This window comes from Anarhichas minor, unplaced genomic scaffold, assembly GCF_050575085.1.
Source record: "Anarhichas minor isolate MPS153535 unplaced genomic scaffold, ASM5057508v1 ptg000026l, whole genome shotgun sequence".
Classification (NCBI taxonomy): Eukaryota; Metazoa; Chordata; class Actinopteri; order Perciformes; family Anarhichadidae; genus Anarhichas; species Anarhichas minor.
The window spans coordinates 16873038-17004656 of record NW_027466472.1 but is presented as its reverse complement, the minus strand read 5'-3'; the positions used below and the strand labels follow the sequence as shown (position 1 = coordinate 17004656).

The window sequence follows — 131619 nt, the reverse complement described above, 5'->3', positions numbered from 1 at the left end:
AGTGGAGTAGGAGAAGATGGGGGAGGGAGATGATCAATAAGTGGCCAATTATTTGCTCTGTAACTTAGCTCAGGGAAAATAACTAGATGGAGGCATTTCAACTCATACATACTCTTCATGGAAAAGCATTTCTTCTAGATAGCTCTGACTGAAACAATGATGTCCAAACTGCCCATTATAACTCAATGTATATACAATAAAGCACTTTAAATCTTGTTATGTTGATGCAAAAGAACATTGGTCTATTTGTCAATCAGTCTCACACGCATATTAAGCCTTCTAAAACATCTTCAGCATATGTTGTCACTGTTTGTGGACATCTTAACATCCAGGACAGAGCATGTACCGTATGCTATATTTCATGGTGGGAAGATCTGAATCTAGCCTCAGCCACCACAACAATATCTTGGCCAATATCGCAAAAATAGACAGGAACTTAGAGGTGAACAAAAACTTAAACTTGGCTATCAATTTCACCTGTAGTTTGCACCTGTAAATTATTGCCATTTTGTCATAATTTGTGATTGTAAATCAAACAATAAAAAAAAAACTTCTTTAGATATATCTCAGATGCACATATTTCAGAGTCTTCCAGCAGTCAGACCTTAGTCGGTGTACTCTGCCCGAGAGACAATCACTCTCACTAAAAGCCCAGCTGGGCCCAGGCAGGCAGCTCTAATCTCATTTATCATCTCCCACTGTACAGCAGAACCCGTGGGTGGGGCTGGGAAATGGATGAATTGCAAGCAGAGGACCCGGAAAGGGAAAAGAAACAAAGCGCTTAATACAGGTTTGAGAAGCACAACACGCTCAGTCACAGTGTGCAAGCAGACTGGCTGTACCTTCAGAAGCTGTGTGATGGCCATTCTGACACTGTTGGCAGTGATTATCTTACACAACAGGAGAATATTAATGAGACGCATCAACCGAGCTATTTGAAATAAATACCAAATGCGTTTAGATCCCATTGAGTCAATCATCCAGCAGCTGTACGACAGACCCAACATGACGTACAACACAGTTTTTTATACACTTCACAAATCAATTCCTGTTGTTTAAACTACTGGAAAACCCATTGGAAATCTTCAGTATTTCCCCAAACTTCATCACAACTTTTACTGACAAATCCTATTGCTCCAGAGTTACATATTCAAAAAGCCACAACAATCACAATCGAAAGCTTTGTGAACAAAGCAATGCTGACAACAAACGCCAGATGCTGCATGTGTCATTTGTGCTCGTGAGAAGACTTCACACTTTGTAGTTCCATTCTGAAGCTCGCAAGGGCTTTTCCTTTGTAGATGTTTAACAGCAGGCCTGTGTGTATTAGCCTGGAACAAGGCTGAAAAATGCATTGATCACAAGATGAGCCATGATGCAAGCTTTTTATTTAGGTAAAATATGCAATATCCATTACAGTATTTTGTTTGCATGACATCTACAAATATTCAAACATACTGCAGGTTTTGCATGCGTTTGCCTATTACTTAAAAGTATTTAAAAAAAACATTGATAAAATATTATAGAAAACACTTTGCAAACCTTTTTTCATAAGCATTCTAGCTTTTATATTTATTTCCCAACTTTAGTGAAACACTCTTCCCGTTAACTTCCTTGTGGCATGAAAACCAACGTGCAGAGATTTGAGAGATTTCTTGCTTGAGATGGGTCATCCATCCTTCACAATGAATGTCAAATTCACTTCATCGAGTTATGCTATTGTTACACAATAACGCAGCTGCAAGCAAAGGGCTGTTTTCATCCCTGCTGAACATCCAACTTTTGAATGTAATAAAAGATTTTAAAAAATGCATGACATTCATAAGCTAATTGATCAGATATTACAGCCATTGCAAACTCCTGGGATTAATTTCTGATAACATTACCGTGTGAATGCAATGCTCACAAATCGTGGATGTCAGAGGTTCCTTAAACAGACCTTTAAATGAATGGGGATGTGACACCTGCTGCAGCCCTGTCTCACAGTCTAATTTGGGCTTTAAAACCTTTTATGGGGCTCTTATAGAGGAGGCAAAACTGTCAACCGTGCTGAGGTCCCGGCACTCCGCTGTAGCTTACCTTTTGACAGAAGTGCTGGGTAGTGATGCTGAAAACGTCCAGGCACAGGGAGGCCTTCTTTAACTGGGCCTGAAGGCTCTGCAACTGCAGGTCCTGCTGCTCACAGCGTTCCCGCAGCTGCTGGATCAGAACCCGGTCCACATCCTGGGCCCTCTCAGTCTGAACAGCTCTGTCAGCTGCTGCTGTCCGCCCACGAACTATAGCAACAGAGAGCAGAATGATGAACAAACTAAACTGAAATATTTTCACTCATAGACTTAGAACAGGCATGTCCAAAGTCCGGCCCGCGGGCCAATCACGGCCCGAGGTCAGATTTTATATGGCCCGCACCTTCTGTCTTAAAATGCGTTATTTATGGCCCGCCAGCACAGTCAAAACGGAATGAATAAATCATACAAATTCAACATGCAATTCCTCTTTTTACCTCATGGTGGCAGCACCACTCTGTAACTGTCTGGCTGTTTGAAATTGGCTCTGACCTTTGAACTGTCATGTTACGGCAAGTAAAAAAAGGAAAGTCGATAATGAGGGCCGCCGCTTCCAGGAGAGGTGGAGATCGCAATATTTTTTTCACCGAAAACCGAAACAACTGTGTCTACCTAATTACTCATGAGACAGTTGCCTTGTTTAAGGAATATAATGTAAAGAGACACTACGAGACCAAACATGCTAATGCTACAACAAGCTATCAGAGCGACCGAGCTAGAAAAGTGAAGCAACTCCAAGATAACTTGGCCTCACAGCAGCGGTCCTTTTCACATGAAAACATCATCAAAGTAAGCTACCAAGTGGCCATGGTAATTGCTAAACATGACAAAGTTTATCAAAGACTGTGTTGTGAAAATAGCAGAAAACATAATTGCCCCGAGAAGAAGACCGAGTTTGCTAATGTTTGCCTGGCTCGTAACACCGAAGAGCTATCATCAGATACTAAGAGACGACTTGATTTGTTTCGTTAGCCTGTTTCATGTGTGTTGAACTTAAATGTGAGACAACTTTTCATTACCCTCACTAAGTCATATTTAAGATTGTCTTGAGGTGAGAACATTGATCGGTTTCTATGTAATTAGCTTTTAGATGGCTTGTTCTTTGTGTTATCTGACTTTCAAGATGTGAAAGAAAGGCAGAATAGTTGTTGAGATTTGTTCACACATGAATGCTTACATTTGGTTACATTGCTATTTGCTGTCAGTGAAAATAAAATGATTAAATAACAACGTATGTATAGGCTACTTGTATTGTTTAAAATAATGTCAGCAGGGAGTGTTGACCCTTGGGCATTTTCACATTATCAAATCTGGCCCTCTTTGAAAGAAGTTTGGACACCCCTGTGGTAAAGTAACAATGTCAGGAAGTAAAGTGACATTTTTTTATCAACCTGACAAAATTACATTCTTGTGGGAAGAAAAGAAAAGAAAAGGCAACAATGTAACTTCTTTACATTCTAATAGAATGTAAAGAAGTTACATTGTATCAGAATGTAACTTATTTACATTCTAATAGAATGTAAAGAAGTTACATTGTATCAGAATGATTCTATTGAAGTTATTCCTTTTTTAAATGTTTTAGACGAGTCACTAATCACTTTAAAATAGTGATTATAGCTGATTTAACTTACAGACATGAGATTGATCTTCTCATGTCACTCTCTTTATACAATGATATAAATTCATCCCCGTTTTATCTACAAGGCTACTTGTATTGTTTAAAATAATGTCAGCAGGGACTGTTGGCCCTTGGGCATTTTCACATTATCAAATCTGGCCCTCTTTGAAAAAAGTTTGGACACCCCTGGCTTAGACAGCGCAGATAATATGAGCAGTTAGTTTACTCTCTGAGCTCACATTAAAATGAATGGCTGATTGGTTGGAGCCACAGTGGTTTACATCGTCCAACATGGACAAATGGTCTCTGTTACTCACTGCTCCGACCAATCAGCTGCAGTTTCCTCTCTCACCTCTAGACACTCGTAGTGGGGAAATATATTGGCGCATCATGTCTGCAGTGTCGGACCTTTGATCACCTGTACTGGAACTCTTCCCTGCTGATGTTATGTCTGTCTGCTGTCTGAGAAAAGGACAAAATGCTGACTTGCTGTGGTAATCTGACCCCGCAGGACGGCTACTGAAGGAGCCGTCCTAGCATTACAGCTCCTGCTGCTTGTTGCTATGACAACAGCAGGCTGCCATGGGTCTTGTAATAAAGTGTGGAGAGAGGGAGAGAGAGAGAGCGAGCGAGAGAGAGAGAGAGAGAGCATTTTAAAGATACAGTAGAAGCTGATGGCACCATTGACTTCTCCCTTTGTGCAATTTCGGAACAAACAAACCAAACATACCATATCCTATATATACTGTATGTGCATTTACACCCCCCCCACCACCACACACACACACATACACACACACACACACACATATATGTAACACTCACCGGGGGACTGTGGCTTGGGCGAAACCACTGCAAATCGTTTAGGTGAGGACATTGGTTGCACCGCAGCCTCTATGTCCTTCTGTATCTCTCTCCTAGAGGCTGTAAAGTAAAGAGACATGTTTGTATGTTTAATAATGCATACATTTGAAACACAAGAAATACACGTTTAGTTTTCTCCAATCAATAATCATGGTTTAATAGTGGTGTAGAGTTACATTTGCTGCCCTTATACCTCACTTTACTATTTATATTGTGTACTACTTTTTACTTCTAAAGCACTGCACTGCCTTTTCACAGGACAACATTATTATTTTTTACTCTTTCCCCTTAAATTTAAATGACAGTTAAGGTAACAAGTTACTTTGCTTACACAACATATGAGTTTAAAAATGATGAAAATAAATATGTAAAGACCAAATGAGGTTCACCATGACCTGCTACAGCATTACAATGCTGCTTCAACATTAATGCACCAGTTATATCAATCAATTTTACATTGAAAGTGCAGCATCACTGTGCAGCATGGTCGCAATACACTTTGCAATTAGAACAAAGCACACACCAAGCACAAAAAATATATAAACAATGAAAGGTAAAACAACTAAAGGGATGTTAAAAGGGCAACAGACTCGACAGGGTCAGTTCAGGCTAGGCTGTAATAAATACAGAGGGACAAAACAAGCAAAATAAATAATACACCAGATAAAAATAACTACATTAAAACCATCAATGTTAGACCCGACTAAGTACTAGGCTAGGCTGTACAGAAGTAAATGTAGAAGGTAATGGTTTCTAGAGATAAGGGGCACGGAGGGCAAAGGCTCTGAAGCCAACTGATTTGTTTTTAATGAAGGGATGACCAGGAGACCAGCATAGAGAGAGAAGACAGCTTGCCAGTGTGTATGGTGTCATTAGCTCAGATAGTTATAGCGCTGCAAGACCACGCAAGGCAGAAGAACCCTAACATCAGCTCTAGCTTGCTCTGGTAACCAGGGCAGATTGGATGTTATATCTTTAAAATTGCTAGGTTTTTTCTTTTAGGTTTTTGATCTTTTAGCTGCAGCATTCTGAACAAGATGAAGACGTCTAGTATCACAACTAGGAAAACCAAAGAAAAGGACATTACAATAATTAAGTCTGGAGGATAGTAATGCATGGATTACAGTTTCAGCATCACACAGTGATGGAAATGCTGTCTTGGTAATTATCTTGGTAGAAACCGTGGCATTGTAATTTTAACTAGGTAACAGATCTGAATACTTTCACCAGAGTCCCTAATTTACACACAGGAGTACTTTTAGGTCATAATGTACTGCTGTAAACTGTAAACGTTTGTCTGTGTGTATTGTGTAAAGCACATGCACCCTGTTGTGAGATGATTACTGGGATATAAAGAGAGGAAAAAAACTTAATTATTACAACACTATATTACTTTTATTTTCAGACTTTTTTCTAATATTTGATTTTTACTTGAGAAACCTTCTTGAAAATGTATTCTGGCTTCTCATGAAAGAATCTGAGAGGGGAAAATCAAACTTTGAAATATACGTTAAATAAAAAAAAAGTGAGGACACATTGAAGTGACAGTGTGGTACAGCCAGTGGCCGCTAGCTGGAGTTGCTGCTCCACTTGCTTACACGTGTTCTGTTGCAGGAAGCTGAGGCTGCTTCTGGCTCACACAGAAGTACACTCTGTGACCGCTGGATGGTGGTGATACTTCACATTCAACAGGAGCCACAAGACGCACCGACTAACAACAAAGACGCCTACATCAGCAGAGAGGGAGTACATTTATGGCACTGTATCACTGCTCTGATGCAATGCTAAGCAACAGTTAAGAAACATTACAGCAGGACTCAGATTTTAGGTTAATTTATTTTCATTCTGTATTCAATTCCCACTGAGTGTAACAATGATAACATCATTTTGCATCTCAGACACAAACAAAAAAAAGGGAAAATGCCCTGACAAATAACTTGTTGAAATGTTGGAACCTGAGTAATATTTTTTAATGGGACACAATCTTGTATTTAGATTGAATTGCATACAGATAAGTGAGGTGAGACGTCAACCAAGCCATTAAAACATACAGGAAATGTACACAAACCTTAACGTCTCATATGTTGATGAATTGCCGTTGATGCAGGTAAGGCACTACACACCAGAAATTCCACTATTTCCGCCTGGCCAACAGTGTCAAGGTCAGTCTAATTTTGAACCGAGTACAATGATATTTTTAGAAAGCCTAATACAGAACGCAAGTCCAGTTACACACAGTACACCAGCATGTATAAACTACCTTGCATAGCTAAATGTCTTCCTGTCTCCCTTATGCAACTCAGTTTAACAGAGAAAAATGACGCATAGAAAACAGTGATTTCTGAAGGTGAAGCAGTGTTTTCATTACAGTGCTGGGAGTTCCCACTGACTCTTACTGAGGAATGAATACAACATTGGAATGAGACTACATTCCAATGCTAAGCTGCCACCTCCCTCTACCCCTCCTTCTAAAACACTCGCTCACGTATCCAATCCCAAGGGTCATGTGATCACAGGATCCAGTGACCTTGATCTGGGGGGTTGTGGAAACAGCAGCACAATGATGTTGTCTCTGGAGATAGCTCCAACACCAAGTACACATAAAAAAAAAGGGGGTAGTGGATGCTTGTTTCCACGGGCTACCTACCAAGCGGGGAGCAGCGCTGCGGCGGCAGACTGCGGCGCTGGAGGCTGGGGGCATTGGGAGGCGGAGGCCGGCTCTGAGCATGGGAGGCTTCACTGGGGGGCGCTGTGGCGTTGTGGAGAGGTGTGTCATCGCTGCCATTGCCGGGATCTGCAGGGCAGGGAAGGATGTCAGAGAAGAGAAATGTAGTCCGTGAATGTGTCCAGATTTTGAAAGGTTGTAATTTACAGGGATCTATGAACCCTGTGACGCTGAACAGGAATGAGTAGGGTTGGATAAATGGATACAGCACTGGCATCCACTTTCAGTGCCTCCATGTTTGCACTTCTTGTTTTGTTTGTTGTGTGAGAATAAAATGGTTGAAATGTTGTACATCTCAGTGCATTACTGTGAATCAAGACGTATTTATCAATACCGGGCTGCACAAACCCCAAAGATATTTGATCCTTCTGAACTGTTCCTGACAATATGCTACAAAAATAAGTATGCAACTTGGCTTAATATGGTATGGTCTCTTGATATTGAATTTTCACATCGAGTCTTGTTTCTTATGAACAAAGCTCTAATTTAGTTTAGTCAAAGTGTGAAAAAAATAAACCCTGTGGGATGGGAGCTTTGTAGCTGTAATTAGTCAATGCATTACCGTTTTTCATAATTTGTACATACACAGAATAGTGCCAGTGCATAAATGTACTGCTGTAAATAAAAGCATATATTTTGTCCCGATTAGTAACAATGCTGTCAATCATCTCTCATACAGTACTTACCATGTATCATTGCTTTTGTATCTATTGCATCAAGTATCAGCAGACCACTATCTTTCCTTGGAGAGTAGTTTTTTTTTCTAAACTGCAGAAATTTACTAAGACTAGTGGAAAAGCAGAATGCTGCAAACATCTTAATTATTCATAACAGCAGTTATTACGACTCTAGCTTTCTGCGGATATGAAAGGCTTTGATTCATAGACAAACTGAGGCTGTAGCAAGGAGTAGTCCAACAGAGAAACATCACCAGGAACAAACATCCCCACCATACGAACAGGGAGATCCTCACGGTTGTTACACGTTGTCAGACATTGTTGTTTTCTTTCATAAAATGTCATCAGGAGCTCTGGATTCCAGCACCGCAGACAATTCAGCATGTACGTTTACTTCGTCGGTGCAAGTGAAACCAGGTAGCTCCAATTACTTATCATGAAATATTCAGCTCCTCAATCAATAACTCTGCTGAGCATATGCGGCACCTAAAGGTGCATCAGCACTCTCAGAGAGGAAAGGAGGACACATGTGTGCCCTTGAAGTAAAATATCATTATTCTGATCTGAGAAAGAATGAAGCAGAAGATGGTTCAAGGAGCCTGAAATCACAGATGAAACAACAAGCTGTTGCAGTAAAATATAATTGAATACAAAATAAATTAACTTCACTTTTGATGTCAAAATGCCCGGGGCCTGTATGCAACCTCCAGTGGGATCACAGCAGCTCTCCTCACTGCAACGGATTCACCTGGGAGAGTCAGCAGATGCTTTTCTTTCCAACGGCGACTTACTGAAAGTCTGAGCCAAGAAGCAGATCGGTTGAAGCAGTCGGTTGGAGGCTGACTCACACTGCTGTATGCTTGTTTCTAACCTGCACGTACAGTACAAATCCATCCCCTGCTGTAAGCGTCCACTGATCAGTGTTACACCAGCAAGAAGGACTCTGCTGGTGACTAATTCATGTGACAACAGATAGGTTAAGAAAAAAAACAAGCAATTTCGCATTGTATTTGCAATAACGCTCATCTTTATCGTGTCTACTGAATGAGCAATTGTCATATATTTTCTAAGATAGTTAAGATGTCTTGCTTCTGTGATGCAAAAATTGGAAATACACAAATTCAGACAGATATAGGAAAATGAAAAGTCATTTTTCTTTTCTTTTTATTTGGTCGGAGTAGTTTGACACAATTCTTTTATCATATCCAATCAAAAGTAACATTAACCAGATCTCCTCTTGAGAAGATGGAACCGAAAAATGCCGTCTGACTTGAAGAAAATTGTGTCTGGTGGTCTTTTTTTCCTGCAGGACATGACAGGGTTGAGGGACTAATCCACAAGAAAAGAGGCTTATTATTCATAACATGCCACAGAGATTTGTGCTGCTTCAACTGCTTTGAAGTCTCACTTGGAACTGGTACGCTAAGTACAAAGTTGGATTATAAAGTATAGTCACAAGTAGCAATACCAAGTCTACAAAATGTCCAAATCTCCAATATGTACATATTAAATGTAAAGCTATTTGTTCAAGCACCAGAACACACCTATGGTCAGATTGTGAAAGGTGAAAGTTTACATACATAATCAACTATAACTGACCACTCGATCAAATGTTAGACGGCCTTTAAACGGCGTTCACTGTGTTCACCTTCATTAAATCCCTTGAAAACACCATGCTGGTGCAGTATAACCATACAGAACTCTCCAGTCATAGACAATCTCAATAATTAGCTATTTTATGGAGGCTACCAGGGCTCACATTACTCTTATCCAACTTTCTTTTTAGCACAAATAACATCTCATGTGGAAGCCTTGAAACCCATTGCACTGCAAACGTTGTTGTGTAACTTTTACTAAACAATACGGTTTCCCAAAAATCAACTAACTGATTAACTGATGGAAAATAATACCCCATCTGTCTTACCCCAAAACAATGTTCCATCAACATTCTGGCCCTGGCCCGCATACTCAGTTATTTTTGCTGTCTTGTGTGAAACCAAGTAAACTACGAAGATGTTGCGATCATCAGGTTCACATTCGCTTCACATCTACTACTGTGAGTGCAACTGGCAACCATGCTGTAACTCCAAACACACTTAATAACAGACACATGAGCATACCGTGTGCTCATAACAGACTCCCGCAGAGCTAACTGGACAGATGTATTCAACACATCACCAGCATCCTGATGTTCATCATTGAAAGATTTACTTACTCCCTGAAGTGCATGCTCAGTGAACGTGGCTGCATGATGCATACGGTGGCATGCTAATAGAGCGGCGCTGTCAGAGCCAACAGCCTGAAGGGAAACACTGCAATGCAAGCTGCCAGTCATGTCTATGCTGTCTGAGCTACTCTCAAGCATTTTACTATTTGGTACACACCCATCTATATTCATTAAGGCAGCTGAAAGGAACACAGCTAATTTAAAGAAAGACCATTATCTGACTTGACTGTGGTGAAAGTTTGAGGAGGAGATTCACAGGCAAGAAAGAGGTTGGTTGGAGGTGTCGATGTAAACACAGCATCACAGATTATCTTGTCATACCACACCCTGACTCTCTCCTTTTCGACACACAGCGCAGCCCGGCACCACTTTTTTCATCTCAAAGATCATTAATAGGGAAGAAGAGATTTAGTTTGAATGATTTGAATGCATTTAATTTAATTTAATTTAGTTAAATCTGTATTTAAAACTACCAAAAGTAAAGATTCTGAACAGCTGCTTGAGGTGTCATTTTGTGACTCAGTCAAACAGGATCATAGGATGAATGTAAAGACGCAGGAGGATACACACAAAAAAGAACACATTCTTACATCTCTGTTACACTCACATAATCAGCTTGTCAAGTGAATTATACCAGCATTGATTTCTCTACATGAAGACTGCAGCACCAGGATCCGATCCAGATTAAATGCTGCAGTATGCAGGCTGACGTGGAAACCTCTGCGGTGCAGTAGCTTTCAGCGCCTACTCGTGATAAATATATGAAAAATGAAAGGAAGGGAGTGGCTGTTACTATAGTAACTGAGCATAGCAAGGGCAGCCAGGACTACCGGTGAACTAACATGGAGATGTGAATGCAATAAAACGTAAAAGTGGAATATAAGGCAGACAAATTCAACAGAGCACTGTCTGTCTGATGTCTGAAATATTTGTGTCTGAGTCTCTCACATTTTAAGATAAAGTAGTAAAAACTATCACCCAATGTAAAGGAAATGTATGCAGAGAGCGTGACTCACGCTGAGAGGGTCGGCAGGGATCGCTGTGACAGCTTTCGCTAGACTGGTTGCTGGACACAGAGGAGACGCTGGAGGTCCGGGCGAAGCCGAAGGTGGCCATACGGGCAGCTGGCAGGCCGGAGAAGCCTGGAGGACGGAGACCAGACTGGCCTGATTTATGCAGGACACTCTTGGGGCCGGTTTCTGGACCTCTCTCTCCTGACCTCTTTTGCTCTCCTGGAGGTAGATGGGAAAATATGCAATAAGACAGCACCAGTGTGTGAATCTAAAACTAAAATGAAGATTTATTGGGAGGGAATATTAAGGAAATACACCACCAATTTCAACACTAATACACAAGTCACGAGAGTAAAAAACCGATTATGCCAGCAACTAAGCGTCTCACCTGCAGGGTCCGGGTAGCCATGGGTGGACGCTCCGACTGCCTGAGCAGACTGGCCTGGGACTGGGGCTGACCTTTGACCTGTCTGCTGAACTCTTGTCTTGGCTGCAGGTTGCCTGGTGACTGCCCCCAACCCCAGCTGAGGCCTCAGAGCTCTGGGTGAGCGGTAGACACTGCCTCCTTCTTGGGAAACATGCTGGGGATGAACATTAAAAAACAGTCAATCATTGTCTTCAAATATTTCACGACTGGCAATACGATGATATATATATATATTTATGGCATGCAATGACAAACTAGATGATATTAATTCAAAAGACCATTGTTCACCTCTTGGAGATATTTCTCAGACATTTCCTCATGGAAACTGCCCGACTTCCCACTCAGCCTTTGAGGGATGGTGCTGCTTGGAGGTTTCACCCCAGTCGCAGCCATGCCCGGAGGATAGTACCCCACCTTCTGCATCTCCTGTCGATATTTGTCAAACAGCAGGTTGGAGGAACATAGCACCGGTGTGGATTTAGGTTGAGGACCAACCTGTGGATCTTTTTGAGCCGGTTGGCTGGAGTAAGAAGATAGTCTCAGTGGGAGTGCAGAGGCTTCGAGTGGGGCATCTGTCCCTTGTGGTTTTGCTTGAGGATTCTTACGAACATAGGTGATGATTTTTGGTCGGACATTTTTAGGCTTCTGGGGAGGAGAAGTCCTCCTGGGTTCAGGTTCTTTCTGCTGAGACGTGACAGGTTTGGGGATGAAACTGTTCAAACTTGTCTTACTTGGTGGTCTGACTGTTTGGCTTAAACCTCTCTGAGGGGAGTCACTGCGCTCCAAGCTCAGTGCCCTGATGCTCTGGACCTTGGCTGGAGAACCAGGTGGTCGTCTCTTGGGGGAACAGGAGGTTGTTTTAGGGGAAGTAGGAGTGGCTGTTCGACTGGGACTTCCCCATGGCTTCCTCCTCTCCAGACTTGAAGTGCTGGAGGTGACGGTTTTCTCAAAGGAGCCCTGCTTTTTTAAGGTGTTATCAAAGGAAAGCTGCTTCTTTAAAGTATTATCAAACGATGGCTGCTTTTTGAAACTCTTGTCGAAGGAGTTTTGTATTTTCAACGAGTTATCAAATGATCCTTGATTCTTTGTGGCTTTGGATTCAATTGATGATTGAGTCCCTTTAGTACCCATTTTTGGCGGGCTGTAGTTCACAACAGGGGCCTCATCAGCTTGTGTGCTTTTATCATTTTTAGGGCTTTCTTCATGAGATGTTTTAGCAGCGTGTGAACCTTTGTGCTCTGTACTTCTCCATCGATAACATTCTCCCTCTGAAATGGTATTCCCTGCTTTATTTCTCTGGTTTTTGTTCGTCCTGTGCTCATCAATGACACCCTCACACAGATCAACTCCATTGCCCACTTGTGCCTGTAATACCACATCCTCTGAGTGAACTGTTGAATTCAAATTCATGTCCACATCGTTCCTGTGTATTGTGCTTTTTCCAGAGGAGAGGGAAGGATGATCAGCTTTTTGAGAGGCCTTGCCGCTCTCAGTGATGGTGTTGCCATTCAGGGAGACCAGAGTCAAGTCTTCTGAGATGGTTGAGTAAGGTCCAGAGGCCATGTTCCAGGAGTCTGTAGTCTGCGTCCTGCCAGCAGTGTCCATAGCAGTGTCCATGCTTGAAATGGTGGACAGACAGGTTACAAAAACATCAGTTTCTGAGCTTAACTCAGTCCTGGACGCCTCTCTGCTCTCAGAGACATGAGAGGCACTGGATTCCTGCTCACTGGCGCCATGCTGAACAGACTTTCTCTCTTCCCTGCTCTTAATATCCGTTACTTGTTCTACTGTAGCTTTGCTGCATGAAGACCGCTGTTTACGGTCTACAAGCCCCACAATGTCCTCTCCATCCTCAACCAGGTACGCCTCCAGCTCCCGACACTCCAGCATCTCAAACTCAGCCAGATCGGGGTCGTCACACTGGGAGTCTGTACCCCAGATGATGACTTTGTCCTGCTGTGCCGTTTCAGTCATCAGTCCAGACAGAGTGCCAGTATCGCCCGCCATCCCGCCATCCTCTGTCTGGATTTCATTGGCGTTGGCATCACCGTCAGCCAGCACGCCACCCTGCTGGTTGTTATTCCTTACTTCCCCGTCACCAAAAGTCTCTCCTCGCTCGCTCATTTTGGAAATAGCTCTGAGTTTACAGCTCCCCCAAGAGCACTTTCAAAATCAATCATCCATGACATCAATTACAAAAAAGTCTGTCTATTCATCAAAGACTCTTAATGGCACAGCAGGAGCCTAGAATTGATTTTCACATTTCTTTCCGGCATGCCAGTTATCATAATGTCTAATATCATGTCTAATTTGGAGGATGAATCTTCTTGAAACCTGGGGTCCTTATCCTGTATTGAAAAAAAGATGACAAATCAGAATATCAACTAATGAGAGATCACGTAGAAATAAATCTCCCAGAAACTAGTCAGAGAGCTAGATTTGGCAAAGTGTTCCAAACATTTGACTTTAGAGTGATAAGTCTGTGAAGAAAAGAAAAAATCAAAACTAAAATGTGCATTTGGATTTAACCTTCCCACACACATGCAGTGAAGTTTACAAATGATAAGCAGTTTGCAAATGCAGGTTCAACGGTTTGTATAACAACATCTAAATATGTTTTTGATGAAAATTGCAAATACTTTTAATGACATATATTTGTGGACTTCTAATATATTTATTTAACAACAGGATGTATTTGTGTGCATCAGACATCTGCAAACCTTATTATTTTATATTGTCTGTGGAATTGTTTTTAAATTTATATACAACAATAACTATTTTTATGTGCTTTGAAAATATTTTCATGGAGATGGTCATTTCATTATATATATGAATCCTTCTGTGTGCATTCATTTATATTGAGACTGATCTGACTCCACAGCGAACAAACACGTGTTCTCAGATCATCCGGTTCCAGGATCCATCCGTCCATTAATGCTTGATTGCAAAAGCTAAAACTAGGACATATTTCACTCGTGGTTTATTTGCCAAAATGATTTTCTCCACTGACCGAAAGCTGATCGATCACAACTGGAGAATACCATAAAGGTTGGCAACTTCTCAACAAGAACAACATCATTTATTAAAAGGGCCAGAGAGAAGACAAGACTTCCAACATGAGCCCGTTGACCTCTCAGGTAAAAAAGAAATTCCACTTACATTATGACATTCCCATTATAACTACTGCATTAATTCTAACTGGAAGTTACTAAGCTAATTATATTTGACTAATTATCTTTGCAGCAACACTGAATTGCATTGAACAGCTTCTATAGGGGAAATATTGAATGATCTGTCTTTTAAAAGTCCTTGTTTTATAGCCAACAAAATAAATGTTGCTCTTGCTAGTGAATACACGTGGATGATATTATCATTTCTATGTGGACACTACTGTCTGTCCCTACCTGTGTCTGTGACTAACAGACATGACGTTTCATGCTTCTGCTCAACAGTCAGCCTTTCAGTGTAGTTTCTAAGATTGCCTCCTTCAAACTGTGAACAGTCTCAAGCAACTTTGTTAAGATAATTTACATTGTGCGGCAACTGTTATTTTCTACAATCCCCAAAGCATTTTCGTTCCGCATCAGTCATTGCTTACTTTTCCCTTTTCTTCTTAAAAACTCCTGTAAACACATACAATGTTACCAAACCCAGAACATTTGGTTAACAGCCAACAACAACAACAACACGTCACTGTCACTGGCATGACGAGAAGCATCTTATTTGTTATTCTTGCAGAGGAGCTGTGTGGTTGCGGCATAATGACAGCATGCTGCTTTGTGGGGCGAACAGGTGGCGGTTAAGTCTGTTTGCTCTCACATTAGCTATGAATGGGTACACAATTACAGTGTTTACATGGAAGAATATATGTGACAGGTCATGTCTGAACTGGTGCGACTGGTGCTTATCGGAGTTCTCCATTTGTTCATGAGGAACTTGTCACACACAAAATGATGCCGATGTGGAACTCTTAGTGCGGAGAAGATACGTCTTGTAGTACCACATGGTACCACAACACTACTGTGTTCACAGTCACTACTGATCATAAGGGCTGTATTTAATAATTGCTATAACAACCCAATGATTATTAGCAGCAAGAAGGTGAGTTCACTATAGTTCTGATGTTTAGAGTCTCTGATTTGGATTATACTATAAATTGGAAAAGCCCAGTGGTGATCCATTCCTGCCGTTTCATGTCTTCATCCAAAGGCACATAATAAAGTGTGTCTGAGATTGACCTACTTCCTGAGTGGCTTCTTGTACAGTACGGAGAGCTTTAGCAGACCCTCAGAAGCACTTGCACATTAAGTTCCCGCACCGCCACTTATTTGCCATTATTTATCTCCGTTTGTCAAGTACAGCTAGGTACAATCACTTCATTTGTTTTAATAAAACATTTTATTATCATGTCTTTCCATTATGTAGTCATACCTGGTTCAAAGGGCCTTGATAGTTTTTGTGTTTTCCTACTCAAGTCACAAACAGAATAAAAGATATTTTGTCTCTAAAAGGGATGTCATGACTGAAAATGGAAGCGCAAAACAGATACCTGTATAAAACAACTTGGGGCTAAAGTAGAGCTAAACTGAGTTCTCCGTTTGTCCCCGTCAAACTCATCAGCTGATTAGCATGAAACCTGACTGACCACTGCTCCACCTCATCTCTTTGTTCCCTGTATGTCCAAACAAATTCACTTACACAGCAGGAAATAGCATCTCATTTCCCTTCTTATGAAAACAAAACGGTTGTGTTATAATAGACTTTGCTGCATGTTTCGAACAAGGAGTGGGATACTAATGGTAACAAAACATGTATGTTGTTGTTTTTAAAACTTAAAAAAAGGGCCCAAAGACAGCAGTGTGTGGTTTGAAGTACAGGCTATAACACACTACACTAAATGCTGTCTCAGCACCTGCAATGCAGGACAGAAATCGATGAATCAGATTCCCTTGTACCTGCCTCTCCCCTCGCCTCCCTATCAGGTCTGTACTACACGCTTACTTTACTGCTGTTCAACCACATGAAGCCACAAACTCCCTCTGTTTCTGCTGCAGACAGTTTTCTTTAATTGATTTCCAACTATAATTCAATGCAGTGCAGATGCAACAGTACTGTACATTATATCATCTGAACAGGGGTGGCATGATGGATATAGTTCACTAGCTTGGTACTGTATATACAGTATATATATACATATATATATATATATATATATATATATATATATATATATATATATATATATATATTTCTATTTTTTTATTTGGCAAATGAAAAACATTAATGGGAATGACTAATGCAAACATGTAACATTAAGATCTCTCAGAACCCCAAAAGGCACTCCTGCTCACTTTCAGGAATCTTTTTTTTTTGTTTTTGTACCTTGCCTGCCATACTGTTACCTGCGAGTTACATTAACATTTTTCATACTGTCGATTTCATAATGTTCTGCTTCACGGTCTCCTGTGCTGGTTGAAATGAAAGCATTACAGAGATAATTAAACATTTTAATTCATTTCAACCTCTTTCCCTTCAAAGAATCCTCTGGGGAGCTGAGCGTTACAGAAAGCGTGCCATGCTGCTAGTCTTACTGACTGAATTGATATTCTCCATATCTTTTTTCCTCACACAGCTGCAACGGTGACAGCGATTGAGGAAATTCATGCTCGTACCAACAACATGCTTCCCTGAGAATGTTTCCCCATCCCCCAATTGTTCAGCAACTCACCCCGCCGCCACCTTCCTCCTGATATGCAGCATGATGGCGAGACCTTCACCGGGGGGCCTCTTATGAAATCAGTGCATCCTTGCGAGTGTGCACTCAAACCACTTGATCTTCCCAGTAACACAGGTGCTCCTTCAGCTGCAGCACTGATATATCTGAAGCAGGGCACAGATCAAGGCCTGCATTTGTCCACCAAGCTGCACTTGATGTTTAAACTGGAATCCTCATGAAATATTGACACCAGTCCCCCTCCCATTTTAACGCTTCAGTGGCCCTGACTTCTTTGTGTCACCAACTAAAGCTCAAAGAAGATCTTCTGTTGCTGTGACTTATAAGCACATTGACACAGTATACAAAGTGTGTGTGCACACTGGGTGCAGAGGAAAAGCATTAATGTGACATGCAAATGAATGTAAGTTCTTTCTGAATAAATGGACAGATATGTACAGTAACATCAACACCGTTCATGTGAAACATAATCACCAATAGAGCTAGTTGAGGCCTCGGTGGTCCTCAGTGCTTCACCGTCACATCTTACATAATGAAACCAAAATCAGGCCTTTTGAATAACTGTGGTCACTCAAACCACACCAGCAGACATCTGTCCCTTCACTGATTCCATGACTGATGTTTATTTATTCAGCTCATGCGGCCTTCTTCCTCATTTCTCAGCTTCTAAATATAAATTCTACACACATGATCCGCAAACAGGAAGGCGAGAGGAGGATGTGTTGCTTTTAGGACAGACACAAAACAAACATGAGATAGAGGTGAAAGAATAATGCATGCGGCTCTGACCCCACTACACAAACACACTGAGGTGAGCCCACCTATAGCGAGGTTACCTTTTTTTTTTTTTTTTTTGCTTGAATGTATAACAGCTATTAGAATTTGCGCTCCTGGGAACAATTGGAAAAAGGCTTGAAAATAACAACGCTCCTACAAACATCAGCACCAACGGGATCATCCGCAGTCTCTCCGGCAGATGCAGCAGTGTCAATAAATCCAATTATCACAGCCGTTGATCTGAGATTGAGAGGGAGATAAACACAAACCGCCCGCCGCCCCCGGTGTGAAACGATAAGAATTACCGTTCAGATTCAGGTGATCCGCTGAGCTCGTCAGTGAAGACACGAAGAAGCAGCAGCAGGAGGGACACGTCCAGGTTTAGGCACGATGAGGAGGATACAGTCTGCACCATCGCTGGAAAACAGGGACGAGAGGAGACAGGAGAGGAGAGAGGAGACCCAACGCCCATGTCAACACGGGCTCACGTCGCCCCCTTCAGGTGAGATCATCCATTTATTCTCCCTTTGTCAAATTCTTTTTTTAAAAGCTGCATACTTCCAAAAGTCTCAGTCCGTGTGTGCAAGAAAGAGACAACACAAAATAGAAAAACATGAGCAAAGTAAAGGCAAGTTGTATTCCTTGATAAGAGCTTTCTCAGCATTAGTACAAAGTGGATTGTTTTTGATGCAAGTGCAAAACTTAACATAACAAAATCCATAATAATAATAATAATAAATATTACTTATACATCGGCTGCTAAATGATCTTACATTTTTAGTCAATCCAAACTAAATAGATTGTCATTTATACAAAATTCTGACCGCATACTAAAAGAGTGGAAAGTAACAGAAATAAATACCCTGAACACAATTAGCTAAAGAAAAATAAAGACAAAGTCTGTGTTTACCTTTCAGCAAAATTTATTTACAGCAGTAACTATAAAAACCGCAACCAATATCAAGATAACACATGCTGAACAGCTGACCTTCACCACTCTGATACACTGTAAACACCTGTATAACTTAGCAGTACTATAAAATCTAAATCTCTTTTTCAAGCTCCATAAAGTTTTGAAATAGTGCAGCATGCAAATGTTTAAAAACAGTGTCAAGGACAATAAAATGCACTGTTTGTGATTTCTTTAAATGAAGCCTCACGTGAAACATCAAACTCAAAAGGGAGATGAGCCTCACCTAGTGAACGGTTCCTGACGACGTCGTGCTTTCAAACAAATATATTCCATCCATTTACTGTGAACAGCCACAATTATTTACTTTACATAATGCTTGCAACAAAAGACTGAATAGATTAAAGCTGAGGGGTGATATGACCGACGGATAAGGGAAACTTGTGATATGGGCAGTAAGTCAAAGCAAAACCCAAACCGTATTTACAAAAACAGACATTAAATGTTAAAATGTATACGAGATAATGTCCCACCGATTCAAACATTTAGACAACAGTTTAGATAAAGGCTAGTAGCGGACAGAAAACGGTAACTTGCTACAGCACAATCTTGTTTGACAATGCTGCTTTATAATCTCAAAATGCAGCAAAGCTACATACACTGTGTTTATATATACAAAGCTATGTAGTATTTTAAACTTGCACGCTAATTCATTGACATCATTAAGGAATCGAAAGCAACTCTGTCAATGAATTGCAACATTGTTTTTGACGCATTATCTAAATAAATCTAACAGAGTTCGGCTTCTGGCAACATCAATAGTTTCTCTCAATGGAACATAAATAGCTAAAAAAAGAAAAAAAATCATCACAGTGTTCATTTAAAAGGCTCGGCTAAGAGATTCATCACTTTGTTGCATTTCCAGTCTTTAGTGAACACACAAAAATGTTGCGTTTAGGTTTTAGCTGCCCTGGGAATCTGCACACTCTCACAATCAGCTTTCATTTCCTTAATCATTAAATAGCATCTGAATAACAAAGGCACTCTCAGATATATTCCTGCTTGAGGTAAACATAACTCTTGGTGTAGTTTGTTCCTGAATATACAGTACGACTATCTCTGACCAAACGGTGTTCAATATCACCAACTGATTATATTTCGGCCCGTTCAGATGTATGTGAACTAAAAATACGCTTTTCACACTCCAAAGTGTACGTTATATACAGACTATATATATATTTCACAATTGTTGATAGAGCAATATCAGACCTCTCAAAGGTGTAACATTCACTTGGGAAATAGGCACTTAAAATACATCCTCTGTCGTGTTAAATAAATCATTCCACATTAGCAGCTTTCCTTTCCTTTGGCTAGTTTAAAAAAAACACTATATGTATTTGATCTTAATGTGTACCTTGAGGAAAACATTATAGAACTGTAGAAGACAAACACTGTCACACTGAGATGTACTGATTATTCAGAGCACCATGATGAATTATTATGATAATTATGAGTTATACAGTTTATATAAAACACAGGTAGGTCTACAGAGTTGTGCTTTCTGTACAGCACAGTTTCTCTAGAGTCAAAATGCCAACGTACAAGTTTTACCATTGAGGTAAACTTACAAGAAAAAAAGGAACTCAAGATACAGTGAAGTGAATTATTTGCTTATTCTCAATTTAAGTTCCTACAAGGAACTTTCATTTTGTGTTGATTTTGGCGGCCCCTGTGGGCGAAAGTGGTAGTGTTTCTGAGCGCCAGATTTCTGGTGAATCTGGATGACTTCATCTGATAAAGGGATGTAGATTTAAAAAATAACCTCCCATAGGATTTTGACACAGTAGCCGGCACTGTGCTTCCTAATGCACCATGACGAGTAACACATATTTACCAGGAAAGCCGCCAAATGCAAATGTTTAAAAAAAAGAAGAAAAAAAAACGCTTTTGTAATTCAGAATTTCTTTTCTGTAAACAGCCACCACATGAAAATGTTGAGCGATTTCAAGCTAGAGGAGCAGTAACAAATGCTGAACTTTCAAAAAGTCAAGTTCAAATGTGTTATTACAGAAAAATAAAAAGAATGGGGCTCATCATTCTAATATAGCCTACTGTGGATTAAAGAACCAAAATAAAGTTTTGATGTGTTTTGATATACGTTGATATATGTGTAATGATATACGTGATGTCTCAAAAAACTATGTTAAAACAACTTGTTATTTGTCTTTGGTTGATTTGGTTCCACATAATTAGTTGTGTTCACAAAATAAACCCTATCGAAGTGCAAAAACGTACAAAAAACACTTTTCAGCTAAAAAAATATATATTGGTTTTCAGATGTTTTATGTAATTCACCTTTTCACTTTCATCAAAATGTTTGGCTGGAATAAGAAATAAGTCAACGCTCAGATTGGAAGGACCCATGAAAGTCTCCATATTTCTCTCCTGGATTTGCGGCTATTTAACAGAACAGAAATAAAGTGGATTAGTGAACCTCCCGTTTCCTTAGGAATCTTGATAGTAGTCTCCTGTGGCGGTTTGTGTGTTGTGTAGAAAGGCTTCCTTCTCTGTGGCCATGGGCTCTCCCATTATTGTGCAGGCTGGCGTGTTGGTGTTGGACCTGGTCAACGCTGCCTCTGCACTGTTGCGAATACCATAGCCGAAGTAGATAAAGAAACCTACAAATGGTGTGGAAACATTGCGGCAAAGACGTGAATTCATTTTCAAAACACAAGTACACAGCAACAGATCATATTTGGCATTGTAGGGTCAAAATTCCAAAATACCTAACACCATCCAGATGGCAAAGCGCATCCAGGTTCCTTTGTCGAGCTGCATCATCAGATAGACATTGATGAACATACTGATGACAGGGACAAAGGGCAGCAGGGGAACCTGTGAGAAGAAAGTGTGTGCATTTAACATTACAACCTTAAATATTGTTAAGAACACGCTGTTTGCATTTGTTTGGCTTAAAGATGTGTAGTCCTTTAGCAGGTTGAGGGCAACTGTAAAGTCTGAAGAGCAAATCCTCTCCTCTTCCTTTCCATGTTTGTTTGAAAAAGTTGACAGTTGACCAAAGTGCTGAACAACCATAAAGCAAACAACAACAGCAGTATACTTTACACAACCTACAATGTCACTTTTTTTTTACATGCAACAATGAAATGGTGTGAGAAAACTCTTTGGTGAAAGAACAAAGTCTACCTTGAAGGCAAGCTTGACCTTGCTTTGCGGCTGTCTCCACACAATGAAGATGACAATCAAACAGGCCACCATGAGAATAGCGAGGACAGACACTGACCAGACTGCAAGACGTCCTTGGACAGCTACGACACTGAAGACACACACCAAGACACCTGGAGGGGAGAATAACACCGGAAGATGATGTGCTGTATCAGTAACCAGATGGATTATTCCGCCACTATCTTCTGATAGTCCCTGGGCTTTGTGTGTCTCACCGAGTATGCTGGTGCAAATGTTGACGGCAAACCCGGACAGAGGGGACGGCTCTGTGTTTGAAGGGAAAAGTAAATTCTTAACGGTGAAGCGATCGTCTGGTTGTGGTAGTATGTCGATGTTCCCCTCGTTATCAGCCATTTCAGGTTCATCCTGAGTGTTGGCCATCTCATAGGCCACACTGGGCTGTTCAGGCTGGTACCTTCAGATGGCAAAAACAGACAGTCAAAACCACGCTTAGAAAAACTGCGGGATTCCCAAAACTGCTGTTCACTAAGGCTGAGGACATTTTAGAAAATCCTAACGAAATTGAATAACATATAGCACCACCTTCATTATAAGGGGTTAAGCAGATATTTCTCTCTAGTGAATATGCTACAAAGGATTATTCATGACTGTAATCCAATATGCGTTAAATACATGAAATGCATAAAATACAGTACAGCTGGAGGTCAGTAGGTTGAGCAATGTAGGCAAATGCAAATTATAAGCTTTGCAATCATTACAATTTTTATTTGAAGACACCATGTTTTACATCATGAGGCAGCTGAGGACAGTCATCTAGTATCAAATGGTAACTGAAGCTGTGAGCATCTTTAAGGTGCATTATACGGGATTCAGAGCATTCATGTGCCATCAAACCGCTATTTGTCATGTAAATATAAAGTAGCCTAATGAATGAATACCTAAGCAGAGAATAAAGTCCCTCTCCCTTCTGTGTGTGATGTTATCCAAGCTTCCCCTTGCTTTGTTGACATAGCCTGCCGGCTGTGCGTGCATGCTTTTAGTGTATGTTAGGGCATGTGAGTGTGCCTCAATGGCTAGCTCACGGCCGCCGCTCTGCACTGCGTTCATACGGCGGTTAAACCCCCCAGTTAAACACCGTCAGCTCCGTCAGCACTGTTGCCATAGTTTGCACTGTTAGCACCGTTAGCTGCCAGCCACCAGCTCAGCCGTCGCCATGTTGATAGCATTTTAGAGGCAATAGAAATGCTCCCAATCTCGTATCTTGCACCTTTAAACACTTCTACACCCATCTGGCCTGACCAAGCCTCTGACTGGGGACTCCTTTACTAGTGAGAGGACGTACAAATATGAAGTGATTCAGCCTGGTAATCCTCTAGCGTCCTGACAAGCCTAAACTGGATACATCAACTGAGAGATGAGGTGTACCTGAGGACCAGCACACAGGCAGCCACCAAAGTATAGGCCAGCAAAGTGCCAATGGACATGAGGTCAACCAGGTCCTTCAAGTCAAACAGGAAAGCCATCACAGCTGCAGGACACACAAGAGAAAAACACAAGTCAAAATGATAGATTTCGTCAAACTAATCCTAAAAGTAAAAAAAATGCACATTGACCACAGTATAATGCAGATATAGTATTTTTTACATAATTCATACACATTTTCAAACTACTACTGTCGAGCTCCATTTAATTACAACCTAATGTGTTAAGGGCCAACATCCTCCTTCCCCTAGAGGGCACTGTTGCCTTGGGCCTCATGCCAGCTACCTACCAGATATAAGCCCTGCCACCAAGGTGGAGTTGTTGGGCGTCTTCCTCTCGCTGACACGCGCCAAAAATGAGAAGAGCAGACCATCGCGAGCCATAGCAAAGATAATGCGTGGGAGTGGAAACATGGAGCCGAGGAGACTAAGCCATGGATGAAGGAAGAAGGAGGAGGAGGCAGACATTTTCTTTTATATAAAGTATACGTTTGGGAAGTCTGGTTTCACACAGGGCCTCAACCTCAACCATTCTCAGCCAGACATCCTGATAAACAGCACGGGATGCTGTACTGAACATGCTCCTGTGCCTGTGTTGCGCATGGCAATAATTGAAACATTACATTTGAATGACATTTGTGCTGTATCGTCATCTTGGTTTTTGGCCGAGTGCTTGTGTTGAGGCCTTGTGTGCCAAGCGCATCTTGTAGGGTTATAGGGTGATAGGAACCCCAACTAGTTAGTAGGTTTAGGTCATGAGCTCACCTGCCACAACACCTGATGTTATTGTAGCTGTTAGAGGGGTTTTGGTTCGCGGGCTGATTTTGGCCAAACATTTGAAGAGCAGCCCATCTTCTGCCATGGCCCAGATCACTCTGGGCATTGGGAACATGGAGCCTAGTAAACTAGCACGGGAGAGAGAATGCCGTGCAAGTGAATGCACGCGGTTAGAAAATATAACATTGGACTGTTGCCACAAGGTTTGAAGGATCCCAGCCTCTAAAATGTTGTTCGCTGTAGCATTAAGATTTCTCATAACTGGAACTAAGGATCCCAAACCATGAAAACAACCCCAGATCCATCAAGGACGAGCAAACCAATGTCCGTTAAAGAAATAATCACAAAATTCACTCAATGGTTTAGCTCCAAATATATAAAACAATACTACAACTAATTCCCCTCACGTACTGAATTGAAGAATATAGAATATATTCAATTCTATATTCATGGTACTGGACATTAATTATGAAAATAAAAATAAAAAAGCATGTAAACAATTACAAGTCCTCTACAACTTATCATGCAGAGAGGCAGGAGGAAAGCCTCTTACCTGGTTGACAAGGCACATAAAGATCCAATGGCCACTGCATAAGTGGCTTCCTCCCAGCCCACATACGTGAAGGCTACTGGCAGAGGGCTGTTCTTATCCAGCAAGTAGTACGGCATCATCAAAGTGAGGGCCCCGGACACACCAAAGTACGCCAAAAAACAAATAAGGAGCGAGGCCACAATCCCGATGGGAATGGCCCTCTGAGGATTCTTCACTTCTTCTCCTGGGAAAGGGAACACAACTGGAGATGTGAGAGGATATGGGTCCCGAGTGTCGCTTATCAATGTAATGTATTCCCTCTCACCTGTAGTGGCAATGCAGTCAAAGCCTATAAATGCATAAAAACAGGTGGCGGCGCCAGAGAGGACTCCATTTATGCCAAAAGGCATGAAGCCGCCTGCACCAAGACTTTCTGCTGATGGTAAGGAATCAGACGCACTGGAAGTAAAACAAAAAAGGCATTTGCTTATTTCAAACACAACACAGAGGTATATTATTAGGCACATAACATTTTAGAAAATGAAGCTCTTCATGTCACCCACTTGAGGCTAGAGTTGCTGGTGGCATTGAGGATTTCCTCAGGCTTCAAGTTCCAGTTTTTTAGGTTTCCTTTGACCAAGCCAGAGATAATCATGAACAGCAGCACCAGCACGTTGACGCAGGTGAACACTTTAGTCACCAAGGCCGACTCCTTCACTCCGAATATAAGCAGTCCTGCAAGCAGTTTAAAAAAAAAAGACAATGTGAACGACGAAAGACTATGATGTCAGAAGGAAAAATGAGATAAAACATTTTTCACATAGAGATACTGTATATCCGAGCTGCTCCTCACCTGTCAGAGCGATTATTATGAAGACGGCAAATATGTCCGGATACTCTGCCAGGATGCCCGGGGCATTCATGGTCATGTAACGTCTGCAGAATTGCTCAATGTGCCCTCCGATCAGCTCATCGAAGGTGGCGCTCCATGCTCTGGCCACACTTGAAGTTCCTGCGTGGAGGAAAGTGTTCACGTAAACTGAACAATATCTCGTGTAGCAGCCAACTCCTTTCCTTCCTCATTCAAATTGTCTCACCAATGACATAAGAGAGGATGAGGTTCCAGCCTGTGATAAAGGCCCACAGTTCTCCAACCGTCACATAGCTGTAGAGGTAAGCCGAGCCAGTTTTGGGGACGCGGGCTCCGAACTCGGCGTAGCACAGACCGGCCAGGACCGAGGCGAAGGCGGCTATGAGGAAGGAGAGGACGATGGCAGGTCCAGCGCTGTCCCGGGCTACGGCGCCAGCGAGGATGTAGACTCCGGCACCCAGCGTACTGCCAACGCCCAAAGCCACCAGGTCAAACGTGTTGAGGCATCGAGACAAGCGGGAGTCCTCTGTGTTACAGTCGACAACCTTCACCCGCAGGAGCTGCTTCCCAATGCCCTTTAATGTTGCCAGAATCATCCTGGCTGGCACCAAAAGCTCTACAGGAGATAATTTAGCTGTCGACAAAACAAGACAGGACTGACTTGAGTACTGAGATACATTTAATCAGACAAAGGAAAAAGAAAATATGTGCTGTTCCAGCCCCAGATCAACTTCTCCTTGTGATTCTAACTTGTGATGTTTGAAGAAATAATAGCATAGTTGATTAAACTAATGTTTACAAAGTGCTGACGTATAAATCGGAAATTTTGTTGTGTTTTTTGAGAACAAAACCTCCAGTGATGGAGGATATATGCAGTAAGGATTTGAAAGGAGTCACAAAATAAAGAGAGCATTACTATTGGTTTACATTATTTTGCATCGTGATGGGCATTAACCCAATGTAATAAACAAGCTTGCAGTCAGCGTTGCAAAAATGTGACTTCATGCACTTCATTCATGTCAACATGAGTCACAGATTACACAGCAAGCCGTTTGAAAAACCTGCATGAGGGTAAAATGAACTTGACGTTCAATGAATACAACACATTCACCTGTCAATCCTAATAACACGATGCACAAACAGGGTGAAATATGTTTCATGTTAACATAGTAAAGTGCTTGGATGAGTTAGTACAGTACATACTAAAAGCTTGTACTGAGCATACTATTAAAGTACTACAAGCTGTACATTTCCACAACGTTTGAGTTAAATAAACTGTCAAACTACTAAAAACATACTAAGGTCCCAAGTGCTGCTCACTCTTATTTTGTTGTTCTTCACATTGCTTCAAAAATGACTCAAGTGAAGAATGAATTGGCATACTAACATTGGTCTAATTTTAATAGTCTAACATAGCTTCTGATTGGACACACCCTAGAATGTATTATATTCTGCATTCTAGATGAAAAATAGATCCATCAAGAAGATATTCTTTTCTCCTTTTTTCCCTCCTTCTTTCTCAATTACAGTTATCTGTTATCAACACATTGTTCCAGGTTAGAGTGTAGGCAGCAGTAACACTTCATCTCAGCCGATTCCCACTGTGGATGAACCTATGTAGAGAAATAACACGGTTGCCAACTTCTTTTTGTTATCAAATATAACAATATGCCAAATTGAGGCACATCAACAATATGTTTTTCAGTTACAATAAAATAATGCAATATCAATGTTACAAAGTCAGCAGTTTATTATATGATAAAACAGAATAAGGTTACCTCAAACAAGATGTTGCCAGACGTTTCATATCAACATTATCTGCCGAACAATTACATCGTGATATTTTGTAAATATTCTGCCGGGCATAATCCTGACAATCTGGGATCCAATTTCAAAGCCTCTTCTAAAACAGCACATCAGAGACAGATATAGATCTGACTAACAATGCACACAGGCACTCACCTTCACAACGCAACACAAAACAAGATCCCCTGTCTTCACTGCTATACACCGTTTTTTCTGCTGTCAGCTTATAAATCCACTCAGCCACGTACCCCAGTAAGAATGGCTGTAGACTTCACTTCCAGTCAGCTGAGGCTGAATAGAGCTTTGAGAGACGTTTACAAGAGCTGCTTTGACACGTGACACAGACGCCTCTTAGTGTACAAACCATTCAGGTTTCCAGCTCACAAATAGAACAGGGACCCCTCACATGGCCCCTGAGCTAAAGACACAGACCAGCTGTGATGCCGATGCCCTTTAGTGTTGTTTGACTACGATGACCTGAACAGTTTGAGCCAGACATTCCATTGGGCTAACAGTGGAGGCCAACACAACCCTGGTGAATGTACATGAAGCTGAAGCTAGAAAGGAAACCCAAAGAAAAAAAGGTGCATCTGTAAACTGTGTACTTCTCAGGTCAATGTGTAGGACAAGAACGAATATGTCCTGGTATGCTGTGCAAGCCAGAACATGCGTTCCATCGCCCCGCGGACAAAAGGAGGCGGGAACAGCCAGTGGTTCAGAACTCACCGCAGAGGCGTACTGTAGCATTCCCAAGATGTGACATGCAGTGGCTGGGCTAAAAAAAAAAAAAGGAGGGTGGGCAGGGCAGAACCCTGCCCTCTTCTCAGCCAATCGTCGAGCTCAACACCGGCTCCTGACGTAGTGGGTGAATTTGAAATGGCAGGCAGTCACATGCTGGTCACTATTTGGTATGAAGCTAAATACTTTGGCTCCTTCAAATGTCTTTTATGTTAGCTGTGACTTTGTTTATACGCACAGAGTTGAACCGCAATGACACATTGAATTAAACTAATTTAATATATATATGAAGTCAAACCAAATTTGAAATTGATAAAAATCACAAATCCAAGCAAATTGACTCAGATAGACATACATCTAGTATTGGTATTTCAGAAATACAGTATTATAAAAATTCCATTGATTTATTGCATGTGATTGAATGTTTTAGATGACATTACATCCTTAGAATATAGTTGATTTTGCTTTCAAAATGTGCTTTCTAAATACTGGACCTGTGTATTGTACCCTGTGAGACATACACCTGCAGAACCAAATGCATCTGACAAATACACCATATCTAAGGATTTGCGTCTGAAACCTGACATTTTTCCTAACATCAATTTGAGAAAAGCTGCCGAGTGTCTTTAATTACAATTTTTCCCTGCATGAATTTAAAAGACGGCAGCAGCACAGAGCCATTTCAGGGACCACTGATGTCCCACTTGGCACGTGAAGTGTATTTAGCAACACTACAAAAAGCCCACCTGCCCTTGTGGTGCAACTGGGGATGGAGCAAACAAAGTGCCATGTGAGAGCGATCATAAAACAGACCGCCTTCACAAGCCAAACAAACGTTCCTTTCCAGGGAATTAGGCCTTAGTGACATTTCTAGGGCCACATTGACCTTGTACCATTAAAGCTACAAAGAACAGAATGTTACAAGAGCCAGGCATTAGGAGAACAGGAACAGCCTTTACTACTTTCTGAGTTTTGCTGATATGTTAATACCTTCTCAGACAGAAGTCCCAAAGTGGGTCTTGAGCGCACACGTGATGTTTATTCTTGCCCTTGTGGAAGAAAACAGAAGAAAATAAATAAATGAATGCCCCCCCCCCCCAAAAAAAAAGAACAGACTTAAAACTAATACAGCAGATACATAATCACTGAGGCCAGAAGATCTTAATTTCTTACCGGAGTAATGCCTGAATGTAAACCACACATACACATTACAGCCAATAATAGGATCATCCGTGATGTAGATTGAGAGATGTTGAAGCCGGGTGCAGCCCCCCCCCCCCGTTAGAGCTCAGCGGACGTGACCTTGCAGGCTTCTCACTGATTCAGTATTTATTATACTATGTTTCTGCCCTCCTCATTGTTTGTGACTTTATGCAGAAATGTCACAGTGACACCAAATACAGAATCTACGCAAGAACATATGTACATAACCAAAACATGTGTGACTTGTATTTTACATATATATTTCAGTTAATAGTTAAGGTGTCCTTGATTTATAGGAACAGTCCTCAGTCTTGGATACTTCTGACCACTAGCTGGCACTGTGCCCCTAATAATTACAAAAAACTGATGAATTCACATTTGTTTGGCAGGACAGCACAGGACACTAAACAGCCTCATTTAAACTAAACTCTAATCTTTGACAGATATAAAATAGTGGGCCTGAATGAAAATGTAATCAAAAAGATATTTAAAGCATTTAACCATTAAATGTAGGTGAATAAAACACTCACCGCTTCAAATAGTAACAAAAAGCATTTTTCAAACATATGTTTGATCAAAGCCTTCATTATCTACCCACATTATTGGTCAGAATTGTTATTTAGGTCACGGATTATTTGACAACACGGATGGAAAATGGACAGTAATTCCCATTTATTTACAGTGCGGGTTCATACGAGTTCACCCTCACTGCTGGTGGAAGTGGCACTCGCTATAAAAGGCAATGTTCCTCCTCACGGCCACCGATGCATTCTTTCAAACTGCAAACCTCCACACAGAACTACTTAACTTCTATACACTACGTATCACTAGTGGAGGTCTTTGCGCCGCACCCGGCTACTTTACATTCCGCTTGTACAGTATGAAGAGAGAAGCACAGAAGCTGCTCCCAGCTGCACTCAGTTTATATTGCATCAGCCGCGATGGTTTACTCCTCTTCCTCAGACCATATCCACTGCTTCCGTATGGAGTGCTGCAGGATACGCATGGCTGAGAAGTAACCACGTTGTTGCTGTTTTTTTTTTTTTTCTTACAAACAACTGTAGCCGAATAAATGGGACAATTGTTCAGAAAAGAACAACTTGTACTTAAAAGTAATAGTCCGAATATTTAACTTAAAACCTCTTACCTTATTTGAGAAGATGCCAAAACAGCTTCTGCCTTCAGTTTGCGCGACTCAACTCCGGACAGTAGTGGCGTGAAACGCTCATCAGTCTGCTGGTTTGTTGGTAAGGACTCACACGCATGTGTGTGTGTGTGTGTGTATGTGTACGGAGGCCTCACACACCAACTGTGGGTGGTTCGCCGAGCTGACCGTGGCTCCACCCGATTATCAGACGAATATCAGATGCCAATTATTCCCCTTTGCAAGTACCACGAGTATCCACCAGATAGTGCTCTTCACAAGCGGATGCCCCAGGCATCCTGGATGGTGATGACAAACGGTTTAGGCGTGTCTTCATTTTAAATTTCGCCCTATATCAGTATGCATATGTTGGCATCTTTCCCTGCTGGTCCTCCTTCCTTTTTCATGTTTGCATACAAACAGTGGCATCAACACAGGACGATTATGGATATTGCTTGTGAAGTTGCAAAAAAAAAGTCTCAGTGGGGGAAACAGAGCGGATCCGCGCCACTCTCTGAGCTTCCTGCTGTGGCTGTGGAGCGGGTACCATGTCGTGATCCTCTTATTCCAACCCCACTCTCGATATATAGCCCCAAAATCTACACCAGGATTTGGGATTATCAAAGCAAGGGGATCCTTTCCGACTGCAAAAAAGGAGGCCACACCAGTCATGACTAAGCTCCATCCATCCTGGGGTGGAGAGATTCCTCCCAACCACACCAGTAAGTTTTAGGCCCCTACTGCAAGTAGCTGCAGAGGTTGTTGAGATCAGTTGGATATTGGCGGCTTCATGATTCCCTTCTTTTTGTTTTGCCGATAACTACTACATGCATCAAAGCTTACTAAGACGTAATTGGTGGGAGAAGTGCTGTAGACGCTCCCTTATCTGACATTTCTAGATTTACGGTTGACTGGCGCTCACCCAGTGGACCAATTGTTGGATCGCTTTGATAAACGGGAGTCCGTGCTCTAAGATGATTCTGAGGTAATGCAGTTCCTATGGGACTCAGAGAAGGAAGTACTTCATGAGAAACACTTGCACGCTCCCCCTCACCAGATATCGCTGCATTTTGCTCCTTTCAGATACAGTTTCTGTACATTTCTGGTGAATCCTTTTCCATCCCATAAACTTATTTCAGGGTTCGGTATTAATGCAGTTTCTGCTTGTGTTTCTCAGCTCTGGTTCTCAGGAGCTCGAGTACTGATGGTTTTCATTCAAGTTGTTTAATGAGGACTGAATAGACACGAGATACCAGGAGAATGCATTTAATTACCTTGCACAATAGAAAACAAATAACACTTTGGGTCTCAAAGATCTCCATTGAAATCAGTCGCTGCCAGTGTCGCATAAAGATGAAAAACTAACTGCAACGACAAAAAAATCAGCACACTCTTCTTTCTGCAGAGACCCAACTCCTCTCCTTGATGCCAGAGTGCTCCAGTAAGGCACCAGTGACCTTTACAATCATTTCTTTGCAATAAAAGCTAAGAATTGAATCAGCTTGACTCAGGAGGAACAAGGATTTCTCCCTCTAAAGTGTTTGATACTAATACTCCAATGAAATGAGGGATTTAATCTTGATGATTTCAATAAAGAGATGTTTTGGTCACACATTTAGCTTTGCTTATCGCACATTGGAAGCATCTGTCAAACTAGTCCCAGTTTGTGGTTCTGATGCAGGCTATAACGTTTACATTCGAGTCACATAAGCTTCCTTTTTCCAGAAAAAATGATTAATAAATCCTCAATAACTCTTCTTATCATCTTGATGGAAAACAACCCAGTCGCCAGACAAAATTTTGGCATTGTAGGTTTCTTTACCCTGGGATAGACTGAATTTCAACTTTTCTAAATTAAAAAAACATGTTTTATAAATTCGTTTCATGTCTTCCTTGTATTAATGTTGTGAATCGATTTTTCTTGTGTCGTATAAAATGAGCAAGGAGACATGTACTTTCTGGATACCTGGATAGGAAATTCAGTCAAAACTTGGGAACATTTTTAATTCCACATATTTTTTAAATTTAATCTGGATGTTAGAAGGGTCTTTGAGGATTATGTGAATACCTTCAGATTGGTAGTAAGTGCTGAATGACCTGCTTTCATTTTTCTTTGAAAAAAAGAATGCTTAGCTCTCTGAATCCATTGTAATGGTAAATCATGAGAGGCACAAAATGTGTCTACTCAAAACTTCCAAATCTTATTTATATCTTGTGTCCTCTGGGATGTGATGTATGTTTTGAAAAATGTAGCATAAACCCGTTTGTTACACCCGTTTCATGTTCCTATGGTACTAAAACTACCGCGTTCTGATTCTCAAGGCTCCTGATTTGTCCCATCTAAATCTCATGAACCAACCGAAGAAAGGAAGCCTTTGATTATACATGAGGCTAAAGTTATGGAGGATAGTGTTTTACCATCCTAGAAAAATACAACAAGCTTTTCAAAAAAGCATAAGCTATACCATACTGTGTGCCCCAGGCATTCAGACCTGCAGGGGGTGATTGTTCCTGAAAACCACAGGCTACCTCTCTTCATACAGAACGATGGAGAGGTTCTTTTCTTGACTGTTCCACATATTCACGAGAGAAAAGAACAAGCTCTCTTATGTTTAATCTAAGCTTTAGGAAGACCGGGGACGGTTCTCCAAATTCCTATTTATTAAACTTACATATAATGATAATACCATATGACATCTTTCACAATATGAATTTGAATGAAAGAAGTCAGATGTTGAATGTTGCAACACAATCAATGGTTGCAACATGTTAGAAATATGTTTCACCAATTAACTTTTGCTTTTTTCTCATATTGTGAAAGATATGTTGTTTGACAATGATATTGTCTTTTTTATTTATACATTATTATAGTATTATTTATTTAGTTGTATTTGTTTATCTCTGTCTTCTTGATGGGGGGAGGGTCGAACTGAGCATGTGCAGTACGAGTGTCATCACTCTAGCATGTTTCTGATTGAGAGATAAGCCTGTAACCCCTTGTTACAGCCTTCTCCAGTCTCCCACAGTAGCCTTAAATGTGCTAAAAATGAATGAGGAAAAACGTACCTCTCTAATAGCTCTCAACATTAATAATGTATTATTGAATAGAGACAGCAAGGGTTGAAGTAACTTTAACTCTTTTAACATTTATGCTCAAACCCAACTTGCCTTGCAGAAATTCTCTTGAGGTACGTGCTGTTGAAAAGGTTTTTAAGGAACTGGTTTGAGCACTCTAATATCATGCTGAAAGAACGGGAAAACATCAGACACCATACGCAGTGTAGAGCCTTTTTCATCATGGCATTTAATGACATTTTCCATTTGAATCCTATTGCTTTACACTCGACTTTGAACTACAATACTAAACTTGGTCATATGCGTGTGTTCCCCGAAATTATTTATTGCTTGTTTTCCTATTGTACCAACAGATAACCTGCTAGATGACCTAACAAACAGTTCACTTATTCATGTTATTAAAGGTGCTAAATTGGAAATTCAGAACTTACCTCGTGCCTCCCCACCACTCTTAAAAAATGGCGACCATTACGCTGGCGGTGCAAACAATGGCAACAGTGCTGACAGAGTTAACAGTGTTTACCTGAGGGGGAACTGTGGGGTGGGTGCTATGCATCCGTGATTACGCCGTTGGTTGGGATGGTGATATCAGCTGTAACCGCCGTATGAGAGCAGTGCAGAGCCAGTGGGGCACGCTCACATGCACATACACTTAAGGCACACGCGGCCTGCCTGGCTATGTAATCATAGCAGAGAAGCTCGGATATTACTCCACTATATCTTTGCATAGCAAATAGTTGCTTGCTGCTATATTAACGCTCTGAATGTCGCATAGAGAACTTTACATTTCTAATTCCTTTAGTCTTTGTCTAGACCTAAGCCAGCTTTTACCTGGAAAGCTCTAGCGACGGAATATAATATAATCACAGGCATTTTGTATTAAAGCTGCAGCAGCCTGCATTGTGAAATCCCGACCTGACTTTTGCAGTCACCTGGGTCGAACTCTGAAAACATCTTCTTTGTGCATGTCAGAGCCCCAATTCTGACTTTGACAATATCGCATTCTGCAGGATCTTCCCCCCCCAGGCATCTGTATGCTTGTGAGCCCATAAGAAATACAGACAACCTGTTACAACACAGAATACGCTCTGTGCATTCAGGGTTACTTATAAAATATTTTCAGGTATACGCTGCCGTACATCTGACATGTCCTGGATATCTCAGGGCAGTCGTCTACAGGGGTTCTAAGACTGTGAAGCTTTCAGTTTGGTTAGCTGCAACCGTTTCAGAAAGGTGTTGATTTAACCAAGGGAAGTTGAGGACACATTTTGTGGATGTGTTGCGAAATACCAGGGTGTTTCTGTTATTTTGTCTATTGTGAACAAATTTACATGGTAATTGGATTGAACTGCATTATATTGTACAAACCATCCCCCGTGGTAGCACATGAATACTCGTAAAGTTACCGAGAGCCATTTTTGGAAAAGGCCAGAGGGCTTTCTTGAAGGTTGGAGATTTATGTATCTTAGGCATTCGCCTTTATTAGATACTTGACAGTGAAGAGACTGAGAAGTGGCATGAGACATGTCATGCAGCTTCAAAACATGTACCTAAACCAAGTGAGTCGCCCAGGAACTAGTAAACATGTGTGTCGACACAAAAATCAAACTACTACAAAAAAATACAGCCTCAAAAATGACCACAGCATTCTTCCCAAACTGCTTTTCATGGTGCAGCTGCTAATAAAAAGCAGCTTTTTATGGATGCCAGTGAACAGAGTGAGGATGCCTAGGAAATGTAAATGTAAGTATTACGGTCTGATGAGTCGTCTTTCATCCCCCTTACATCAGGTTGTGGGAACCGCTGAGGCGGTTGCTCTGTATAGTCCCGTAACAACATTTCACAGCTTCCCTGGCCACCAAATGGAAACTGAAACTTTGTGTTCTGGAGTGCAGAGTGCAAACACTTCAGGGCTTCCCTTATTTTAAAGTCTGGTCCAGTACTCTCCTAACATAAGCACAGAAGTGTGTGATGGGACAGAATCAGTAGTCAGATTGCACATCTAGTTCATCCACATTTTTCCTGTGGCCGGACAGGCACTGATTTATTATCATTCGTAATAATGAAAGAAATATGCAGCAATAGTTACTGTGGATCAGACATCAATTTTACTTTTGAGAACAAATACAGATAATTCATGTTGGCGGTGGTAAAACGACAATGACATTGGGTCAGACGAGGGATGATTAAACACTCCACATCAATCGCAACCGCGTTGCTTGAAATTTATGCAGTGATCCTCTCCGTGCTTTTCGAAGGGTGGGGGAAAAAAGGCATTTTTGAGTGCAACACAAAAAGAAATGACATGTTCATGATACTTTTGGCTGAACACAGAAGGATGGTCTCGAATATGAATTTGTTTTCTTCCGCTGCAGGGGAGGCAGATCAAAACCTGCCATATGCTACAATACACGGCTTAAATGGCTGAGAATCTGTGCTAATGCAGTAGGTGTGGATCACAGCGTTACAATATCTATGGCAGTGAATCAAAGCGTTAGCTTTCATCTGGGATGCTCAAAATCAGCTCGTTTCACTTATTATACGTATTGCTTTGATAAAACGTGCAGCGAATGCTGAAAGTTGTCCAATAGACATCCATTCATATGGCAATCGGGGACTTTTAGAAAAAAAAAACGTGAGAACATAAAGGCTGGAGACAGGTCAATTATCACAGTCGTTTGTGGAACATAATTCCAAAAGATTTCTGGTTTGAAAGACATGTTGGGTTGAGTTCAGCAGTCACAAAAACAGTCACCTATCATCAGTTTTAGTTCATCAATAATCGCCACACACAACAGCACAGTGATCTGCATTGCAGCTGCTCTTTGAGACGTTCAATCATCAAGTGTGTTGAGACAACAGCCACAAAAGGCTGAGCTAATTGGGAGAGGCACATGTCATTTTGCGTGGATTTAGGCTCAGCCTGTGTTTCCTGCAATGATCCCAAAGGAGTGCTGCAGCATTTAATGAAGGTGGTGCACATGAATCATGGTATCTTAAAGTAGTCTGGTGTGTGAGTCACACTTGTAAAACCCACACAAAATGATGTGTTCTTCTCTACAGTACCAACTTATTTCAGTAGACTACGAGGAATTTAGTGAAATACACACGACATAAACTACTCTAATGGGATCTACTGTGGGAGAAAACCATGCTTTACATTTTGTTAAGTGGAAGAAAAAACCCCGAATTCAGCTAAATACATTACTTGTGCATTATGCAACACACCGTGAACAATCCCAATTAGATGATTTTATCACTTTGCTTTAGCTGCAAATTACTGGCTAAATAACACGGCTATAAATAACCACGTAAATGCTCCCAATAGCTGCATTAATTCAAACATTCCAACACAACTCTTTTAGATACCCATTAAAAGTATAATAATTCAAAGCAGCTTATTACTTTGTGCAAATTGCAATATTTTTTATACGTACAAGGTCCCAAAATGCAAATTATGAAAGATGGATCACCGGTGATTAAATACCTGGACGTTTTTGAATTTCAATGTAAATGGTAATACTGTAAATCTCATTGTGTCTTTGAGACCATAATTCTACCTGTATTAAATTACAAGATAATTAAACCAAGTAAACTGTTTATCAACATACATAATATTCTTGTGTTCTCTGTCCTTTCCTCATGTTTGAATGCTTGATGAATTGCTTCCCTCTGTCACAGGCGCCGGTCATGTGCTTCAGATGGCACGCCAAATTCAACAGAGCCTATAAATGGCTGCTGGCTAGTGGTGGAAGGACTCGGCAGGGTTTTGAGTTTTAGCATCTAGCTGCTGGTTAGGTTGGACGCTTCCCAAATGGACCAATCTGTAGTAAATGGGGTTATACAGCATCTATGGTTGCAGATGGAGTTTGAAAGCACAAAAGCTCAAAATGCTTCCCCCCCCCCCCCCATTTAGAAAAAAAGACTCAAACACAAAAAGTGGGTTTTGGTGGTGTGCAAGGTTGACACTTTAAGATGAAGGTGATTGTTAACACTCAGTTTGAAGTTGGAATCCATTCTGGATCCTGGTCTCTGTGGAGACAATCATCCCCTAATAACAGTAATCTATCTCCTCGTTGGCCAGGACAATAGCTGTTCTGCAGGGGATGTAGACCTGAGAGAGAAAGAGAGACAAAGGGAGGGAAGCAGGTAGGGAGAAAAGTGAGTTGACAATTGACGATTAATGATGCTAACAAGATCACCAATTTTGGAAATTATTGAATCTTCACGTTTATCCTTCTTTAGAAGTCAGACACGGAGGCACTTTGGTGGTGCCTTCATAACCAGGCGTGATTGCTTCTCACAATCAAGGTCGACATGACGGCCACGTGAAGGGGAGGACAAAAAAAACGGGGAACGGTGAAGAAGAGGATGGGGCTTGTATTTCAGAGGGATATTCAGATCTGAGCAGAAAAAGAACTCTTCAGAGCAGACGGTAGACAAACACCACAGCCACGTGTGAAGAGGATTGCCAAGGTTAGAGAGGTATAATCAGAGTGTGACAGAGTTGCAGCTGCATTAAGACCTCTGGGTGGCACTGGAGTCAGCAGATCTGCAGCTTAAAGTTGTGTCTGAGTTGGTTCTCCAGAATTTCATTTGCAGCTCTGAGCGATGGAGACTACGTGTCCTGGCGTAGTTGGTGCTGCAAATTTCTTGATCAGTGACTTAAATCTGTCTCAAATTCATTAACATTTTATCTCGTTTCAAAGCTTGTGCGTTAAAGTGAACAATCCCCAAATGAGCAATCATACCACAAGTGTGGGGCCAAAAAGAAAATAATTATAATTTCTGAACTCTCCAATCAATGCAATTACTGTGTGTTTTATCATCTGTACATGTTGGCTGTGCATCAACTGTAAACTTGAGATCCTGTGAAGATACAATCTGCCAGTGGGAATGAGCTGAGCTCTGAGCATCTCCCGGGTTTTGGTGGACTAAAGAAAAAAAACATGTCAGCAAAAACTAAGCACACCGTGAAGAAAAAGAGAAGGAACCGAGCCTGGAAAAGTCAGATTCCTTGTATATACAGTACAAAGAAATCTTGGTAAGGGTGTTATTTTGGAGAGGTGTAGCTAATAAAGTCTTTGATCAATCCTTTTGATATTCACAGTGTCGTTTGGAGGCAAGGAGCCACAGTGTACCATTAGTCATTTCAGATTTATGCCAAAGGAAAAGCCAAGCAGACATAAATGATGCTATATTTCCCAACAGAAAACTGAAAAAGAGCACAGAACTGTAAACAATTCAATCACCCCCCTGAACTCCTCAAGCCGCCCCTCGGCATCAGTGGATCTGAGCGCGCTGCGGATGTGTTTCTTTGGCAACAGTTTGTCACCGAGGGAGTCGAGCAGCTCGGCACTGAAACCCTGACACAGACATTGGTGACTAATTAAACAGTCACAGTGGGAGAGTCTCCATGCAGAAGCACCGCAGAGAGCAGGGGAAGGCAGAATAAATCATTGCACCTGTTTAGACAAAAGCTACCACTGAGCCCAACCAGGAACATGTCAACAGCTTTTATTTCCACCAAATAGATATCAATGGTGACAAATTCTAAATCTATTTGTGAACAAAGAGCAGCAGATAGCTCCAAATGTTGGCACTGCAATTAGCGGAAGAAATTCTAATTAACACGTTACTCGTCACGACATGAATGTGTTATAAATTAGATACACACTACCTCCTGTAAATGAGCCATTAACATTCATGATTCAGACTAGACACAGTGAAGAAAGTGATCAAATATTTCCCATCATGTTAAATTTTAGTAAACATTATCATGAAACAGAGGAAATCTTGTATTGAGTTGAGTCAGAACAAAACCACCCACGAGAATGGATCCAAGGACGCTGTGGTTACACAGTATACTAGATGGTTTCAATTTAGCTTGCTTGTGCATAATGGTGAAAAGGGCTTCAACGATGATTTTGCACATTTAGTCCATTTTACATGGCTTTATATTTCAGCTAACCATTTTGCAAACTATTCTGCTGTGTCTTAGAAATTGTAATGGATTTTTCTCTGTGCTCCAGAATTCAATTTGCTTATTGCCATACAATATTAAAATCTGTTTGCAGCACCCGGAAACTTGTTTGAGCTGCGGAATCCATCACTGTGAACATCAAGTTTGCAACATTTGTTTGTTGATGCCACATCATCCTTTTGTGGTAATGCAATTTAAATCAAGAATTTGTAACTTTTGTCGCAGCGACCCCAAAGAAATACAAAACTTCCACAAAGAGAAGCAAAACGACCACAAAGAGATGAAGAACAAGCATAAAGACACTATATTACGACAAAGAGAAGCTAAACGAACACAAAGAAACACAAAATAACTACAAATTGACACAGAATAACCACAAAGAGACACAAAACTACCACATAGAGACGTAAAATGACCACAAATATACACAAAATGGTCACAAAGAGACGTAGAAACACCACAAAGTGACGCAAAACAACAAGAGAATGACACAGCGGTGTAGATGTCTTTCCTCCTATATGTAAGATGGGTGGGGGACCCTTTGCGTGTCCAAAGGCCCACTGCCTCATAATTCATCCATTAGTGTCGACTACTTTCAGTTACAAATACCAGTTGTATTGTCATACTAGAAACCCACCGTTGCTCTCAGCGCTAATGACTTCACATTCCTGGTTAACCTCCAGTGTTGTGATGTTATTCAGCTCACACATCCAGTCACCCAATATTAATGTCACACAATCTTCATCAGTGTAGCACACATTCTGCTGCCAACGTTTTCAGAAGGCGATGCACAACAAGCAACCCTGGTCTTCCAAGCATCTGACTGGATTTGTCTGAATATTTCCATAAAGCCTCCGCTGCTCTGTGATGAGTCATTTGGAGTAGGTGTTTATCACTTCACCGGCAGACCAAACCACATTTCAGATCTAACAGCAGTTACTGTACAACAGAACCGTCGCAAATCTGGCAATTTCTTCCAAGTGTTAATATCAGAGCTGCAAAAAAAAAAAATGAGATGAAGAGGAAGTAAAGCAGAGTACATGTTCTGAATTAGTAGAAAGTTAGACTAGGTTGTTTGTCCATTTTTTTTTTTTTTTTTTTCTTACGGATGTTCTTGTATCATCTCGGATAACACTCATGTTAGAATTTAGACTTTCGTCTCACTTTAAGAGCAGAGTCCAGTCTTCGGGCTAATACTCAATATGATCAATGTTCAAACACGCTGATAAAGGATTCATGAGGAGCTTCACAGAAATATATCATCCTCCAGGTCTCTGAGTCCTGACCCGGGCTGCTGGAGAGAGCCCAACCTTCTGTGATCTTACAGTGTCCAGACATGTCCGTTTGGATCCATTACTCACTTAATAAGGATCACCACATTCACTGATCAACACATCATTTACTATTATGCTCTCATACTAATAATCACCAACATTTTGAGCTAACACTGACTATGTTTACATGCACCAAATATTCAGTTTTTTGCCGTTCGAAAAAGACAATATTCCTAATAAGCCGTTTACATGGCTAACAGTTTGACAGGGGTCGATGCCCTAACATGACGTTTATCACGTCAAAATATGGAAAAGTGGAACGGCAGAAGCCATTTTACCATTTTGCATCACAATGTTATTTTCAAAGTTTTCCACCAACGGTGGAATCGTTCGATCGTGCAAAAGTCTGCAGTTTACAGGAAGATTTACAATAACAACTTTAAAATTGTGTTTTTTATTAGCCGACACAAAATAGATAAATGACTAAACATCAAAACTCTGTTCCACATTACTGTAAATGGTATCCTCACAATTACAGTACCTGTGTGCAGCGCATGCGTTTCATACAGTAGAACAGCACGCGTAAGAGGATTTAGTCGTACTGCATATTTGTATGTGCAGGCCCTCAACGTCCTGTTACAGTTTCACTCTGTAGGTTCACACTTCAACACCAGGCCTAAGATCTCTCTGATGGAAATGTACGTCTTTTGATGATTCGCTAAAAGCCGTCTACGTTTTCCTCATTTTCCTTTTCTTCCTCACTTAATTTCTTTTTGTGAAACTGTCAAAAGGAGACAAGCCCTTTGATGCATGCAAAGTTTATCAAAAGGTTCTGAAGCACCTAATTATTCATCAGTGTTCCTTAGCGTTATGTCTTTGACATTATAACACAAACAAAAAACTGTAAATGTGACAATTACCAGAAGAGGTTAAACCTAAAACCCATTTTCTCACATGAGGAGTTGTTGTCCCTGACTACACTAAGTTTTTGACCTGCTAAATGAATAAATTGCAAAAGTTCAATAGCAGTAGTCCTTGATGTGTGAGGTTCTCATGAAACGCCCTGCTGAGTACATCAAGCTGTCAATTCACTCAGATGAAGGCTGAGCTGCATTTTGTTATTTGCATAAAAAGAGCAGAGCATATTTTACAGCTTTTTTTTTAATTCAGCTTCATGGCAAGCTGTTCACTCTATTCATATAGCTATGGATGAAATGAAACTACTAACACACCTTATACTTAAAAACAACCAATGGCGTTGAAGAGTGAGTGAAAACAGTGAATAGAAGGACACAGACCAATTAATGAGATAAAACTCTTTATAAAGCTCCGTAAAGCCGAGGGGAGCAAAAGATTTGGGTGATAATTCTCTGTAGGTTCATCTTCACAAGAGACCCATTGTCACATTGTTCTCCCATTTCCATTTAATATATCATTATTGTCAATTATTAGCCGCTTTAAGTAAAATAGGCTCATTCTCAATCACTCAGAATAAGATCCAACAGGCACTCTGCAGATTCAGATTCAATATAAGAATATTTAATTTCAAATCTAAGGTGTGCAAGGACAAACATACTGAACATAAAATGTATATTTTAATGAGACACGTGAGCATGCTGGTCATGCCAGAGAGTCTGACCGGCAGGTCTGAAGGACAAGCGCTTTCTTTTTTTCACATCACATATGATATATGCATACATATGGGACGCGAGATATCACAGTTACTGGATATCGGGTTTCACAAGCAGCCAAAACGGTCGGTTAATTAGCAAAGAGTGTGATTTTAGTTCTGCTGGTGGGCTCAGATTCAGTCCTTTTTTTCATTTTAGGTATAGATGGTATTTTAAACTACTTACAGCACTTACTTACTTAATAGCAAACATTAAAATTTTTTTAAATGTGAATCTTTTGTCACTAATACATCTTTTGGTACCACTTCCTAATAAGGCACTTTTTATCAAAGAATGTATAGCTCCGAACCAATAGCGTTATTATTAAATGAATGTTTTATTAACTCACAATGAAGCCCTTATTAAGACTTATGAACCGCTTTTAGATTTTTTAAACTGGGAAATAAAATGATATATAGTTTTAGAAAGCCATGTAACAGACGCAGCATATACTGTATACTGACATGTAAACGTTTCATTTGTTTTCCAGTGAAATATTAAAACAACAGAAAACAGCCCGACACAGACACAGCCTACTGACACCTACTACAATATGCAGCACTCCTCTGTACTCACTGTAGAACCTGTTAACCATCTGTGTCACTTCTAACAGCTTCCATTTTGTTATTTTTGGAGTTTGTTTTGAGGAGGTGGTGCGATTTTTTTCTCTTTATTGATTTTTTTTATAATGGTGTGAAAGACATGACTGAAAGAGCTAAAGAGATGTTACACAACAACAGTCCAGGGCCACATTTGTAAACACGGGGCGTTACCGTTACATGATGTTCGCCGCAGCCTACCGAGCCACCGGGACGCTCTCGACTCTGCTGGCTTCATCCAATTATGTGCATCCTCAGTCCGAGGACTGAGGAGATACGAGAGTTTATTATCGCTCAGTAACGAGGAAGCCGGAGCACCGTCGAACCCATTAAAAAGACAGGAGAGGAGAAGTTTGCGCAGACTTTGAAAGCAACAGTTGTTAAATAAAACATGGACGATGTGGGCACCTTTCACAGCCCCCGCAGAGGCTCTTATCTGATTATTCTTGTCATAACCAGGTAGGTGGGAGGAGGAGGAGGAGGAGGAGGAGAGGAAGCATCCTTATGCAAGACTACAGTCTCCCTGTGCAATCTCTACGAGGGAGCCTGTAAAGGAGTTACAGTGTGTGCAGAAGGGTCCCCACCCTGCCGACTCCCTGTCGGCCCCGGTCCTCTCACTCCCTTTCATTCCCCATTAATCCATGATGGTGCCAACATTAGCAGATGACTTGTTAACTAAACTTCACATTTTGGCCAAGAGGGACGTGGCTGAAGCAGTGGTGTTTGAATTAATAAGAGATTTAAGAGAATGTGGAATTTGAGTCCTCATCTGACGAAACCTAAGCTAATACGATAGAGGATAACTGTCGGCATGAGGGAGGAAGAGGCTTTTAAAAAGGTTAAATAACGCTGAAATGATGCTCTAAATGGCAGTGTGAGTTTTTCCCAAACACATTTTTGATGCATTAAAGTGCTCCGTCCAACTCTTAATATACATGCGGAGCAATATCCTCCGTCCATTAACTGCAACACTTTCAGTATTGATGTGAGGAGGTTCAAGTCGAGTTCAGATAAACAAGCACCTTATCAGGTGCTATGTCATCTCTGGTCCCAGCTGAAGTGCACTGCCTCGAGATATTTATTATTTGACTAAACAAACTGGAAAAACCACAGAGTGAGATGATGACTGTGCAAACCACTTCCCAGACGTCACTGTCCTCGCGCATTAATTGCATTCATTAGCATAAGATCTAACGCACGCAATCAGCCAAGTTACAGTTGGAGAGTTGAGGTATCAGTGCTGATCCTCGCTAATTTATCCCTGACCTGATTCATAAACATCCTATTGCCTTTCAGTGTTTTGATTGAGCAAAAATTACATCAAGAAAAAACATGAGGAAGATCCTCAAGCACTCTGCTGAAAATGCATACGAGTGCTTCTTTCGATATTTCAAGGACCGACCTATTTCATGCCATTAGTCTACAGCAATCTCCGTGATGGAAGCCCAGTGGTTCATTCTCCCAGATATTATGCTCCCCTCCGTGATGCCGTGGGAGCTTAAGAGGCGTGCACATAAAAAGGTAAGTTCTAACAACATGAATAATGCACATCGTTTGCCGGGGAATCTGACAGAGCTGTGTATATCAGATTCACACAACGCTCAATGACTCCAGGATAACTGCCGGCATGAGTAAAATGCATGTAAGCCAAATAAGATATTCACAAACAATGGATACCATCCCCCCTGATAGACATAGCGAGCCTTATGCAGGCATATTTGATCATTTTCTGGATTCTGCATTAAAAGCTAATCGTATTAATGAGGAAGATACTAAATTATAGAGCAGTGGTTAAGCTGAGAGGCCCAGACCAGGGAGACGGTGGCTTTTTGCCAGAACAGGCAGCCCTCTTTCATGACAACACACTTAAACCTCATTAGATTGGCTCGAAAGGATCCTCTCACTACAAACTCCATTTCGAGCTAATTAAATTGATTCGTGAAATCAAACGCGAAACATTAAAGGACGAAACATTAATACACTGACAGCTATTTCATCATACTTTGTAATTGCTACAAGCAGGTTGAGTGTACACCTCTTTCACTGCATAAAGGAAAACACTAAACCGCTGTGAAACCATCAACATCCAACCGATTAATGGAACTGGCAAGCATTACAAGTTATAAAGTGTTAATGTATAATAATGTGAACCAACTAGAGATTTGTTTTACGCATAGGAAGGAGAAAGTCAGCCTCATCACGGCTACAATGTAAAGCCCGTTTCTACAGTGCGTCGTTTATGTGCCTCTTCAGAAATTAAAACTATATGTCCGCAAGATACAATTATTAATTTGATATATCTGGATGTGAAGGTCAGCATAGAGTAACCATCCCGTTTATTAATGTTTATGTGGAAGTCCTCAAGAAAGATATTCTGGTGTCGACCAGGGATGATTCATCCGTTGACATATACATATCAATCCTCCAGATACACACTTATGTAATGAGTCTTAGGTGTGCGACTAATCACGCAAATGAATGCTGCATTATGTTTTAATGTACCAGTATCTGGATCCAGGTACTCATTGGTGTTGTTTACTGGGACACTTTAATGGAGTCATTGCTAAGGCTATTAGTCACACCATGGGCCTTTCCTGCAACGTTAAGTCCAAATATGTTCTGACAGAATGCAATCATCATAGTGACACCTGACAAGTCAAAATGTCTGAAATGAAAATAAGGATGCAAGATCAAAGCTACGCCCTACATCTAAACCGTATGTATTCAAGTATTCAGGCAGTTAGTACTCAAGAAATGAAAGCAGCTACATTTTGTAATGACATTTGACTTGGTAATGCTACAGGCAAAATGCATTTGGACACAACAAAGCAAAAATGAGTTTTAATCCCCACACTTTGTATTTTCAGAGATACTTCTGGAGCTGTCTCATCATCACCACCCACAGCTGCTTTTGATATTTTGTAGCCGTGAGCAGCTCCTCCATTACATATGTGCACTGCATTGTGGGACAATGGTGTCCATCAACAGCACACTTCAAAATCATTTAGTATGCATACTGACATTTTTGAGCACACTTAATATTGTCACTTTTTCAGTGTGAATGTAATGCATTCTCCAACCATGTTTAGAATTAGTATGCGGAGTGGGATGGTGATACAGCATTAAAGTGGTCTAGAGACTGAACTCGACAACAATGGCCCAGGACTCATGTTTGGAGTACACTCCATGGACTCGCTGACGTTCAACAAAAGATGGCCTTTGATGAGTCAAAAAAAGAATTACCTTCATGGAGTTGGGGCGACCGTTGAAGGGCTGCGGCTCTGTGCAGAACTCCGTGTTGTGGTCCAGCCGTCCGTGACCTCCATACAGAGCCTCATCTGAATCCAGCTTGATTTTGTATCTGACAAAGATTGACGTTAAGGCGCAATAGCAGTGGGAAACTAGATTATAAGATCTAAGACGTAAGAAGCACAGGAGAAGGTTTTATCACCAGTGCTTTTGGTGTTCAGACTTGGTTTAGCAGTGCTCAGCTGGTTTATATTCATTGAAATCCTCGCACCCATCAGCATTCATCTCCCCTTCGCAGCACTACAAAGTGACAGAGCGGAGCCCTAACAGACAAAGAGAACGTTGCCTGAAATGAACATAAATACAAAAGTGATTCAGCCATGGCTCAGCCATCCTGCCTGCCTGTCTAATTTATCCACTTCACTGCATAAATAATGATTTAATCAAAAAAGGTGATCCATATGACTGACAACAAAAACACCGTCTCGAAAAAGTATCCACTCATCTAGGACTTTTTCATGTTTCGTTATTTGAGTCACGGTGGTATAATTAAGCTTTTTTTGACACAGAATAAGAAAAATAACTCATTAATGTCAAACGGAGCAAATCACTACAAATGGAGCCAAATAAAGTACAACTTAACATGTAAATGACAAAGTGTTGAGGTGGATATTTGGTGAAGGCACTAGAAGGCATTTCTGCATTCAAGTCTGATACTGATCCAACTGATTATGCCCTACAGCAGAGGTAAATGAAGAATATACCGACTACTGATGTAATATCGAAATTGTTAAGAAAGAGCTCCAAAAAGACTGTCTAAGAAAGGCAGGAGGAGTTTTCTTTGTTTCGTCAAACTGCTTGACATTAGCACAGTTCCCATCTTGTTGCTTGGCAAAAAAAACAAAACAGTTACAAGGTCGTTATTAATGTCAGAGAAAATATGGACGACATTTTAAGAGCCCGATTTAAAATGCAAGAAAGTGCACTTTGACAAGTATGTACATGAACATATATTCTAAACAGAAGACTTGCCTCCAGGCAGTTTTCCTCTAGTTCCTAGTAGCCTACATGTACACCCTGATGTCCATGTATAATGTAAATACCCATGAACACAGCGCAGTGCATTATTTACTCCCGTCTCTAAGGTACAGGAGCTCTAAGGGATGCTACTGTAACAAACACCAGGAGAGAGGAGCAGACATGTAAACAGCTCCCTAATTGGCTGGCTGAATAATCACATGATCTCCCCATAGGCAATATTGTGGAGTGTGATCCTCAAACACTGCCTCATTCTGCCCCAGAGCCAGGGAAATTCCGCTTTTGCTGCCGGCGTGTCTGCTTTGATAGTGGTGATTCAAAAAGAAGTGCTGCTCTGTGCATTGTTTCTCCTGAGGAGGAAGACCCCCCCCCCCCCCCCCCACATCTCCACTGCTCTGGCGTTTTATTGACTGAACAAACTCATTCTGCTCTGATGGCTGTATGATATTTATCAGACGAATATGGAAATATCCTCCCAGGGGTTAAAAGGCTCCTGGGAAGCTGAGCATGCATGTGATTTCAAAAGGTTAATCCTCCAAATACAAACAATAAAAACCTTGACATTGACCGATTCTAACAGTGCATGGGATACGTTTCTGCACTGTAAATATTTTCCAATAACTAATTTGGAGGGCAAGTAACACCGCAGTGCTCCTTCACACAGCTTGTTGTGCATTTCCAGTCATGTGGATTGCAGGTGCACTGTAAGAGTGCATGTTGGTGACACAGAGCGCTCTGGAAATGAGGCATAGTTACAGTAATTCAGAGTTCCTTGGCAAACTTCTCTGCAAGGAAGCGAGAACCAGCACAAATTGGTAGTTGGGAGGCTTTTCAGCGATTACGTCTTTGTTCGTGGCTACAGACGGCGGCAACAACAGCTTGCAGTGCAGCTGTAAAGTATTGTAATCAATAAAGCCTTTGTGAATAAAAGGGGAATGATTTAAGAACACAATCAATTTTGCCCAATGAGCAGAAAGAAAAGATGGCAGTCTGAAGCGTGATGATTAGAGCCATTGATGACCTGAAAACAATCTGTCCATGACCATGATAGCAGACCGAGCCACCACTTAGTTCCTCCATCAGCCTGTCGTTTTATCTCTGGCTTTATGAAAGTAATAGCAACCTGATGTGGGTGAACAAGAGCCGAGCTGGATGTGTATGCACGTCTGAAGAATGCGGCATGACCTTGCGAGCATTTTAAACGCTGCGTCTTAGCCCCTCAGACTTGACTTCTCCCTGCCTTCCGCTGAAACGTACATAAAGTGATGTAAAGTGAGAACCCTTGAAGACTATTCCTTTCAAATTAAAGAGATTCCATCACTTCGTATTAAGAGCAGGACACCTAAAAGTGCTGTTAACAGCCTTCAGCATAACTTTGTTAGGCTATCGCTGTTGTGTTGATTAGTTGTGAAACACGTTTGGAGAGATCTAGACCGACCATTGTCATGCATTTTATAAGAAGAGATGAGCGGCCTTTAATGCATACGTCCAGAAAATAAAACTAAAAACATTATTCTTCTAGATGGCTCAGATGTCATAATAAATAAAGTATTTCATACTCTACTATAAAGCCTATCAGTGGTGAAACTAATGGATGATTACAAAATGGGTCTTATTTTTGTAGATTTTCGTAGCATTTGGCAAGTTAATAACTAAACGAAGCAAGAAGCGCAACAACAAATGATCAGACACGTTTAACAAAGAAGGTAAAATGTAAAGAAGGTAAAATGATTAATTATTAGTCCGTTGTTAACATTCATCACAGTTTACACACGGACATCTTGGATTAACTTTGACCGACCAAACTTGTCGTAGTTTTGTGAGAACAGTTTTCCTGTGCATTGAGGGGATTACCAACATTTCGGTACATTGCCGTGTGCTTCTTGTATTTAGTTTCAGGTGAGGGATTTCATTGATGGGAGGGGGTGCCAATTATGTTGAGTGATTAAGAACCTGCTGGAGTCCTTTGGGTGTTTGACTGTCTGGACGGTTAAACTAGACTCTTAGAGATGAGAACACACACTTTTGATTATTGCAATTCAGAAAGGGAGCATGACTTCCTGTCTCTGCTGAAGTGGTTGATGAGTATGGGAGTTTTTGTAATGTGCTTTATGCCCTAAAGTCAATTATTTACTCAGGAGTTTGGGGTGTTTTGAGCTGTCGATTATTATCTGTGCACCAGGTAACGTCTTACTTTACCTGTTTAGTGTCTTTTATTGTTTTGTAGATGTTAACAGAGCTGTGGTTTATTTTACCTCCAAATAAAGCATGTTTTTCTGAGTCGATATCATCATGTTCCCAAATTGTTTTTCTGAGTACGGTGTTATCACAATCGAAAGAAATCGTATCAAAAAAATACAAAAATAAGACCCAAGTTATGATAAACTGTAACTTCCCTTTACTGCCTGAAATAAATGCAGTGCCTCTATTCGTCGACAGCCTTTGAACACGATTGAACATTTGGATTTCAGATTAAGCCTCCGGATTGATGAGGATGTTTGTGGATGATATCTAGCCGCAGAGAAAAGTAATGTAACTTTGTTGAAGCGATCCATCTCGATGCATCCTACAGCTTGCTGTGGCAAAAAAAAGAAAATAGATGCACATTTTCCATTTTCAGAAACCTTATCTGGTACATTCTAGATAATATCAGAGTAAATTATTGTCACCCTCACACACAACTGTGTGTATTTTATTCTAGTTTGTTAGTGTCACAGCACCTGTAGTTGAATTATTCCAAACGGCATTGAAGGAACGGCTCAGACAGAAAAGGAGAATGATGACCTGACACAATCTCAACTGCCTTTTGGCACAGTGTAAATCAAAGACCAATCTGCCCCGACAGGTACAGCTTTCAGGACGGGATCCAACAGGGATTTCAAATAGTCTAACCGGCGAGATAAAGCCCGGTGCCTAAAGAATGTGTCCACCACGATTCAGAGAGAGAATAAAAAAATAAATAAAAAAAGTTTTTAAAAACTGATGGTTTGAGTGCCTGTCGAAAAGCTCACGTTGAGTGCATTTTAATGGCCAACATTTTCGGCTTCACTTTCTCTCCAGTTTCTTGTGGAGAAAAAAAAAAAAAAAGAACACACATTCAGAAGAGGACAATGAGAAGCAAAAGGTAGGCTTGTCTAAAAATATGAAGAGGCCAAAGAGTCACTGTGAATTCAACTAAGGCCCGGTACCAAGGGATGAGGACTATATTGCAGCCGAGTTGTTATTTATCCCAAAGTTAAGACAGCATACTTTCAGTTTTACATTGCACCGCCAACGCTAAAACCAGCAGCTATTTTAGCTGTAACTCATCTGAACCGCATCAAACGCATGAAAGTTATTTTCATCATATTGACAACAATTTTTTCTGTATAACTAATACTGAAGTATTATGCAGATACATTTCCAAACAGTTCTGCAACATTCTTAGAAGTAAATTAACTTTGAAAAGGATATAACGAGCAAATAGAGAAACCACCTTGAGATCCATCAGTCAGCCATCATGTGACGGACAACAACAAAAGGTCATTTAATATAGTAGATCCATAGCTGGAGAGGGATGCCCTCTGATATATTAACCAACACATTCTCGCTCCCAACTTATCAAAAACCAACGCTTAGTCAGTGGCTTTAAACTTCAGACTGTGACGCTTTAGGTACCCCTCTAGTGCCAGTGGGAGACGTGTCAGTTTCTATTCCTTTCATGCGTGTCTTTTCAAAATACACTTTCATCTTCACAGGAAGTTTAGGCAATAAAACCACTTAGATTTAGGAAAGGAGTGTAGTTGATGTTAACCTGACTGACTAAAGGACTCGCGTCACTACCGAGTGACCAACGACTGACGTGACAAAATGTCAACGTTCACTTTTGGTTTTGCATGAGACAAACGGCGGTATCCTGGACACGAGTCCTGTATTTGTTTGACTCCTCCACCTCCCCTCCCACCTCTCTATACTACGCAGTTGCTCCGAGCGTCTAATCATGACATGGATGAGTTTACACCGGCGTTAGAGGAAAACCCCGTGTGGCGGTATCAAGGGCACTGGCCAACCATCGGTATTTGACTAGTCGGAAGTGAGACCGGGTTGAAGTAACACCCTGTATTGGATCCATTTTCAGTGGTGCACACTATGGTCAGCTGCATCCAGCCATTATTTCCAGATAGAGCAGTGGTGTGGGGCTCCACTGTGACATCGCTGACCCTCATAGGTAGAAGAAAGTTTAAGTCTATGACAGCCGAGTGTAATGAAAAAACACTTTTGGACTCTTAGAGGCAGAGGAGGTAAACAAGACAAGTTCAGAGTGGCACTTTCATCTGTCTTCTCTCCTAATTGGATCCTCTGCACACATTCCCATCGGAGGATCTGCATCTCCTCATACACACGCCACATTTACCTTCCTCACACACACACACAGCATATTTGCCTTTATGTGTTTACTGCGTCTCTGTATAATGACAGCCAGAGCTTTGCCCTCACATTTATTTGCATTTCCTCTCAACCCACCAAGTGTCTGAGGCCGCTCCTTAAACATCAAACGAAGCACCAGGAGGAAAAGATGTGGTTCCATCTAAATGAATATAAACCCTCAAAAACGGTGTTACAGACACTGTGCAGTCGGGCTATTAGTGGTGTGCTCGAGATTCACCCCATCAAGGCAGAGCCGAAAACACGAGGCAGAAAGGACAATTACTGCACATCAAACAAGCTTACAATTAACGCTCGATATTAAGAGATTACTTCTGGTTTTTTAATCAAATAAACCTGTTTATTGTTCTGTCTCGTGTTTTTTGTCTTCATCTTTTAACTTGTTGATTAACACTTGCAATAGAGATTTCTGTATTGTTTTTCATAAACTGTTATAATCAAGCTACTCAGGCTGTCTATAACATTATTACTTAAACGTCCGTGTAACAGTATAGAATATTATAATTGCCTGATAATATAATAACCAGGAAAAATGCAATGAAATTCTTTTCCTCAATTCTTTAAATGATTTGAGGCGCAATAAAACAAACTGATTGTTAATGATATCATTATTAAAACCTTTTTTTCTTTTTTATTATTTAGGGTATTTATGTGGGAGTTTTATTATTTTACTATAATTAGAAAGAAGCATCACCTTCTCCATCTAAATGAAACAAAAAACAAATGCAGAAATCAGAGGAACAACCGCCGTTTAACAGCCTCGTTGTGAGCCAATCGAATCATTATAATTTCAGACCGAATTGCTCATGTGCAGTGATTTGAACCGCGGGCATCCAGAGAAAACTAACAAACCCTGTCTGCGTTTTGGCTCGCCGTCACATCATTTTAGGCATAGCTGAAGAAGCAACACAGCTTCGTATCCGTGCAGCAAACTGTTGGCGGTGGCTCCGGTGGGCCCCAGAAGAGAGTGATGTCCCGTTATAATAAATACAAATCTGTCAGCTTTCAGTCCCCGTTCGCATCCCTGATCATTAAACCTGATGTAATCACAACTGGGGAACTCATTAAATTCCTCTGTGCTGCTCGCTGGGAAGACAGACAGCCAATACCTCTAAAGAGAGCGCTTTCTGAATCACTGGGCTCTGCTTTTATTTCTCTGTAATAGCGCACCGACACCCCCATAAACAACTGACTCATATTCCTCTCAACAGTGACTGCTCATATTACATCACAAAAGTATTAGTCTCTGCCATCACAATCACAGGTCTTTACAAATCACATTTACTAAAGTCTGACACCGTTTTGCACTTTCCATGACACGGCCACTGTGACAGGGTTAGCAAATAGTCCCCAACAAATGCAACATTTGCTAAAAACTACAGGGGATTTCTTTATTGTTCATAAGAAATTAATTAGCCTGTAAAAAACAACAACTATATAATCATGACAGGTTTTTCAAGATTAACATTTTCAGTAAAACCAAATGGGCAGGGGAAGTAGGAAAGTATTAAAGGACGGACTAATGGGCTGTTGGTTTTGGTCTTTTCATGGAGTTTGTTGTAAGAAAGATAATAAGAAAAAGAAAATACTGAATATTGCTTTAAATATTCATACAGCCACTTAGAAAGTGCAGCTGATCTGATGAGAATGTGGTTCCCCGTTTTAGACAATCCTGTTATGAAGTGTCAGACAAGTGGAAATTTGGACTTATTTGTGGCGATAGATGAAAAGTTACAAGACAACCAAAGCAGATAAGATGTATCCTCTGAGGACCATGAATGCACCAAATAGTCGATGACCTGCCTCACCTCACTCTGGCCCAAAGTGCTGCACACACATACACCTTCCCAAAAAGTGTGAACGTGCACATGGATCATGTAACTCCCATCTTTCCATGTCTGTCCCTTTTAACAGACATGTACTGCCTCTGTTGAAATATCAACACTCAGTGGTTTTGTCATGATTGTCAAAGATTAGTCATGTTGTTGTATGAAATAAATGGCTAACAAAGACATCGTTACTCTGAGAGGTAGTGCGAGTGTGCACTGTGGCGCGACAGAGGAAAGCCAATGTCTGAAGATTTGAAAGGAGGGAGCAGTGACGTGACAGATCAGACCTGAAAGGATACTTTCCAGGAGCTTCTGCGGCCACCCTGTAGTCCTGGAAGCTCTTACTTGGGTGGAAGTTGAAGATAAAGACCACGTGTCCCCTGTCAAACACAATGACCTTGTCCTCTTGATGCTGGGCACTGACAAAGGCCTGGAGGGAGAAAAGAGAGAGAGAGAGAAAAGGCTAATAAAATATTTCCTCATGAATAGTCATTACCTTTCTCATCTTGGATTTAGAGAGTTATAATGGGGCACATTATATATCAGTGGACTACACATTTCAAAATAGACTGAGCAACATTCCCACATTACATTCCAGGTGGCACTCATCAGCAGAACGCAGCGGCCCAGGATAGTTATTCTCACTTATAAATAAATAAATGTAAACGCAATCAACAGACTTGGCAGTGATCATGAAATTATTGTGATTATACTCAGAATCTGTTGTTGGAAAAATACAAACGATCATCTAACCTATAATTTTCAAGTGTGCGACAAGAAAAACACCGCCCTAAGATACTTGCATAGTTTCAACATTAGGCCTAAGAGTGTGTTAAGTTTCCGTTTCTGTCTCCGTCTGCATGCAGCAGTCTGACCTGAAACAAGACTTTTGGGAGAAACTAAGCCAATGACAATGAGAGCAGGGTTAATCCCGACAGCAGCCCCATTTGTGACCTCAGCAATGAAACTACCGTTCAAATGAAACATTTCCACAAACTGTGACCCTCCTAATCGCTGCTTTTCTCCACTGGAACATAAGTTAAGTCCGCTGCAGGTGCAGACGGCACAGTTGGTGGAAAAACTGTATTTCAAACGTTGATTTCGGCAGAGCAAATCTTTTATGTATTGGGGGAGACAAGAGACATCACATTTCTCATTACATTACATTTAAAGACACAACCCTTTGCTGAATATCAGGTGGAAGATAATGTTTTATGCATTAGGGAATGCTATGTAACCTAATCATATAGAGAAATAGGCAATGACCTCAATTTAGAAAATACTTGTTTTAATGCCTTTTAATGAAAATGTGATTGTTGGTATACTATACACAGACCATTTTTACTACTGCAAATTAAGATAGATTTAGGTTATAATACCAGTAAATTAAATACTCTAATGGATAACTGTAATGGTTTGCATCCCAGTTAAGTAATGCTGGAAAAAGTAAAACACAGACGACTCTGGATGCCAATGCGTGTACTGGTTTATTTACATTTCATCACAGAGGAACAACTCGAGTGATGCTATCTCTGCACTTACTGGAGCTTCTGCTTATGTCCAGAGTTTGGCCTTTTAAAGCTCACAGCTGCACATCTTCAAAGAGGCGTGCACAAATCACACTTTTAAGCAGAGTCCCTGCATGTTTCCGTTTCAGCTTAGTTCACTTACACCATGGGACAACAGGGAGAGTTGCCGGTACATCCTCTGCTTCTCATTTAAACTACAAATCGCCCTTGGAAGCTCCCACCACAGAGATGTATTGAACCCAGCTATAGAATATTCCCTCTAAGCACAATTACCGTGGCAATGTCACTGAAAAGCTGTACAGAGGATTCACTCTCATCTGGTTATTATAGCAGAATGTCTGAGTAGTTATTGCCGTTATCTGTGACTGATGTTCTACAACGTCTTTTTTGTGATATTGCATCAATCCTTGAATAAGCCATTTTTGTCTCCGCTGCTTTCGAGCACTGACCGGAGCGCAGGGTCAGCTACAGAAACTGATTTATTATCTATTGCTTCAGTCTGGTTTAGGCTTTACATATTGGATATTTTTGATTCATGAGTCTACTTTGACTCCACCTCTTCCCTCTCGTCATTTATAGTCTTTTAACACCAGTTGCACAGACGTTCTGTCTGTGTATTGTCTGCTCCTCATTGTAAACAGGACTAACCCATTTTAAGTGGTTTTGGAATAGGCCTTAATGTGCCTTGATTCAGACGAAGACCCAACTGTAGACGTACTTTGTAGCAGCAGTTACATTGTGACAATCTGGTTCAAAATTTCTGAAACTGTAAAAAAAAAAAAAATTCAGTGGTTGTGATAGCTTTTGAATTATTGTTTTCTTGTGAGATTTAATTTTTTTTTAAATTTAGAGGCAAAAAGTATTTGTTGAAATCCTGATAACACCCTGTAAAGAAGAATCAATTGGCAGCTCAATGTTACAACAGAACTTTGTCTCACGTGTGACCAAAAACATAATTTCATGATAATAGCAAAGGAAAACATGATAAATAATTACACGCACATCTGCTCTGGCATTTCATGTGATGCATCTACTGCCCAAATTTAGTGTTTTTCTCAAGTACACTATAAAAGAGTAAACTCAACGCATCTGTAATAAAGCCCAATATTCAGGAATTGTCCTGGTGATGGATGGTCTTCCTGTTCCCTAGCAGCCAAGAGCTTTACGCATAGTGACAACCTTAAGACTGCTATTATATAATATAATATAAGAGAATAAATTGATACATGGTGTCTTAAGTATACTTTGTAGAGCTGTCATCCAAGTGGTTTCACATATTGAAGGCACTGAAAAAGCCAAGAAAAACAGCACCCAATGTGTAGCAGGTCAGCACTGGTGCCAAATGTATGCATCTTCCCTGCCAGCTGCATCCTTTGGGATCAGCATTCCCTCCCATCCCCCCCCCCCCCCCACAAAGGTGCTCAGAAATCAAGCTCTGACGTTTTCCTTTTGCCTCACCTCCAACGCTCCGTTTCATCCGGGTGTAAAGAGTGTAAACGGTTCCCCTGAGTCAGAACACACTTCTGATTGATAGGCCAATATACAGAAATTATACGCGTGAACCAGACGTGTCCCTAATTATGCTCTCTGATACATGTTCTCCTCTGCTGCATTTGTCCGTCTGTCTGCCAAGGAGAAATACCCAGGCCAGAGTGTAATGCAGCAAGGTGAAGTAGCTCTAATCTGACGACCGATTCCCGGGGATGTGAGGGAGGGTATTTTTGAATCAATTACACAGACTCACTTCTAATCCCTGTCAATTTAGCCACACTCTCCATTTGCATTATCCCATTACTTTGCTACCGGCCCCTGAAGAGAAAAAACATAATTTTTTTTTCTCTCGTGGGCTTCAAATGTAGGCAAAGAGAGAAGCTGCCGGATGAGAGTGAAATCTATTACTGTTCACCTTGACAGCAGCCAGAGAAACAGACATCTTCAAAATGAACTCTCCTTATGGTGCATTTATCACCACCTGCCTGACTACTCCACTGTGGAAAGAAGAAACCTGTAAAGGTGTGTAAAGATGGTGGCTTTGGAAATACATTCATTATTGAAAAATAATCTTATCAGAGCTAAATCATTGTATGAACAATTTGCTGGGACACTAGACATTATCAAATATTCTGTATGTGACTCAAGAATGGTGCTGTGACATTATATTGTCATGTGATTTTGTCATTGAGAGTGTCTGCACAATGCCTACTGTACAGTGAGCGTGTGATGTCCTTACAGGTGGGGCAGCCAGCCAGCCGTACTTGTCTTCGGTACGGTTCATGTCCCGGTCAAAGGCGTAGAGCTGATGGTAGCGGAGTTGATCCTTATCCAATAGGTTAAACTGCCGCCGGGCATAGTGGTAACTCTGATTGTTCCCCTCTCTGGGGAAATCCAGCCACTCAGGATGGCCGAACTCATTCCCTGCAACACAGAGTGAGTTATTAAAGAACGTACATAATGAAGGGAAAGGCGCACAGTCTCTGTGAATTAACATACTCTATCGTGCCGCGCTATGAGAGGTTCTTTTTCCGGGTTTTGTGCATTTTTTTTTTTAACAAGACAAAAGAAGACGGATCAAAGCGACCAGAGCCGGCGACAGTCTGCGACCTTCGTATAACCCCAGCAGAGGTTAGTAATTTCCATATTAAAACAGAGCCACAACGCTCCTGCAATGTTTTCACCATCTACAGTGTGCCAGCCTTCCCATCACCCAGGACCATGCCCTTTCATGAATAAAACTTGAAAATCCCCCGACAACACTAGTGAAAACATTGCAAATAAATCCCAGAGCTTTCATTCGAGTCTCACTTCTTCAACAAATTTATGCAAAAATAATCCACCAGGATATATTTATATATATTATTTCTCCATAACGAAGAGCAAACTACAAGCCTATGCTGGAAACAGGGAGAAACTGATCAGAGCTTTTCATTCATCGGACACAAATAAGGAAGGAAATTCTCCAGATCTCTCTTGATCACAGTGTTGATTAATTCATATTTATTACAGCATTAACTAAATATTTGAATTTGTCTGCAGCCTCACAACCACCAGAACTGCAGCACTTTTCATGCAACAACTCAGGAAGATTGTTCCTTTTTCTTTAACATCTTATAATTGAGAGGGAAAGCCAGCGAGGGCTCGAATAAAGAAAAAACTTCAGACTAGCAGCATCAATGGAGGAGTCACGCAGTCCAGATGCAAAGCTGAACGCGTACTGTCGAAGTGTAGGAAACAGTGGCCTTGTTGCTACAATGCTGTCACGCCCGGAGATGAGATAATGAATCCGTCATCAGATGTCACCACAACATCATAAAACAACAGCCAGGATAATTGAATTCCTGGCAAAGGAAGAAACGCACAGACAAGAGACAGAGTAAGATGCATGACAAGAAGAAGAAGAATACAGGCTAGTTGTTTGTGGTGCCAAGAGCCCCCACCCCCTGAAGAAGAAAAAAATAAATCAGAGTGATGGGATGAAGTGGAACAGACAGGGGCTGACAGCAGATTCTAATGAAATACATTATGTAGGTGTTAAAGAAGTAGCAAACAATAAGGCACGGACTGCCAACAGAACAAGCCCACTGCAGCACTTGCCTAGGAATTAGGGCAGCAAAGACAAACACAGAGAGAGAGGGAGGGAAGGGCAACGAGAGAGAGAGAGAGAGAGAGAGAGAGAGAGAGAGACAGACAGAGAGAGAGAGAGAGAGACAGACAGAGAGAGAGAGAGCCTTTTCTTGTGACATCTGCATGAATAACGAGCCTCCTACACATCTGAACTTGAAATGTAAAGAAGAAAATTACATTTCAGACTTGAAACACTGGCAGTCAAAGACAGATTTTCTTCCCTGCACAACAACAAGAAGAATGTGTAAACTACACATTCATGGTGCGTCTGAAAGTCTTGTATTGATATTTCACATGCAAATAATCTCATCAAGTACACACACACACACACGTGCATATAAAACACTCGAGACCAGTTTGTGATGGTAAAGTAGGAGGGCCACACTCATCTTCAAACTTTACCTTCATTTTGATGTCAACTACACATCTGTAACGCCATCACAAAAACACCAGCGTGGCTGTCACATCAGCTGGTAGTTAAAAATATCCTTTTCTGTTAAATCTTGACTTTTTAATAGGCAATACAGCATTCATAAAGAAAATCAAACAGCGCAACTGTAGCCTCGTGTCACTGGAGGTAATTTGTTCTTTAATCAACTTAAATTTCAACTGACAAATTTTCTCTCTTTCTTTCTTACATTTTCTCATCACACTGAGCTCATCAACAAAGCGGCCCCACATGCCTTTCAACATGAATTTAACTTCTCTTATTAAATGCAAAATACCATATCTGAATTTACAGAGATATGAGGTTGCAAACAGGTCATTTGACTCAAATCCTGGGGAAATCAGTAAGAACAGCAAACCGTGTGGCTGCGTTAGTAACAGGACATGAGACGAGAAGTTTCCAGTAATGATGGTGTCAACAGTATAAGTCACAAGGTCAGCAAAAACAAATATGATTCTTCTTAATAGTAACATTTTATTTGTTTTAGAGATATGTTGACCACTAAAAGGTTGGCCTTACCATAGCGCAGGGATTCCCAAAGTGTGGTGCAAAAATGTAATGGTGGTCTAATGGTGCAGTCCTCTCTCCTAAAAATTATGTTCCCCCAAAACTAAAATGCGTTCTCAATTACGTTTGAAAATAAACGTATTTTCTCCCCGATTACGTTTGTGTTTGACGTATTACAAATAAGTTTCTCATAAACATATCTTTGCCATACTCTAGTCTTTATTATTTTTCTGTGATCTGCCTCGCCTCTACCCCCGCCACCCACAAGTTGTTGCCCCGCGGCCTGTTCCGAGGGCTGACAGACCTGACGATGGGGTGCCTCACGGCGGGGGCGGCTGGAGACCTCGTGTCCGGCGCCAACGGGTGAGCGCCCCCACTCGGAACCATAAAACCAAGTCCCGGATTTCACCCGGGGGACATTCTGGAGCTATTGTGGCCGGGTGATGTGCCTCGTTGCTGGGGAGGTATGAGCAGAGAGTGGCGGGGTGTTATGGAGGTATATTTTATTTATTTGTATCCATCTAACCCTAACCCTGCCCTAACCCTAACCATAACTTCCACTAGGAAGCCACGTCCCCACCCAAACCTAACCCTTAAGAGAGTCACGGTTACTCCCGGATTTTACACGCGGGCCTTTGTGGAGGTATTGTAGCCGCGTAATGTTCCTCGTTGCTCGGCGTGGATGAGCGCGTTTCTGCTGGAGACAGGCGGCGTGTTGTGGTAGTATTCTGACCGCGTAATAGGGAGAAGGAGAGGCGGTGGTGGAGAGGGAAAAAAGGTTAAAGTGTTAAAATGTTGATTAGAAACGTATTTGTAATAAGTCAATGTAATAAGTCAAACACAAACGTAATCAGGGAGAAAATACGTTTTTGGTCAAACGTAATTGAGAATGCATTTTAGTTTTGGGGGAACGTAATTTTTAGGAGACAGCGCAGTGAGGTTCTGGCTAACATTGGGTCTACAAAAAATGCACTACGGGCTTCATATCTGGTCACAGAATAGCAAGAAAGGGGCTACCTCACACAATCGCCGAAGACGTGTGCTTGCCAGCTGCCAAAGAGATGGTGGAATGTATGATTGGAGAGAGAGAGAAGCAAAAACGTTGGACGTGATCCCGGTGTCCAACAACACTGTGTTGCGCCGCATCGATGCTTTGTCCGAAGACATCCTGGCTACATTAGTCGGTCGCGTGAAGAAGAGTGAGTTTTACTCTCTGCAAGTAGACGAGTCTACAGATGTGGCCAATCTGGCCAATCTTCTGGTGTACGTCCGTTACCTTTTCGAAGGCACGGTGCAGGAAGATTTTTTTGTGCTTTTTTATCTTGTAAACAAACGCCACGCGCGAGCAAACTGTTCTCTCATTGGTCCGATTTTTATACGGCTATAAATAGGCTCCGTTGCTTTTTTTTTTTTTTAAAGGTATGGGGGATTGGGGGTGCGTGAACCCGGTCGGGATGTAGAAGGGGGTGCGTGGCCTAAAAAGTTTGGGAACCGCTGCCATAGCGCAAGAGAGAAGGTCAAAAGATCAACAAAATCTTCAGATTTCTTCATCGTGGGAGTTTGAAATCGATTACGTTTTACTCCAATGTGGCCATTCATTTTCGAGATATGATGGTCACAAATCACCAACAAGGAATGAAAGTTATAACAAAAATCCTTTGAGCAAGGAGAACCGCATTGAAGAAACAGGACATTGATGTGCCCTGAAGTGAAAACTTATTTTCTTGAAAATACAGCACAGTGTAATGTGTATAACTTATGCTTTGGATGGCTTTCGGATCCATTTGGCGCGATCATCTCGGTTACTTTTCGTTGAGTAAGGAGATCAGCTGATGTACTGTAAATCTGTTTCAGACGGGTTTCATTCTACATAGAAAAAAAACCCTCAGCAATTTTACAGACTGAAGACATCTCCACACTTCCTGGCAGGACTGAAGACAATGCAGTCTTGTCCTGTCCATTCTGGGATGTAGTTGAGACTCTCCCAGTGTTTTGAAGCCTGTGTCTAGGACCATCAGGAGTAACCATTGTGACCCCAGAGGCCACATTGTTACTCTTCCAGTGCCTAAAGAAAACTAGTGTGTGTCAAGCAATCATGGCAGGAGTCTCTTAAAGTTTCAGGCTGCCAGTTTTGACTGAGCTGTTTTTGTATCTGCCTTAGCGACACAAATGAGCAATTTCACCATGGATGTTACAGCCGCTGTGGGCCATGTCACGGCCCCAAGTCGGCAGTCGATACGTCTGGTAGGCATGACTGCCCTCAAGCAAAAAGACGATGACGTTCTCGATAGTGCTCTGCGGCCACTAGGGGGACTGTCCAATGTGTCATCTTCCCGGCATCCTCAGAGCCTCAAGGATGAAATAGCCCAATTCAAGAGCCTTCCTCAGCGTTCATCATCCTCCCTCTCTCGCTCAACAATGACACCACTTTACAGTTCAACACATTTTGAACAAAACAAAATGTTGAATTGTTTGGTTAATAATGTGTATTGACCTGAATGCCTTGTATTGAGCGATACAATGTACCGTTATAATATTATAGATATTAGCCACCCCTGGACTATCCAGCCATTGGAACAACACTGAGGGATGTGGAAATGACTTAGCTGCAGGCAGCACTGTGATGGACAACCTCAGGCACTGGGGGGAAATTGTTGCAGGCCATGGTGCACCAGGCCCAATCGGCCAGCCTGGATCCTGACAGGGACAAACGGGTGTGTGAAGAACTGATAACAGCTGTTGTGCAGACTAAGCATACAAGATGCAGATGCACAGTCCACCATATAAAGCTATATGGCTATATCAGCATGCTTATCAAGCACCGAAGTCTCTCTGCAGCAGCCTGATTTCTCAAATTAAGAAATCCAGTCCCCTTCACTGGAGATTAATGGAAACACAGTTAACAGAACTGTAGTTCTTCTTTCTAACTTACTTAACGGGCATTTGGGTTTTCTCCACATCTGTGATTTGCACTGGGTACCAGGAATTGGGAGACTTACTATGTGACAGTTTACAGTATTAATAGACTGCTTGTTCTATACGAGCTATACATTTTGGCCTGTGCAGACGTACCCCTTCCTGCCTGATATATTGCATTTTAGGCTACAGTCAATCAGAATTTAATGCACACGGTGAGGTTGTCCCCTCTCCACTGTTTTACCGCATAAACTGGTGTGGAGTGGCAGATCGTTGGTGGTTGAGCGGCTCTGTAGGCTTATGGGGTGAGCACAGTTCGAGGGCAGTACCAGTGATTAGCCTACATCCAGAGTTCAAAAAATTGGGGAAGTGAGTGGCTAAGTCTAAATAGCTTGATTTTTCCCATCTGAAATCATAGAACTAGATTACTATCACCTAAACTACTACAGAAGAAAACTAGAAACTGTCGGGGGATTGTGCTGAATGAAAGAGGTCAAGGACATGCTACAATTTGACAAACTTCCTTCAAGAAAAGAAAGATGATTTCACAACATTCTGTGGATTCAGGTAGCATTGACGTGATTTCAAGATCTGTCAAGCGGGAGCAATGGCATAAAAGAAAACACTGTGCTCGAGGCTCCTCCCTTTAAGTAGCACCTAAGGAATAAGCCCCACGATTACCCCGGGGAGCTCATTCTCAAGGAGGAAAAAAACAACATTCAGATACTCTTTCTCTGTCAGGCATCCATATGTGATGTTCAATGCATAATTTACTATTTTTGTCCTCCCTCTGTCTGGCTCAACATCTACAGTACTTTGGAGTTCCTTCATTTCCCAGTATGACTTTCGACATGTTCTCTGTGTTGCACTGTGTTGCATAGGGTGCATGTAGGTGGTGTGAGTGAGAGCAACCACTGTTGTATTAAACATGTTACGCTGAAGAATGAGTTTGATGGCTTTTTGCAATCCGAACTGTGCATTACACACATTGATCCACCTCAGAGGGTTGTTGTACTTTACATGCCACAGACAACAGATCCATGGCGACCTGAGCTACACAGGTATTTTATTTTTTTATATATTTATTTACAAAGAGCTGTGTCCCAATTCCATGCAACATAATCATTCTAAGCTGGTTTAAGGGACATAGTGTATTGATATTGGAATACTAAACGTGCGCTGTTGATGGACTCTGTAGTCCCAAATTGATAGCAAATTGATAGCAAAAATGGTGGAGTTATTCACAGCCGCAAACTTGTTTAAACAAAATTGTGGATGGTGATATGAAATAGCTCAACGAAAACCTCTCAAAAACAAAACAAACAAAAAACTGGACAAGCGTTCTCTTGAAGTTTAATGAGCAGCAGTTTTCCAAAAGCTGAAGTCTGACTGGCATCTGTCATCCCACATTGTGCATCGGCTCCGAGTAAATAATGAAAGTACTTTGACTTGTTGTATACTGGAAAAAAATAAATGTATATATAAAATGTGTATACAGTGCATGCTGTATGCAAATAGTATGTCATTTGGCTTTGGCTTCTCGGGCTTTTTCTCGGGCTTTTTCCAGCCAAAGGATTTCCCTGATTCGTTCCTACTCTCTGGTTGAAGATGTGTTCATCAGTCATAATTGGCTCATTGGGACAAAAACTAAACCCTTCATTATATGTGCAACATCATATCATCGCACAGTGTTCTAGGAGGGCCGGAACGATCCGTTCAAGAATGTGTAAATACATCTCAATGGTTATATAAATAATAGTAATAATAGTGTGCTGCAGACTAGTGTTCCTTCCAGCTGATGCCATCGAGATACAAATCAGAAAGTATTGTCCCCCCCCCCACACTTAGCACAGATCCTTTTTCCAATCTCATCCCTTGTCTTCAGTGAGTTCATGCGTGCAGCTATTGATAAACTTGTGGTCGCACAGCTTAACATTCATTTAAGATCATTCAATGTTTCCAACAGAGCTCAACCAATATCATAGAACACACAAGCTGTTTTCTGTGCAACTTGGCTACCTGTCGTTGGGCCATTTTTAATCAGTTTCCCAGGATCCTTCCGTTATCACGCCTAGAGGCAAAACCCATAACTAGCAGCAAACTTCCCTTTGTTCTCCCTCTCTCTCTCCCCCTCCCTCCCTCCCCCTCTCACCCTCTCTCCTCCACTGCAAGGAGCAGCAGACTTCAGCTGTCTCTTCTCTCTCACCTTTGCAAGCAGCAAGAGCTGCGCTGCTGTTCAACTCCTCGTCTCTCAGGTATGGCCTGCTAACTGAACAGGCACACACAGAACCGTTCTTTCACAGCAGGGACCTGGAAGACCGATCAGGACGCACCGCTAACCCAGAGTAAACAAGTTTAGCAACAGCAGCTACAACAAAGTCTGCCAGCTGACTTTTCAAGCAACAAAAAGCATTAAGCAAGTTTTCCTCCATGGACAAAGTAACGTAACTGGGTCTGATCCAGTACAGACTTTGCCAAAATTGATGTGTTAGTTATGCTTCACACGGACTAAGTGTCTTGCATGCGCACTTATAATCTTTTCTAACCCGCCATGTTATCCGACACGTATTACAATCACGCACATAAACTGTGAATTGATTTTAAACACAGACATTCAGAGAGAATCTCAAAACTCTTGCACTATTCACTCTGTTATGACTGAACACGTGTTCACTCAAGACAAAAAAGCGGCCATCATGTGATTCAGCCATCTTTGTCGTTTTACTTTGTCAGCCATTTAGTTTTGTGCTCAGTCACCATTTTGAAGCCAGAACACCATTCTCTGTCTCTCTCACAGAGACACACACTTTAGTTACAGTTATTAATCTAAGTATTAATCAAGAGTTCCAAATTGATGTGCTTAGTATATCTCATAAGACTATTTTATGGGACTACATTAAGTGGCTAACATTTTGTTAAGAAAGGTGGCGCCCCAAGGTGATTTTTATGTCAATTAAATCATATTATTCAATATAATTAATAATTACTTAGCAATTCAATTCCTTTCTGAGCTACTGCACCTACATAGTGTTGGTGCCCTGTTATTATGGATATTATCTATTGATAATTCTATTAATATTAACAATTATCTATGATATTTGCTAATAACCAAACCTGTTCAAAAGCGTCCCAAACACCGTCTTGCCAGCTACACTGGCTCTACACTGCCAAATCCAACAGTAACAACCCGTCCCTGTAGGCCAGACATTGGCATCCCTGCACTACAGTCGACTTCTCAAGTGGGATTTTTTCGGATGTTAACTTGTTTACTGTGGTGAAAAGAAACTCTGACGTACGGGACCGTTTGGTCTTGTTCATGTCAGAAAGTGAGAACACTGCTATCTATGTCATTGACCGAACTAATGCACTGAGACCAGCTGAATTCAAAAACAATTATTTTATTTTTTTTTGCATCATCTGTGTGCTGATTATGGCAACAATTGTTTCCAATCGCACTGCCGCATACGACGGCTCACTTCTGTCTGCCGTCTCCAACCTTCCGTTACAGTCTGAACTGCTGCTCATGACCATCTGTTTCTCTTTGTCGGAGCTTTTTGTGACTACCGCGGAAAAATAAGTGAAGACTTCAGGCACCCGTGAGCACAGCGTCACTTGCGGTCGGTCACTGAAATAAATTCAGTTTTGATTTTCCCCCCCACGGGCCCCATGTAGCGCCGATGATGCAGAATAGGTCACCCAAACTGTCCAGTGAGTGAGTTACCCGTCAGTCCATGTTTACAACTCTTGCTTTGTTTGTAATAAGTCAGTGTGAACCCTAAATGGGCTAGAACCAAAAGCAAACAATGGATCATTTTTGTTCTTTGGTTTAAGACTGCGGGAACCGAACAGGCGTGAACACTGTCAGGGCAAAATAACGAGCATATAAAAGGAAGTGCTACTCCACACTGCCCTCGAGATATTTAAACGTGATGTGACTTGATCTATTGGCCCACACTTGACCTGCACACATAAGAACTCCGCAACACAACAAAATGCATGCAGAAATTCAAAGTATGCAAGTGTGAAAATGTTGTAGTGTGGACTTTCACATTAATGAGCTATTCCTTATCATCCACTTGCTTTGTGTGAGTGTGGCATACGGGGGCAGGGAGGACACACACACACACACACACACACACACACACACACACACACACACACACACACACACACACACACACACACACACACACACACACACACACACACACACACACACACACACACACACACACACACACACACACACACACACACACACACACACACACACACACACACACACACACACACGAGTAAGAAGGGGAAAAAAAAAAAAACAGTGATCTGCCTATTCTGTCCACGATAGAGCCCCCAGATACAGGCTGCAGCTTTGATAAAAGCTCTCAAAAGAGCTACACTTCATTAACAGTGTAAGCACAGCAGCCTCTTTTTGCCTGTATTTGCTTTCAGTTTCCTAATGTTATTATTTTATAAAGTCTAGTGGAGATGATTGATTTCCTGTTCAGGTTGATTCAGTGCCCCGTGGAAGTCTTTGACTCTTCTTTTCATTTTGGCTTTAAAGAAACACATTGGACACACCTCCATTAGGTAATCATTTCCCTCTCCTCTACGATAACACGGCAATGTTCCTCCCATATGCCTGCATTAATCACCGTGATAATAACCTTCCTCTGCCTCCTCACAGCTGAAATAAACCAGATAGCACCGTCTGTAAAAAGGACGAAATATGATGGATTCTTACCACAAGACACACATGAATAAAATCATCATTTATGTCTCATAATATATCTGGGGCACTGTTACCTGAGATAAAATACCGTGAGGGGTTTCAGTATAATATATACAAAGTTAGTTTTTTGAACATTCATTAAAGGATAATTGCCGTTTTCTTTACTATGTCGGACTACAATGAAGTCAGACATGTGGAGAAACACTAGTAGTCAGGAAGGTTAAGTTAACATCCAGATTATCTTAACCAGTGTATTTGCAGCTATTTGCACAGACAAACTCTGCACACACACACAACCAACAGCAAGTATGGAAGGTCACAGTGGACCCAGGATGTGGGTCTCCAAACTGTGATGGATGTTTACATAAAACCTAAACGTTTTTAATGATGTTTCCACTTTTGATCTCAGAAATTAACTTGGTGAGTCCAATGTTATTATGGGGCTGATGGCCAAAATTACACATTTACAAGTAAAATCCCCAAATTGTAATAGACCACCGATATAAAGAGCAATTAATGCCAGCTGCATGGTTCTGGGCATGGCAGTGTTGGTGGGTTAATCTGGTCCAAACTGAAATATCTCAATAACTATTGGATGGATTGCCAAGAAATCTGGTACCGACGTGCATGGTCTGCAGAGGATGAATTGTGATCCTCGGAATATTCCTTTACTGACACCAGCTGGTTAACATTTGTGATTTTAAGTGAAACAACTACTGGGTGGATTGCCATAAAATTGCAAGTTATAACATTTAGCTCATTGTGCCTATATAGCCTCACAGAGCAGCTAGCACGGCTGTCGACTCTCAGTTTTGTTAAGAAATCAAATCTAAATCAAAAACTTTTATTTAGGAAAACGTGACCAACTTTACAAGAAGAAGAGGTTATGGTTTAGGGTTTAGTTTAGGGTTCAGATTACACCATGCCCTGTTGGAAAGGTCACCACATCCTCATATGTCAGCAATTAGGGTGGTGAGTTAAATGTTATCATAGCCAATAGAACTTGATCGGTAAAACACCGAAATAAGAGAAAGTCATTACATTTATTTTAAGAAGTTGCACTAAGATTTTGAACCCATGCTAAGAGTTGAAAAAAGTTTGTTGGATCATGTTGATGCATAAATTGATGGTGGTTCCAATACATATATGATTAATTGGGGGCAACCATGTTTACACAAGGTTATGTCAGACAGCTTTTCAGCTGGCACATCCCATTACTCCTCTACACAGCCCTGCATCAGATAAGGGCCCGACAGTGACAGTCCCCTCAGTAATTAGCAGCACAAGAAGAAGCCAAGGATCAATGTGTTTTCCATTGGAGGGATTCTGGCAAAGGAAGATCAATGAGGGAATCAGAGGGGATGGGAGGGCGAGAGTCACAGGTTTCAGATGCAATGAGAAAAAAATAAAAAAGAGGCTGCAAACACGATACAATGATTATTTGCACTTGCTAGATTGATTTCCTGTTACTGTGTTAACATACACTCCCACTCTGCACATAAAATAAGCATTACTGGTCCAACAAGCAGCGGTGTCAGTGCCGTGTTCCTCCGAAACCACAAGCCTGCAAGCACAGTTAGCTCTCAGTGAGATTATCCATTTAAAATGTATGAGGAGGGAGCGCTGGTTTGAAATTCACTGTCCAAGGCTGCAGTATAACAGTTGCCCGTTGCATTGTAGCAATCTATGAATACGGAGTGCTGGGAGAAGTTCTTAGCTCAATGATTTAGACTGTAAATCTGCAAGGTTATCTTAAGTCTCTGTGAGCCCTGAAAGTCAGAAAGTGCAAGTGCCTCCATTCTGTCCCTGCTGATGTAATGATAAAACCACTGAGGCGTTTCATTATTGCCACGCCACTCGGTGCTTTAATGTCATTGACACTCCACATCCTTTACAGTATCCATCTCCCGGCCTCTCGAACGCCGACGCTCCCTCTGTCCTCTTGCTGTGTGGTGTTTGCTATTGGTCATGAGTAAATAAATGGGTTTTTCTAGGTTAGACACTTTCAATTGATTTCAATTGATTTGATTTGCTTGCTCAAACAATTTGCTCTTGCTGAGCACTGACTAAATGAGTGTCGACATTGATCTACTGACACGACATGTCATCTCAGATCTACTTGATTTTCTTTTTCCCCCCCCTAACGCTCGCCCGATAGGCGGAAGCTCTCAGGGATGAACTTTAGGTTTCAGGTTTTGTGTTCTTCAGGATAACTTTGAACTTTCATCCTTTATAACTGTTGTCACAAGATGATAGCACCATTCTTTGAGTCAGCCATCAGAAGATCTCCAAAGAGAACGATATTAGTTTTTCTGCCTACCTTAACACGGGTCCCCTTTTCATAACTGATCTTCAAACCACTGAGCATTACTTGACGAAATGTGTACTTTAAAGTTTGAAATGCAAGTCTGCCTAATTTGTCTGATTAATTCTGCCATCTCTGATTTTAAGAAATGGAGCACAATTAGGCATAACTGTGAAGTAATCATCTTGAAAAGGAGGACTTGATTTTACTTTTGTTATGGCTCCGTCAATACTACAATGGAGTTTGTGCTTCTATGATACAACACCTATAAACAAAAACTGACAGATTTACTGATGCATGAAAGGTTTAAACAAAAGTAGAAATGGAAAAAATCAAAACAACCCCTTTGAAGAAATTAGAATAACTGAGGGAGTGGAGGAAAGTCGTATGTGTGATAAAGTATCCATCTGTTCCTTCAGTAGAACGGGTAATAAAAGGCTTGAAGTCTGGACTCTGGAGAAAACTGCATCAGCAAGAAGAGTTATCATTGATCTAGAGGTTTAAAAACGGCTTAAAGCTAGAAGGAGGAGAAGCAAGATCGCCATTAAGGGGCGATTTTACAAGACAACGGTGAGGGACATGTTTCCACATTACCGTATTTTCCGCACTATAAGGCGCACTTAAAAGCCTTTAATTTTCTCAAAAAACGACAGTGCGCCTTGTAATCCGGAGCGCCTTATATATGGATCAATTGGTTAATTGGTTGATCCATACTGGTTGTCCACGGCGCTCTGTCAAAATGTTTCAGTACGACTGGTAAACTACAAAGCCGCACCGCGGTAAACACCGGTACTGTGCTTACTCCTAGTCCAACACCACTTGTGTGTATAAAGACCCCAAAATGGCACCTTTCAAGAGACACGCTTACGACGCTATTCTATTCTATGCGCCTTATAATCCGGTGCGCCCTATATATAAAAACAGTTCTAAAATAGGCCATTCATTGAAGGTGCGCCTTATAATCCGGTGCGCTTTATAGTGCGGAAAATACGGTATATCAAGACAGGTGGAGGACTCTGAAGGAATTTACAGATTGACATTCTGTAGTTTAAGTGAATATAAAATACAGGGATTTATTATCGACACCCAAGTCTCAGCGTCTATCATTTTAGCAGCTTGAATTAAGATTTATTCTATAAATACATAGAAATGACTGATGCGGAAGATAAAAACAAGGATTTACAAGTGGAGGCCAATGGGAAGCATGGACACATGTATAGATAGTATAAAAGGTTAATATATCGTACATATAGTACGTATTACTACTTGGACAAGATGATCATCCCCATTTTTATCAATGGAAAGTGTAAAGAATATAAGCCATTTTCTTATTCTGTTGTCGCTTTGTAAGCGAAATGCAACTACTCAACATAGAGTAGTAGTCAACTGGGCTCGGCTTAATAAATACAGTGAGTTAATGAGTTGCATTCCCTTTTCATGCCCATTTATTATTGCCTTATTTAGCCAGATTGAAGCATTTCAATCTGCAATGCATCAAATAGTTACTGGCTAATTCAGTCATCAACTGACACAAGAAACTCATAAAAGATTGTCCTTTAGCTACTGTATATGTTTATGGCTTTCGGCTGTGCAATAATACAGTACATCTGATCAAAAGATCCAAAGACAAAAGTATGGGTTAAGGTTAAGATGGCAAATGAGCAGCTTAAGTCTATCTTCACAAAAGATAAGGGATTAGACTGACTTAACGAAACCATTGTTAAATAGCCACTTCAAGTATTGTTCTTCAGCCACTCCACCATCTCTTGATGATTCTGATGCTGCACTGAATGACAGTAAAAGTACATGAGACACAAAGCAGAGCAGAGTGCGACTTTTAGCTCTACTTAAGCCAGAGAATGAGATGTGATTACTATCAACTGTCCTTCAACAGCCCACAGGGGGTCAGTTCTCTGACATCCTGTTCATTATGAGCTGCGCTGTTATGATTGTCAGACGCTTTGATTGTGCTCCCCCCCCACAGACACATCAGAGTAGATTCACAGGGTGTTTCACTCTCTTTCCACAGAGTAAGACTGGACATCGTAGTGAATACTGAGCGATAATGAATCCAAAGAGGCTGCTCAGGTATTGCAGAAATACTTTGATTGTTTGGACTCAGAGCTTGACCTGATCACCAGGTGGCGCTAAAATGCTGTGGATCACAATGGCAGGCTGCGTTTACATTAGTGAGGCTCATCCGAGGAAACGCATTCTCTTCAACCAAGGTCAACTGCCAACATCATTAATTATCACTTTATTATCTTTACCAGCAGGCCTCGATAAAGCTCAGATGATGCGAGATGCATCTCAACAGTGACTGTGAATTGGAATCGATGTGGAAAAAGAAAACCGGTAACCTATCCGATCTCAGACAGCCTTTGTCCTGTATTTCACCATCGGCTCTTGAACGTATTAATGTCAACCCCACTTCAAAAGGTTCCTTTGATGCTTATCATCAGCCTTGACTCATTGGTCACGAGCTACTCCGAGGATGTATCCATGAAAGAAATATAAGAAATCTAATAACCGAGCACTTCACCCCGAATGGAAAATAAGTGACAAGGGCTACTTCAAGCCTTAGTGAATTAGGACAACTTTATTATTGCAAAGGTAAATTACGTTTGTCTTACCCTGAAGCTAAAGAAACACACTATGGCAAACGGATATGTACAAAAATAAATGCACAAAACACCCCAAAACAGTAGTGCAAATAAACACAGAAGGAATAGCTCATCAATTAAAACTGTACACTAAAGCCTGTTTCTGCCTGTTGCCCGTAGAGGACTTTGATGGACAGGAGAATAAATGTGCATTTCTATCCGTTCATTGAACTCTTAGCGATTGTTGTGTCCGGCTGAGGGGAGAGCTTCAAATTCAGGATGAATACGGTACACGAGAGAGATCTAAAATGAACTCTCAACAAAAACTGAACCAAGCAGGACGATGCCTCACAAGCACGACCTCAACTGCCTCTTGACTGTTCGTTATATAGCCTATTAATAAGACATAGATCTATCTATCTATCCATCTATCTATCGAGAGAGAGAATGATTATATGAAAAGCAATGTTATGCAGTTTGTTATGCTGTGTTATATGCGATAGGATACATGATGTGAGAGCTGAATCAACAATATTATACATTATGTATATCATGAGCCAGAATTTTGAATTGGAATGTGTGTAAATGAACTCCTCTATGCAAAAACATAATTATATCAGGGCTGCAGCAGTCGATTATTTTTGTTAAAGACTTTTCTGCCAATTATTCTTTTCAACAATTCAAGTATAAAATGTCTTAGCGATAAAGGTGATGTCAAATTGCTTGTTTTATCTGACCAATGGTTCCAAAACCACATTTATGTAATTTACAATGCGTTAGAATAATTGTTGTTGGTCAATTTTCTGTCAATGGATTCATTGTTTTAACACTGAAATATTCCACCAGAACACCATCAAAACACAGGATCCTTTTGAGCTGCACATAACAAGGCTAACACAACATTTATTAATGACTGCTCAATAGTATTTATCCTTGTATACACTATCATTTCCAGGCAACTTCTAGGTTGTACGATTCTCTTGGTGTTACCACAATCACTCACCTATGAAGTTGAGGTAGCCTTCTCCGCCGAGACTATGAGTGAGGAGGCGGATCATCTTATGCAGCTGCATGCCGCGGTCGATGACGGCTGTCATGGGAATCAGGGAGCTCATGTTGGTGTACATCTCCTTGTCCATCAACCAGAAGGCCAGGCTCTTATCCCCAACCAGAGCCTGGAACGGTGGGTTATGTTTTATGACCCACAGCGTGATAATCCAGACACTTTTGAGTGGGATCTTGTAGAGAATAGCTTACCTGATCATGACTCTCTGCATAGGCTATGCATTTCTCTCCATAGCGCCTGTTGGTCAGTGTGTGGATGATATTGCCCATGTCCCAGTCCTCATCCTTTAACTCCTTCAGGATCTACAGGGTGACAGAGAGGGGTTATTGAAAAGGGAAGTGATAGATGTGTAGCTGAGAGATCCATTCGGGCTCTGACTGATGTCTAAAGATCAGTATTTCAGTTCTGGCAGTCTTTCTACCTTTCTTAAGGTTTTCTCTGGGTTACCCTTCTTTCTCAGATCAATCTCTGTTTTGACATCTCTATATCCGCACTGTGAGTTATGTCTACCTTTGAATGGCGGTAATAGAGTTTTTAATAACTTCACTACAGCCCATGGGTAGTAAGGCATCAGCCCTCCCCACCTGAGATGGGCAAGGTCAGAGCCTCTCATCCAAACGGAGGGATTCAACAATAAATCCAACCAGGGAATCAATGCCCTGCCACTGGCCTGCCTACATGCACAGGTCCTGCTGGTCATTTTCAGGAGGTGGAGGAGCTAACGAGAGCACAGGGGCAGAGTGAAGATAATCACATAGACAGTAGTGGGCAACGGAGATGATTTAATAAACAAGAGAGATGTTAGAAAGCCACAGTATCTATATCACTCCTAAATGAAAAAAAAAAAAAAAAAGAGAGTTTATGCCCTCCAAGAACTCTTGGTGATAGACATGCAGCCTGTCTGATGCTGGGGGAGTTGGAGAGCCCATCTCAGTGACAGGCTGAAGTCTGCTGGGTGGAATTTGCTGTGACAGCTGATTGACATGTCAGGAAACCTTTATATTACTCTACAGAGCCATAATCCTCAGAGTAAAGAAGGTAATTGTGTCGATCAATATGTCTGAGATGAACTGGCTGGTCCACCTAAATAGAGGCTCTCCCGCTCTATACATCACCATCTGTTGACATTCACTCTTCCCAACCTTAGCCTTGTGTGGCCGTATTAGTCATTCCCACTGCCACTAGAAAACGTCGGTGAGGCACTTCTCATCTGCATGCGCTACAAAATTCTCAGACCTTTTAACTCCCTTTGAGCTCAGTGCGCTGCCTCAGATCCTTGAGCCAAGCCACGCCGGCTGTTCTTTGGGTTTAGCTCAATACGGCCCCTGATGCAGAGGACCTCATACCTCGGAACAAACATCACTGTCATTTCAACGATTACATTTTAAATCACAAGTAATAACAAGTAGGTTTTGGCATAGACTGTATTTACTCGCCCCAGCTGCCAGGTTTGATCTAATGTCCACCGGTCAATGTCCGGTTTTTGTTAAAGTTGATTAAAGTGTATTTATACGACCATTTAATGTTAGAGGAAAATGAGAGGTATGAAGCCAAGTTTTCAGGCACTTTAAGATGTTATGGTAAAAGACATTTCAATAAATAAATGGATAAGTAAGGAAGTAAGAAAAAAGGAATAAAAGATAAACGTAAATGGTCAAAAAAAATGTTATTTTAATTAAACTTTAAAAAAAACATTCATTCATTTGACAAAGCAGATGCTTCTATAGTACAAGCTCTATATTCAGTGGTCCTGCAAATTGGTACCGAGAAAGTCTTTGTATACCTAGCGGGATACGAGTGAAGGCTGGAAAATCGATTGAAAAAAACAAACAAAAAAAAACATCGGGGACATTATTAGGTACATACACATCACCACATGTGTGAAAAATGTTATGACTATGCATATCTAATATATTACATGTCCTAATAATCAAGGCAGATGGGTCACAGTTATCAGGCGTCTGTTCTCAAGACACTTCTAAATGACAGTGTCTTGTTAAGGTTGATAAGGTTAGTAGCATCATGGAGAATATTACAGTACAATAGTTAATGTATGGATAAATTGAATAGTGATAAAAAAGTTTAAAAATGAATTTCCCTCCTGCAGCTAAACTAAGAATGCCACACCAGCTGAAAATAAATAAATCCTCCAAATGCTGCCCTCTTTTTTTTTTTTCTCACCGGCTCCAATATAAAAGCCAAACAACTGAATCTGCAGAATATACCCCAGAGATCATCCCGTCCGCCTCCACATCCACGTACACTCAGACACTTTACACTTCCTTATGAATCATTACAATTCAATCCGACCGCAAAAGTGGTCTGGGAGCAATTAATCTGGGAGTGGGGCTGTCGGAGCGGAGACAAGAGTGACTGGGTTGACGACTTCCCTACCACCAGCTCACCCACATCAGCCCCGACCAGCCGAGCTTCCTGGCACCACTGACACTCCACTTCATCAATGATAATGAGCAGTGCACAAATCTTACTTTACAAGCCTGCTGTCAGGAGCCAACCAGAGTGCCCAGATTAATTAGGCAGAGCCAGAAATAAAATAAGAAAAAAAAATCCAGCGGTGCAGGATGAGGTCATCTCACTGCCACTGGCGTGCTATGACTGATTCCAGAGCCTCTCTCCTACCATCCCATCATGCTGGGAAGGACCCGGAGCTAGAGATGAGTTTAGTGTAAAGCTCTTGTTTTACATTTGGTGGCTGGCCCGAGCATCCTGCCTCTCCCGTCTTTACTGGCACCGTGTTGCTATGGGGACATCCTCTCTTCTCACATACAGTGAGAAGAGATGAGCGGGAAACGAAGGTGTGCAACACTGAATCCCAAGGATCAAGTTAATGCATCCCTATTTTTATACTTTCACAGTTTTTGTTGAAATTAATAAACATTCTGCCCACACAAATGTCTCCAGCTTGACTTAGCTGAAAGGCACTCCTTAGCGAGCCTCGGTTTGCTAAAAGGAGTCACCGTCTAAATCTCACACCACCAGTAACGCCATACAAGGGAGGCCTGAGAGTGCAATTAGCTAAAAAAAATAAAGTAGAATGAAGCTGAAATGTGAACGTTAAAGGATACGAGAGGAGGGTATCACCGGTCAGAGATGAAGCCGCTGACATGTTTACACAAACAAGCTAGAGTCCATCATCGCTCGCCGGCAGCCTGAATGTTATTAAGGCATGTTAATTGAAAGTGTTTCCAGTATGATGGACATAGCGAAGTATGTTGACCAGAAATGGATTTCCCCCTTGAACTAATAAGGAGAGAGCTGTGCAGACTGATATTTTCATTCAATTAAAAATAAATGGACGAACAGAAACTAAAATCGGGACAATTGACTCGGAGGTCATTCAAGTTGTGGAGCGGAGAGAAGCCGGAGAAAAGTCTCTGCATCGCCTTCTCTTCTCCTTGCCGCGACCAGCGAGCCCCCTACCTACCTCCGCCTTTAATTGTTTCAATTACATCTCAATCTATTGTAGCTGGAGGGAAGGGTGCTTGTTAAATCAGAGGGCTTTTGTAACATTATCCATTACGAGTGACAGCATTTTATGGTCATAATCAGATCGAATCATCCAAACTTGTGCTGTGTGCCTTATCTGGTCCTCATTAGGATATCTTAATTTTTCACAGCCTGTTGGTCCTAACAGCCTTCTGCAGCCAGTAAATGAGTCATATCACTCAGTCATGCTGGGGACGAAACACAGCGTGAGGGCCCGCTGGAGGAACCGGGAGAGAATCACTGGTGCACACGTGAATCTATAAATAAGCCATGCTGCTCTGTCTCTTTGTCTCTCATTCCTTCCGTTTCTTCTTGCCTGTCTGTCTGTCCGTCTGAATGCCTGCCTCCCCCCGCTCCACGTTTCCTTCTCCGCAACACACCTCTCACTGGAGGCTCCACTTCAGTCCATTCAAATCCTTCCCTAATTGACACTCTGTGAGGAGAGGAAAGGCTAGCCCTGAGTGCACTTCACTGACTATACCAAGGCATGTTCATGTGAATGCTTCCCTGCACAGAAATACATGAATTTTGCTGCTCGCTTGCTCTCCCTCAGCTTTGCGATTCATGTGATGTCGAGTCTCCTCGGGGAGGCAACAAATGTAATTGAAAAAAAAAATGCAACCAGAAGAAGTATCTAAACGAATATTGCATTGCAAGCAATATTGTTTGAAAAGTAAAAAAAAGCAGCAACAACCTCTCCAGAGGCGTCCCGAGGATAATCCTGTAAAACCTTTGGTTACCGTGGAGGAGGCTGCGTTTTTAGCGGCGCAGCACAGCCTGCTGCACAGCTATTGCAAGCATCACTGAGGAAGGTCAAGTCTGGGACTATCTCTCCCCCTCCCTCTGCCCCTCTCTTTTCCTCCCTCCGTCGTCTCTACTGAGTAAAACCCACCGCTGTGAGAGACAGACTTGATTAACGATGCATAAACTTCCCCCATCGAGAAACACAAGAAACCGTAGTGCAAGAGGATGCATGTGGCGCCGAGGTCACACACACTGCTTTGCTTTATCACCAAAATATGAGTAAATATAACTTTCAGTGTGGACTAACTGGATAAAAAGTCACAGCTTTACATGAATCTTACAAATGATAACCTCTTCAGGCCTTCTACAAGCTGCATTGTCCCTTAAATATCAAACAAGACCTCTACTTGCTCTAAACATACACAAGGAAATAAATGATGGGTTATGTACTGATCCCAAGTACAGTGAATTTATTCTCCAGAAGAGGCAAACACTGCTCCAAAACAGGGTTGAAAGAAGCTGTACGGCCGTGTGTGATGGTGCCATCAGCTCAGACAGCAACTCTCAGAGAAAGAAATACATAATAACCTTTATCTATCTCTGGATTGATGGCTGAGTACGCATGCACTTTCCCTGTGCTGCTCGGCTTCCATATCACACAGTTGTGGACTTTCATACCTGATGGCTGCACAGTTATAAACAATGTTTTCCCATTGTGGGCCATTAAGTACTTTCCCAGTGGCAGTTTGGGCTGAAGTGGAGAGCTAAAGGGTGCTTCAACAGTTGTTGTGGAAGGACGGAGAATATTTGGCGTCCAGAATTTTCCCATCCAGTCTGAAGCGGTGCCGGGTGGTAACATATCACTCGATGATGTTATTACATTTGCTGGCAATGGTTAATCATCCTCTTTGAATTTTAGCAGTGATTACTGCTGAATTAAGTTATTCAAGTTACTGTTTTTGTAATCATCTTACCAAGATCCTTTATTTTACTAGATGATAACCTTTGCAACCATTGCTGCAGGTCATATATTTGTGAAGAAACATGTTAATGTGACTTAACATTACCAGCATATTCTAAATACACAGTATATACGTCCTGAACACCAAACGTACACAAACACTCTTGTTGTAAAGTCATCTGTTGGAGCAGATGCTTTTCAATGTCTTTTACTTCCGTGGGCAGTTTTCTATAACATTTTGTCTGTAAGAGAGCAGAGCAAAGAGCTGCATCGTATGCTGTATGGCATGACTGGTGGTAACCTTGAGGAAACATGGAAAAACTGAGAACTCTGAGAACTCTGAGAGCAGGCAAAAAAAACCTGGTCCGCCCTAAAGGGCCTTTACCCACAAAGACTTCACTCTTCCAAAACAGCTTCTCCTCAGCACAGAATAACCAAGTTGTGGTTCTGATCCGGCATATTTCATCTTATCGAGGTGAAGCTTGAGAAACAGTTATTATACCATGCTACAACCCAAAGTAAATTTGAAAGGCAACGTGGTTAATGTGTCGAATATTATTTACTGACTAATGAAACTTAATTGAAATAATAAAAAAACTAGCATTTAAAGGAGCAAAAGAGCAAGAGCACAACACCCTCACTTAAACCGTTCTTCTTTATATCCTGTTTCTACTTTAAGCTCGTCCATTTCTCAGTTAAGTTTCCAAAGTCACATTTCAACTTTAAGTTGAGCAATGATGTCTCTTCGTAAGCCAACAAGACAAAACTCCATCCAGAGTTTTCATGCTTTTCAATGGAATGTTTGCATTGAAGACAATAAGCACCGAGGTAAACATGGACTGGTGATAAACACACAATTCTTTCTCAATTCGTTTAGCAAAAGCATCTCTACAAATGAACACATATGTAAATGTATTTTTTACCTCACACAGATACCACCGTAAAATCTTAAGATATTTTGAAGCATCAGGGATCTGGTTTGGGAACCCGGTGTTCAAAGAATGTCTGGATTTTAGGACTATAAACCATCATGCTATATTGCCATTTCCTTACATTTATTAAATTTATTATAATTTTTTTAATATTTCTTCACAGCTTACCGTGTGAACATATTCATTACGGCTGAAATTATCCTGTGGCCTTGTGAAGGAGGAGATGGTGATATACCTGCTTGTATGAAGGTTTGTTGTTAGGAAAAGGAAAGTAAAATTAACAGAGCATTGAATTCTAACAGAAAAATAACCTTTGCTTTGACTTCATGTCAAGCCACCCCAAGGACAGACATATGAGACGGAAGAATGAATCAAAGTGAAATGTAAAGGTGGCTGCCAGCCTATTCAAATGCTCCACTTAAGGAAAGAAAACACCACTAAAGACATTTCAGCTTGGATCAGTGACTAGATGACCTTTTAGTTAACATTATGAAAGTTTGTCTTCCTTTTGCTTTTATTTTCAAATCACAATTATTTCTCCTCCATCATTTATTCATAACTCTGTGGTTGAAAGGATAAATAATGACCTTCCCATTTACACAGCGGGTAGGATTAAGGAGGGGGGGGAAATAAATTAACACCGCTTTAGAAAAAGCACAAAGACCTTCCTCAGTTTGATAAAAGAATTTGCTGCTCCGGGAGAATAAAAGAAAAACAAACAGGAGGCGAGTTTTTTTTTTTTACACTTTCTTCATAACAGCAAAAGAGGTCAAGAAAATGAATGTGACCCGTTTACATTTGTAAATGTGTCTCACTGTGAATGTGACATTGTGATTGTAGAAGTATATTTATTGTTATCCTTCTTCGTCCTTACAGTCAGTGGTCTGTTTGGACTACTGTTTGGAGCACCTTTTTGTTCTTCTACTTAATTGTGTTTAATATAATATCGAGTGTTTTAAGTACAAGAGGGGCAAGAAAATTAAAGTTTCCTATCATATAAACAGCCTAGGCTCTTAGGAGCAGTGTGATTTTATAGTGCAGTATTGGTCAATCAATGTGGAATACTATCAATCTCTAAATTAAGTTTGCCGTCTATTCATTAAGTGACCGGAAAAGTTTATAATGTTGTCAAAACACCTCTTACGGTAACGCAAGCTAATGCAAAGACACCACTATCTACAGCCCTTACTGTGGAGCTACAGTAAAGAAATAGAGTTTCTAGACAGGAGGATTAATACTGGTATATTCAGGCAGTATGAAAAGATTAAGTGTTTTCTGAACATTAAAGCATGAAAAAATGTTCTAGCAGAAACCCAAAAATACAAGTGCTAACCTGAAAATGAGCACGATAGGTCTTCTTTAACCCAGGAATATTCTGTGTGATTGTAATTATGTGCATTGTACAAGTATAGACACAAACCTTTCTGAGGATATTAGCATGTATAGTTTACGCCTAAATTCAGAAGTCTGTTGGTAATGTTGCAGGTTACATCTAGTTTCCAGGTGTATTAAGCCTCCGTGTCCATTCAAGTCACACCGGAGCAAAACAGTGTACAGCTTCCTTCAGGGAAATACGGGGCAAGAGCCTTGTGTCACTGTATTGCTAGACAAGTTTTACACTTGAAAGCTTCTTAAAAAACTCCAACACTTAGCAACAGACCCAGCTGTAATATAGCACAAGAGTGTTTAAGGCCTCCTATCTTGTCCTGTCACTCCCTTTGTCTTTCATCCCTGCTTGGAGCTGCTTTCAGTTTTCTCTTTACTGTATTTGTGGCTCATACATTTCTGTGTGAGCAGAGGCCCACAGTATCCGTGAAACCTGCTGGGGGGGAAGAAAAAACAAAACAGAGAAGAGCACAAATAAAAACAGCGGTAGATCAAAAAGAAGTAAATAATCTTACCTGAATCCACTTGTCAGGGATGGCCATAGCCAGTCGGTAGTCAAACCCGAGCCCTCCCTCCTCCACTCCTCTGCAGAGAGCAGGCATTCCCGACACATCCTGCAGAGAAGTCACACTATTTCATATCACATTTTCCCTTTGTGTGCACAGCTTTCTTTCCCTGTAGTCAGCCAAGATCACATCAATACCACTCCACAACTCACATATTAAAGGCTGACAATCCTATACCACAGGCCAAAAAAAAGAGTGATACCCCATTTCCTTTTGCATTACCTCTTAATTATACCAATGAATACGCAAGTAAGCTATGCCTGGCTATTAAGTGCTTTTAATTAATAATAGCTGTGGGCAGTGTCATTGCAAAGTAAGTGGAAGCTGAAAGGTGTGTTGTGGAGTGTGTGTTTACCTCTGCAACAGTGATGCAGTCAGGATAAAGGGTATGGAGAATGTGATTGGCAAGCATTAGGTAGACCAAAGAGTCCTCGTCCACCTGTAGGCCAAAGTACTCACTGTAGTCCCCTGAGAAGCCAGAGCCTGAGGAGTAAACACCCACACCGTCAACACTCATGTTTCCCCACTAAGAATCTTAAAATCCTCCGTTTCTCAGTAGGTTCAAGTACTGGTGCCGTTTTACTACACGGCTTTCATTCTGAACAGTATTCGACATGAAGACAAAAGTTAATACGCAAATGCTCGTTCAGTTTAGTGCACACTTTGACTCATTATCTGATAGCAAGTACATGAGCTACACAGTAAGATGCCACTTTAGAGACTGTAAAGTAGCACCTACCATTACCTGTAGTATATTCAAAGAGATCCATAATAACATATTACACATATCACACACACTGTGCAACAGCAATTGCAAAGGATCATGTGGATTCTTTCCTGTGCTCTCTGCGTAAGGTTTGTGTAAGTAGTGAACGTTTTTTTCAGACACCAAAATCCATTGTGTGCATTCAGAAGGTTGTTGAGTGCATTTCCCCGCTCACAAAACAAACGCAAAGCTAAACAGAAACAAGCAGTCTTCTTCTATCCCCACCTCTCGCTGGCACATTACTATGTATCTCAAGGCGCTAACAGTTTATCAAAGCGTGAAATCGTTGCTTGATTTAATTGGCACTCTTTACTGAATAATTGCTAAAAATATACCAATCAGACAACATTGTAGCATGTAAAATTACACACTTCAGTCAGAAGGTTGACCTCATTTGAAATACTGTAGAGGAACATGTTTTAATCAGGCTCCAGTTACAGTGGCTGTTCTCTCTGTGAGTACTTCACTTTTTAGTGTTTCACTCAACTCAAAAAACTTTATTTTTTTCATCCCAACCCTTTTTAACATTTTCAGGTTTAGACAACAATAACAATTCAATACATTTATTGCTTCATACTGTACTGTGGGTTTCAAAGGAGTGGATGATGACATGCTATACACACACACACACACACACACACACACACACACACACACACACACACACACACACACACACACACACACACACACACACACACACACACACACACACACACACACACACACACACACACACACACACACACACACACACACACACAGAGATGCACACAAACCAGCCTTACCGATGCCATGGTGATGGTACAGCATGGAGGTAATACCATCAAATCTGAAGCCGTCAAAGCAGTACTCCTCCATCCACCAGCGCAGGTTTGACAGTAGGAACCGCTGCACCTCCCAGCTAGCAAAACACACAAACGGGCACAGGCACGCACACACACACACATCCAAGGTCAGATAAACAAGAAGCTGTGAATTATTCACACATCTCATCATACACTTTAGGCACAAGAGATTAATTTTCACCGCTACAGGACATTCACATATTGATACCCAAAGCTCCATTATGTTGGAGATGGAGTGTCAGTGACAGGAGATGGTGTTTTCATTAACTACACTGTAGAGGAGACGCTGCCTTTCACGTAACCGGGTGTCAGGATGAGAAATCAGTGGCTTTCAGCTCGCATCAAAGTTTTCCGATTTCCATCGGACCACTTGCACGACCACTGAGCAAGCGTTTAGCATAGCCAGGCCCATCCCCCGGTATTTGAACCAATAGGATTTCATGCTACACTTGGGTAAACAAACACCATGCAGGGGAATTGAAATAAACCATACGCTTCTACTTGCTTTGGCTTCCCTATTCAACGTGTGACGAGCTCCTCTGTCCTACAAGCGAGAGAGAACATACTCAAGAAATAAGCAAAACCAACAAAATATCTGAATATGAAAAGCAGAACTTGTGGCAGGGTTTTGATGGTTGTTGCCCACGGTGTTCTACAAAGCATGAAAATGTCCTCCGTGCCTGTTGGCTGGACTGTGTTGACGGAGGCTGGAGAAGGTGGATTCCATAAATGGCCCTATAGCTCCCGCTCCCGACTGAGCGATGGGAGAGTCATCTGGATCTGAGCAGCCACTTAAGGCAAAGTACACTACGCACCTCACCTCTTTCCTGCTCAGTGGCGTGTTGCCATGGAAGTGTTAAAACTCAGGATTTAGTTTTCTCTATGCGGTGTGCGTAATGAGCAAGGCATGAAACACTGTACCCACCGATGCCATGCTCCAAAGCAGCTGATTAAATGTGAACTGCCGTCTCTGCTTTGGCTGACATTATCAACCCAGATGCTCTCTGTACACTCAGCTCCAACAATGACTGTATTGATATGTGCATAGTGTACCTGAATGTAGATATACACTATACCTAGAAACACGATATATTTTCTATTTTTGCAAGAAGCTGGTATCTATAGTTTAGAACGTTTATCTATGTGGACATTGCCCTGCCCCCTCCCAGCCTTACCCTAAAGAGTCAATGTCCTGCGTCTATCTACTAGGACCTCCACTTGATAAGATTTCAGGGACATCCATCTGAAAATATTTTGGTTGTTAGATATGATTAAGACCAGAATTCTATAGTTGTCAACTAGCATACAGTTTGAGGAGGAAGTGTAACCAGTGATCAGAATAGTCACTCTTACTGTGCGACTCTTACTCGCATTGGTTTCACCTCTAGAGTGGATCCACTGGAATTCCCTGAAGGTCCCGTGATTGAGAACTCCTGTACTACAGCACTTGCTCTTATAAACTGGATCCTTCATGATTACGACAAAGTTAAATCATTTGTCAACAATGTATTCGTAAGGATTTAATAAAACAATAGCATTCAAAACAATACAACATGACATGTCGAGGTGGTGAAGTCTTACTTGCAATGGTCTTGGACTTGTTGGATTTGTGTTCGTTAAATATACCAACAACAGAAACATTTAGAAGATTTACCATCTCAAATGGAGTGGACCGCAAAACATCCTGTTCAACAAAGGTTGGCTGAAGTTTTAGTAAATTCCATAATTAAAAATGTAAATATGATATTGAGTGAGGTTTTCTTACTTCTGGAATGTAATATCTCTCTATATTTACAGTAGCAGTTTACAAACCTCATTCAGTCCCTGAATTAAAAAAAGTTAGGCATTGAATTTCATTTGGTTTTTTTTTGTTAGTTGGGACTTCACACACACACACTGAGGGGCAGTTCAACATTTCTTGCTTCAATGATACAATTTCCTCATGTCACAAAATAGTTGAAGCAGTGAGGAGTCCCAGATTCATGCTTCAACGACCCTTCGATAATATCTCAACAACAAAAGTCCATCCAAACACCAGACATTCATTGTTCTCAACAATACCTCTGCTTAAAGTCGTATATCCGTTTCATCCCCTGAATCTTCAAACAATAAAATGCTGAGGATTACATCCTCTTTGGTGAAAGACAAAATCCCAGATATTTTTGTCCAGGTAGGCCATGACTCAAAGATACATTTAAATGCATTGCCTTCTGTGCTCCATTCCTCAGGGATGATCAACCTCAGCATTGTTTGACAGGTGTGAAGCTGCATGTTACATCGGCGCTTCTTCCTTCCCTTGAGGAAGAGCACAAGGGAGCCTGGTATGATCCGATATAGCAGCCTGGCTGGGTGGTCACGCAGACCCTGTGATAAATAGATTAGGTCCTCCACTCCACTGCGCAGAGCCAACAAAGGCTCAGACACAATGTACCCTCACGGGAGGGAGATAATAGCCAGTGAGAGCCAGAGGCCCCAAGATGAAACCATACTGCCACATTAGGACCCACAATGCCATTCATCATCAAGTCCAATTACAGTGGGAAAGTTAGATCTCTATACCCGATGCAACACACCGCTTATCTATGCAGTTCAATGAAGTTATCACTCGGCCTGTGGTGTTAATACAAAAGCAAATTGCATATTACACCGTCCTCATGCTAAAGCTCAGCAATGACAGCGAAACCTGGTTAGGGAGCACTAACAGAGTAAAGCTCTGATATTGCTGCTTGTAGAGTACGATAAGGGCATCTATCATACGTACTGTTGTTTTACCTGCACGAACACACTGCTACAAAGTCAATTCAAATAATAGACTTTTTTTTTTTTTTTCTACATCAGCTTCACGCATAGTTGCTCCTTATCAGAGCTCATTTCCTCCTCAAGCTGAACATGACTCTGACCCATACTATGGTATTTGGGTTCCGTTGGCAGCAGAGCAGATACGGAATCATGCCGTGCCTCTAGAAGTCAACTTTGCATAAGGGGTCAAGGCAACGCGTCGTGATGGGAGAGAGAGAAAGATTTAAGTCCCCGTTTTCACAACATCACAGGTAAGCCGCAGATAAGACCAAATAAATTTAGGGAGCCGACAGGTCATTCCACACGAAGTGTGATGCTCAAACAACAATGCTCGACAGCCTGATTGATGGTGTGCATTTGTTGGACCAAAAAGGACAAATAAGGTGTCTCATTTAACGCATTTCAAACTTTTCTCCAATCCCCAAAGCCATTAATGCGTCCAGGACAGAGAAATTGACAGGAGAGACACCTGCAATAAATTCACATTTCTAGGTTGAGGCTTGATTTATTTATTTATTCAATCATGGAATTATTCATCCAGCTTGTGGGTACATTAAATACACATATGCACTGAAGAGTCTTCACGCATATGACTTGTTGATGTTGTATAATGTATTTTTTATTACATTTGTGACTAAAAGGTAGACATTTTAATCATGTTTCATCAAATAAGCCACTGTCCAGTAAAACATGGTTCAATCAGCTACGTGTTGGTCTTAAAATGCAAATGTGCGCCTTTTGCTGGACATGTGTAAGAAATACGTGTTGATATTTCGCACCGCATTGTTGAGCAGCCCTGCAGGCAGTCTGGTGATGCTGGCTGCCTCGCTGGCTAAACTCTCATCTAGCTGCCTGACAGATTGTCCCTGTATTGCTGTGCTTTGTGTCAGATATCTGCCGTTTGTCTGGCATTCCTTAGGTTGCCTGGCAGCTAGCTGCTTTCACTTGGCATCCTGGGAGAGATACTCTGCTGCCTGTGAGACTGTTTGTAGGTTTAGCACCCTATAATTAGTATCACCTTGTACTTGTGTGGCAGACAAACTCTGCCCCATTGGAGTTTTCTCCAGTGGACCATGTTTTAGTCGTGGCACACTTGGCATTGGTTAATTACAAAAAAAAGAGGTGGGCCAGAACCTGGCAGTGAGTCTTGAGGGAAAGTGCAGCCTTACAGGCTTAGCTGAGGGGAATAACAGTCCCTGGGGTTGTTAAAGTAGAGGAGGGGGGACGAGCCACAGCAGGCACCATGTCCACACAGAGCATGACAACGGCCCCTAGGTGAGCAATGCACCTTGTTTGATGAACCCAGGCAGCAACATCCGATTCTGAAAATGAGGCCGATGCGAAAATACCTTAAACTTGCATTTGTTTTTCTAACAGCCAGCAGGGGGCGACACCTCCGGTTGCATTGAATTCTATGAGACAATGACCCTACTTCTCACTTGATCTACCACCTCAGTAAACATTGAGTTTATGGTTCCAATAACTAGTTTCTTTAATACAACATGATGTTCTTTTGGAAATGATGGTCCCATTTAGAGTCAAGTTGACAATAAAGCAGGTTACACTGTCACAGCGTTGTGCAGTGTGGGTGTTGTCCGTATATTCATCTAACAACTTTAACCCTTTTGCAGTGTGTTTCCAGTTCATGAAACGTAATGTTACCGTTTTGGTTCCTAAAAATGTCTTATTCAGCGTTCGGATGACGGCATACTTAGCTTTAACCTCTCTTGTCTCTTCTGGTTGCAAAAGAAAACATAGCGACATTAAAAAAAAACAAGATGTCGACAGCCAAAATATGCATTTTCTCTGCAGTCTACACTCTATAAAATGTGTGTTTAAGACGTAGATTATTTATTCCATTTGGCTGTTCGTTTTTGTGTTTCAGAGAGTTCTTTGCACATATTAGCTCCATGGTACTTTTCTGCAATTTGTCAGATAGTTTTAAGGGGCTGAGGGGTTCGACGGTGCAGAGCTGCCAAGTTCCTACCCACTGGCTCCATCCAACACCTACTGGAAGCACTACAGGCAGCTCCAACCAGCCACCATGCACGCCTACAGCTAAACTGAGCTCATTAGCTGGAGCTCACCAGAGGGGAAAAACAGCTTTTCCCCTTGCTGTGTGACTTGATGGGGCAGGGGAAATAACTCATGGGTCCTAAATACTTGACTCAATACTTGAGTTGACATTTCAAGTTTGAGTTTATTGATTGATCAGGCAGTTGCCAGGCCCCAACTATAGTGCAAAGTTGGCCCAAGTATATAAAAACGTAGATGCTCTAAAAGGGAGGTCGTTTTTTTGTTTTGTTTCCTTTGTGATGGTTTCTGCTCCGTTTCTTTAAAATAAAAGCCTGTCATTTATCAGCAGGATGATTCGTTGCTTCCCTACATGTCTTCCCTTGTGTACAATACTGTTATTTTAGAATTTCACGATTTCAGAAATACAGCCGGCATACTGTAGGCTCAACAGCTGATAAAGATGAAGACAGATCTCACTCTGTCAAACACCATGCCTAGGAAAACAACTGATTTATATATATATATATTTTTTATTTATTTATTTATTTATTTTTAAAGGTATGTTTAAGTGTACTGTAAAACAAAGACTAAACTACTATACATGACAGTATTTTGTAGTAATGAAACCTATATGGCATAAGCTGGTTTTTAATGGGAGTCACAGTACATGGATTGAAAAAAAAAAGCATACTTCAATGGATTAATGGATTAAGCATTACATTATACATCACAGAACCTATATTATGCGACACTGCCTTATTTGAGGTCTCATGCTGTAGAATATACTTACAATCTAAGCAGTGCTAATCTCATTTAGTGAATATCTATAAGCTATTTTTGGTCCTCATTCATTTAGGATCATCAGCGGCACACAGGCACAGTAATATTCACTATTTATATTGCCCCATGCACACATCATTAACAATTATTTGAATGCAATAAAAAAAGAGACACGCATAGAATAATCTTGTCAAAGGGAGAATTATTGCTCCTCAGTCCTCAAACACAGGGTCGGTCTCAGCATGAGAACACGCAGAAGAGTTAAAGAGTTTTCAAAAGCCTGGCCCTGGGCCTATTATTCATATCTTAAGAATTCACACAAAGATTGATGAAAAATGGATGCAAATGATCCTGAGAGAGGTGGAGGGGATTACAGAACAAGCCCACATCAAGCTTCTTAGAACTCTCACATCTGAGGGCCCTGATCTGCAGACAGGCTCGGCTTCCCTGGCTGCCAGCCCCCTACACGCCGAACCATGGGCTCGGTCACTGTCTCAAGGTGACTTTGACATTTAAAAAAAAGGTTTATGACGGAAACAGCCGGTAAAAAAATAATGCAGATTTCCCCTGGTTCGTTTCTGCTTATCACATCAAGAGCAGTTGAGAGCCCCGTGCATCATTTGTACATTCACTTAAACTCTACATCCCTATAAGTTTAGGAGTTTAAAAAATTCTTCATCAGACAGTCAATTGATATAAAAACAAAATATATTTTGAAGTTTCAAGGGCATTTAGAACGTTTCAGCTCAAAACACAGCTTTAAGCAAAGGATTTATTACCTTTCCCGCCATTATACTCAAACTATTCATCGAATTTAACTATAGGTTCTTTGCAGAAGACATCACACATTGGCGGGCTTTCCAGATGGAGGGCAGGCAACTGGAGGCAGGTTCAACACTGCAGCAATAACGCCCATGGTTTACGCCGTTTACGGCTGTTCCAACCGATCAAATCGGGGGAAAAACAAGGGCTACTTTCGAGTCCCGAAAATTATTGTGACACAGAAGTGAGAGTAATTTTGCTAACTACATAGCTAGCTAAAACTGACAAAAAAAAACAAAAAACAGACCATCGTGGTACGCCAAATGAAACCAAAGTACCATTGAACGACTGCCATCTTATTTTTGCCCAGGTAGCTCGCATCGCTAAAAACAAATCTCCCGGTAGATAAGCAAACTAGCTTTCTCCCGCATAAAGATATTGACAAAAACACCGACAAAAAACACAAACATAGCCAGACACATGTGATAATATCACCCTGTGGCGTTCGTGTGATGTTTTGCAGTCGTAGCTAGCTATCCCGGCAGCTAACTAGCTATCTAACGAAACAGCTGTAAGCCTTCAGATTCTTGTACACCTTCATCTTGCAAGCTGTGTAGGAGGAGGTCTGGAGGACGAGGTCATTTGTAAAGTTGATCGCCTCCACACCAGGCAAAACGGTCAAGTTGTGTGAATAAAAAAAATTGTTGCTCTTCATCATTTTGTAGGGATCATTTCCAATATGTTTCTATTTACTTGCGACAACTGCTGCGTGCAGGTTCAACCAACCCTTTTATGTATTCACCTTGCTCCATTTCCAATTCGCACAGTATATAGGTTCTTCACTTCCTGCCCTCCATCTGAAAATTGCTCGTCATAATAGTCCCATGATTGCAAACAAGCTATTTAGTAAGTGGAAGTACAAGCTACTTTTAATACTGAGGTGCCAAGAACCTCCCGACATACACCAGCTCTAGGATCAGCAGCGAGGGCAAGCGTCTGCAGTATGTGTCCTCAAATGCAAATGACTCAGAGGCAACTCAAGTTAACAACTGGATAGCAGGCATCTATCTAAACACCATTCACTTCAGACTGAGCTGAATTTTTTATGAGGGAAAGTTGAAGAGAAACACGTAGAAACTAGAAAAAAAAGGTGCTCTTTGATAAAGATGCAGAAGTACAAGCGGAGCAGAAGAGGCAGCAACAAGGAAAATACATCTCTGCTCCAATAGCCAGTATCAGTCAGCTTCTGTCAACCTAATAAGAACATCACGGTCGGACTGTGATGGCTGATAGCAGGGCTGCTTGATTAAAAACAGCCCGTGTTTCACACCAGGATCGCGGCTTGCCTCTGAGGTTCATTTCCTTCCTAAGGGAGTAGCAGAAAAGCTCGACACAAACCGACACGTCCAAACAACCTGTGAGCGGCAGAGAAGACAAATGAACTGGCTATGACATTGCGGCGCTCCTTAGGGCTTTTACAAATGACTCCTCATATGCCTCCCAGTCGTGGCATATGTCTGCACTGTGTCTAATGAGTGCTGCGGATATGAGGCGAGTTCAATAAGTAATGAAAGAAGAACCTTGTTCCCTTATTATAGCCCCAATGCCTGACACTAAATATGGTAGAATGCATTGGAAACTACTGCACACGAAACACAGTTACTAAAAGCCAGTTAAAAAAAGAAAGCATTTGATAGACTCAACAGTGCCGGTTCCTCTTTAATGTGCTCTAGGATCATTTTCTGGGTACAGAGGCAAGAAGAGAGACACTTAATTAACAGAGCCTATACAACAACAACAACACCACTCATCAATAGTTTTGGTGTACACTAAGCACCAGCAGAGGCGGCCGACTTCAGGCCTTTCATGTATTTCCTCACACTTTTGTAATTAGCGGAAAATGTGAACACTACCAAAACCTGCCAACGCTGCAACATCCAATCATTATTCACAACGATTAAAATTCAACACCTGTCTGGCCGAATGTGTAAAGGGTAAAATCAAGAGCATTTGAGGAAACTTACATTCACCATTAATAGGCCACTCTACGCCTTAGGAATATCAGATTAACAGTGAACCTGACTGCATGGCCATTTTGGTGAGAGACGCAATCTGTCATTTTGAGATCATGTCTTGCTTTTGACCTTCAGCACATCATGCTGTATCAGATGGTCTGAGAAAATACAAATAGCGGTATGTCAGCTCCCATTTGGCCTCATTTATCAACCTCTTCATATGTTGCTTATACATTTTTCTTTCAAATTCAGAACCCCTAAAACCCTAGTGCTCGTTCATCAGCCTTGTTTTTAAAAGGTAAACCTTAATGACTTGACCATCATGTTTTGACCATATGCATCATGCACATCCACAAATATGTTGTTCATCATTGCACAACATATTTTGATGCCAATGAACTTAATGCTAAAACTTGTTTATACCCGCCCCAGCCCCAGCCTGCTCACCCTGCTGCCGTCTGGCAAGTGATACAGAAGCATTCGCTGCCATACCACCAGACTAGAGAGCAGCATCTTTCCTCAGGCTGCGAGACACCATTAAAAAAAAAGCGTTCTTATTTTTTGTTTTTCTTATGTAGCATCAAGGGACTACAACTACATTACTTTGCCCAACCGAGTTGTACAATGACAATAAAATAAGCTTGAATCTTGAGGTACCGTAGGTGGTAGCATGAAGAAATGTCTCCTTCAATCGTGATTAACAGATATCTGATGTATCTTTCTTTGAAGATGCACCCTGTCAATAACTGTAAGCTATATCCATACATACAGTACATCACAGAGTGACGGATCGATGCAAACACAGAAAAGTGGAACCAGACAGTTAGTACCTGGAGTAGTTGAAGAGGCGGCTGCCCCACAGGCTGTGCTCCCCCCTGGGTGGAGAGTGGAAGAAACACGAGTCGGAGCCATCAAAGCAGTTCAGGCCGTCCTCGGTGTTCTGCGAGGCGTGGCTGTGAACGACATCCAGCAGCACCACGATGCCCATTGAATGAGCCACATCGATCATCTCCTTCAGCTCTTCTGGGGTACCGTACCGACTAGAAACACACACATATTAGTATTAGTCCTGAACCCTTTTATATTTCATGGCCTAAATCTAACTCAACCAAATCCTAATGAGAACCCCAAATCCCCAAGTCAAAATGTCATAACATCCCTTAAAGGAATAATGGACCAACTGTCCTCACAACAACACACCTCTCAGTCTATCTCTAACGCCCAAACTAGACCATAACTTATCTCCCTCCAAAAAAAAACAACCTTGTGACTTGTGCAAGGTGATGACCATGAACAAAAAAACGTCCTTGACGGAGTTTATTTTTCCTTAAATTATCATCACAGTGACAACCGGTCTACGGTTTAAGAGAAAGTGCAAGGGCACACACTGAATTACCATTTTCATTAGAATGCGTCTTGTGATTTAAATAACAAGACTATTGAGCGGTACACTATTTCAGAAACATAATCTTCTCGGATCATTTATCTAAAGATCATACAGTCCCAACCACACCGTAGGATTTAATTATTCGATAGTTTTGTATAATATTCTAACACTTCGACAGTCCTTTAATACCATTTAAAGGGTCATAAAGACAACAACTGTTTGTATGTATACACACACACACCGCCGTATATGCATATCTTTGTGTACACTCATCATATTGTCCAATAACGTCCCAGCTGCCCTTCCTGCTATCATTATATCAGCTTCCTTTTCAAAACAGGACACATCGCGACAGTATTACCCTGCTTCCTGGTATTCGACCGCTCCGGTTTTAAATGACACCGAGAGATCAATCATGGGTGAAATTACACTTTGGGTTTATGCTCTACTCCAACCAAGAGAGGAGCGATCTCCAGGAGAGGATAAATACTCAGACTAGTCCACCTTTATCTAAGACTCCCTCCACTGTCTGGATTAACAGCAAATGTATTTACAGAGAGATTATTGTTGGTGTCAGACTTCCTAACCCTGATTCAAGGTGACTATTTCTATGAAGTGGGAAGTTGCTTGCTCAGTTTTGTTCTCATGATGCTGTGAAGTTACTCATTCAACCCTCCCAACAAACACCAATTTCTCTAAAACTATTTGCATTAAAAAGGACAGATACTGCAAATGAAGAAGTGTAAATGACATGTGACACACAAATTAATATGCCTCCAAGTTTTAATCTTAGAAGGGATTACAGAAGATTTTGGTCCTGGTTGAGCTGAAAGGATTTATCGCGTCACATTTTTCTCAATAACAGACTAAAGAAGACCACAAACAATATCTTCTGGCAAGGCAATGCTGAACTCGTGATCGCATGTTGCCTACATACCGTATTTTCCGCACTATAAAGCGCACCGGATTATAAGGCGCACCTTCAATGAATGGCCTATTTTAGAACTGTTTTTATATATAGGGCGCACCGGATTATAAGGCGCATAGAATAGAATAGCGTCGTAAGCGTGTCTCTTGAAAGGTGCCATTTAGGGGTCTTTATACACACAAGTGGTGTTGGACTAGGAGTAAGCACAGTACCGGTGTTTACCGCGGTGCGGCTTTGTAGTTTACCAGTCGTACTGAAACATTTTGACAGAGCGCCGTGTACAACCAGTATGGATCAACCAATTAACCAATTGATCCATATATAAGGCGCTCCGGATTACAAGGCGCACTGTCGTTTTTTGAGAAAATTAAAGGCTTTTAAGTGCGCCTTATAGTGCGGAAAATACGGTAATTAGAGTGCAAATAAATTGAATGACTAATGATGAGAACATGTTGACTATAATACAACCAAAATTTGTGTTTGTATAATGAAAAGCCGTAGCGATTTTTTTTTTAACAATAGTGCCTTCTATATAAACGTGTAATAACACATGTATCATACTGCGAAATTGACAAGCATTTACCTGGAAGCAGCAAAGAAACTCGTAACCTGATATCCAAAGCTCGCATAGTAGGCGTGCTCCATGATTGCCATCAGCTGAATACAGTTGTAACCTGCACACAGAGGGAGGAGAGATATTTCAAAAAGATCTTTTGGCTTTCAGATGATTGAACCGACTTGTCTAATTTATGTAAAACACTTCAGGTATGCAGCATGATAGAATGTAGCCCGACATCCTGGTGCTTCTGTGTTACTGAGAGCATCACATCCGGTCTGTTTGGATAGCCTCACTCTTGCCATCTTCTCTTTTCTTATGATTCCTCTGAAAATAACACCAGCTGCTTAGTACACAATTCCAAACATCAATTAAAAATGTAAATATTCTAATGATGCGTGTGGGTTTGGTTGGATACGTAGGATAAAACAAGACGACATTTCTGGATACTGAAAACATTACCTGAAAAAGTCTCTACTGTTGTACAGCAATGATCTGGAAACATTAGGACTCAATACCATTTGACCCGTGACAGTCATACTGTATATGTGAGCTCCAGGCATTTTCCTTTTTGACACAAGTACCCCGAAGACAAGCCATGGCTACAGGGAAACACCAGCTATCAGAGTCAGGAGGTCATGTACAACATTTCCAAACAACCTACGAGAACTGCTTCTATGAATAAGAGAACAACAGGCTTTTAAACTGCCACTGAGCACTCCAGAGGGAAGCCCTGCGGTTTTGCACTGTTGTGTGGAGCACATTTATTTATTTATATTGCTTTTCAGGCTAGAGAGAGCGAGAGCGAGAGAGCAGAAAAAAAAGGGGTGTGACAAAGCACTGGGGTGAGAGGAAGTTTCTCTTTTTTATATTTATACATACACACACAATCTCAGTCAAGGAAATGGCAGGCAAAGGCAACCGTCGCTAGAGACGGTGGAGTTTAGCCTCCTGTAGAATCCTATTGTGCAGCTTCCTCCGGTAGATTCTTTGACAGCATTCACTCTGACAGTTCCCTTTCCCACTAAACATGATGACACAACCAAGGAAACAGCATTTATCAGATTGCTCCTGGTTTTCTGTGCCAGTCATATCTGTGCCTTGTAATGGCAGTGCAGAAGGCTGTATTTCAATGCAAAATGATGCCACAGCTCATACGAGCAGAATTGCAAACAGACATGGGGATCTGTTCCTTGAGGTTAAAGTCGCTTTTTAATCTCGCTCTTTACCATAAGTTAAGTTGTTAAATGCATCACACATTGGAGTTAATAAGTCACATGTGGAATGAGAACGAGCAAGTTGCTCACAAGTCGAAGCACATTTATTGATATTTCTTTGGAGTAGAACTAATCTTCATCGTAGCAGTAATCTTCATCGTAGCAGTAATCTTCATCGTAGCAGTAAGCAACAATATGGACATCATCCTCAAGTCCTAAAATGTAGTCATGAAGGGAAAGATGTATTTTTTAGCATTTGATGAAAATTAAATATTTGTTGAAAAGTATAATTTTAAAGAGGACATATACTCATTTTCAGTTTAATACTTGTATTTTGGGTTCATACTAGGACATATTTACATGCTTTAATGTTCAAAGAACAAATTACTTTCCTCACATGGTCTGTTTGAACATTCTTGTATTGACTCTCTGCATGAAACCCTGTTTTAGCACCTTTAAGCCTTTCTCCTGAAAGAAGCCCAGTACGCTCTGAATGGATTGTGAGAAAAAGAAAGGTTGTTCTCAGGCAGTGGGTTGAGACACTCGGATGGGTTCTAATGAACCTGCATGTGACATAGATGGGTAGCCAAATCTGAATGTTTTTTTTTTTCAATCACGTTTTCGGACCAACTAGAAAAATATATATTTTTAAGGCAAATTAAAAGAAATACAATTTGTGCTGGACCAACAGGCTTCCAGCATTTCCTTTAATAAAGCCGCGCTGCTAGCATAGCTAACACTTAATAGCATTGAACATTCACAATTTCATTATTAATAAAATAATTAATGTTTTACATTTTGTTTTGCAAACTATTTTTTAAGCAGAGCAATTCACCTCTTCAATTATTATTATTATTATTTTTTTTTTTAATTGGGGGGAAATTTTAAATCCTGCCAAAATGTCTCATAATTTCAAGTCTTTTACCACATGACCTCTGTCCGCTATACTAATTACACAAAGCTGTGATACATATTGTCTTAGAGATGAAAGGAAATGTAGTAGCATTAATAGTCACAGTCAACCTAATGAATATTTGTTTCACCGTCACAGGAAATTCAAGTAGCCTATGGAAAAAAACCAGACTGTTCGGTTCATATATTAAGCACAAGCAAGGCTGTACTAAACTAAATTTATTGACTTACACACATTCTGAATCTTTTACCACGTTGACTCATATGACAATATCCAATAAATAAATTGTCCTATTTAGTTAAACTGAGACAGCTGCAACGGCCACTGACATTTAACCAGAGTTACAAACGATCAATAAGCCCACGGTCGAGTCCGGGAGACCAAAAACCTCCGAGGGTTATACTGAATTAATCTGAACAAACAAATCAGAAGTGAGTCAGCACTGAACGGAGAGCTGATAATAGTGCTGTACAAAGAATACTGTTGAATTTATTGACAGCCAACTAGTTGTGACGGTTTATGATAATATACGTTAGAGGTCGTCTTTATGGTATTTGTTTAACTGAATGATACAACGGGCAAATAGATTTTTTTTATTGGCTGTGGGAGTCAAGGTCAAGAAAGGAAAGAGAAAGGAATAACTTGTCGGTTTCGGAGCCATATCTGCTGTGTGGTGTGTGACTGGTGTTGTGGAGCCCTCTTTACAAAACCCTGTCCAACGGTCAGTGATCCCTCCAGGGCATGCCAGTAAACAGGATGTTGACTTGCCGATGCTTTGAGCAAAGGGAGAGCGACAGGTCTGCCACTAAAAACACTGCTACTGGAGGAACAGTTATGGACCAGTGTTGACAGTGATGGCACAAGACACTGGCAGTTATAAGAAATGGCTTTTCAATGTGGTTTTCCCAACCACATTGCTGGCTCGGATTTGATCACCTCAATGCTTCACTTCCTCTCTGTTCTTGGCGAGAAAAGATAGAAAATGTTCTCAAGTTGAGTCAACAAAAGCTCTCACTGACACTCAGATGAAGAGGATCACAGCAGGAGGATTGCTGTGCGCTTTTTTTGCAGACTTGAGTAGCCAACGAAATAAGAGGGGATGCCAAAAGGGAAGAGAATAATCTGATGTGGCCTCGTTTTCTTACCCAGGTCTTTTATACGAGGCAGCACGTTGGTCGTGAAGTTGGTGTACGAGGCGACCTTTCCCTCCGGTGAAGCGATGCCCACGTGGGCCTCGTATATTCTCAGGCTCGTGGGCTTCTTTGGCCGAGGGTGGATTTGCTGGAGAGGAAGGGAAAAAAATACGACAAGAAATCATGAAAGCACTTTTTCCTAAAAATTGCTTTAAAACAAAAAAATATAAATAAAATACAGTACATTTGGTGAGCAATTATGAGCCATGAGGTCAAAGACACAGTGTGGGTTTTCCGGGTCTCTGCATCAATATCTTACCACATAGGCAGATAATGGTTCTGCACATGAAAAGATCTATGATTCATATTGTGTTACACAATGGGAACAGGATTTGTTTCATACATTGAACACATTTCCTGATGGCTACCCACCAGGCCTTACAAACCCACTATTTCAAGTGCATGATTGAGCCACTTGTGAATAAAGCGAATATACTGCCGGTCTGAGGGCTCCTCTAATTAAAATGGTGCTAAATAACAAGCGATAAAAAAAACAAAGTTGGTCTTTAATAGCCTCTTATTGTTTTGCTTGTACACACTTGCGCTGAGAGCGTCAAGTATTTAGACACATTCAGACCCTCTTAGCATCAAGCACCCACATTAACAACGGCCACGACAGCTGCGGATGTGAGATGTACGACTGATTTCCGATGTAACTGTATGTTTCACGCTGCAAGCGGACACTTGCACAGCGAACCCAACATACAGTCATTTTAGTGACAGTACAGAGGAGTTGAGCTTGATAAAGCATTTTCTTTTTAATCTATTTTAACCATCAAACCATGAAAGTTGTGATGAGGCTTTTAGAATTATGCCTCAATGTTTTCACACCAAAAAAAGAAAAAAAAAAAGAAAAGGATCTGCTCCGTTTAAACGGTTTCTTTTACACCAATGTTACCTTCCCTGTCATCCAAATCCAACCATTTGTTGAATTGTGCTGTTGGAAAGAGACACAGATCATTGCTGTTTACATTAAACAATGTCCTCTTTCAATATTGGCAGCTCAGAAAACGCTTCCAGCAACAAAACATTTGGGAAAACAAACCAGTCTCTATGAATGATTGCACTGCACTGGTGTTTACCAAATCCTATTTTCACCCAGATTGTTTTTTTACCTTTCTTTAAATCAATACAAATATAAGAATAAAAACAGAAAGGAAACACAGATTTGTTTTTCAAATTAAACAATGAAATAATAACTTACAATATAGGTCTGAGGGGGATCCCAGTGAACCCAGTTGTAGATAATAGACTTCTCATCCCTGTTCACATATTTTGCCCAGGGAGAGATGCGGTACAGCCGGTCACCCTCCTTGGTGTGAACTACCACCTAGAAAAAAAAAAGACAATAAAATGAGTGTTATGTTATAGCAAGGGCTATTAAACAATGGCATCGAGAGGGGACACGCATGGTATTCAAACTAAACTAGAATGGAAAAAAGTGATGCAAAAGTGAAAACATCATTGCAAAGAAAAGAATTAGCCAGAAATAAAACTCTTTAAGTTTAAGAGGCCTGGCCACAAACCAATAGAGGCTTCAGGGTCTTCTGTGACTCTTGTGTGTTCCTGTCTTTGGATGTATACGACTTTAAACATCAGCATTTATTTACATCTTCCAGCCACGAAATGCTTACATCATAAAACTGTGCTGTTACTTCCCATCCATTAGACATAAAGGATGGTGCAGATTGTTAATACCAACCAATAAACCAAACATTTTTCAACATGTCGACATGAAAACCACCCCTCTTCCAGGAAGCAGCTCCCTGCTCTCCAAAAAAAGAAAGAAATACAAAATAAATCACAGCTTTAAAACCTATTACACTTTGCTCCCAGAGACACAATACATAAGCTACAGTATTGAACAGAGAGGTTGTTGTGGTGAATCTGGATTCAATGGTAATTATCCTGTGTTGTTTTTCCCTTTCTTAGTATTCACACAGCCACTCGCTGGCCCATATTGAGAGGGGATTCAAGCCAGGGAGCAATTTAGAAAAATAGGAAATCTAAATCATTATCCTTCGCCTCTCATCTATTATGTTTGCAATTTAGGACTGGAAGGGGGTCAAATAAGTATAGTTTGGAAATCTGACTGAAAAAAGTTGCTTTGCCTCCATCGGTCAAAAAGCAAAGGAGAAAGCCAGCGTGAGAGCTGGAAAAACCCAACAAGAAATCGATCCTGTAGTGTTACCCGCAGTATGTGTTCGCCCTGTTTTGTCCCCTGCAGAAACCGGCATTAGAACCCAACTAATTCTGACTACTGTTGTGAAGTAATGACTGTTCCAAAGCCACCTGCCAGCGAGCCGTTGGCCAGACCCCCCTCTGGGGTTTTTTCATTATGGCCAGGCCACCTAGGGGTTAGCTGCCTGGCTCCCCTTATGACATGCTTCACAGTTTATAGGATTAGGAAAAGATAGTTGGATAAATGGACTGGCATAAAGCCTGAGAGAGCGGTGGTCCTTCAGACAAATTGGCCAGCATTAGGAATATTAAAGAAAAATCAGACTGCTGGGTGAGGGGGGTGCATGAACAGGAAAAACAACTAAGAGCCAGGCAATATGTGAGAAGTTAGGTGTGGATTCAAAACGTTTTTTAAAAGTGGGCGTTTGATCACTTTGATAACACCTCCGTCCACTTCTCCAAAGTCTTGCATACTCTCAACATAAAGAGCTCATTGTAAGTACTGTACCCACAAAAGGAAACTGCTTGTTTATGGAGACAAATTGGGCCCTGAACAAAGGGGAGAGCAGGGCAAGCTGCTCTACATGAGAGTGATTGGAGCTAGGCTCGTGCTTCCACGAGGGAATGCTGTGGAACTAATTCTGAAGTGGAGCTCGCAGTAAGACAGCCATTCATAGGCAGCGGGGGTGCACAAGGAAAGGCCAGGTGCCAGCTTTTCCATCTGCTTCTTATCGTCCTTAGACTGCCCTCCGCTGACAATGGGAGCTGGGCAGCCTGTCCAGGGCGCAGTAGTGCGTGCCAGCGGCGACCCGGTCCCAAGGAGAGTGGCGCCACGGTGCCGTCCGTCCCGCGCCTGGCATCTCATTTCAGGATTATTTCTCATCTACGCCATTTGCTTGGGAGACAATGCAGAATGGGCGCTGCGTCTTTTGCATTTAACCCTGATGAATTATTTACTAGACCTAAAAAAAACAAAAAACTATCATGTAGAGGTTTTTTTTTGCACAGACAAACACTGCGGGATACCTGGCGCAGACAGGAGCTGAAATAAAAGCCATCAGCCGGGCTCCTCAGGTGTATCTACCCTCCACTGTGCCGATTGTGTACATACAGTAATCTCCCTCCCGCGTGCTGAGAGTATGACATGTTGTTGACGGCGACACGCCAGGTTTTCACTCGGTCAGTAAGACGCCACACATGACAGGGAATCTACCTCGCACATTACAGTGACATGTCCCTGTACCGGGGAAAGATGACACCTACTGAGGGCGCAAAAACAGGCATGAAGACGTTCTGTTCTCTACCTTGAGTTTGGTGTTATGCTCCACAGCTGGTGTCCCGTCATGCTTGGGCGGTAGAATCAGTTCCCACTTGCCAAACTCTTTCTTGGTGTAGCGGTGGGAGAATTTGTCCCAGCCATCTATAGGGGAACACGGCAAGGATTCAATCACGTCAATTTAATTGGTTTACAACAGAGCCAGACATCATTCTGATTAGCTGTGTAATGATCAAAGAAAAGCCATATGATCACAGATGCCCAAGTCAGTGCGTGAATCTCTCTCGGTATGAAGCGATCACAATATCTCTCCCTCGCTCTCTCATTATGCATAATTCTGTCTCATTGTTTTCATACTCTGCACTGCTGTGAGAAAAAGCAGCAGGCTCAGTCGTCGAAAAATAAAAACTGATACAATACCACTTCACTGCTCATTGAATTATATCTCTGAGAAAACGACAAAGAGGTGTTACATTCATAACCTGCTGATACCACATTACCAATTGTCATTGACTGACAGGAATACATCAGGACACAAAGCAGCCACCTTGGCATGTCAATTTAGGATGTCGTTTTTATTCAGTAATCCACATCCGCTTGCTATTCATGAGCAGAAACAACTGCAGGATGGGAAATGAATCACAGGAGATGCTCCAGAAGTGACCGGGCACAACACCAGCACTTTTCACTGGCAGGGCAGGCCAAGTCATATTTTTTCACAATTTATTTATCTCCCTTTGCTTAATCTGCTCTAAAAAAAAAAAGAAAAAAAAAAAGAGTGCATTATGCATCCAACCTGCACCATATTCATGACTGGGGCTGCTGGGCTGTTTCCACATTTACTATGAAATTGAAATCAAATAATATGACTGAGCCGTATCAAAATGTAATCTCTCACAGAATTGAATGTTGGAATTGAGCTGCTGCCCAAGGTCCTGGGAAGATAATTAAAAAAGGAAAAGGGGGAAATATGGAAAGAGGGAATGTCAGCAACAGAACCTACTAGCACAGAAAATGTGTAGGGACAATAAACAAATTGACAAATCCCCGGTTTTGCACACAGCATCCATCGGAGGGTATTACTATTAGCGTTTGCTTTCCTTCATCATTACCTGCAGGGTGTCAGTTCAGAATAGCTGTGACACAGAGGCAAGTGCTTGTGCTGTGGCCTGGCCTGGAGTTATGTGCACAGGTCTAAATTCTTTCACCATCCTTCTTGTTTTGTTTTTTTCTATTATTCAATTTTTCGTTTGTCCGTAATATATTTCTACTGGCATGTGAAAAAGATTAATATATTTGATAAAGGAAAGAAAATGACAGTGAAGGCTTCTATAACCTTGTATATCAGCTTGAAAGATGAGAGCAAGTCTCATTTAATCTTGTTAATGACGACAAAAATAAAGAATCTTGCTGCATTTTCTCAGCCCACATTAACAGAAAATAACACTCAAAAGACTATTAACCTGAAATTACTTTCAAAGTTGCCACCGGAGGGGATAAGAGATTTCAGCGCACACACAGAGGTTGCACTCTCTCAACAACTTTGCAGGCGATGATGAAATAACCAGCTACTGAAATATTTACAAACACTCCCACATTCAAAAGAACCCTCTTCAGTATACAGGTTTATCCTGTGTAATCAATATTTTCCACATTTCCTACTCCCAGGTTGGTTGATCAAAAGGGCTGCTTATCCTTGTGCCGCAGTTCTTTCAGCTTTTTCTTAATTTTTGGCCCCTCTGCGTTCAAGAGTGCAGAAATGTCACATTTCTTATTTAATGCACCGCGAATATATGCAACCTTCCTGCACTGTTTCAGCCCGGAAAATCTCTTTGTCCTTTTCTGGCCCCAACAGTGAATGCAACTTTATATTAAAGTGTCATTTATTTTCATTAATCATCTATATCAGCCTGCTGCATGCATCTTTAAAACAAAACGAAAAAAACAAATAAAAAAAACATTGGTGAACACAAAAGACTCGTCAGTTTGTACAAATGAACTGATAGCAAAAAAACAATAACTGGATAACGCACCAAGTTTCAGCTTTAATTCCCAGGGTGTTCGCATCCATACTGGGTCAATTTTGTAAGAATTGCGACACCTTGCCATGCATGAGTGGATAATAAATGAGCGACACTAAAATTCAAGTGCAAGCTTTAGGGAAACTACCTGGACATCACAGCGCTGATATGGGAGTTCACCTCAGGCTACTTACTGAAGTCACCGGTGAGGAAGAGGGCCTCTGCAGCAGGAGCCCACTCCATAAAAAACAGGCTGTTGTCAGGCTGTCGCTGCACACCGAAGGTGTTGTAGCTGCGTGTGAACTGGTCAAAGCCTCCTTCTGCCTCTTCCAGCTGGAGAAGCTGCTTCTGTAGCTGCTCATACCTTCAAACCACAGGAAACACACACACACACACACACACACAAAAGTGTATAAGTCCAATGGAAAAGCCCGCCAGTGAAAACACAATCTGTTGGACACATACAATGTCATCTATCGTCAGTGATGTTGAATAGATTTCACTCATTCGCTGTTTGACAACCCCCCGAAGAACATCAACTGCATTCAGGTCTGGCTGTTCCGTGTGAAATAACAGCAGATACTGAGACAACCATGCAAGAGTTGATACAGCTTTCTCTCCGTGTGACTGCTGAATGTCAGAGTAAATAAAGTGAGTCAAAGGATTTGATTCAGGTAATAGCGACTCAAAAAAAGGCAAAAACACTGTTTTTCATTCACTGATCAATTTTTGAGATTTTGGGCTATTTTGCTTCCATAACATGTCTTCTTCCAACAGATCCCACTGAAATGGTACACAATGTTTCTTTAAAAGCCCTTTTTTCAAAATGAGGTTTTTCTCATTCTGAGCCAGAAATCTCCACTTCAGTAGCACTTACCAGACGTACCCGTTTCGTTCCCATCTATATTCTGAAGGTTTTTGCAGAGAGCTTTGTTCATCTTTCTTTCATAGCTTCCTTAAAACATGGCAAAATTGATTTTTTTTTCATAACTGTTGACAGTATTTTCTGACTTATGGAATGATAAAAAGAGAAATCCAAAGTTCCCTAGGTAAAAACATTTGACTCTAATATTTCAACAATAAGAAACAAGAATTTTAAACCTGGCTTAATCCAATGTTTGGATTAATACAAAAAAATGATTGACTTGAAGTAAGTAATCAACTGGGGAAGTTTCATGGTGATAACTATTATGTTGTTTTTTTAACCCTTTTCACCTGGGGTGTCTCCCCTCAACTGTTCTTTTTAAGATGAATTATTAATGTGAAATATTCATGTAGTGTAATAGTTTACATATTAAAACGTCATACACCCCGTCTTCATTTCCAAACAACGGCTTCTGCACTCCACAGGAAGTGGAAATTCCAAAAATAAATGATACGTTTTTTTTCTTCTGGTATTACTCACAGCGTGAGTTGGTGTCGGCAAGACGTACGTACGTACGTACGTACGTGCACACACACACACACACACACACACACACACACACACACACACACACACACACACACACACACACACACACACACACACACACACACACACACACACACACACACACACACACACACACACACACACACACACACACACACACACACACACACACACACACACACACACACACACACACAGATATTCATCAGTAGAACAAGCAGCCCCTCTATTGTACCCTCAGTGATATCATTTATCACCCATTAACAACTATTCTGACCACACAGTTAGTGGTGAAAACAATTTTCAAAATTATTGGTCACGCTTACATTCATTCCAAATTAATCCAAAATCTATTTCTCTGAGTAATTAATTATTTTCACTCATTCTGTGTAATTAACAGTCTTACATTTAACTGGTTGCCCAGATGTTTTACTGTGGACTTTTCCTTTAAACATAGGAACTAGTAGGGGTCAACCAAAATTCTTTCTTTGAGTAGCGATGTATGGAAACAGGAATTCTAAACCACCAATTCAAGCTACTAAACCAACATAGATTTCCTATAAATTGAGTTCTTAACATGTCATTCTACTAACTATTAAATGGGATTGTGCGTCTGTGAGGATGAAATTAGTGAACACCAACCATCGGGGAGATTTCTGAGACAATTTTAACAGTTTGAATATTTTTGTACACCGAACGCATGCGTTTACAAATGTTTCATAGTTGCACATATTTACAACTTTTCGAAAATATTGCAGCCCATGCAGTGCAGCAGTGGACGGCGCTGCATCTAGATGTTTCCATGCCAACGCTGCATCTCTTTCAGGTCTGAACCTCGAGATGCAAACCTGCTCCTTTTCCTTACCTTCAACTGGGAAGGATAGACTAACTACTTTGCAATTTATCTCACTTAAGTTCCTGCAGCCAGCTGGTGTCCATATCAGATCCACCCCCCTGGTTCAGAAAGCCTCTTTCAGCCAGCTGAGTTAAGTGCACTCTCTCCCCTATAGCCCTGAAGCCAAGCTCAGACTGGCCTGTGAATGCCCTGGGGCTGGTGATGATGGGCTGAAGTAACAGCGCCATTTCTCAGCAGCTGCTCTCTGTGTTGAGCTTAGTGGATACAGACAGTACTTGCCAAATGTGAACCTTTAAAGTCCAACCAATGATGCCACATGCCTCCTTTGCCATTTTGTCACCATTTCCAGATTACGCTGAAAGGAAGGACAAAGGGAAGATTTCACAAAGGGGCAGAGCTCCTCTGCCACAATATTAATAGGCATGAAAGTCACGCTTATGATTATAACAAGTGAGCTCCAGAAGGTTGGACCGGCGGGAATAGCGAGGCAAAAAATCCTATGGATGCAGTATTCACCGCACATCTCCTGTGTCTATTTCCACTTGAGATTGCAGCGAGGAGGCAAGATGAGACCACACATCACAAATGAATTGTGCGCCTGTAAAAAGGAACAATTCATTTCAGGAAGTCATTAAAATCAAAACTTTGATCTACTTCCCTGTTATTGATAATAAGAGAGAAGCTGTGCGAGCTCCCTTGCTGTCCTGTGTGCCCTTGTCTACAAATGCCATTTTGATGACGTCGTCACTCTGCCTCTGCTCCATGCTGGCACTGCTTACCATGCCCCCGGTTTTTCTACAGTTTACAACAATATCCAGCACGGGACTGCACGCGGTGCTCATAGGCAACGATTGGCCGTAAAACCCCTCTCCCATCCAGCTGCAGAGAGCCGAGTCTCAGAGTGTGACCATTGCATCACATACGACAAGCCTTTATTCCCCTGGCGCCGGTACTGAATTCCTAATAAAGGCAAGTCAATGCTAGAATAGTAGAACTGGGGATGAATTTCTAACTGTTGATTTCCTGTATTCAGTTGAAGCCATCACATTTCTTGGTAGGTCATAAGATTCTAAAGCCATAAATGCAACGTTGCCAGTTCGTTCAAACCTATTAAAGCTAAAATTACAGCCAATCAATGCGTTTACATGTCACGCTTCAAAACACAATCTTTATGCGGACAAAATGTAATAATACAGCAAAGAAATAATAGATCTCAGTGCGATAGTCGTGTGCCTCCATCATATGTCGAGGAGCTTCTATTTTGGCTGTGGCTTGAAGCCAAAATGTTCAGGCTTTTCATGGGAATGTGCCATCTTTAGACTTATTCAGCTGGCATAAGTATTTGTATGGTATGCACTGCTGTCAGTCCCAGTTCCTTTTATTGAAAATACCATTACATATAATATTGCTCAAGTCAGAGATTTTGAAATCTGACAGACTAAGAGTACAGAAATATTCCTAGTGTGTTAAGTTTGTCAGAAAAATGAGGAGCACCTTGAATCTTAATGCGAGAATCAATGGTTATTGACACGATACCCGTCTTCAGTTGCCTTTCAAATACATTTCCTTATTGCAATTTAAATAAATGAGACAAATTTCAATGTTATAGTTTATGGCGAGTGTTGGACGCATGTTGAATTAGACATTAATCAAAGTAAAAAGTGATGAACTGCATTAAAGTACAATCAATACTTGTCATTCTCTAATAATATTAATAATAAATGGCTGCGTTAATGCGGTGGAGGCTGCAACCACAAGTTTATATGACGAACTTGTCCGCAGTCAACTGCTTCTTACACACCTGGCAGACATGGAGAAACATTATCACTCATTTGGAGTCGTGTTTCTGTCAAACTGACTAATACAAGTCCAACATTCAGGGTTTTTCTCTCCGCCAACTCCTGAAGGAAATATTTGGCTCCTCAGCTGCTAAACGCTCCACCAGATTGTCGCGAACTGTGTTTGTCTGCCACTCTGAGCTGGGCAGGGAGCCTACAGCGGGTTCATCGGAGCTTTTTTGCTGAAAATAGCTGCCTGCTGTGGCTACAAAGGACACTGATGAGTTCAGTCAGACTGAACCAGAACAGTGAGGTTACAGTACGGCCGTGAAACCAAAACAATGAGCTAAAGCTCGCTGAATCACTCCAGTTCCGAGAGGAACTACACTGAGCTTCTCCTATTACAGACACAGAGTCATGTGACCCATTGTTAATGTGAAGTATAGCAGATTTATGAAACACACAACCATAAAAGATTAGTTATGCGTGCCTGTATTTTATGAAAGAAGAGAGACCACCACTTCTCAATGGAACAAAGCAATATTTCAAATTCAGTAAAAACACTGCTGCTCATTGTCAAGTAGTACACGGCGAGAGACTCTGCTAGTCCCTGTAGCCACAAATTACAAGAGTCCTGTTCTGTATCTTATTCAGTGGTAATAGAGCAACCGGAGATTATAGATGGGAGTCACAGATTACAGTCCTGGCTCGCTTATCTCTCGGTTTGGATAGCTGATCTTTATCTATGAAGATGCTGGAGAAAATATCATGTGGCACAACTGAGGTATTAAACTTACATATTACTGCACACAGCAACATTGAGAGTGACAGACATCAACATCCTGTCAAATCACTTCAGTTCGGTGTCGGATACATTTCTGCCACTTCTCATGTCAACCCAATATTCCTTAGAACTTGTCAGATCGTCAGATGTTGCAGAGAGAAACTACTTCAAATTGGATCGTGTTGATATTCACAAACAAGAGGAAACTTTCAAATAGTCGCAGAGTCACAAACTGAGACTTAAGACTATGAAGCGATTGAAAGTGGGACTTTTGGAGAAAGCTGTCCTACATGGGAAAAGCTAGCGGGAGACGTTCCGGAGGTGCGTTTGTGAAGATCTCGGTGAGGCTCAGAGGGTACTCAACATAGCACACCAGCTGGGGCACACTCTGCCGAATAAGAGAAATGAGGCCCAAAAACAGCTGGAGAGACTTTGGTTCTGAAGCACGGCGAGGAGCAGCCGAAGATCTATCATCTGCAGAAACAAAGGGAGAAGATCTCCCTCCTCAGGGCCACAGAGGAGGTCAAACAAACCCTGCAGGAGACTGAACTGGAGTGGGAAAAGAAGCAGCGCAGCACGACGTCCAAGCTGGATGATCTGTAGACATAAAGTCCAAGAAGAAAAGTTGGATAGCCAAGCTTTTTCCATGCCTGGCCCCAGTGGAAGACCAGTAGCACTATTTCACCCCAGCATCCTGTGGTAGGAGGATCTCTCGCAGCATAGTCTCATTTACATAATACACATTGTTTATCATGGAGAGGTTCTTCTTGGATTCTTAGAAAACGTGGCTTGACAAGATCTTGACTTGATTAGTCATTCCACAGTCTTGTCTTCAGTTCAATACATTATTATTATTTTTATATTGAATAATTCCTGCATTGTTTCATTGCTATAGAAATTGTAAGCTTGGTAACACTTTCTATGATGCCTATGTCTATAATGCATTATAAACATACTCGTACGGTTAGTATGCTTATAGCACTGTATGATTATAGTTATACATATACTCATAAATATCTATAAGGCTTCAACTACAACCTCACAGTATTTTATATCGACTTATAAAGGTGAAGTATCACACTACATCATAATATTTCTATAATGCATTTTATCGCCGTTATAATGACTTGTTTTGGGATTATAAGTAACTGAGTGGTCATTGTTTGCTTTAAGTAGATTCATTTTACAACATTTGGTGTGTTCTTTAATGATATTTTTTCACTTAACTTACAGCAATAAATTGTTCCAATCATAATGCGTAATACAAATATCAATGCAGTACAACTATGACAATTCTGATACAATATGCTCCCTGCAAAAAAATAAATCAGTGAGTGACCAGCAATTATATTATGATGCTTGACCGTATAAGTCATTATGCAATGCTTTATAATATGTTATAATTATATTATGAAGCATTAATATTTTATGACAACAATCATACAGTGATTGTAATGCATTAGAAGCATGTTTATAATGCATTTCAGACATAAGCATCATAGAGAGTGTTACTGTAAGTTTCTCTATAGCTGCATGGAGACAATGATGAAGACATTAGGTGCAAACAAAGGCTGTGCCGCATTACTGAATATTAAAAACAAGTCACATACGTAATATGTTCCTTTTTCTGTTAAGACAATACTACTACCACCAATAGTTGAAACTCTAACTGTAAAACTTTATGAACAAACTCCTGATTTAAACAGAGTTCCTGAGGTCAGCCCAAGTTTACTAGTCCGGTCAATTTCAGCCTTGGATGCCGCTCCGACATTTATTTTGCTTCCTTCTCTACAACGTTGAACTTATCTTCATCACGTGTGAAAGTAATCTTTGGGCAAGCTTTATGCCGACCCAATTAATAAAATGGATGGATTAAAATTACAAGAGGCAGATGAATCAGAGAAATCAAGTCAAGTGTTCTGACCTCTCGCTCTTCAAACAAGAAGCCCTGCATTTGACAGATAGGATGGCTTAATCCATTTTCTAGAGGGGGGGGGGGGGGGGGGGGGACTTAGAATTTGTAACTGGTTAATATAAAGTCATAAAAAATGTATTAGATGAGTTGAGTCATGTCTCCTAAATTACAGTCACAGTTTAAAATCTGTGGTCATGATTATAATCCACTTTTTAAAATTCTCCCCACGGAGCAGCTGAACTTTGTAACCTGTTCGTTCCCTCACTGTTAGACAATCGGGCATCTAAATTTAGAGTGTGTTCAGGTCTGTTGCGTTGTGTGTATGACTGATGGTGACAGCTGAAGCACAGAGGTGTCAAGACCGTCCACAACAGCCTGGAAAAGCACAAGTAGGAAAAAAAGCTTGAACTCTCCTCCAGATCTCCGCTCGCCTACAGGGCCTCCAATGCGGCCCAGCGGCAAGGTGACTTTCAAAGCATGCCAGTAATGTCCTTCTTTGACTAAGTCCATTAATGAGGCTAAAGAGAGACCTGAACGTTGAGGTTGATTGATGACAGCGAAACTTCCCTGCTAACCTCATACCTTTGTTGACCCTCAAGCAAGGTGACAGGGAAATGAATGCTGCCCTTTACGAAGGGTGTTTCAGAAATGTGATCCAGTCGTTTTAATAACTCTTATTAACTATCGAGGAACTGGAAGATGCCCTTTTTTTCCCCACTTATTTTTAATCCCTGTATTGTAGCTCTTTCCTTTTCAGTCAGAGCATATGCATTCATCACTTCAAACTCAATAATCAGGTCTGCTTTAAATATATTGCATCACCATCACAAGCATAAGACTCAGACTTATTGCTGTATTTTCACTTTGAAATGAGTTGTGATGACACACGCAAGTCTTTGCAAAAACTCGTTGCCGTAATAAGCAGCATTCCCAATGCTCCCGACTTTCATTTGGTCCAATTTAGGAGATGCGTGGTGCCACAAGCTGCAAAAACCCTTGCAGAACTTCCTGCAGACTTGCGCAACAGGAAGGGTAAATAATGAAGCATGTCAACAGAGCACTGCTCACTGGGGCTGTAACCCGAGTGCGGCATCAACGGTTGTTTTCCCCATTCGTTCTGAAAGAAGCATCCTGATGAAATAAAATGAGAACTGCCCACAAAACCAAAGAACAACTCATTAGAATGGGAGGCCTGCAAAATCTGCTGGACTCATTCTAACGGCCTGTCCATGCCGGGCTGTATCTGGTGTGAGACAAAGTTCAACAAACCCCGAGATGTGGGCAGCCTTGAGCCATGACATGGCGGTGCAATTGAAAGAATCAGCCTGCGTGGTCATAGGTCTCTTCCTGATAAGCCAGCTGAATTCTTAGCACTGTGCAGCTCGGCGAGGGGACCCAGCGGGACACCGCAGCCTGAGAAAGCTCTCAATTGCCAGGCCCCGTGCTCATGGTGTGGAGTTTGGGCCGTGGGCCTCAGGACACCGGGGGGCTTATCAAGAATTAACCTTCACACAGCAGTGCTCCTATATGTAAAATAATTTATGTGAGAGTTTCATCAGCGTGACAGGTGTTTGAGACACGTCTGGGGCTCTGTGAAGTCGAGCGATCCCAAGCTGTGTCTGAGATGGAACTGACACGCTCATCTCTCTGCAAGACTAGAGACCCACTCACATGCTTCAAATACAAAGCAGGTGGTCCCTTACCTGCCACATTAGAGACAAGATCGGACATGGTAATGAAAATGGATTAAACTAATGTGGCCCCTAAGCAAAGTGTTCAGGTCTAGCTTGGGGGACGACCCGACAGTGAGCAGATACCGTAGCAATGAGCGCTGCAGGTCATTATCGCTGTCTGCTTGTAAGTAAAAAAACATTAAACTCGTTTTTTATCAAGACATCCAGCAGGTAAGGCTAATATGACAGGTGGTGTGAAATTGAACTAAATAACTATACTGTCATTGAACCATATGGCCATACCCAGAAACTGGCCTACAGGATCCTCTCCAAGAAAAACAAAACCATTATGAAAACAATGTTGCGTTACTATTAACTGGAACATTGTGTTGCCATTCATTCATTACGCAGTTATTGTATTTAAAGTTCAACCCTTACTTCAGTCCGGTCTGTTTATCAGGTTAAAACCAGAACTCGCAGCAATTTTAAAAAAACACAAGAACCAAAAACATGAACATCATTTGTGAGACTGCATGCGCAGTCTATTGTGTTACAGAGTCTATTTACATTTGGAGATTAGAGTAGGCACAAAGTCAACTGAGGGACACAAGTTTAGTATATTCACTGTGAGTAGAGGTCATTCAAGTAGAAATGCATTGAAAATGTGTCAGTGTTCACTTTAAGCAAATATTCAGCCTTTAATTTCCTGTAAATATTCAACGTATTATTTTGGTGCTAAAAGCGACCCAGAATAAACGGGCCCCAATGGTCGCTGATTGACTAATCAGCAAAATGGAAGTTCATTAATTAATTAATTTTAACTTTAACACAAGTAACTAGGACAATAACCTAAAAATGGCAAAAAGAAAATTCTGAAATATAAAGTGTATACATACAAAACTTCAGGTACTTAACAGTGCAAGAAATGTTTCAATCACAAAAGTTATCATCTGGAGGATTGTGGTTCATGCACAGCTCTCAAGGACCTTACATTAGCTATCAGAACTTTGCTCTTTGGTTAGTGCATTACTGGCACAAACATACGACTCTATCAGGAAGATGCATCATGGAAACATTTCTAGTCTAGTCATAGCATCTTGGGAGTCGTAGTTTGATACCATCAACCATCATTCATACTTTGGCAACTGCACAAACAACGTTATTGGAATTTGTGCTGGACATAAACCAAGATTATTAAATGCACTAGTCCAAACACACACACTGCGCAATCAGCATTCATAGACAAAGGCCCTGTCCACATTACTCCGTTTTTACTCCGTATTTGCTACGTTTACACTGAGCGGCCACACTACGCCGGAGTTTTGGAGCACCCTAAACGGAGGAATCTGAAAACTCCGCCGAGGTTGGAGGTATTTGAGAACTCCGGGGTTGCGTTTGCGTGTAGACGGTCGTATACGGATGTGCTTAGAAAGAATTACGCCCACACCCGTGTTCGCTACTGGATTGGTTCTTGGCAACCATGACGTCTCCGTCCCTGATTCGTCACACTCACTATCACGTGACCCGTACCCGGAAGAAAACAAACTGGGCTACCAGCGATTCATTTCAACATGGATAACTAATTGCAAGCGTTGCTGCTAGCACAACAGCTACATGATGTTGCTGCTAGCACAACAGCTAGCAGCAGCTAGCAGCTGTTGTGCAGTAAAAGTCTGCATTTCTGTGGAGGAAGCAGCTGTTATTGGAGTGATTAGCGAGCGGCGTGACCGTCATCAGCCCTATGGAGCAGCGCGTTGTTTTTAGATTCTAATGACAAGACATGCTGCACTAACGTTTTACTTCTTCCGTTTGGTAGCCTTGAGAGACCTTAGTCTGTAAGTATGTATTTATGAAGCATGAAAAGATGTACGTAGATATATTCTATTCGCGTGTTTAGTATAACATTTGTGTTGTATTAAATGCTAATCGCGGTTAGCATTTCTCCATTGGCAGTAATGTTAAAATTAGCTTAGAAGCTAGCTAGGCGGACATGATGTTCAGAGCTACTAGTGAGAACAGACATCAACAACACGGAGGAAACGAATGAGAGACCACATTGATGGACCCATAATCTAGTAAACGTTTACGTGTAAGTGTTGATGTTAAAGTAAATTTGATGTGAGAGAGAGCGAGAGACCCGCAGCTGTAACTATGTCTGAAAAATAAAACTTCTAAAACTTTCCACGAACTGTGTCTGTTTGAGTTTATAGAGGGAGATTTTAGAGGAAGATGTTAAGTATCAAATACAACCTTTCATTATTAAAGACTACTTTATTACTCTGTCGTATTTTTATTTTTTTAAACTAAGCAAGCAATCCACTTCCTGTTTACACCGTCACGCGCATGCCCAGTGTACGTTAATGGTCACGTGCTGTCCGCCTTCGACGGCTGCCTTGTGGACGCAGATCAACTCGAGAATGATGCTGAAACTCCCGTGTGGACGGAGATAGTTTCTATTTGACAAATCTGCATCCAAGGAGAAACGGAGTAATGTAGACAGGGCAAAAGTCAGCTACTTAAGACCTCCACCCTAATAATTAATTTTGTATGGAGGCCAAATCGAGGCTGAAAGGGGGGGGGGGGGGGTGCAGCATATGAGTGCAGCACAAAGTCAATGACTGTGTCAGGTTATTTGTGTCGCAGAGCCTTTCACTCTGCGACAAATACAAATTTTTAAATACACATTTTAGGACAACTGATGCCTCGATAACAACCGGACACAGTGACAAGGAAAACGCATCATAATGAGGGCCAAGGCCTGCGGAAAGCAAAGGCCGTTGTGATGCTGGACCACAGCGATGCACCGGTCGCTCCACGCAGCCGCGAACACAACAGGCGAGAGGATCAGACAGCGTTTCAGCCCGAAGCACCACCTCACGACGCAACGTGGACGTCACCTGACTGCGAAACACATGCACTACCCTCCAACTGTCAAACGTAGGAAGTGGAGACACGGCTCGCCTTCTTCGGCAACTTGTCAAATAAAAATGGTAGCGGTTCATTAATTGTACATAAACTGAACATCCTCTCAGCGCGCGTCATTCGCAGGGCGGGGGGGGGGGGGGGTAAAGCGGGAGGACGGCAAGCTGTTGTGCGTGAGAGGGATACGCAGCTCAAGGCGACCTCCAATCGCACTTGATGTCAACGCAGAGGACGACTGTCTGGTGTGTTGCAAACATCGCGTTTAATCTGTTAGTTGTGCATGTTTATTTCAAGACACGGATGTCGACGTAAACCTGGCGTCTGCCCGCTTCGCCGGGGACTGATTTGGGCGTAAATATGTACACACAAGCGCCGTTAAAGCCGCGTTTTACCTCCTCTTGAAGTCCTTCTCGTACGGTTTGAGATTGGGATCCATTTGGAGAAGGCAGCTGAAGTCAGGAATTGAAACATTATCCTCTCTGTCTGCCATGGTTTCTCCAGACGAAACCAATCGAGCACCGACTGCTGCTGGTCGGACGCACTGACAGTGTAGCACCGGGGCAGGCACGCACGCACTGTGCGCCTCTTTATAGTATCCGGACACAACAGCGCATCATGCTGCTTTGTGACAAGCCCGTCCCATCACAACATGCTGTGTTCCCCAGCGGGTCAGACGTGAGGGAGAGCCGAGTCGTGCGGTGCCGTGACACAGTGTAACTTTAAGATGACAGCAGAGGAAGCAGCAGCGTCAGAGGAAGATGACTCGGATTTGTATGCAGACGTGCAGCTTTGGCTGTTTGTATGCTTGACTTTGTGGTTGTAAAAAAAAAAAAATCCACCTGCTTACAAACATACAAATGCATCGACATGTAGGCCTCAATGTCTCTGCTGCGCAATAGATGAACTCAAAATTAAGATAGAACAGGGGTGTCCAAACTTTTTTCAAAGAGGGCCAGATTTGATAATGTGAAAATGCCCAAGGGCCAACAGTCCCTGCTGACATTTTAAACAATACAAGTAGCCTGTACATACGTTGTTATTTAATCATTTTATTTTCAATGACAGCAAATAGCAATGTAACCAAATGTAAGCAGCTATACTAACTATTTTAAAGTGATTAGTGACTCGTCTAAAACATTTAAAAAAGGAATAACTTCAATAGAATCATTCTATACACTGTAGCTTCTTTACATTCTGTTAGAATGTAAAGAAGCTACATTCTGATACAATGTAACTTCTTTACATTCTATTAGAATGTAAAGAAGTTACATTGTTGCCTTTTCTTTTCTTCCCACAAGAACGTAATTTTGTCAGGTTGATAAAAAAATGTCACTTTACTTCCTGACATTGTTACTTTACCACAGGGGTGTCCAAACTTCTTTCAAAGAGGGCCAGATTTGATAATGTGAAAATGCCCAAGGGTCAACACTCCCTGCTGACATTATTTTAAACAATACAAGTAGCCTATACATACATTGTTATTTAATCATTTTATTTTCACTGACAGCAAATAGCAATGTAACCAAATGTAAGCATTCATGTGTGAACAAATCTCAACAACTATTCTGCCTTTCTTTCACATCTTGAAAGTCAGACAACACAAAGAACAAGCCATCTAAAAGCTAATTACATAGAAACCGATCAATGTTCTCACCTCAAGACAATCTTAAATATGACTTAGTGAGGGTAATGAAAAGTTGTCTCACATTTAAGTTCAACACACATGAAACAGGCTAACGAAACAAATCAAGTCGTCTCTTAGTATCTGATGATAGCTCTTCGGTGTTACGAGCCAGGCAAACATTAGCAAACTCGGTCTTCTTCTCGGGGCAATTATGTTTTCTGCTATTTTCATAACACAGTCTTTGATAAACTTTGTCATGTTTAGCAATTACCATGGCCACTTGGTAGCTTACTTTGATGATGTTTTCATGTGAAAAGGACCGCTGCTGTGTGGCCAAGTTATCTTGGAGTTGCTTCACTTTTCTAGCTCGGTCGCTCTGATAGCTTGTTGTAGCATTAGCATGTTTGGTCTCGTAGTGTCTCTTTACATTATATTCCTTAAACAAGGCAACAGTCTCATGAGTAATTAGGCAGACACAGTTGTTTCGGTTTTCGGTGAAAAAAATATTGCGATCTCCACCTCTCCTGGAAGCGGCGGCCCTCATTATCGACTTTCCTTTTTTTTTTTACTTGCCGTAACATGACAGGTCAAGGGTCAGAGCCAATTTCAAACAGCCAGACAGTTACAGAGTGGTGCTGCCACCATGAGGTAAAAAGAGGAATTGCATGTTGAATTTGTATGATTTATTCATTCCGTTTTGACTGTGCTGGCGGGCCATAAATAATGCATTTTAAGACAGAAGGTGCGGGCCATATAAAATCTGACCTCGGGCCGTGATTGGCCCGCGGGCCGGACTTTGGACATGCCTGAGATAGAATGATCTGTCTGTTATCTCCACAAATACTGACCGTATTATCAGTGCATTTTGTATTAATATTCATTGTCATAAAGGATGATTCCTAAGGATTTTGGTGACCCCATGATCTTTATTTTAGCAACACTGTCAAGTCAGACTAACATGAAGGATGTATACCAACAACCAATGCTGGAAGAACCAGTAAATATTTAACTTGAGTAAAAGAAGTACTACAGTGTATAAATACTCTTACAAGTAAAAGCCCTACATTCAAAATTGTAAACGTATTAGCATCAGGATATACGTGAAGCACCAATAGTAAAGCTACTCATTATGCACAATAGCCCATTTCAGAAAAATGTATTTTACATTATTGGATTTGAATTAGTATTGATTTAATATGACAGCTGATAAAGGTGGAGCTTATAGTTTCATTACTTTATATACTGTTGGGTATTGAATTTGCTCCGGGGATCAAAAAGTATCATCGTGCTAACCTTAACTAGTACATAATAATGTTTGTTGATTATACTTTCTAATATTAATCTGAGTCTGCAAAGAAACTAGTAACTTAAATTGTCAAATAAATGCAATGGAGTAAAGATATCCGCCTTTGAAATTTAAAGTAGACTTATAAAGTAGCAAGAAATTGTACTGACAGAACTTGAGTAAATATACTCAGTTTCTTTCCACCACTGACAACCACTACTGGCCACGCTTCCATAGATTTTCCATGAAAACTTAATCGGAGAAAACTGCATTGATTAAATTAGCTTGTTATTCAGTAAAAACAAAAAAAACAAAAAAAAGAGGACATGAACCGAGACGGACGTCAGCGAGCAAGATCCCATTGATTTGGGCCAAGTTAAATATGAGCAAAGTTTGTTTAACCTCAAACTCCCTGGCACACAAAAGCACCAGTATGTGTGTGTGTGTGTGTGTGGTGACTTATTTCATTTTAATCTGCATGTCTTTCTAAAATGCTTTGATCTTGTTGTCTGTGGCCTCAATATGTTCTGCCACAAACTACTTCAGCGAAGTGGCAGAAGTAATTTAATGGACTCGAGAAGGATAACCTTGCTTTAATTTCGATTAAATCCCTCTTGGAAAAAGGCTGATAAATATGCACACTGACTGAAGAAATAGTGCGGCTCGTGAAAGTGTTGTCCTTGTCGCAAAATAAAACTGTCCCATCTAAAAGTCACAAGGGGAGTGTCGTTCTAAAGAGCCATCTGTTGGTAATAGAGGAAACAAGCGTGTTACTGTCCATCCCGGAAGGTTATACCAATAAATGTTGTCTCTGGGATTCACGGCTAAATAACAAATATTTACAGGGGTATGTGGAAAGACACAGTAGGCAACCCACTGACAACAGCTGACACAAACATTAGATTTTATCTGAAGGGTGTTAACTTGATGAACAGAAGGAAGCGCTTGATTGATTTTAGGCTGTCTGTAAGCAATACGTCAATGTGAGCAGCCGCTGCAACTTACATTACCTAGGCAATCTGTCTGATTCGGTTAAATGATTTCCTCAGCTGTAATGGACGTCACGGAAATGTTTTACACCTAAAATTGCAATCGCAAAGAAATATTTGTTTTCCCACCAGATGTGGGATTTCCTTGTTTACCTGCTTTTAGCAGCAACAAAAAGCGAAAACGAGTCACCTGTTGCAGATTATCAGTCCGTCCTTAAACGTTAAGATCACTCTGAAAAGACTCTGAGCTAAAATAATTCTCTCAAATATTTCATTTTATAAAATTGATTGTTATGAGTCAATCTAGAGCCAAATAACACTTGACAAATCCTTCTACACTAAGTGACTGCAGAGTCTAAACTATAGTCTGACAGCAGCTTTAGAAACCCGCACCAACCTTGCTGTAACTTACAACAAATTCCATGGAGTAAACAAAATGGTGAAATTAAATGAATATCACAATTAGAAACACTGCTACAGAGATGGATTGTATGAGGTTGAATGCAACATTTGTCAGCTATAAAAGAAGTCAGGAAGTTTGATCTTGATGTGATTTTCCAAAGCAGAGCAAGTCAGCTAACAGAGCTCCAAACGGTTAACTCTAAAAAATGATTCAACATGTCAACAGGAACAGAAATAATATGACAGAAAATATATGGGACTTTTGGAGGACATTATGAATTGACAAGATATTTTTGCTTGGTATGTGTCCTACTGCTGTTTTCTGTGGGTCTGCTTGACTTTTGTCAACCACAGGATATGTGCTGTCCCCATCTCTAAGTAACATCCATTCAGATATTGACACAATTTCATTCAATCGACCTTAGAAGCCTAGAAGACATTATACAACATCTGAAGTCATCCTCCTGCTGCTTGGATATACCAACACACTTTTAAAAAAACATTTCAAACTGCATGACCACTGATCTTTTACAAATTGTAAACACATCCCTTCTCTCTTGTGTCTTCCTACAAGCCCTAAACATTGCAGTTATTAAACCACTCCTAAAGAAGGCTAATTTAGACTCCGCAACAATGAAAAATTATAGGCCAATATCAAACCTCCCATTTTAAAGTAAAATAATTGAAAAAGCGTTTTTTCAACAGCTGAACAACTTCTTGGCCATAAATAACTGTTTTGATGTCTTCCAGTCAGGCTTTCGACAGCACCACAGTACTGAAACTGCTCTTGTTAAGGTTTTCAACGACATCCACTTAAACACAGACAATGGCAGAATTTCAGTCTTAGTATTACTAGATCTCAGCGCTGCATTCGACACGGTCGACCATGACGTACTACTAGAAAGACTAAAAATCTGGGTGGGACTTTCTGGCACAGCACTCAACTGGTTTGAATCCTACTTGAAGGACCGATAATACTTTGTGTCTGTAGCTAATTACACATCAGAGCTGACTAAAATGGCATGTGGTGTTCCCCAAGGTTCAATACTGGGGCCTCTTCTTTTCAACATCTACATGCTTCCACTAGCTCATATTATGGAAAACAACAAAGTGTGTTATCATAATTATGCAGACAACACACAAATCTACATAACTATATCACCAGGGGACTATAATCCCATACAAGGGCTGGGTAAATGCATTGAACAAATCAACAACTGGATGTGCCAGAATTTTCTTCAATTAAACAAAGATAAAACAGAAGTAATTGTTTTTGGTGCCAAGGATGAACGATTGCAAGTCAGCACTCAGCTTCAATCACTGATGTTAAAAAACACAAACCAAGCCAGAAATCTAGGTGTAGTTATGGATTCAGACCTCAACATGAACAGCCATATCAAGACAATTACAAAATCAGTCTACTATCACCTGAAGAATATATCAAGGATTAGAGGACTTATGTCTCAACAGGATTTGATAAAAACTTGTCCATGCATTTATCTTCAGCAGACTGGACTACTGTAACGGTGTGTTTACAAGTCTCTGTAAAAAGTCAGTCAGAAAGCTGCAGCTGATTCAGAACGCTGCAGCTCGAGTCCTCACTAAGACCAGGAGGGTGGATCACATCACTGGCTGCACTGATGATGCACTGGCTTCCTGTCAAACAAAGAATTGACTTTAAAATCCTGCTGTTGGTTTATAAAGCACTGAATGGTTTAGGGCCAAAATACATCCCTGATCTGCTGCTACCTTATGAACCATCCCAACCCCTTAGGTCATCTGGGACCGGTCTACTTTCTGTTCCCAGAGTCAGAACTAAACATGGAGAAGCAGCGTTCAGTTTTTCTGCTCCACATATCTGGAACAAAGTCCCAGAAAGCTGCAGGTCTGCTGAGACCCTCAGCTCCTTTAAACCAAGATTGAAGACTTTTCTGTTTGCTGCTGCCTTTAATTGAACCAGATTCAAGGATATTAATCAATTTTCTGCATTTCTGCATTTTACTACTGTATTTTATTTCTTACACTGCTTTTTATTGTTTCAATGAATGTTATTAATTGTTTTTAAATCTCCTTTTCGTTTGCCTTATGTTTTGATGCTTTTAATGGTTTTATGTGAAGCACTTTGAATTGCCCTGTTGTTGAAATGTGCTATACAAATACACTTGCCTTGCCTTGCCTTTTGTGGTTATTGTGTTTGAGCCTGACCATCGTATTACACACATGTTCTTTTATTTATCCCACCTGAAGATGCTTTGTCAACCTTGGCTTATAGGCTTAAAACTCCTCTATCTTTGATGCAGAGACAGAATCAAACTGAAAATGTCAGATTCAAAGTTTTTTTTGCTTTCATGACAGAGTGCCTCCAGTCCTCCCAACCTATTCACCCAAATTTCACCGCAACAAAATCTTCCTTTTCTCTGTTTCCTTTTCCCAAGACACCATGTTTACAACCCCGAGTGGCAGTAATTTATTCATTCAGAGAGAATTCAGATGATGTTGATGACAAAGCTTGCAGCGTCCCCTCCCTTTGGTGCTGAACTGCATGTCCCACCACTGAATCCTATTTCAGTTGGACTATGACAGATGCAAAACACAATTGAAATGCCAGTTTCGACTGCCAGTGTGACTTTAATTGAAGCCGACACATACAAGCTTCTCATTCGCCTAAATTGATGTGAGTATACAAGCATGCGTAATGAAAAAATACAATTAGTCTTTCAATACCTGTAATTATTCCTCAACAGATTTTAATGCATCCAAGCTGAGAGAATTACTTCCCAGAGTGTTCAATCTCCATAATACACTTCTAAGGCAAAACAATACAGCTGCAGGAAGATAGAAGGGAAGTCAGTGAATGCTAAAACTGAGCTCTAAATGTTTTAATAAGAAACATTGTTTCATTAGAATAGACAGAGACGGCCTTCAGCTATTTATTACACAATTTAAAATGATGAAAAATATAGTGGTGCATTAATAGTAGCAGCATCTCTTTGAAAATCAAAGCTTTGATCACTATTTCCTAATTGCGGTGGCTCCAACATATGACTGCATGTAATTGTATTATTGTGGAGCAGGGCAGAGAGAGAGCATGTTTACTCTGCAGGAATCCTGGATAAACATAAAGACTAAAGTTAAAAAAAAACTAGTTTTTAACGAGGAACATAATTGTACTTTTTTGTGGTGGTGGTGAAAATGTAATAGATGTCTGAGAAAGTGTTCAACTCGTGGCATGAAAAGGTTGCTGCGTCCCTTTGTGCCATACTTTCGTTTGAAAAAGTCAGCGAAGGAAATGTTTGATTAATTTTGAAAGATGCCATTCATGTATCATTCCCAGACAATGTAAAGAAAAACTGCTTTTCAGAATATCTTCGCAACGGAGAAGTTGACAGTTTGATGTGGAAATGAAATGCTAAATCATGTGCAATGTTTCTGAGGGCCATGCGAGGAAAGTTTAATAGGCAAGTAAATGAGCAGAGAAAATAAAAAGGGACCGGCAAATTCTTTCAAATTGAGATACTGTAAGATCCTGATTTATTAACCCATTTGTGGCCAAAGACTCTGTTGTTTGCTTCTGATCAGTTTAAAGTCTTAAAATCTGGTACGGACTCACTGTTCAATCACAACAGTAAAACTTTGGCATTTTTAGAGCACATGAAAAAAAATGTCACACTTTAATCAGTAAAAAAAACAGATTTAAATAAAAAATGTTAGTTATAGTAACAAATTTGTTAGAAAAAAATGTGAAAAAGTAGGAAATATAGCTGACAACCATCACAAAAAAAATAAACAAACCCATGATATTTCCAGATGTCATGGCCAAGGCAAAGAGGACAGATCAATTCAACGTAAATATAGAAGAACAGTGGACATCTCAGTCTTTCATTCTTATCCACATTTGCAGCAAATTTGATTCTAATACAACAACAGTCTCTGAGCATTGCAACTCTGATTCTGTACGCGCATTGCTTGATTAAGATGAAGTTTATGTATTTTTGGTGGGGGGAGCAATCGTTTTTAAGTGACTGTGTGGACAGGACGCTGTCTCACAGCAGTCTACTGACAAAAGATATTTTCAGGGGAGCCGCTTTTCAAAACAACAGACGTCTCCCAACTCGTGCTGTCAGACAGGAGTAGAGTCAGCTCTTCTGTTTGTGATTTGGGGGAAAAAAAGGGGCAATTTATTTGCATCAATGCAAAATACATCTATCAAACTAAAGAAAAGCATAAGGCAATGTTTCTAGAGCTGCATCCATAACACAACATAAATAGTATACATTTTCTGAGCCTCAAATTGCTGCTGATTTCAGAGTGTGAGGAACTGAATGTTACATAATTCCTCATCAGACAATTAGGTTCAGACAGTTTTGTGGTTTACAGTCCATGAGCACCTACAATATAAAATACGCACTTCACGATGTATTTTCCTTGGCACAGATCCCTCTAAAATGGAGCTATATAAATACTGCTTATACGCTCCTATTGTAACAGGTTTCAGTGACACAGAATGCAAATGTGATAATTGAAAGAAATTAAATTGGGTATAGAAACATGATCCAGGCACAATACAGACAACCGCTTTCTGTTGGGGTTCAAGCTATATGTCAGGGATAAGTGTGCTGAAATATTGCAACTCATATAATTTCTCTGACAGAAGGACACCACTTCTCCATGAATGCTGCGGAGTGAGAAGGGTAACGCCGGGCAATAAAGGTAGCCAGATAGGATGGGAATGAAGCTAATGAGAGGCGATAAGTTTCACACCAGCCTTCAATTTCAAGGATGGAGGAGCTGGGATCTCAGAAAGGGCCGCAGACTGACGAGGGGAGGGAGATCTTTAATGAGAGACATCAGAGAAGGTGCAAGCAGTGATTTCATGTGTGAGGCACATGAACTGAGCACACCAGGTACATGAATCTCTTCAAAGAGTTGAGATGGGTGGTATGTCATATCAGCGCGCAAACGTGCATGTGTACTCTTTCTGAATGATTCACAGTAGTACTGTGGATATGTTAAGTGAGTTTAAAATATATGATTCAAAGTGGAGGTTGAGGACACGAGGAAGCAAGCGGAGCCTGTATCGCCACACTCAGGGATTTTGGCAAAACTAATTTATGAATTTCAGACTAGTCAGCCCCTTCAGAAGGAGTGGATTGTTAACACCTGACCTCACACTATAACAGGCCAAATGGTTTCAATCGAGCAGCGGGGACTCAAGGGACGCCGCCAAAGAAAGAGGGTGAAGAGGCCGAATTTCCGCTGAGCCTCAGTGAGGGGAAGTCAAGGCTTCCTCGACAGAAACAAGGAGACGATTGTCAAATAAGGTTAGAGAAAAAATAATTACACTGGCCTCGTCTCAATATTGAATATAATACATATCCTGATGACTAAGTCATTATTGACTTGCATGGCACATACACCTTGATGATATAATGTCCATCTTGCTCTTGACAAACACAGTCTGACTGTCTTAAACTTGCAGAGTGCTACAAGGTCTCAGTATGTGGCAAATAAAAAAGGTTGGATTTCGTAGCATCAGTCATCTACTGAAAAAGAAAAAAGAAAGAAAGGGAATATTTTGCTGTTAAAATACTGGTTGAGATGAGATTAGGCTCACACATCAATACAACGCATATGTTTTTTTTACAAACATTCAGACCTTAAACCCTGAAACAAAAGTGCAGTCGATCATATGCGCCCAATTTCCATTTTGTTGCAAAGCTGAAAGAGGCGTTAAAACATCAAATGCATGTGCTGTTCACTTTCTTTTCCACAGTGTGAGTTCGTGTCTCGACAACCTTTCAACATCAAGCATTGAAAAAGGGAAAATAAACACACATCATTTATTTTTTTCGCCAGATGCTGTTATTTAGGAAGACTGATGTTTACTAAAATACTTAAGAACATAAGTAAAAAAATATGAATATTCAGAGTAAAAGAGCTAAATATCTTTTATTTCTTTTTTCTTGTTACAAAGAAGACACAAGCTACAGCAACCTCGATGTGGTTGGGTACATGAGAATGTGCAGCTTGGCCATAGTCTATAGTGTGTTTTAATTGTAATGCGATAATGAAGTGATATTTCGGGACGTTCTCCTTTTAAGCTCTTTTTTCAAGTCCAATACAGTGACCAAATCAAACCAGTGAACATTTGCATTAAAGTAATTAACTCAATTCACATAATGTCCTCCATTAGCCTCCATGGATGCATGAATGCCTCGAAGATCTGAATTCAATTGTCCATAATTTGACAGAACACGTTGATTAATATATAAGGTACTTAACTTATAGGAACATAACCTGTTCAGTCAGAAATACCATAACCTTATAATTGTCATTTCCCCTCACACTTGTCACAAAATGTTGGTATTAACATGGCCTGAATGTATCATTAAAGGCAATTATCAAAAGAAAAAAGCTGTCCAGCTGTATTTTTTGTGTGGAGGTATCAATCAGTTTGAATGACAGCTGCTGAAATTAGCCTAATTGTGAATGCACTTTACAAATATGTGTCGATTCTCTTCACAGTAACACTATTTTCTCATTTACTGATGTATTTACACATAACAATGGAGAACTGATTTGTGCTTTTCTAATTCATTTTGACCCAAAACAGACTGTTTCACCTCATCTATTATGTTGATCGGTATCAGCTGCTGGCCCTGGATATAATACACAAGGACGAAGTTGGAATCATTTACCGAATGCACATAACATTTACTTATTTTAGAGTGCTGTGATGTAAGTGGTGGAAGTTATAATGGAAGAAAAAAAAAGAGGGAAAATTATGTATAATTATCCAAACAAGATATTCACAGAATTACTAATGCACTCATTTACAAAACAAAACAATCTTTGTTTAATTCTTGATTAGACTTGAAAGCTTAATCTTTTCATTTCATTACTAAAAACTGTTGTCCAACAACAAATAGTGTAGCAATACAGCCAGGCCTCCAGCCTTCAGTGCACCCTCACATGACTTAGTCTGCTCTGCTTTAATAGATATCTAATCCACCTTTTGCAACCAGGCGGGCTATTGAAACTTTCTGTTTCACTGTGCAGTGACTTGTATTTTGAACTGCTGCTGCTGCTCAATTCTTTTCTTTGCTGCTCCCAACACTTGCTGCTACAGCTGCTCCTGTTTTACAAACTCGCTCGCCTGCAGACAGTCGGACCATGTGGGATTACCAGGCTTTGCTTCAGGATGGCTTTTTGGGAAGAAACTGCTGATTTTGCCTCCGTTCATCGGTTGTCAGCCACAAAGTCGAACTTCAGGCCAGCGGCTTCTCCTCAACAGGGTAAGTGCTGCTTGTGCTCACATGCACTCTGTGTGTTGGAAATGTTTTGGCTCTGTTGAATTGCGATATTAGTAAACTATGAAGCTAACAACCCTGTGCGGTGTTCCACGGGTTCACTGTCATGTTTCAGTTTGCTGGCTGATAATTTCTGCTCTTTGCTGTTTCTAATTTAGCCTTTATGAAATGTATGCATTGGAAGGCCATTTGTGGATTACTGAACTCATTTACTTTGATTCGTGTTAAGCACCTTCATTATAATGCTCATATGATGCTGCTGGGGTTCTAGGGTGTATATTAGCTTAACGATGTGGCATGGATGTTGTCTTTATTCACATAACTGATATTGGCTTCATGGTAAAACTCATATGGCTGATGTCACACATTTTGTCCAAACCGTTTTCATGCTGACATACTGATGGCCATTTGTTACTTGTCAAAACTACATACAATAACTTCATGAGAAGTTTGTGCATATTTTTGATTTCAATCTGCATTTATAGTTATTTATTGAGTTTTCTCAGTCTGCTGTATCAAGTGTGTTGGTGGTGATGAGTTTGAGACTATGCTCAAGGTGGTGAGAATCCAGCAGCTTAGTTGGGCTAGTAGAAAGTATGACCGTGTTATTTTTCTGTGTTTGTGTCAGGCCATTAAAAGAAATACCAGAAGAAGAGCTATAATGCGGGAAATACAATTAAGAAACCCTCAGTTATATCAGCTGAAAAAAACCATTATGTTTACGGATGTTATGGCCAAGTGGGAACATATACAAGCAAAAGAAGATAGGACCTAAAATTTAACCCTGGGGGTCCCAGCAAGTAACTGTATGTCTGGCGAATGATAAATTGCCTACAGTGAAAGAAAAGGTTCTATGGGAAATGTAGTAGCTGAGCCAGCACAGTGCTGCATCTCTGATACCCAACCAGTGCTTGAGGCAGTCAATTAAAATTGCATGATCTACAGTATCAAAAGCCTCACTGAGATCTAAAAGGATTAAGATCGAACATTCCCCAGCATACACTATTAAAAGGTCATTTGTTGCTTTTGAGAAGGCCTGTCTCAGTGCTATGTAGCACTGAGATTTAAACGTGCTATATACCAGTTTGGGAGAATTTCTATTGCCTCTCAACGGCTCTCAATTTGGCGACTGCTGAGCCTGCGTCTCGCAGCTAACGGTGCTGACAGCGCAGACAGTGTTTAGCCGAGGGGGAGTCAGAGGGCGGGTGCCACGTTTCTGCATCGTCGGATGGCTTTAACAGCTGTAACCGCCGTATGAGCTCAGTGCAGAGCAGTGGCCATTAGCTATCCAGTTAGGCACACTGGCATGCACAAACATGCACTGAAATCGCATGTGGCCGGTCCGGCTTTGTCAACAAAGAACATAGAATCTCGGATCACAACCTACAGAGAGAGTGAGTTCATTCTCGGCTCAGGTGGACATTACTCCACTATATCTGAATGAATTAGTTGTTTACTGCTATAATAATGCTCTTAATATCAAATTTAAAGAGTTATAAATAGAGTTATAAATAGCAGATGAGATAGGTGTATTTGTGAAAACTATGGGATCTAGACGAGGTTGTTATGGTGAATTAATTTAAAACTTGACAGTAAAGGGCTCTACTGAAAGGTTGAACAGATAAACAAACGGCACCACATGTAGGAGTGGCTTTTGTATCCAAGTTTAAGTTGTCAACCTTATATTATATGATACACTCTACTATAAAAGCTCTTTTGGGATTTGGCCCAAAAACAGGAAGAAAAGAATAACCTCCTAAAATAGAAAAGCGTTGGTCAGGAGCAGAACCACATGTTTTTCAAACTTTGATAAAAAAAACGAGTGAGCTCTCAGAGCCACAAGGGGCACAGTGGTTAAATATGAGGTCTGTTTCTCTCAACAGGACTCAAGAAGTCTTTTGTTCTGCCATAAAAGGCGCTTTGATTACCCTTCATTTTAGTTCAGCTTTTGCACTTATACTTTAAAGACCTCCCTCTGTGGCCTCGTCCTACCATTCAAATTTGCTTGGCTGCTTTGTTACAAAGAGTGATATGTGATTATCTCCACAAGTTGCAGGTTCCGGTTTGTCGAAGGTGAATTAGTTAAATCGTTCCCTCTTTGCCCTCTTAACCAATGATTTGCTTGCAAGGTCTCTTTGAAAATTTCCAAATGGTTGATGAGACCACACTAGGAGGGCCTTTCATGCCCATGGGCCTTCAAACAGCCGTGAAAATGCGTTACATTTTTGATTACATAAGTTCTAGAAACAAGTATGCATCAATAGTAACTGGTGAAAGCCATAAAGAGTTCTGAGAATATATTCACAGAGGTAGAGCTGAAAATAAAACATGTGACAGAGGGTATTTGCTTAATTTTAGAGGTAAAGTGAAGCAGTACCATGTACAATTGCTTTGTATTCAGATTCACATACAGTATGCTCTGGTTAAACAATACCTAGACCAAAGGTCAAAACCTACCATTATGATATCTCTTCTGATGATATTGTATTCGCCTTTTTACAGAATAAAAGAAAAACTTAGAAGGGCACGCCGAGATGGCAGACCTTTGCCAAGGTCAATCCTCTCCAAACTATAATGGGTACCTCCTTCCCTCGTGCTTCACCCTTCCACCAAGTTTAATGAAAACTGGGCGAGTAGTTTATCTGTAATCTTGCTGACAAACAAACCAACAAACCGAACAAAAGAATGTAACCTCCATTGCAAAGGTGATAAACACTTGAGAAAGGTGCAAAGAGTTTGTGGATTGGTAATGAATGTGAAATGATGCAAAAGGATGAGCCCTTGAAATATTATCCAATACTTTATTTAAACGAAGTCTAATTACAAAATAAAACAGCATATATAAGGCTATAAGGCTTCGTAGTTAAGATCCCACAGTATACCTTTACAATTACTCTGGTAAATTACCTGGACAATGTCTGTTGGTTTTTGGGTCTGCGCACTAATCTGTGGGTCATAGCTCATTTGGAAAAAGGAATCTTACGTTCTGATTATCCCAAGCATCCCCTCGCTTTTAGTTGTGAGCCTTTATAAACTGATTAATGCAGGATCGTTGGTATATTTAGATTTGAACAACATAAATGTATTAGAGATAATGCACCATTGGTCAAAGGCAGCAAGATTTCTGGCAGCCGCTGCGTACAGAATCTCCCAACTATTTAGTGAAATGGACACCACAGGTGAACAGCAATGTGCTGCTGAGGGATTTATTGACCAAATCTGACCTTTGCAAAACTAGGAAAAAAATGATAAACGTGATCTGGAAGAACACAACCAAACAAAGGGTCTGGGTCTGTTAGAAGAAGTATAGTACTAATAGTGTGTAAACATGGTGACTCTTGATATATAGAAAGATGGTAATTCATCATTTTTGAGAATACTTGTAAGACAATTAATTATTCATATGGTGAGTTCCGCTTCTAATACGAATTCAACCCATTAATATGCAGGCTGTATACAAACGCATGCGTACATGCACACAAATCTGTAAGCCAGTTTTTCAGCCTGACAATGACGCTGTAAGTTAACGTTGATACCCTGAGTCAAGCACTGTTGTTGCAAAATGTTCTATTATTGTCAGTGTTTTTCAGATGTCTCTAAAATTGTCTCTGTCAGATGCGTTGACAGCATTTGTCAATCATTAGGAGTCTGATTTGTGACATACCTTAATCAAGAGGCAATGTTATGTTATTTTGTCGTCTCTCTTACAAATCAAATCACCACAACATGGTCTTTGTCTGATATGAAGCATTGTGATGCAGGAAGTGTCCTGAAGTTTTGTTGTTGTGCCTTTGCATTTTGTTTTTGAAATTCCTGCGGGTCACTCACAGTTGTTCCAACAGAAGAATGGGTTTTTGATAAAGTAGACAAGAGGGTTCTGAAACATTAACGTTTTCTATCCTTGCTTACGATAAAATGTCTTACTGCTCCAGAATGGATCACATTTCTTCTTTATAAGGAAAATATTGTTGAAAGAATATAATGCAAACAGCCTTTATGTCACAGTTTAGATTTTCAATGTGGTGAGAGGTGAAAATGTGTAGTTTTATTTAAAATAAATTAAAAGCTGTTTCTATATGTACAGGTATGACTTAAAATCAGTCAAGAACCCTCAAATACATATATAGAGAATGTGTGTGTGTCCCCACTAACAGCCCAATTAATGGTGATGGCATTGTTCTGTAGACGAGGTGAGAGCAGCCCATTATATGTCAGTCTGACTTCGCCTCCTCTCAGCACCCTGATAGGGCTCTTCTCTGAGCAGACTTGTTTTGGAGTAATGCCACAGATGGTGATGAGCCTGTGTAATCCCTGTAGATTTCCACGGTTTATAAACAGCAAGACAAGCAGCAGGTCCCTCCGATCTGAACAAACACTTCTAAATCAGGGGGTGAACAAACACTTCTAAATCATGCCTGTTTGGGGTGGAGGTTGTAATTATTGCAAACAAGAGCAAACATGCAAAGAGAAATGGATTTCACAGATCTAATTGATTGGGGGACGCGCACCAGATTTAGCTGCTGTAACCAGCTCCCCCTCTCACGCCGCAGAGCTGCATGAGACTATTAGATTTATTATAGTTGATAGCACCTGAAGTATTCATCATTTCAAATGAGATGCATTCAAAGCGATACGGGGTGCATTTCATTTCCTAGGGCTGAATCTGAAAAACTTAAGCACAGTTGGAAATGGCTCATTGCTATGTACCTCACAGAAAACAACATATTTTTGCCTCATAATAGTCGAGACCATGAATCTAACCCTGCTTGCACAGACGGAGAGTGTATCGAGATAATTGACAAATTCCTTGGTGAAATGGAATGCTGTGCACGCTGAAAGCGGCATCAGTGTTTGCCTTCTGTCTGGCGAAAGCATCGCTGCATTTTGATGTATTGCCTCACTCGTGCATAGAAACACATTCTTTTTGTCAGGTGATACACTCCCCCCCCCCCCCCCCCCCAATTTTCCAGACAACAATAGAAACACCGGGAAATTGGTTTGATCCATGACATGTTGACATTTCATTTGGAGGAATCAATCAAAATCTACCGGCGAAAAGGCTGCATGAAATGTGAAACTGCTAGAAATCAAAAGTTTTTTGGGAATGGTTTTGGAATATTTATCAAGTAAATGAGATATATCAGAGCGGCACACAAATCACAGGAGAACTAATCAAGATTTTGTTTTTCTTGCACTGTTAGTGAGCGATAATAGCCTACCCTGGGG

The 131619-nt window shown here is 41.1% G+C and overlaps 2 protein-coding genes across 4 annotated transcripts; both read right to left on the bottom strand.

Annotated features, from left to right (window-relative positions):
* Positions 1 to 19033: 19033 nt before the first annotated feature.
* On the bottom strand, positions 19034 to 31002 carry LOC142959144 (high affinity cationic amino acid transporter 1-like). 3 transcript variants are annotated; one of them, XM_076100335.1, is made up of 13 exons: positions 30801 to 31002; positions 29441 to 29499; positions 26133 to 26540; positions 25889 to 26047; positions 25599 to 25770; positions 25361 to 25494; positions 25057 to 25279; positions 24492 to 24631; positions 23671 to 23773; positions 22500 to 22699; positions 22246 to 22397; positions 21825 to 21933; positions 19034 to 21716 (listed from the first exon to the last, which is right to left on the bottom strand). In XM_076100335.1, the coding sequence occupies exons 3-13, from the start codon at positions 26500 to 26502 to the stop codon at positions 21544 to 21546; spliced, it is 1935 nt and encodes a 644-aa protein (XP_075956450.1). In that variant the 5' UTR covers positions 26503 to 26540; positions 29441 to 29499; positions 30801 to 31002; the 3' UTR covers positions 19034 to 21543. The 3 variants fall into 3 exon arrangements, with proteins under 3 accessions (XP_075956450.1, XP_075956451.1, XP_075956452.1); XM_076100336.1 differs by lacking the exon at positions 29441 to 29499; XM_076100337.1 differs by lacking the exon at positions 30801 to 31002 and having other exon boundaries at positions 29441 to 30777.
* A 4959-nt stretch (positions 31003 to 35961) lies between these two features.
* Positions 35962 to 115480, bottom strand: gbe1b (glucan (1,4-alpha-), branching enzyme 1b). Its single transcript, XM_076099841.1, has 16 exons — positions 115176 to 115480; positions 103615 to 103784; positions 101428 to 101543; positions 99147 to 99272; positions 97895 to 98030; positions 94647 to 94737; positions 92579 to 92788; positions 83317 to 83432; positions 82118 to 82245; positions 81712 to 81810; positions 73858 to 73968; positions 73604 to 73775; positions 57699 to 57883; positions 54239 to 54369; positions 46642 to 46759; positions 35962 to 37986 (listed from the first exon to the last, which is right to left on the bottom strand). The coding sequence occupies exons 1-16, from the start codon at positions 115271 to 115273 to the stop codon at positions 37924 to 37926; spliced, it is 2070 nt and encodes a 689-aa protein (XP_075955956.1). The 5' UTR covers positions 115274 to 115480; the 3' UTR covers positions 35962 to 37923.
* Between the last annotated feature and the right edge of the window lie 16139 nt (positions 115481 to 131619).

Coding starts and splice junctions, on each gene's coding strand:
- LOC142959144 (XM_076100335.1), bottom strand. CDS start 26,502: ATGATTCTGGCAACATTAAAGGGCATTGGGAAGCAGCTCCTGCGGGTG. Junction 25,280..25,360: donor TGACTGCATTGCCACTACAG/GTGAGAGGGAAT, acceptor TCCCTTTCCCAG/GAGAAGAAGTGAAGAATCCT. Junction 21,717..21,824: donor TGCCATCTGGATGGTGTTAG/GTATTTTGGAAT, acceptor CACCATTTGTAG/GTTTCTTTATCTACTTCGGC.
- gbe1b (XM_076099841.1), bottom strand. CDS start 115,273: ATGGCAGACAGAGAGGATAATGTTTCAATTCCTGACTTCAGCTGCCTT. Junction 103,785..115,175: donor GAGAAGGACTTCAAGAGGAG/GTAAAACGCGGC, acceptor TGTGGTTTGAAG/GTATGAGCAGCTACAGAAGC. Junction 46,760..54,238: donor GCCGCAGAAGCTCCTGGAAA/GTATCCTTTCAG, acceptor AATCTTTGTCAG/ATACAAAATCAAGCTGGATT.